Below are 144,179 nucleotides of genomic sequence, written 5' to 3' on the forward strand. Positions count from 1 at the left end.
ATCCAGGAAAACACGTCGTTTTCAGGGAACTCTCAGAAGGGATCTGGTTTTTAAGCAGGAAGCGCAGAGCAGAATGAATCATCAGCACAGAATCACTTTTAAAGTTGTCGGTCTTCGTCAACGTTCTGGAGGAAACGGGAAAATCAAGTTTAACTTCAACATGAACTTCTTCAACAGGTTTCATTTAGTGCTGCCAAACGGTTAACGTTTTTTAATCAGATTAATCACTGGGTTTCTGTGGATTAATATTGATTAATCACAATTAAATATTATTCATTTTTAATCTACATTAATCACTGAGTTTCTGTGGATTAATATTGAATAGTCACAATTAAATATAATACATTTTTAATCTAGATTAATCACTGAATTACTGTGGATTAATGTTGATTAATCACAATTAAATGTCATTCATTTTTAATCTACATTAATCACTGAGTTTCTGTGGATTAATATTGAATAATCACAGTTAAATATCATTCATCTTTAATCTAGATTAATCACTGGGTTTCTGTGGATTAAGATTGATTGATCACGATTAAATATCATACATTTTTAATCTGCATTAATAGCGTTTCATTATGGTAAGAATTTGAAGGGACGACAACATTTCAAGCAAAAATGCATTTTTTAAAAACTTTTTTCGGGTTTTTTTTTCAGAAAAAGGTTCACGTTTACGTGACGATGTTTTCAAAACGATAAGCATTTATATGGAATATCATTTTCTCGTGCACGCTTGGGAGCCATTTTCAAAAAGTTGCATTCTCCGTGGCTCCCAGTGCCGTTGCCATGTAAACACAACAACGGAGAACGTTGTAAATATGAAAACGGCTGCTGTCGCTCTGAAACACCAACAGACACAGTTCAACAACTACAAACTCCTCTGAGTGGAAACGACTTCCTCTGCCTCCTCAGCTTGTTTTTCTCTTACTTTTGTTATCCAATTTTTTAACTCTCTTTTTCCCCCTTATACTATTAAAACCCTCATTTGTGAGCAGAAACTTGGCCAGCGAGGATGATTCTGATTCTCTCCACTCCGCCGTGTCTCCCCTCTTGAGGATCTTCATATTAAAATGAAAGCAGCGACTTGATACCAGGGAGACGGTGTGTTTTATTCCACGAATCCAACTGGGGAATTTCAGCCGCTGCAGTCGCAGCTGAATTGATTTGATCTCGACGCACCGGATCTGCATTCAGTCCCTCAAACTCACACATTGATGATTACCGAGCATCTCATTTAAAAAGGAAAAAGAAAAAGAGCTTCGAGCGGGAACGATGATGACGGTGACGTCACGAGGGAATTCTTCCCAACTCCTGTAATGCATAGTTTTACTTCAGGGAGCGTGAAGCCATTATTGGCGAGAGAGTCATTATTAGTTGGGTTTCTGCAGGTTTGCAGGCGTCAGCAGTGAACATGTCAAATTAAAACCTTTTTATCAAAAAGAAAACTGATTGAGTGGAGATTCTACACATACACACACATGAGATGGTGCAGGAAACACAGCTAAGATACAAAATAAAACCAGGAAGAGAAACAAAGAGCGAAAAACTACAAACAAGGCTACATTTATTGCATTGCTCCAAATATAAGTCGGGCTTTGTTTAACAGTGGAGGACTCTCATGTTCTGCTCCGATATTCAGCTCAAGGTGTCGCGCTGAGGTCTGCATGTCAACAGGAACCAGAGGAACATTCTGGACGTGGTTCGCCAACGCCAGGCTGAGCGGGTCAGGCATCAGTTTCATGCGAGGAATGACGATTAGGAGATTATACCGCGGAGATTTGAAGCCCGCTGCAGGTGCTGGATGATGCTAACAGCTGCTGCATTTTAAAAGTTTGAGCGGCTTGAGAGCTGTGACGGCGACGGGAGCTGGAGGGAAACCCCAGATTCAGGAAATCTGAGGAAAGAATAGGCTGAGAAGCCACTTAATGAGCTTTACAAACAAGCTCTTAAATATTACTAAATTAACCCTTTATTAGGAAAAGTTGAAAGACAGGGTAACTGTAACAAAATATCGTATTTTCCAGATGATAAGCCGCGACTTTTTTCCAACGTTTTTGAACCCTGCGGCTAATTTATGGATTTGCACGGGTTAACGGGCTTCACGCCACCAGATTCTTCTTCCGCATGTAGATACATGCTGTTTTTAGCCTCTGCTTCTAACAAAAACTTGCCTTAAAAGTGACATTTCTGCTCACAGCTGACTACCGTCAATGTTGCATTCAGGTGCATCACGTAAACCAGAGTGCTGGACTCCGTGGCTGAGGAATCTTCCTTCTCAGCATCACAATCAGCAAATAACTGATAAAATACTTTATCAACAGAGTTAAAACACTTGCTGGTTATGTATCTGTCTCTCCATGTCTCTCTATGTCTTTTTAATTGTAATTTTTAATCCTACTTCTTCATTGCATTCAATTTCAATGCTGTGCCAAATACAAAAGATTTCAAGGTACTTCTACAGAGAAAAACCCAACAATTCTGCATGCATTGAATGAAAAACTCCCATTTTAAACAGGAAGAAACCTGCAGAACCAGACTCGGTGCTGGACTTTGTGTCGCTCCGGTTGGAGTTGGAAGACAGACTTCAAATCCTGTGTTTAGGTGGTGGGGAAGGAATTCTCTATTCACTTCAATCGACATCGATCCACTCGCAGATTAATGGGGGCATGAGACTCCGATCACAAACGTACAATTCCACTGTCGGATCCTTGAGTAACAACTTGTTAGATTATCTTTAAAATGTCATGATCAAAAATCCCATCACACAACAGGCAAGTTCTGACGTCATCAGTTAAAATGGCCCAAATTATTGAAAGGTTAGTTTTTTCACAGTAAAACTGAAGCACCATGACATCATATTCAGCGTGCAAAAAAAACCCCCAAAACGGCTCCCTGTGAGGGAAAATCCTCCGTGGAGCCTTCTGCCGCCTCCGGTTTGAACAGCCTGACTTACAGTGGACAGAATGAGCGCCGCCCGCTCGCCGGCTTCGACTTTGCAGAGTTGAAAAGTGAGCCTTGGCAGCCTCCCACCGCGCGAGGCCATCCATCAAACTCCGGCCGCTTCACTTTAAATCTCCACCAATCGGCTGACATCGTAAATTACACACCGATTTGTAGGCAGAGCGGCAAAATAACTTCTACTCAAATCACATTTTTTTACATTTTTCAGGGTGAGCGGTGGAAGCAGTGATGGTTTCTGCTGCTTCCCCCCCTCACTCGGTGGAGTTTTTGTGTAACCTTTGCTTTTTTTTCCCCCCGTCTGCAGCCATTATTTCTCTATTTGTATTGAGATGCACTGCCAGCACTGATAATGCTGCCCAGTGGGGCGTGACTGCAGTCTGGCAGGAAGTGAACAGTCATCCCTCCACCTTTGGCAAAAACCCTGAAGTGTTTTTTGGACTTTCTCCTAATTGACTTTCTAAACTGTTGCACTGTTTAACATTCACCAGTGATTTCACAGACCACAGCAGTGCTGTCAAAATGCTCCTTCTGCGATGAAATAGGAGGGATTTGTGCACTAAATGTGTACGACAGGGGGCGTGTAGTGGCTAGCAATCCCCCCTCAGTCAGAAAACTACTGGTTGGAGTCCTTTTGATGATGACTTTTCATGTTGCATGTCCCAAACCTGAGCTAGAATCCAAGTCTCGGTGGAGACTTCAGATACAGATTTATCTATTTCATATATGATAATAATAATTAAAGCTGCAAGCAGCTTTGATGAGGGCCTGGTGTCGGTGTCGGTCCAATCATGGCCACTAAATATTCAAATATTCTGATTCAAATATGAATTTTGAAGGATTTTACAAAAAGTTATTTATAAAAATTAAGGGGCTTTTACTTTGAAAGCGTCAGAGCCCAGTCCTCATCACAGCCATGCAACAAAGAGCCAAATGACTTTCTCCTCCAAGCAGTGACGACCTGTTCAAGGCTGCTTGGAGCTTTAATTTAGGGTTGTCTCGATCGTCCATCCTTATCTTACTAACGTGCAGTGATACTCTCATATGACCACTTCTTTCAGTAACTAGTAATCTGACGTGTTACTCTTTCCAAACCAGTAATCAGATTAAAGTTACTTCTCCAGGTCACTGTGTGCTACTGCTGTAACGTCCAGCAGGATGGGTCTCTCGTCTGCAAAGGCACTTTATTATCAAACAGAACCGGGCCTCCAGTGTCTTCGTACACTCACCTGACCCCGCCCCCTTCTCCGCTCTCAGCCAATCACAGACCAGCTCGCCCCAACGGTGCATTCAGGTAACAAAAGAATAGGAACTAACAAACAATCACTAAACCATATCACTGCAACAAGAACACAACTGCAGAGATGTTACACTATTTTTGTAATTTTCACAAGTTAAAAGATCAGGAAGCCCCGCCCCTTTCCCCCCCAGAGTTTTTTAGCAAAACCAGTTTCCTTTTTTATGCTGAGATTGTGAGGGGTGTAGTCAGCAGCTGCTGAAAGTAACTAAAAAGTTACTTGTATTCTAACTTAGTTCCTTTCAAAAAGGAGTCATCCGTAAAGTGACTAAGGTTCTTTTTAAAGGAGCAACTAGTAATCAGTAATCAGATTAATTTCCAAGGTAACTGTGGCAACACTGCTGATGTGACGCTGAAATTCAGCAAATAATAACGAAACGTGAAAAAAATGTGTCTGCACCTTTGCCAGCTTCAAAACACATTCAAATACACAAATTAAACATATTTCACTAGTATTTTTCATTTATTAAAATAGAACTGGGCATCAAAGAGCAAACATGCTTTCTTTATAAGAAACACAGATATTGTGAATGCCAGAGCTGTACACAGTGCAGCACCTCTACACAGGACCTGAGACATTTTATCTTTAACAAAGAAAAATATATTGATATTATGGACTTTTAATAAAACATACTCAACATAAACACTGGGTATGACATCACCGAGTTTGACTTTGATCTAATGGCCTTTGATCACCAGATTACAGTTGATGATATCATATGATGTCTGTAATCTAATGGCCTTTGATCACCAGATTACAGTTGATGATATCATATGATGTCTGTAAGATGAAAGCTGTTAAGTTAAAAGAGCCATGTCGGTTCAGCCTAATCAATTGAACTGCAGACCTTCAAGGACAAAGCACCAGTTAGCACAGTAGCAAACACTTTGGGTATTTATTCAAATATTTGAAGAATGACTGAAAGAGAGAGAGCAGGTTTTGAACAGGACCCAACTGTGGCTCCTCAGCTCAACATTCCTCAAGAAATGATGATGTTGCACCATTGTATCGATGAAATTGTGAAGAAACGTCAAGAAATCTTGGGGCAGAAAAAACCTTCGACGTGCCCGGAATTACTAGTAATTAAAGAGGAGCTGGAGATGAAAAGATCCAGACTGGAGCATTTGACGAAGATTAGTGAACTGTTGGAGGAAGAAAGACAGAAGACAGCAGAGAAGTTCCAAGCTCTGGAAAAGACGCTCCAGCAGGAGGTGGAGGAGCGAGACAGGCTGAAGCACGGGTTCGACTGGCTGAAGCGTGAGAACGAAACCCTGCTGCAACTAAAGGACGTCCTGCTTTATGAAAACGGTTCCCTGCTGAAGGAGAACAATACCCTGCTACAGAAGAACACATTCCTGATGCAGAGGAACGATACCATAGTGAATCAAAAAGATCACCTGCTACATGAGAGGCAGATCCTGATGCAGGAGTGTGTGGACTCCCAATCTCAATGCATTAACCTGCTGGTTGACAAGCTCAGGACAATGGCTGACAAGATCTCAGAGGAGGGACTCCAGCAAAAGAAAAAGAAAAGAGGCTTCTGGAGGCGGCTCTTCAGGTGTCGCTGAACTCTGGCACCAGAGAGGTTTCAGAGGTTGAGGAACTTTAACAGGGCTTTTTCACCAGAGAGGACCAGGAGCCAGTTCAGGGCAGGTGCCAGAACCAGTTCTTAAATGAGCACCGCCAAAGAACCGGTTCTTTTTCCACCGTTAATGGAGCCAAGTGAGACACATGATACACCACTGATCTAACCAATGTAGCGAGAACCAGGAGACGGACTGCAAGAGCGGTTTGGTCCAGGAACCACGAGATGGACTGTAACAGCAGTGTGGTCCAGGAACCCGGAGACGGACTAACAGCGGCTTGGTCCAGGAACCAGGAGACGGACTCTAACAGCGGTTTGGTCCAGGAACCAGGAGATGGACTCTAACAGTGGCTTGGTCCAGGAACCAGGAGATGGACTGTAACAGCGGTTTAGTCCAGGAACCAGGAGATGGACTGTAACAGCGGTTTGGTCCAGGAACCAGGAGATGGACTGTAACAGCGGTTTGGTCCAGGAACCAGGAGACGGACTCTAACAGCGGTTTGGTCCAGGAACCAGAAGACGGACTGTAACAGCGGTTTGGTCCAGGAACCAGAAGACGGACTGTAACAGCGGTTTGGTCCAGGAACCACGAGATGGACTGTAACAGCGGTGTGGTCCAGGAACCCGGAGACGGACTAACAGCGGCTTGGTCCAAGAACCAGGAGACGGACTCTAACAGCGGTTTGGTCCAGGAACCAGGAGATGGACTGTAACAACAGTTTGGTCCAGGAACCAGGAGACGGACTGTAACAGTGTTTTGGTCCAGGAACCAGGAGATGGATTGTAACAGCGTTTTGGTCCAGGAACCAGGAGACGGACTCTAACAGCGGCTTGGTCCAGGAACCAGGAGACGGACTGTAACAGCGGTTTAGTCCAGGAACCAGGAGATGGACTGTAACAGCGGTTTGGTCCAGGAACCAGGAGATGGACTGTAACAGCGGTTTGGTCCAGGAACCAGGAGACGGACTCTAACAGCGGCTTGGTCCAGGAACCAGGAGACGGACTGTAACAGCGGTTTAGTCCAGGAACCAGGAGATGGACTGTAACAGCGGTTTGGTCCAGGAACCAGGAGACGGACTCTAATAGCGGTTTGGTCCAGGAACCAGGAGATGGACTGTAACAGCGGTTTGGTCCAGGAACCAGGAGACGGACTGTAACAGCGGTTTGGTCCAGGAACCAGAAGACGGACTGTAACAGCGGTTTGGTCCAGGAACCAGAAGACGGACTGCAACAGCGGTTTGGTCCAGGAACCACGAGATGGACTGTAACAGCGGTGTGGTCCAGGAACCCGGAGACGGACTAACAGCGGCTTGGTCCAGGAACCAGGAGATGGACTGTAACAGCGGTTTGGTCCAGGAACCAGGAGACGGACTCTAACAGCGGTTTGGTCCAGGAACCAGGAGACGGACTCTAACAGCGGTTTGGTCCAGGAACCAGGAGATGGACTGTAACAGCGGTTTGGTCCAGGAACCAGGAGACGGACTGTAACAGTGTTTTGGTCCAGGAACCAGGAGACGGACTGTAACAGCGGTTTGGCCCAGGAACCAGAAGATGGACTGTAACAGCGGTTTGGTCCAGGAACCAGGAGATGGACTGTAACAGCGGTTTGGTCCAGGAACCAGAAGACGGACTGTAACAGCGGTTTGGTCCAGGAACCAGGAGACGGACTCTAACAGCGGTTTGGTCCAGGAACCAGGAGATGGACTCTAACAGCGTTTTGGTCCAGGAACCAGGAGATGGACTGTAACAGCGATTTTGTCCAGGAACCAGGAGATGGACTGTAACAAACCCGGAGATGGACTGGGTTTTTCTATTTTCTCTGTTAAAAGCACCGAGGAATGACTGTGTTGTGTTTGGCGCTATATAAATAAAGTTGAAAAAAAAACAGAAGGAATATTTCAGCATTACTGTCTTTTTCTATTTTGTCTATCCCATGTAGTGTCTTTATATTGGTCTTGTATTTCCTATTTGGTCTTCATCAATAAATTCTAGAAGATTTTCCAAGTCAAAAAAAACACGCACAAAAAAAACCAGTGGTTTGGTCCGGGAACCAGGAAACGGTCTGTAACAATGGTTTGATAACTCCAGCAATAACTCCGCCCCCAGCTGATGATGCATCTGGCTCCGGTCTGGCCCAGCAATGAAGTGGAGCCAGCGTAGCATCAGTTCAGCTCGTCTTTAGCCGGGGCTTTTGCTGTGGCTCCGCCCATTTCTACTGGCTGCCGTGGCAAAGACATTGTTGAAAGAGCCCTTTAGTGATCAAAGCACCAGATTTGGCACACGAGTGCTTCAGAACCAACTCTCTCTGAAAAGCACTTGAAAAAAACTTAATTGCCGTTGTAGGCAACATCTGTCCAAGCCACCAGATGTGTCTGGGGGCGGGGCTTGTGCCTGCCAATGGCGTCACATTGTTCTGGAGAACTTGTTCCCCCGTTTGTTTATCGAAATATCTTTGGTTGTTGTGAATGATTTGATCTTAACGTTCAAAATAAAATTAGAAAATTAAAATGAAACGAAAGGAGTTCAGAGCGTAACTATGACGGCAACATTTCTAAAGTGTGTCGCTCCAAAGAGCCAATCGGAGAAGAGAAACTGGACTAAAAGCTGGGGAACAAAGTTAAACTCACATTTTGATAAAATGGTCACGCATAATTACATGATTACATCATTTCGTGTTTCAGTTAGATATAGTATTACTACGAGTATTTTCAGTGGGTGAAGTCGAGGGGCTGAGAGAAGCGACGGAGCCGCGATGGGGTTTGTGCGACTCGTCGATTTGACTGTGGCGTGTCGGAGCAGGAGACACGGCGGCGCACACGGAGGCCAGGGGTCCCTCGGGAGCCGGCTGAGAAAATGTGTCGCTATAAACCCCGGAATCTCTGCAATCTCCCTCCTGCACCTGCATGTCCGTGTGCGGCATGCTAACAAAACAAAGTCCTGCGATTGTGTATGTGGCCCAGCCCGCTCCGCAGAGGCTACACAAAGCTTGGAGATACTAAAATGATCTATAGGTACAAAAAAAAAAAAAGGCCCTTTACTGTTTTTCAGAGGAACCGTGCAAGTTTTAAAATATTTATCCCGCAAAGCAACACTCACACCCAAACATTGGCCACGTTTTCCATTTAAGAACCACACAAATCTTCAAGCTGATCTCACCCGCGGTTCTTTTACCGCCGCTGCCAGACGATGAATTTTCAGATTGCCGAGTCAGCCCGACAGCCCGGAAGGCGAACATGAATCCTGCAGGTCGGACTGCTGAGAGCGTTCACGGACACTTAAAGCCATATTTTCTGCTCAGCCACTTCCCGCGTGTCGATTCTTCGTCGAGCCAAATGCATTCTGGACGACGAAACACTACATCGTGACATGATGTAGACTTCTCTTCTTAAAAGGTAATATTTTCTTTTTCTCCTTGACATTTTTGGCCGATACGTCTAATACACTCCCTCGCTTTGTTCGGGAGTTGTATTTTTTTCTTTTAAGGCAATAGCTTCTTTTCATGGGTGATGGTTTTCACCCGTACCTGGACCTGAATCCAAACTTCACTATATGTACTTGTTCATTCCCCTTGTAGCACCTGTAAACTTTGAACTGTAATAGAATAGAATAGAATAGAATAGAATTTATATAGCACCTTTCCCAGACGTGAGTCACAAGGCGCTTAACCCTCTGGGGCCTGAAGCATTGTGTGCCGTTTTTCACTACAATTGATTTTTCCTTTATATCGCAGATATAAAATCCTTAAACCTTGCCTTTTTTGGTGTCATTTGGTTCAGGACAACCTCATAAATGCATTTCTGAAGTATTTTCATCACTTTGGCATACTGTATTAAAACAGTGGATCTAAAAACACCATAAAATTACAAATTTGGGTGGTAAAAACATAGATTTATTGACTATAAAAGTCACAGACATGGTTAACGAATCATTTAGTTTACTTGTAAAGTAAATCTAAACTATAATTAACTAAAATTTATCAAAACAGGACTGAACAAACAGTTCTATACAGATATTTACAGTGAAATAGAAGCACTGCCTCAGGCGTTTTTGTAAAACTATTTACAAAAGGTGATACATATTTTTCCTCATATCTCCTTTTATTTGGGCGATCAACGTCATTTAAAAACGAGCTTGTAGTTTTATATCTGCACATTCGACACGGATTGAAACACCGGACCAGACGACGCTGTGCTGTGACGCTACTGCCTTTTCAAACGGTCATGTGGCGAGGACGCACCGGTGCGTCCTCAGGCCCCAGAGGGTAAACGGCAGTAAAAATAGAAAAGATAAAATAAAATAGAATTAAAATAAAATGGAGAACTCGGGAGGACGATGTGGACTGAGATACTTGGACTCTTCTTCACTATTAGTTTCTGTTCTTTCTCTGTTCATTTTATTTAATGAAAGACAATGAGGATAGGTCCAAGGATGCTGTAAAATTGTACAAGTGAAATGGTGCCTACTCATGTGTTTTCCAAATAAAAAGTTAATTACAAAAAAAAATTTTTTGAATTAAAATAAAATAAAACAGTGTGTAGTTTCTATTCTCCTCTTATTAGTGTTTAATAGAATATTAGATCTTATTAGTTTTCAGTGCAACACTTTACAAAGTCACAGTGAATTAAACTTGTGAGGGAACAAACATGATCGTCACTGCTTAAATCAAAATCAGCTTTTTCTCGGCAAAGAATATTTTATTCTTTAATAAAAAGCATGAGTTATTGTACAGTTGTCCAAACGTCTGTCAACATTTTGGAAATGAAGAATCAGATCATAGGTCTATAGATATTCTTCCTCTCTGCTACAGCGTTTGAGTCAGAGAATGACCAACCAATCAGAGGCCGTCTCTCAAACACCACATGGTATCAACTGACCAATCACACCATTCCTTACTGGGCGCAATACAAACAGCTGAAACTGAAACTAGGATTCTGATTGGATAGCGTCACGCAATTCCTCGGGATTCCCTCCAATGACGTCGTCGGGGAAACTCCTCCTCGTCCGCCATTTTGAATTTTTCCACTTCCGTCAACGTTCGGATCGTCACCGGAACGTATTAAAAATTCACTCCAATTCAACGCATAAAAACAACTTTAACGAAAACGACGCATTTTTGATTATTTTGACTTTCTTAATCCCGAAGTTTCATAACGTTTTATGGTTCAGAAAAAAAGTTGACTGAGCAGGAAGAGGAGGAGGAAGAGGAGGAGGAGGAAGAGGAGGAGGAAGAGGAGGAAGAGGATGAACAGGGACAGGATCTGATTTGTTATTGACCAATATAATAAAAATACATGACACACATTTACAATGTTATTTAAAAAAACATATATATGGATAAAAAGTGACTGATACAATAAATATGGTGTGGTAGTACGGTAGTACGGTAGTAGTTTGTAGCAGGGTGTGGCAGCTCCAATCTTAATACTATCAAATTTATTTCATATCAAGAACAAACTTTAAGTATATATATTATTATTCCTTCAGACTGAAGAGCATAAAGAGATACGCATTCACTGAAAGTTTCAGTGAGATATCTTGATTATTAAAGAAACGTGTTTTTACATAAAAAGTTATGTTGGTCACAGATTTGGATGGATGGATGGATGGATGGATGGATGGATGGAGGTCAACTTGTTCCCTGAGGTCTTCCAGACGCTCCATAACGACCGTGACTCAGCATGAGCGGCTCTGAATGATTCAAAGGAACTGAGATTGAGTCAGACGCTTCAGAAACGGCGGCGACCCGGCGACCCGCGGCAGAGGGTGACCTCATATTTAATTCAGCCAATATCGACGCGAGAAAAGATATTCTTAGGTATGAGTGCCTGAAGGCCACATCGCAGACTCACATTCAAACACCAGAGTTCTAGCTTTTCTATATTTTTAAGGAGTCATACTTTGTTTCGCGGCGGTGTTGAACACAACTTCAACGACGAGACGTTATCGAGTGAAGATTAACGTGCAATATGTGATGGACTCGTTTGGTAAAATCTGAACTGATCAGCTAAATGAGACAGAAACACAGTTGGAATCTGAAAGGTAGTTTGTAAACAGCTGTTGGTATAACAACAAGTCAGCAAACTATCAGATAGATAGATAGATAGATAGATAGATAGATAGATAGATAGATAGATAGATAGATAGATAGATAGATAGATAGATAGATAGATAGATAGATAGATAGATAGATAGATAGATAGATAGATAGATAGATAGATAGATAGATAGATAGATAGATAGATAGATAGATAGATAGATAGATAGATAGATAGATAGATAGATAGATAGATAGATAGATAGATAGATAGATAGATAGATAGATAGATAGATAGATAGATAGATAGATAGATAGATAGATAGATAGATAGATAGATAGATAGATAGATAGATAGATAGATAGATAGATAGATAGATAGATAGATAGATAGATAGATAGATAGATAGATAGATAGATAGATAGATAGATAGATAGATAGATAGATAGATAGATAGATAGATAGATAGATAGATAGATAGATAGATAATTACTTTAATCATCCCCGAAGGGAAATTGTTTTGTTGCAGCAATGTGGTACCTAGGAACGTTATAAAATACAATAGAATAGAATATAAAAGTAGGAAATACAAATATACAAATATAAAAATATCTGGGTAGGATATACATTTTGTAAAACACAGAACGGAACATGAGCACTTAGAAATGACCATGAGTAATTAAACTTAGACATCCAATGCAAAATGTACACTTTTTTTTTTTTAAAGGGATTTCAAGGCAAGGACTGGATCACATTGTGACTCATCTTGTTTGTGTTCCCTTACCAATATAAATGGAAAATGAAAATAAAGTATTGAGAAAAAAAAAAGAAGAAGTTTAATGATTGGTCCCACTGGGGAAACAATCACTAAATAAATATTAAAGCTTTAGTCTTTATGCAATTTTTATCATCCTTATCATGAACTTTTCCATTTCAAAGCATTTCAATGAGCATTCTATCAAAAGGCAATGCTTTATTATTAGTTAATGCTGAGGGCCAGTTGAAAATATTGTCTCAGACGACTGCTTGACCACAAAAAAAACAAAAAAAACAACTACTCAGATGTAAGTGCCAAGGCGTTGGACACGACGTGACCAAACCGAGGTTGAAGCGTCGGTCTTGGGTCTTGATTGACCAACAATCTGGAAAAACTGCAAAACAGCTCTAGAGCAGTTCAAACCAGGCTGCAGGAGCCGAGAGCGCCACGTTAGTGGTTCCACATAGAACTCCTGGAGCCTCGGTCTCACTGCAGTTCATCCTGGAGGGACGTAAGGAAGCAAGGCCACCCGGAGAGGGACGTAAGGAAGCAAGGCCACCCGGAGCGCAGTCCCGCTACAAAGAGTGGTAGAATGTAGGGTCGTGATGCAGCGACGTGACGTCATTACGCAACAATAACGGCATGAAGAACGTAGAATTGCGGCTCAACTGGTGTCTGAAGCTGGGAGCTTCCTGTACCTTTCACAGTAAAACCCAACAGTTCCGGGAGGTTCATTGCAGACTTGTTGAGAGTGACGGAACATTCTAGTGAATTCCACAACAACTACAGGACATTAAAGACACACCATCACACTCATGGTTCTAACAATCCACATCTCCCACATTTATCTTCCATTTTAATAATGTGTAGCAATAAAGGAGCTGAGAGCTGCAATGCATTATGGGAGTTTCTGTTGTGTTTTAAATGTAATTATTGGGGGTTATGTTAGGTTTGTAGTGTTGGTAATAATTGTGTTTTTGTTGCTTAGTTCATGTAGTTTTAGTTTATTAGTTGTAAGTTGTCAATCAGCAGTGAAGGTTTTGTGTGTTGTGTCGTCCTGGCATGGTCTTCCTGTGGGACTGTCAAAATAAAATGTGTGTGGCTCTTTGGGTGTTGTGTTCAGTGGGAAACGGGACCAAATGGCTCTTTGAGCATTAAAGGTCGCCGACCCCTGACATAGAACAAGTGATGTTTGCTGGAAAAAAAACAAAAAACGTCAAAATATCGGCAAAAACCCAGGAGCCCGTCCGGCCTGACACCGGAGTGAAATAAAAGTCCTGCTGTTTGAAGAAACCTTGACGACGCTACGGAACGCCGTGGTGTGATTCAGCGTCCTGAAGCTGAGCGCGGCGGCGGCGTCCGTCGAGTTGAAAGGCTCGTTGCCGCCACTCGCGACTGACGCGGCTTCGCCGACAATTTGATGGGAATCAGAGGAATCGAGGCCGTTTGCGCTCCTTCGTCTGCGCTTTAGTCTCCTTTTGTGCGTTGCGAGCGTCTCCATATTTAAACACTGCCAGGAAGTGCCAGGGTTTGTCCCTCGGCGGCGTAATTACATGTTTGGGTTCCCAGATTAGCATCTCCGCATGGTTATCAGAGAGAGAGGCTGCGCTATCAGACGCTCAGCCTCCAGTGTGCTGAAATTAAATAAATAAAAGAATTAAAAGACTCTCTGCCTAATGTAGGGCACCTCAATTTAAATATTTAATGCCGCATGCCTGCATCAAAACCAATCCCGTGTTACTTCTAAGTTAACGTGATTAGAGGCGCTGCATTATTAACACGGCGGGGTGGAAACGCTCGTCCGCCGAGCGAATGTTAGCTCCGTCTCCGGAACAGTCTCACCTTCGAATTTGTGTCGTTACAATAAATCTGCAGAGATTTCAGCCTGCGATTTCAAAAGAGCGCCGGCAGATCTTTTGGCCGGCCCTCGCGTTTCCCCGCAAACTTGTCTTTGTGCATTTTTTGTTTTTTTTTTGGTGTTCGGCCCGCAATCTTCGCCGTCGGCGTGTCGGCGGCTCGCACACGTCCTCAGCCTCCCGTGTTATTACGGATAATTGTGGGACTGAGAGGCCAGAAGAGGGGAAACAACACGGCAATCTTCACCTAATCCAATCCTGTAATAGCTCTGCAGGGTGTTCAAAGTGGAAATACATTACTGCCGAGAAATTATTTCAACAATCTGCACTCAGAGTGAAGATTCCCTTCATATCAAAGCAGAAAAAGCAGTAAATAAATAAATAAATAGAAGGTTGTTGTTCCTAAAGCACATAGCAGGTTTCCTCAGACTCCCTGCCAGAACCCGGCGGTTCTCTTCGCTTCTCTTTTTGAAAGACCAGAAACACTCAGACTTTCAGCACTGAGGTGGAAGTCGGAGGACGAATCAGAGCGAGGCGGAGAAACGCTCCACGTCTTTAACGCCGCGCCGCCGCGCCGCCGCGCCGCCGCGCACACCGAGGAGCCGCGTCAACACGCCGGGAATCCATCTTCACTTTGAACCCTTCTGCCTCCGTCAATCATCACCACCTGGATATTATATCATATATTTCATATTGCATATTGCATGTACATATACATATATTTATACATGTGCAAGTACACTATTACTATTGGTATTATTATTCTTATTACTGATATATATATTGTTGTTATTGTTATATTATTGCTACCATTATTAGTAGTACTATACACGAGTATTATACACTATTTCACACTGTTATTATCTGTATTATTGTTATTATTATTATATAATGCCTACTTCTAATGGCTCTGCCACTGCACCTTACTATTTATTTATCTTGCTTTGATCTCCTGTTATTTCTAAGTGCCCATGTTCCGTTATGTGCTTTACTTTGTCTTATACCCAGATATTTTTATATTTTTATTTCTTACTTTTATTACTATTCTATTGTATTTTATAATATTCGTATGTACCAGTTTGCTGCAACAAGACAATTTCCCTTCGGGGATGAATAAAGTAATTATCTATCTATCTATCTATCTAAAGTCAATAACAGAACAACCTGTACAATCGACATCTAACTTGGGCGTGTGCACAACTCGTGATGTCACTCTATTATTGTCAGAAGCTCCGCCCAGCAGAGGAAATACAGATGTTTATAGGCTATTTTCTTGCAGATTGCCGTATTTTAACATTTTACCCTTGAGGCCAGTTAGCATAAAAAATGTCCCTAGAAGCGACAGCCAGAGTGTTTTGGAGGTGGAATTTTCATTTCACTAGGACTTTAACGAGAAGCTGGAATCAAATAAGACGCCGCCGGAACCTGAGATTAGCGTCACGGAATGCCGACATAGAAACCAACGTACCCCTTTATACCAAACAGACTCCAGCGTGTGTCTTCCTGCACTAACAAGGAAAGAACTCGACCTCCACTGAGATGTCGTCCATAAATCCACACGACAACGCCTGCTGTGCTTCAGGCCCGCGTTTCAGCAAAGAACCACGAACTCTCAGCGCAAAACAAGGTGAACCAATTAGCCGCCGCTCAGTAAAAATGTCCCCAACAAACCTAATATTCAATGTTGTTTGAGGAGCGTTTGCTAAAAGCCAGCGGGCGCGGCTCAAACGAAAAGTAAAAGGTCTTGAGACGGCTTCCCGTCGTTTCCTCTTCCGTCGCTGGTCGACGGCTGTTCACAGGCAGCGGAAGGTTTTCCAGGGTAAAGGAGCTCCTGCAGTGAGGGGAGACGCTTGACGACTGCCAGCGGGTCTCCGCTTACTTCAGGAGACTTCATCAATGAATTCTGCGCTTTACTTTGAAAAATCCTCAAGAAAGCAACCTGCTGGAAAAACCTGACGAGCCTCTCCCGGCTTCCCAAACCTCACTGTGGCTCTCACATGTTTGTTTATGCTGTGTGTGTGTGTGTGTGTGTGTGTGTGTGTGTGTGTGTGTGTGTGTGTGTGTGTGTGACAGAATTCTCGGGTTGAAGTTGGGCTTCTGATATCAAAGTCAGAATGATGAGAAACAAAATCATAATTCTACAATTAAATTCAGAATCCTGTGGAATAAGTCGGAATAAAAAAAAAAAAAAAAAAGTGAAAATCCGGGGTTAAAGCCAGAATTTTGTTATTGATGTTATTCGGAAAATAAAGTTTCAAAGTTAAAGTCAGAGGTCTGAGAAATAAATCAGAATCCTTAATTATGGATTGAAAATCTGAGATCAATTAATATTAAAGTCCTAATTCTGATGATAAAGTCGCAACAACTACCACTAAAGTCAGAAGTTTGAGAAAAAAAATAACAAATTTCCCAATTAAATTCTGTATTCTGAGGATTTATGTTGGACTTGTGAGACAAATGTCAAAATTCAGAGGAATAAAACCAGAAGTTCTACGCGACTTAGAAATCTGTCACAACAGTCAAAAGTCAGAATTGTGAGAAAATTGTGTTAATTCTGAAAAATAAGTCAGGATTGTGAGGAAATAGTCAAAATTGCATAATAAAAATAATGTGGAATCAGTTTTTTGTTGTTTTTTTTACCCCAAGACACGTCTCTTCCTCTCCTCTCTCTTTGCGTTGGAGGCAGATGTTTGTATTTATTGTCGCTCAAACTAAAGCCTGAAGCAGCTGCTGCCACACAAACCTGCACCGGGAAGAAGGGAACCTTCAGAACGCGCTCAGGGAACCAGGTAGACTGTGGCTCTACTCTGGGGGGGGTGGGGGGGTGGGGGGGTAAAAGAGGCCCTGCGGCTGCAGCGCAGTGGGATTAAAGGATGTGAGCTGTGACTGCGGGCTGAGCTGGGAATAGAAGAAAAAAAACTAAAAACCAGAGTGAGCGTGACGCCAGATTAAACAATCCGAGGTGGAATCGTCTGCAGAGGATCAATAGTGGAGGTTTGACCCGCCCGGGGCGCCGCCGATCGTCCCGTGAAGCTTCTTACGCAAGGCGTGCGATAGAAAAAGACTTATTTGAAAATTTTAAATGTTGCTTTCTTCCCCGCGCCGAATCGACTCCTGCGTGAGCGGAAGTGCGGCGGCGGCTGCAGGGTGAAGCCTGGACGACGTGTGGGTTCCACGTGTGGGAGGCTGCAGCCAATAAATCACGCAACGCGCATGTTTTCCCCTGAACACGCTGTTATTTATGATCATTTCACACACGCTACTGCGTCTTGGTGCAGCGGGAAAGCTCCACTGATGTTGCGCCCCGCCGAGTCAGGAAAAAAACAAAAACAATTCGTCTTAAGAGAAGCACGTTTATTCATGCGATGATAATAAATGATGTGATCATTTATGTTGAAGGTGTTTATTCCTTCTTTTACCCCCCCCCCCCCCCCCTGCAACATTAAAGTGGGCGGAGCCTCGGAGGGCAGCTGAGCATCTTTTACATAAAACCTAAAAAAACAAGTTATTCCGTTAAGAAGGCCCCGTTTACCACAACAAATACGAGTAACTGAAGTTTTGATCTCAGCTCACAACGTGGAAAGATTCTTTCACGGCCGCGATTCCTTCCTGCAGCCTGCTGGAGGCGACGGAGAGCCGTTACATCACCCCCCCCCTGCTGAAAATATGAAAATAGTTCCTTCCTGCTCAAGCGCTAGTAAACCAACATGGCCGACCCGGAGCAGTTTGACTCCGTCATATTCTAGTTTTATCGTCCAATAAAGGAAACTCGGGCTGCAACTAACGGTTATTTTGGTAAATCGATTAATCTACCGACTAGTTTTACGATTAATCGTGTGGAAATTGTATTTTTTTCAATTTTTTGAAGTGAATGGTCGTAGGAGGCTCTCAGTGCTCTGCTTTCTGATTGGCTGAGACACAGACAGAGATTTATGAAATTTATAATGTACAAATCACGACATCCCCCTAACTTTAAAAACAAAGTAGGTTTTCATTTGACTCTGTGTTTGCTAGAAAACGATGAATCGATTACTAAAACAGCTGTCGACTATTTCAATAATCGACTAGTTGTCGATTTTTCCATGAGGCGCTGGACGCCACACGGCAAACATCAAATGAAGTCAACGAAGAAGAGTGGCGGGAAGCCAGCGGAGGAAACGCAGCACTTCCACCGTTTCGAGCTACTTTACAAAAAAATACAAAATGAAATGATAAAGCCGGGGAAGCTTTTGTCAGGAGGACCAGCTCAGTCCGCCCGTTGTACTTTTCCTCCATTAGAAAAAAACTCCTGCAATTTTTGCACGATCAGGAACAAACGGCGATATTCCATATTCATGAAGGCGATCAAAGCTTCGGGAGCTCGGGTCCGTGGAGGATCAGCAGTTTGAACTCTTTATCTCGTGACTCGGCGGAGGTCGTCCGTGTTTTTAACAGTTTTGAGCGTCTCTGTTATCGTTTGTAAAGGAACAGGACAATGGTACCGAGCGACGCCCGAACTCGATGCAGAGGAGGAGTTTAAAATGTTTTCACTCACCGACAGTTGAAGCGTGCGAAGCGGTGAAGACGTCTGTATTTCCTCCGTCCCGAGGTGGCCGGACAGATTCCCGTCGTCAAACGGTCCGATTGTTCCCGACGTCAGGAACGTCAGTGACACAACAGTCACAACCTGAAAAACCCTGAATACATCTCTCATGGTTAATAAACACCCGGGGCGCCAAACTCCATGTAAACAAAATGTAAAATTCAGACAAAATCACGCGCTAACATTGATATTTATTGACGAAATCTTCCTTGAGATGGAACAATGAACCTTTTGCAAATGGACCCAAACACGCTTTGCTTGAACACTGAATATGGAACAAGCAAAGCTTAAGGCTATACAATATATAACTTAATATTGCACACATAATGCACAAAATGTAATTTCAATTAAAAAAATTTGAAAAAAACACCACATCAATAGCATTCATTTCTTAAATAACATTCGATACCAGAGGAAAATTATTTACATTTTCTTCAAACAGAATGGAATGTGATGTTACTGGAATATTAAAATATCAAATAAGTCTGAATAAAACATTAAGGCCATGTGGTGCACATTTGATTTATAAACAACATGGCCTTACCTTCACTTATACATGAAGTTCACGATCCTTCTGGAACAAAATGCTTTGAATGATTCCCTCCTGCTTCCGGTGGAAGTCCAGTAAAAAAAAAAAAAAAATAGTTTGACGTTGGAAACATGAATTCTTCCTCTGCAGCGGTGAGCAGAGAGGCTCTGGACTCACGGTCGCCCCCTGCCAGGAGGCAGAGGAACTGCCGGCCTCACCTGCCGCCTCTTCTCTTTCTAATACGCGCAGCAGCACGTGCGGAGGTCCGGGGGCTCATTTTAACACGTTTTTAAATCATTTGGCTGAAAACACACGGAGTGAGTTGCTCGTTCTCACTGCGCGCGCTGCGGCTCTGTGACGGATTGCGCAATCAGCGCGCGGCAGAATCGGTGCGTGGCGGCCCTGCCCAAAGCGCGAGACGCTTCACCTGCTGAACCGGAAGTTTGCAAATTTAGCGATTTTTTTTTTTTTTTTTTTTGCCGATCGAAGTGGTTAAAGTTGAATGGAAAATGTATTTATAGTTCAAACCATTGAATAAATATATCAATTTAATATTTTTTTAATGAACAATAACAACAATAATAGATTTAATCGACTTCTGAACAGCTTCTGACATGTTTACATTTTGCACATCTCACTTTCTTACTAATATTTTGCACTGCTCTGTTATTTTATTTTATTTTATATTTAATTTTATTCTATTTTTGTGTATATACTTACCGATTTATGTATGTCGGCTTCACGGTAGACGCCAAAATAAGAATTTCATTCACTGTGAAACCTGGCTTTTACTGGTGATGTGACAATAAAAACACCTTGAATCTGTAAATACACATCACATTTAAATAATATCAAAGTCCTACAAGGATTAAAAAGCGAGAAAAAAAACAAAACCCCAGACAATTTAAATGGTAAGTAAAACAAAAACAATTCAAAGTTTAATGGTTATCAAGTTCGGAAAGGAAAACCATGAAGGTGAGGTTTAATAACTGCACATCACTGGCACTGCGAGTCATTTTATTTCCTCAAATCTGATAAAAGCAGATAAAAAAAACCCACTATTTGGGCATTTTTGACAAACACCAGGGTTCTTCCAGGCTGCAGTGGGGCGTTATGTAGTGAAAGTCATCTGGGATAGAAAACTGGTGACAAGGGTCAGTTGTATTAGTGGTGCGATCCAAGCAGTAAGTTAGTGAAGCTCAAACTGTTGCACAAGTTCCTGCTGGTTCTGACAGAAAGCTGTCAGACGCTGCGCCGCGCAGTTTGTTTTGTAAAAGTCTGCATGGCAGCAGAAAACCATCCTGCTCGCTGTTCACCGCTGGATTCCTCACAATGAGGTGTATTGTTAATACAGTGACTGTCAAAATAAAACCACCAAGTCCCGGGAGAACATGGACGTCTACTGAGCATGTGCAGAAGAACTATTTTCTACAGCTGTGGCGATAATGCGCATAAATAACTACTAAAAAGGATGACAGTGAATATTGATTTATTGAATATTAAAGATGGCAGATGCAGCCGATTAATAAAAAAAAAAAACTGCAATAAAATATAGGTTTTAACACCAGTTGTGTCGTTTCACAGTGCAACACTGGAAATACTACTTGTTTGCTCATTGCACAAATGGATGTTTTTTAAACGTGTAATCAGGCTTCGCTTAAGATTTATTACCTAAAAGCGAAGAAATAATCGAGCAAACACACAGTTTTCTCTCCTCCGGTGTAGCTTAAACAGTCCATCACTGCAGTGGTGATATCGGAGTGTCCTTGGTGAAGCTGCAGAGTATAAACACATGAGAGGAAGTACATTTACTCACGTAACACACACTACAACAAAAACCCATCATGATTGTTGATGGAAAAATGTGAAATGTAATCTTATGTCAATACAAACAAGGAGAGATTTTCCAGCATTGATTTCCCATTCATGTATTCAGTCCAAGTGTTTGTTCTTCCCTCTGCAACCTCGTCTCAGCCTCAACAGTCACATTATGCCGTTTCATTGTGGAGACAGACCCCCCCCCCCCCCCCCCCCCCACCAACCCCCCTCCCCCCCCAGAATTCAGAAAACACGTTTAAATATGAAAAGGTGGAGAATGAAAACAATCCGGAGTGAAAGGAAAAGAAGCATTTTTTTTTAAACCACATCTGTGATTCCAGCGGCAGAAAGACTCCGACCTGCGGGTGGAGGAGGAGAGCAAACGAGGAGAAAACGGTACACAGCTGGGTCGTCGGGATTACCGAGACCAACCCAGGCTCAGCCAACGCCACACAATATGACACTTCAATGTGCGGGGACACCAAAAGGAAAGTTGTTAAAAACACAGAAAACTCCATGAAACTCTTATTTTTCGGTCACAATGATTGAACGAAGGGTTTATTTCGGTTACAGCGACGGAGCAACAGCAGTATTTTGTAGATTCAGTTTATCATGCTTAACAGTTCATGCACATGTTTTATGTTTTTGTTTTTTTTACAACATCTGGAGCTGAAATGTGTCCAGACTGACTCTTGGTTGTTTTTTTTAAAGCAATCCTTTAAAGATCAGCAGCGACGCTGTGAATTCCAGCTTTGGCTGCATTATGTAATAATGATGAAATACATTTTCAACTCATTTTGTAATAATCCGCCGCATTCCGTAATAAAATTCTTGAACGCAGTTTCTAATAAACTTCACAGCATTTTGCAAGTTTTTTTCTTTTTCTTTTTTTTTTACAAAATGTGGGTTAAATGATTAAATGAACAGTGGCGCTAATAATCTGGTTTAATTTCTCCCAGAAAAAAAAATGTCGAGTGTTTTTATATTTGCTTCTATTGATTTTTATGACTTGATATTCAACGTGTTTTATATTGTTGTCTTTACTCATATAGTTTTAAGCACTTTGAGGTGTACTAATGTAAAGTGCAATACAAATAAAATGCATTATTCAACCTGATTTAGATCCTGATTCTACCGTCGATGTTAACGAGACGTGAGCAAAAAGCAAAAACTGAATTCTAGTCCAATTGAAGCTTAATTCTTTTTCTCATCATTAAAAATAGAACTATGAATACAGATTAAGGCCAAAATGTATTACAAAATGCACCAAATCATTACATTTCCTTAATAAATAAAAGAAAAGTGTAACACCCACATTTTGTAATAACTGTTGCAATACGTAAGTTATTACATGAGTGGAAAAATGTACTGCAGCATTAAATACTGCAGCATTATCTCCGTGCTGTTTAACCATTTCTCCAATAAAGCGCACATTTAGGACAAAAACCTGAAAACGCAGACGGGAGCGGGAAGCTCAACAGGTGGCGCTGCTGAGGCGTCGTCCACGGCGCCACCAGGAGGCCGGTCAGGACTAATGAGGGTTTTTTTTCCCCCCCTGCTGTGAACAGGAGGACAGAACAAAGTGACATGCAGCGGAGGAGATGATTATTTAGACACATGTGGCTCTTCAGGTCGTCTGCAGCGGTTCCCTGCAGCTTTCACACAATTGTATGTAAATTCACCTTCTTAGCCGATTTCAATTTTATTTAAGAGTCGTCCCCACCTTCTTAATGGACATTAAATAAACGGTGAATTCCCACAAAGATGAAGCAGTCGGGAGTCCCAGAGTACGAGGACGGTGTGAATATTTAAACAGGTATAAATAATGAAAAAGCACTTTTCCAATCAGTGCTCAAATTTCTTTGATGTCATAATAACTTGTGTTCTTTGATTCCAGTCAATTTACACTTAAAAGCACCACAAATTCACCAAATCAGTTTCATGTGCGGATTTACTGTGTTTTCCCGGACGAAACGGCGTCGATGTACTACGAACAGGGATTCCACCTCTTTCTCTCACTCTCTCTTTCTCTCTCTCTGGGTTTAACGACAGTTTGCTTCCATAAAGTTGCAATATCGCCACCTGCTGGTTCTGTTTTCATTGTCTCCTCCCGCTCTCGTCCCTGATGACCGTTTCCCTCTCTCCCATCAGCAGCGTTTTCATCCCTGATGACCGTTTCCCTCTCTCCCATCAGCAGCGTTTTCATCCCTGATGACCGTTTCCCTCACCTATCAGCAGCACTTTCATCCCTGATGACCATTTCCCTCTCTCATATCAGCAGCGTTTTCATCCCTGATGACCGTTTCCCTCTCCTATCAGCAGCGTTTTCATCCCTGATGACCGTTTCCCTCTCTCCCATCGGCAGCGTTTTCATCCCTGATGACCATTTCCCTCTCTCCTATCAGCAGCGTTTTGATCCCCGATGACCATTTCCCTCTCATATCAGCAGCGTTTTCATCCCTGATGACCGTTTCCCTCTCTCCTATCAGCAGCGTTTTCATCCCTGATGACTGTTTCCCTTCTTCTTCTTCACTTGGGCTCAATGGCAGCTGGGCTCCCCGGCGTTGCACTACCACCACCTGCTGGTGTGTGAGTGCAAGTAATTTTCCTTCTAATGCTTTAAATCTTTAAATGGTATTTGACCTCCTGAGAAGTGTTACGATCGGTGATGATTATCTGGCTGCATTGCGGGACAGTGGGTCGCACTGTGGCGTCACAGCGAGGTGGTTGTGGGTTTGAATCCTCCCACAACCCGAGGCGATGGTGTGAGTTTCTCTGCTGATCCACTTCACTCTCAGGATCGACTCCAGTCCATTTAGACTTTTAGAGAACGGATTCGTCGGTGGTGCAAATATAAACAGACGTGGTGAAAGTTCGTGGGGGGAAAAAAAAAGCAAAGCTGCAGAAGATCGGATTAAAGGACGACCGAAACAGAGGATCATAAGAATCAGTCCGGGACAAAGGTGTGAACTGTACTAAAGCAAAGTTTATTTGAATAAACAAAGAAAACATCACAAAGACAAAATAGCTATAAATCTATCTTCTTCCTCATCTTGGCGAGTCAAACGGAGCGTCAGACTCGGAGAACAAACATGTAAATGTGATTTAACGTGGGAAGTGGAGGAGGATCATCCTCAACCTGACGCCCACCGGGGCTCCACTTCTTCTACTCTGCTTCTGGAAAAATCTGCTTTTTGAGTTGTTTTTTATTCTTCTTGTTGCGCTTCATGATCACGCATTATTCCACCCGGACACACACACGCACACACACACACACACTCTCTCTCTCTCACACACACACACACACACACACACACCCGCAGACCAGCGTCTCCACTTTGGTCTCTTCTGTTTAAACCGGTTGCTACGAGCGTCGCCGAGAGACTGACGTCTAAAAGGAGAGAGCTGCTCTCCGCCGCGGCGCCTCCAGGGTACGGAACCAACCCGACACACGACTGACGTCTGAAGGACCCACATGCACACGCCGCTCACTTACAACTATTTACAAATCTGCAAGAACCTCAAAGCGGTGAACGTCCCTCCGGGCGGCCGGAGGGTCTGGGTTGGCGGCCGGTGGACTAGTGGATCCTCGTCAGCTCCTCCACGATCTTGATCACCTCGTCCACCGTCGCCTCGCGCTTCATGCCGCTGCCGTCGTCGATCTGAAAGCCAGCGACAAGGAGCCGTGAGCCAAACTGTCACTCTGTCACCTCGTCACTCCTTCGCGCCCTTTAGGAGTTCAACTCAACTCAACTTTATTTATAAAGCGCTTTAAGCAGCCGTAGCTGAGACAAAGTGCTGTACATTGAATTAAAACTATCAGAGGCTAAATAAAAACATTAAAACGATAAAAAAGTTAAAACAATAAAAACAATCAGATGGTAAAACAATAAACAAAACATAAAAGGTTAAAACAATAAAAAAAAAACGAAGACACTAAAACCAGAGCAGAGTCTCACGCTCTCTCGAATAAAAATGGGTTTTAAGACGAGTTTTAAAAATGGACAGTGAGGGGGCTTGTCTAACGGGGGGGCGGGGCATTCCAGAGGTTAGGACCGGCAATCGAAAAGGCTCTTTCCCCTCTGAGCTTCCGTTTGGACCTCGGTACCTCCAGGAGCAGCTTTCAACTTTAATGATATTTACTTTCATTTATTTACAGGGGTCATAATTCAAGTTAATCTTATTTTAGTTCATCTCAACGACGCCCCAGAATTGTAGAAAGTGCGTCCTCTCTCTCCCCGGCTTGTTCAGGGTTTTAAAAAGTGTGTTGCTCCAAGCAGCCAATCAGAAATCAAACCCTATATAGTGTCATCGGGGGTTTAGCCAATCACAATCAAGGTAGGCTCCTCCCCCCCTTTTGACTCCTCCCACAATCAGACAGCTCTGCTCTGGCACATGGCACCACGAGAGGAAGTACTTCCTCCATCTTCCCATAGATGGGCGGAGCCAGTCCAGCTCACACAGACACAGCAGATCAAAGCCAGAGAAAAAGAACAATTTAATAAACCCCTCCCTCTTTCTGATATCGATCATATATTCGCCGCTTCTCCCCTCCACTCCTCCTTCAGACTCCAAATGAGCGTTTTCACTGAAGCGGTGAACATTAGTCAGGGATGCAATCAACAAGATTAATGAACCGGTGAGAGTTTAAAAAATCTAATAATCTCTTAAGACTGTTCTGAAGCAAACAAGTCCTGCCGATCAGGCGCCTTTAACTTCCTGTCTTAATGCCGCAGCCTGTGGCGTTTGTTCCATAACCACTGATACTTTCACGCGACACGACTGATTCATATCCTGTCCTGAAGAACTGAAGCTACTTGGCCTGAAGGAAACATCTGAAAGTTCTTGAAGAATCTTCTTGCGGCTGCAGGAAACACTTTTTTTTTTAAAGTAACATTTCTACAAGGAGCCGTTTGAATTCCTAATTAAGTGCATCGGCAGAAAAAGTGTGAATGTTGCAGTTTAACCTGCAACGTCCCAACGATGAAGATCCACGGTGTGAAAGTTTGATCTTAAATCTTAGTTAAATCTTCTAAGTAAGTACAGGTTGAAGCAGAAAAAAAATTACTCACAACTTTTAAAGCTTCTAAGTTAGAATTTCTGAGTGGGCACAGGTTAACATTCCTAATTAAACAAGTTAAAATCAAAGAATAGACATGTTAAAAGTTCTATGCTGACAAAGGTGGGAATTTATGAGCAAATATTAAAATAGATTTTAGTATGCAGATTCAAATTTCTAAATACCGTATTTTCCGCCCTATAAGGCGCACCTAAATACCTCAAATTTTCTCAAAAGCTGCCAGTGCGCCTTATATATGGACGATTGCTCTACTCAAGACTGCTATTTGACAGTTGAACAACCAGAAGCTTTTATTTTGACAACTCTAACTTCGCAACCTGATCTTCAGAGCGGACGACACTCCGCACAACACCTTCATCACTCATGGTTGCACACCAACATTCTAACAAACCAAAATAAACTAGATGAAATAACTACTCCCTAAACTGGGGAACAAAAACACATAAACACAATCAACACAACACCAAGCCCAACAACGAGCCACAATAACCTCCAACAACACAAAACATGAATTTGTCGCTGCAAGGCATGATGGGACATCATGCCTTGCAGCGACAAATTCAACCTGAGCTCCTCAGTGCAACCGATAGAAACTCCCATAATTCATTGCAGCTATTTGTGGTGTTTTAAATGCAATTATTGGGGGTTATATTTGGTTTGTGGTGTCGGTAATAATTGTGTTGTGTTGTGTTTTTGTTGCTTAGTTCATGTAGTTTAGTTTATTACCGGTAGTTGTAAGTTGTCAACCAGCAGTGAAGAAGGTTTTGTGTGTAGTGTCCTCCTGGCATAGGCTGCATGTAGGACTACTAAAATAAAGCGTGTGCACCTATCTGGGTGTTAGAATCAGTGGAAAATGTAACCTAATGGCTTTAAGCTATAAAGGTTGCTGACCTCTGGTCTATTCCAGGTGCGCCTTATATATGAATGAAGTTGTAAATTATGTCAATCAATGTAGGTGCGCCTTATAACCCGGTGCGCCTTATAGGGCAGAAAATACGGTAGATTAAAATGTGTAAGAAGTCAAAAAAACTTAAGACCAAGTAAGCACTTGTGCAAAAACCTAAAAGATGAAAATTCCGGGACGAATTAAAAAATGTCTATGTCGACAAAAGTTACAATTTCTGACTAACCGCAGGTTAAAATGTATTGGTAAGTTAAATCTGTGCTAAAATGTGTTTAAGTGAACAAGTTAAAATCTCTGAATAGATTTCATCCACTTCAGTTGGTGGAGAAGAAAGAAAGAGGTGAGTCGACATTTAAAATCTCCGCTGATTCAGGTGAAAACGTGCAAGTGAACAACTGATGCACCATATTTGATTCTAACTTGAGGAGGATTCCGTCTCCTGATAAAGACGCCGTCCAAATAATTCAGTAGCTCTTTATCAGCTGTTCTTAAAAAAAATCAACAAGGGAATGGGCTTTTGTTTCTGGGCTAAAATTCAATGTTTAAAAAGCAGTTTAGAGTTAAAAAAAAAAAAAAAAAAAGAGAGAGAGAGACTCAAGCCAGGATATGAATGTTTTTCCTGCCAGAAGTGATGTTGCCACCTGGTCTGTGATGAACGTTTTCCACTTCCCACTGGCAGGAGCAGCAAATAAAAAACTGTCCAAAGGGTTTTTCACAGTTCAACAAGGCTTCCAGCCAAAAAGCACACAACAAAAAAAACCAAAACAAAACAAAACAAAAAACTAAGTAAGAGCTTGTTTCTTCGGTTGGACCTCGGAACAAATAAAACGCTTGTGCAAACTGCTTTCCCTGCTATTCGGTGTCCGTTGCGCTGCAGTGAGGCCAGAGATGAACGCCTCGCTGCGTTACTGAGGTAAAGTGGTTAAAAGCTCCAGCCTCATGGCGGGAAGGTCCCCGGTTCAAGTCCTGGTTGTGTATTGCCCAGAAACAAAACAGAAAACAAGCAGCATGTTTGAGGCTAATGGTTCTCCTGGGAGAAACGTTCCAGCGCCGCAGGAGAATGACTCTGTTATAGTTTCACACTTGATTTTTAGTAAACCTTTGCCAGAAAATGTGCTTTTTTCTTTTTCCCCCCCCTTCTTTCTCTCGACCCTGACGACTCGTAACAAACGTTCTGTGATCGGGACTCAATCACTTTCAGTTTAATTCGTGCTGCAAAGATTTTCTTCTCCGGACTGTGTCTTTTCAAGAGTCGGTCAAAATTAAAGTTGCATATCCAGAGTTGCTCTTCACCGGACACACGCTCCCACAGCGCCTGATGTCTCGAACAAACTGTCCAGTGTTTGAGGCTTGGAGTCGGAAAATCTGCACGAGGAGGTGATTTGTTTAAAAACTACAACAAAGTGGGAAGCCTCATGTTTCCATGACTACTGAAGAGCGTCGTATTTTAGTCATTTTTAGCACGTAGCCTCGCTACTGTGTGAACCCTGACGCTCGTTAGCATGGTTCGGGGTTTACGTGATGCCCCTGAACGCATCACTCTGATAAAACCAGGCCAACATGGCGGCACGGACACAAACTGCCTTTACCGTTCAGTTTAATGTGTTTCTGAAAACATTTGAATCAAGAAATAAACCACTTTGCTGCGTCTTCTAATATATTTCCTTTTCTCATTTCATTTTGGAACTAAAAATATAAATCTATCATAGCTCTATAGAATCAGTCCCACCTGTGTGGATCCTCAACACCTTGGAAAGGAAATTCCTCCTCTCTGCTTCAGCGTTTGAACGCATCAGGATGAGTCAGAGAATTACGGGCCAATCAGAGGCCGCTCATCAAAAAGGTATCGACTGACCAATCACGTTGCTCCTCACTGGGCGTGATACAAAACAGCAAGTCAGTAATGCGTTATGTACACGAGCTGATAATTCACCATACGTCGGTGAAAAAAGATGAATTTAGACAAAATTGGACGATGAAAAGCAGTGATGGACATTATTCACATATTGTAGAGACTTTCAGAAACACATCCGCTGTGCGTTCGGCCGCGTTTTCTGAAATCTGACCGTCGAAATGACGGCTGGACGACGCGCTGCCTCAAACCAGGAGTTCCAGAGTGCTGATGCCTCAACGCAGCATTTTAATGAGTCCCTACTATTTGATATTTACGAGTTTATGAAGAAAACCTGCCTGTGTGTGGGCGTGTTTTATTTCACCTTGTTAAATTAATGAAAAACAAGGCAAAAACGGTTCACTCCTAAAAACGATTAAATGCTGATTGCTTAAAATCTTGTGAATTTGAGAGTAATAATAAAATAAGTGAAGTGGCAGGAAGGAGGGAGGACGGAGCTTCTGCGGACAACATCGCACCGCCGCTCTGTTTGCTCTTCTACCTCGTCCGTCGTTCAGCTTCAGTGTTAAAGCGGGTTGAAAACACACGGAGGCTTTTATAGACGAGGAACCGGCTGAAATGTGAAACGACTGAAAAGAAAATACCATGAATGTTTAACCGAAGAAAGACGTTGAAGAGAAAAGTCTTGCTGTGCGGAATAATTAGAGCTCCAAGTTGTAGACAACGTTATTAATCTGGAGATCTATAAGAATATAACGACCTTGACGGAGTCCTGAATAAGTTAAGCCCGTCTGGGTCGATGGCGTTACTAAAGCCTCCCCCGGGGGCGCCCGGCGCAGGGCGGAGGGCTGTAGACACTGTGATCACCACGTGTAAAGTGCGGGTGAGGAGGAAGCGGCGCCCCGACCTGGAGAGTGCTGACGACCTCCTGCATCTTGGCCCGGCCCAGGTCCAAGAAGCTCTCGATCAAGTCCCCGTCGATGAATCCCGTGGCCTGCTCCGTCTTGCGCTCCGTGTGGAAAGACCTCCAGGTGCTGCGGAGTCAAGGGAAAATCCAGACCAGACCAGCGGCGGCACCTGAGGCCTGCACCGACACACTTCCGCCTCCTCCTCAGGACAACAAGAATCGTTTCAGCGCGAGGAGCAGAACACTGCGATTACTGCAATCACCTTTAATTCTCTCGACACACGACCAATAGAAAACTGTTCCAATTAAAAGACGGACTGGTTTGCATTCTACACTCAAGCCAATTTCTAAACAGAAGACGATGATGAGCTCCACAGCTATTTGTAGGATTCTGGTCATTTGAGGAACATTTGAACTCCAGATCACTGCATCGTTGAGGTGATTTCATCACAATAAATGTCTTTTTCATGGCACGAGGAGCCGTAACTCTTAAATCCTTGTGGGGGAAATGGTTTTAGATAAGCTGTGATCAACAAGCCTTTACATTTTGAACCACATTCACTTAATAACCAGACTTCTTATTCGCCTGCTCACTTTGATGAGATTCGTCACATAATAATACTTTAAACCTGCGGGAAGTGGGATTTGAACCCGAGTCCTCTGAATTACAGCCTTTGGAGACAAAAACTGACCTTTGCTTATAACACAACACTATGAGCATTAACAACGGGAGTCCACGGAGGTTTAAACAAACAGGCCATGTTGGATTGTTAATACGGTGACTGTCAAAATAAAAGTACCAAGCCTGGGAGCCACGCCACTGTGGAGGAAAACCTTATTATTGTCGATGGACTGAACACCGTGAAGAACCAATAGCACACGCAGTAGCAGCATTTCGGGAAAAATTGGCGACTCCCCCCCCACCCCCCTCCCCCGTTTCCACGGCGACGGGGAGATTTCACTCGACAGAGGACCAGGAGAAGGATATAAGCTGTGCTCGATCTTGCCCACGCTCTTGATGACCTTGTTGAGGCGGTTCTGCAGGTCCAGCAGGAGGCTGTACCAGCCCTCGGACAGCGACGTCACCAGACCTGCAGCGGGGGGAACACAAACACAACACCGCTCTGTGACTTCGGGAGGCGCGGAGCAGACGGTAAACACTTTGGAATGCCTCGGGAGCGGCGGGGGGGCGGGGGGATCGGAGTCACAATAAAACTCCTGGTAGCGTCATATTAAATAAATTATAAGATCATTAGTGTGACTTCAAAACTACTCATGCAAGTTTGATGCCTGTGTGCCGGGACTGTGTGGGGAGTGAAATGGCATGATATCAATACTTGAATAATTAACCACGTTTCCAAGCCGCTTCATCTGGAGAGTGATTCTGTTGTAAATCACAAAGCTTGGCGGGAGCGCCGTCACCGTCTCCCCCCTCCCCCCACCCCTCCCCGCCGGTAGACGCTTAAGCTGTGTGACACTGAGTGCATTGCTCCGCTGCTTCGGGGAGGCAATCTGCACTCCAAGCTGACGGCGCGCACAAATAGGCGAAGTTGTGGGACGAAGACGGAAGACGGAAGACGGAAGACGGAAGACGGGCGGTTGATGTGTGATGGCGGCGCTCGTTTCTGCACATGAAGCCATTAAAGTGTTTTGGGACGAGCTGCCAGCAGCAGAACGACGGGACCGCAGCCCACAACTAGATGCATCAATTTGCGGGACTGTTTCTCGTGTGTGTGTGTGTGTGTGTGTGTGTGTGTGTGTGTGTGTGTGTTGTTTTGGGGTTCCCAACTATTCAGGCAAATTATGGTGCCAATTTTTATTTTAATGGATAATGTCATGCCGTAGCTCCGCCCACAACAACAACAACAACAACAACAACAGCGCAAACAAAACTTTTTTGCGTTATTGTTTTTTTTTTCTGATTCTAAAAGTTTTCCATCTTAGGAAAGTTCTCACTTTAAAACGCCGACAAATCTCCAGCCATGACGAGTGGATAACTGCTTATTTCTAAGTGCCCATGTTCCGTTCTGGGTTTTACTTTATGTCTTATACCCAGATATGGTTGTTTTTGGTAACTTTTATTTGTATTGTATAATATTCGTATACACCAGATTGCTGCAACAAAACAATTTCCCTTCGGGGAGGAATAAAGAAAGTAGGTAAGAAAGTAAGTAAGGAAGTAAGTAAGTAAGTAAGTAAGTAGTAAGTAAGTAGTAAGTAAGTAAGTAAGTCGTAAGTGAGTAAGTAGTAAGTGAGTAAGTAGTAAGTAAGTAAGTAAGTAAGTCGTAAGTGAGGAAGTAGGTAAGTAAGTAAGTAGTAAGTGAGTAAGTAAGTAAGTAGTAAGTAAGCAAGTAAGTAAGTAAGTCGTAAGTGAGGAAGTAGGTAAGTAAGTAAGTAGTAAGTGAGTAAGTAAGTAAGTAGTAAGTAAGCAAGTAAGTAAGTAGTAAGTAAGTAAGTGAGTAAGTGAGCAAGTAAGTGAGTAAGTGAGTAAGTGAGTAAGTGAGTAAGTAAGTAAGTGAGTAAGTAAGTGAGTAAGTGAGTAAGTGAGTAAGTGAGTAAGTGAGAAAGTGAGTAAGTAAGTGAGTAAGTGAGTAAGTGAGAAGTAAGTAAGTAGTAAGTGAGTAAGTGAGAAAGTGAGTAAGTGAGAAGTAAGTAAGTAAGTAAGTATCTATATATCTATCTATCTATCTAACTGTGTTTTGTTTACAAGTTGCTGGCTCCTGGAGTGCGAGACCTTTCAAAATAAAAGTACTGTACAGCTCCTGGTGTCAGTGTGGGTTGAATTCAGTGCAGCAGCTTGTGAGGGATTGATTTCCAATGTGTGGTCTCAGTGTAACGGACACATGGGAGTGAGAAGGTGAGCCTGCTGTCGGCGCCAGACACCTCCGACATGTCAGCAGCAATGACATGGCGTGTTGACATGCTAGCTGAATACCGCCGTGTCATGGCCGTCAGGTCGCAGTGCACACACACACACACACACACACACACACACACACACACTGTGTGTGCTCGGAGCCCCTTCACACTCACTGGATCATTTCTTACAAACACATTTCTACCACAGTATTAAAAAGTTACTTCACTGGATGGTTTATCTATTCCTGCTACAGCCACTTTGTTAAATGTGAGTTAAATCCAAAACATCTCAGAATTTTGAGGCAAAAGCTGGAATCCAACCCCGAAACCTTCAAACTTTTTGTTTCCATCGATTTGTAGTTACTTTCCCCTTTCTAGTACCAAATCGTCCTGGGTTCATCGTCTGCTGCTGCAAGGCTGATCGTATTACTATTCAGGGTAATTCGACAAAGAACCTCCTCAAGGAACATTTTTACACCTGTTGAGGAGAAGAAGAAGAAGCTGGTGCATCAATTAAAGCACAATATGTCAAAGCAGCAGAGATATTATATTGAAGCTCTCTTCAGATTTGTGCAGCCAGAGTTCATTTAGTAAAAACAAAAACAAAAAATAACTAATGAGAGGCAATGAAATTGGGTTAAAATGAGGCTTTTAAAGTTGTGTGATGTCACATATTTGTGTTGTGTTACAGTTTACCAACGATCGATTTTTATATATTGATTTTTTTCTTTTCTTAATATATATATTAAGAAAAAAAAATATATATATATATATATATGAAAACTAATCTTAATCAGTTTTTTCTTAATATGGTTATTAATATTTTTAATTTCGAGCAGTTTTGTTTTCTAAAGCTGAGGCTCCTGTTTGTGACTGAAGTTCACTGCTTTCGTCATTTTGACCAACAACTGCTCTTCTTTCATGTGTGATTGTATTTCTCTGATTAGCGTTTTCTTTTTTTTTTAATTAGACAATTCTTTGAAAAATAAAAACAGTAGTAGTGTATATAAATACTGTAAATTTCTCTTTATGAGCGGTCTTCAATTTTTTGGGGACATTTAAGAATTGTTCTTCAAACCGTATCAGAACTTGCAGCGCTTGAATTTGCAAAATAAAAATCTTTTTTAGCTGACAATCCGATAAATCGACTAAATCGATGTTTTTCCCAGCCCTATCTAAAGTGAGACCGATTTACTGTTAAAGGTCATTAATTCAATTCTATAAAGCAGTGGTGTGAAACTGGACTGATAAACCATAATAACCTTTCTCTTTCTTTCAAAATAAAATAATTAGCACAGAAAATTGTTAGAATCTCAGCACAAAGCCAATTGGAACGATACTCCTAGTATAAAATACTAAAAGTATGTTCAATATTGTATTTAAATACAAGTTAAAAGCCTCATGTTGCTCACCACAAACTGAACAATATGGCTTCTTCTTCTTCTTCTTCACTGTTGAACTTTCTTCAGAGACTTTTATTTTTTAAAGGAGCGCCACAGAAAGCTCTGGAATAATGCGTGGTGATGCTCCGGGAGGACTCGCTGCTCCGTCCCTGTTTTCATCTCCGTCATCATTACCGCCAGGCTCAATGTATCTGCTTTAGATCAGCGTAATGAGGTGGAACGCTGTGATTTCTCTGCCTTTCTCTCAAATGGAAACATCAGTTTCCATTCGAAGCGCCGTCGTTGGCGCCGCGCGGCGTCGCACGCCCACTGGTCGAGAAGACGAGCCGTGCAGAGGCAGATTTAATCTACTCTACAGTCGGAGCTTCCACACCGAAATGGGAACACGCATTTCCAATGTGAACCGTCATTCTCAATAGAAAATAAGAAGCTAATTGGGGGATTTCTCTCAGTTTGGGAGAATGCCGTTCCTGACAGATTTCTGCGCGCTCCAAATTGTCCTGAAGTCTTTTAGCAGGAAGCCGGTTACCGCGGGAGAAGTCCTCCTGTGCAGCCGGTCGCTGAATTCACAAAACGACCGTTCAGAGTTTTTACAATTGACTGTTTGAATTCTTCACTGCAACTATGGGAAAGAGCCCACATTACCCAGCGGGACACTTCTCACAGTGTTGCTTACTGGAGGTTCCAGTGGTTTTCTACAAGCAGAGTGAGAGGCAGAGCTTTCAGCTCTCATGTGGAACCATGATGGATCCCAGTGGCTTCAGTCAGGGAGGACGACACAGTCAGACGTTAGAACCTTCAGGCCATCCTGGACCGTTTTCTACTGCGGGTTTAAAGTGCCGGGAGGCCTGAACTGCAGAGCCTCTTTCCTCCCTCACTCACCATGTTTCACTATTACACGTCAATTCGGCCTTAATGTCAATTAATTAATTAATCGAACAATGTATTAAGTGAACTCAATCATTTTGCCGGCCTCGATACATCGCCTCGGTACGATAACGGAGGATTGCCACGACCCCGCTGTGGGAATATTTCAGCTTCAAACCCAATGAGAGAAGTGCAGCATGAACCAGCCAGTTTGAACACAAATTTATTCTCACCTAAAACATAACCACAAGACCCAGTTTCCAAACAGGGACTTTCTATTGTTAAATATTATTTATATGTTTTCTATATGTGTGGTTTTATATTTGAGTTGGGTTTTGTTTTGTTTTTTTTATAAACAGAGACTCGGTCTATTTTATGATTTGTGGTTGTGATTTTCATTCAAGTGCAGTTTTTCTATTTTCCTCAGTTATCGTCACAGGTCTAATAATACGTCGCCTCTGCTGTCTGCATGCATCATCTACAGTTCTTGTCTTTAAATTATGAAGCTCTCACGGGCCAGTTGGGGACTTGTAGGCGCTCACATGTGGCCTGCGGGGCTTTAAGATGAAAAGTCCAGGTTCAATCAAAGTACTTTTCCCCCCAGGTGTCTTGTAAATGTGGCGTCTGTTTCCTCTGCCATCGTCTGGTGACTTGTGTCGCGTGCCACTTGATTTTCATGCTGCGAAATCTTGCAAGCATAGTATTGATGGAGCGGGGAAAATAAATAAATGAAATTATGTGTGTGTGTGTGTGTGTGTGTGTGTGTGTGTGCTCACCGATCATGCCGTTGACGGTGCCGAACAGCACGGAGCCCTGGGTGGGCGTGGAGCTCTCGCCCAGGTTCTGCAGCACCAGCGAGCCGTGGCAGAAGACGTTGACGAACTCCCCGAGGTGGAACACCCCCACCTCCTGCAGGTGCTGCCGCTCCTCGTCCGTCGTGGCCGCGCTGACCGCCGGGAGCAAAACGCAAAAAAAAAAAAAAAAAAAAAAAAAATGGAGACAGGAACAGAAGGAGCAGAGATTATTATCTGAGGAGTGGGTGGAAGACGAGTCGTGACACAAACAAGGAGTGAATCAAAGTGTTGCAGCAGAGAAAAGCAACAACAGAGGAGAAGGAGAAACAGTGGGGGGGGGGTGGGGGGGTCGATCGATGAGGTAACGGAAAAACAAGAGAGGCAAAGAAATGAGACGTGCTGTGAAAGGTCAAAGGATGATAGAGAAGTAAAAGATGGAATGGCGAGAAACAGTGAAGGAAACAACGGGAGGAGAGTGGCGATACAAAAATAAAGGTCAAAAGCATTGAGCGGCGTGAGCTGATGTATTAGGCGGATAACGAGCGGAGGCATGAGCCTCACGCACTCCGACAACATCGGTCCCTCCTTTTCCCTTAAAGCCAACACACATCCAGCCAACTTAGATTGTCTTTGTTTTCTCAGCAAGTCCTCGGACGTGGCAGCGGCATCCTGACGACACACCGCCGCTTCTCAAATCAACACCGGCGGTCGTTTACCAACTCTCTGTTAGGCGGCGTGTAGAAGAGCGACCATCACCAGGAGCAAGTACAGATAAAGTAAACTTGATGCAGCTCGACCCCCTGCTGGCCTCACCTGTCCTTCTGGCACACGAACAGGTTGAAGGCGTTCTCCGCGCCCAGGAAGTTGTCGTCGTCCAGGATCTCCACCGCGCTCATCCAGTTCGGGTTGAAGTCACGAGCGATCTGGCCCAACGGGAAGCAGGAGGAGAGTCAGTGAAAACAATGAGCGGCGAGCGGCGCCGCTGGATGGCGGGGCGGTTCTCCTCTCCAGGTAAATACTGCATCATCTACGAGTGCAGAAATCCAAATATGTCAAAAATGCTTCTTGCTCTCGAAGAGAAACTCAAAACAAAAATATCCGAAAACCCTGCTGCAGTCATGAATAGATCAACTTGCTACTAATTTATCTTTAAAGCCACGCCGTCGGGGTGAGGTCATAAAAACACCCATAATGCAACAGCTATAGAAGAGTTTTTGTCACATTTCAGTATCGAATATCAAGTTTCGAGTGAAAACACGGAGCGAACGCAACTTTTTCTTCTTTTTTTTCTTTCACTGAGACAACAATTCAATATATTTGAGGGTTTTTAGAAACAAGGCAGATTGTCGCAGGGATAATAATATATAATTATATAATAGCTTATATTGTGAAAGTCTCATAAATGCCTTTTATTGCCAGCGGTGAAGAGATCACAATAAGAAGCTGGTTGGTGTGAAAAAGTATTTTTCATTTTTGGGATCAAGTTTTCAGCTTGCATCTTGTGGAGAATAACAATTTTTTGTCTGTTTGTTCTCTCGCTCTCTTTTTTTTTTTAATAAAAAAAAAAGAAAGACATTTTTAAATACATTACATTCCAATCTGCTTCTATAGAGGAAAATAGAAAAGCAGGTGTGTTTGTGACTGTGGAAAGGAAAAACTCCCCCAACAGGGAGAAACCTTTGCAGCAAACGCAACTTTTTAAAAATGAAATGCTGCTACTGCTCATGGGCACCACGGCCATAGTAAACATCTATTTTATTGTAGGTGGACAATAACAACAATGTTTTCCTCCCCGTCCACAGTCTCCTGGGACTTGGTGGTTTTACAGTTGAGACTCACGGAGATCCACGCGAACTCGCCATTGTTATTGTTTATAATGTACATGTTGCATACTGGTCTCTGTGTGCATGCATGTGTATGTAGTTTCAATACAAAAACAACCAATGGCGCAAAGTCGTGCCTGACGTGCTAACTACATCATAACTACCCCCCCCCCGACCCCCAAAAAAAGACTTTAAAGTTTAAATTCAAAAGTTCTTACAGCACAACTCGAGGCGACACTGGGCTGTATGTGGTCCCTGAATTAAATCGTGCTTGACTCCACTGCGATTTATGTACCGACTGACTGTTGGTTTCCGAGGCGGACAATGTGGACTGATAATATCTAAATAAACAATACGGACTATAAAGCTATTACAGTGACAAAATGACTGGTGTGCATCTTGATTTGTGTGTAATGACACTTGTGGCTGTAATGAGATTTGTGATTGCATACTTGGATTTGTGCAGACACATTTGTGCGTGCGTATTAAAATATTTGTGCACGGGTAATCCAATTTGTGTGCGTGCACTGGGACACAAGCAGGCTTCCGAGGACCTGTAGACGTCGACTGTCTTCACCTGGATGTTTTCTTTTGCCCTGGAAGCAGACTGGAAGGTTTCTCTCTTGGTCTTACTCAGCAGGGCTGCACGACACCACTTGAATATACACGTATTCTGATTACTTTTAATGGATTTCAAGCGCAACAAACAGAAAATTCGGTTTGTACTCGTGAGCCTGCAAGCCGTTGCCGAGGGCAAAGAAAACCCAGAATTTAGGATCCATTTCTAACATCCAGACCTGCCTGAAAATAGAAGTCCTTTAACATCATTATCAGATTTGCTCTTATGAAGAGGAGAATATTACACACACGTTCCGTAATAGGAGGAGGTGAAGATTATGGGGCCCCTGTGGCCCCCACAAATCCCAGCACTCACACAGCAAACACAGCACCGTCCGACTGGATTCAACTTCAACCGATCTAATTAAATATGCACTAATTTGATACGCATACAAGTCTAAATATGCAAAAAAAAATCTTATTACAGAAGCATAAATGTTATTCCAGCCGCCTGCTTTGAAGTTTCATTCGAGCTGCTCAATTTACACATGCAAATGACTCTGGGTGTTTCACATGTTATGCGTCAGTTACGTTCGTCTTGTTGTTAAGCAACACGTCCAGTAAAGTACAGTGCGGCTTAAGGTCGTTGTTTATAGAAGATTTATGAAGTTGGAAGACTTTATTCAAACATATCCAACAGTTCTGCCGTCTCCTTTTGTTCCTTTCACTGGTGGTACCAGAGCTATACGGCTCAACACTGCCACCACAGGTCATCAGAGGTATTCACACCCTCAAGCTCCCTGGATGTGAACAAAATACACATGGAATGAATGCAGAAAGCTCCGCCTGCATCCGGCTCTGTATTTTGGCCATAAATTACCCATTAAGGTCACGACAATGTTTTCAAGTTAAAATGGAAAACTTTTTAATACATTTCTTCTGCACATGCTCAGTAGCTGAACAATGACGACGTCTGCCTCCAGAGAGTCGTGACTCCCCGTCCAGGTTCTCCTGCGACACACAGACGACTATAAACTCCCCGTAATGGACTCTCCTGGTCGGCTTGTTCCCCTCATCGGCATTGAAGACCAGTAAAACTCCAGCTCGTGGATCTCGTGAAAGTTTCAATCATTGCATCTCGACCCCGACTGACTGTAATTAACTTTCACGCTCCGTTTCTCCGCTCTTCGGAGATTATCTGACGAAGGTCACCTTGGTCTCCGCTGACCTCCCCCCCTCTTTTGTTGTTGTTGGCAGTTTTGTTTAATTAATTTGAAGTTCAATTGGGTTCAGCAGTCGCTCTGCTCCGGTTTCATTGGCTTTGATCGGGGGTCTGCAGCCCGCTGCTCTTCTGCCTTTTCCCTGAAGCGTCCACAGAATTACATCTGAATTCACTGCTTTTATTTCCTGTCTGACTTTGCTGCACAGCCGGAACATATTTAGAAGAGACAGAAATATGAGTTGGTAAATGTAACATGCATGACAGAAGAGGAACATTGATTGTTTAGTTAATTATCAAATCAGAACGAAAAACTGGATTTTTAAGGCACTTTAACAAAGAAAATCCCCAAAAACTCCACATGAGCAAGTCCAGGATGGCAGATGATTGGAGCTAAACAAAACACTCTGGGCTCCTCCATTGTTATTGTCAATCTACTAGTGCATGTGTTCAAAAAAAATAACTACTTACTGTGTTTGCAGCTCAAATGTGCAGAAAAGTGTTTTTTACCCCGTTGACATAAAATGGAAGATTTAAAAACCACCGACTTTGTTTTTGTGTAATCTTCGAGCCAAAATGCAACAAAACTTTCTTTCGAAAACATTGTGAACACGGCCCTTCTCATCAACACTGACAAACAGAAGGCGACCTGCTGCCCCAGCTGAGCCTCCTCACTTCACTCCTCTTTAGCTCTTTTTGTTCGCCACCGAATCCTGAGGTAAATATCAGGCTCTCGCTAACTGTGAGTGCTGTTTGCTGCTGGGCAGCGATGGATTTACGGGGCTTTTTTTTCCCCTGTGAAAAGCAGCAGGAGACGATGCTGATGAGAGCGCTGTGGATGAGCCACAGCAGTCGGGGGGGGGGGGGGGGGGGGGGGGGGCTGCAGACAAAAGGAACCGACACAATCAGGGCAGAATGAAAGACGCTCCGGAGCCCCGCCGAGTTGACGCTAACTGCAGAGCCGGCTTGCAATTTTCTCTTATCGCTTGCCATTCGATCCATTGTTAACACAAAAATATTGATTGTGTTGGCATTGGAATGTAAAACGCGGCGTTTTCCCATCCGAGGCTGTTTAAGGTGCAAAAACCCGTTTCTGTACGACGAGCACAACATCCCGCCGCAGGCGGCCGCCGGGCGCGTGACTCCGCCTCCGAGCGCTTCATCTGCGAGCAACAAATCAATTTCAACTCTCTGCTCATCAAAACCAAGAGGTGCAAAAGACGTGTGATTCCCAACAAAAAGGCTTTGTGTGGGTTTCAGCGAGGGATTTTACTGAAGACTCATTTCTCTGTTGTCTGCGAAATGAAAAATGTAATCAGCGTGAACATTTTAATTAAAATTGTTCAGAATTACAGTTTGTATTAAAAGCCTTTAAAAAGAAAACAACAAACTTCAACAGTAATGAATTTAGCTGCTCCTGAAGTCTGGGGCTGTGCAGCGGTCTGTGTTAGCAATTCACAATCAGTTTATTTAGACGACAGCATTTTAATAATTATGTACATTTTACTAAGAACTATTTAACATTTTTTATTGATTTTTTTGTGCATTGAACAAGTATTGATGACAGCTGTGGTGTATAGGTGCAGTAGCATTGTTTCAAAAAACATGCGTTTCCCCCCGTTTCCATAGAGACGGGCTGTTGCCGTTCCAGTGGCTCCGAGCACCGTCGTTATGTAAACGGACACTTAAAGGTATACAGGAGGATTTTCCCGAATTTTAGGAAAGAACCGCCCTCTCCACCTTTTGAAAAAATGCACATGCGCAATGAGACGGAACGCCTACTAAAACGTGTGCGAGAGACGTGCACGAGCCCAGTTCTCCTCGTGCACGCTCTGTTTACAAGTCACAAGTCGGCATCGTAATAACTACTGACGATGCAAATTACAAAACAAACTAATCAACCCTGGAAAGTTACAATATAGACGGAGATCACTTTTACTGGAAGTGATTTGAAATGGATTTCTCCAAATAGAATGCCAAACTGTACCTGTGGAGTAGAAACTTGGCGACTGAAGCGTCAGTGGGAAGCCCAACCTGGGCTTTCAGCGCACGCCATCGTGTGAAACAATCTCCCCAAAAACACTCTGGTCTTGTTTCTCTCTTCCCAAGCCTTTCTCTTCTTCTCATACACTTTTTCTCTTGCGACCCTCTGACCATTTTCAAAGTACCCGGTGAGAACTGCGAGCTAGCTGAAGGCGTAGCTCACCATAGACACCTGAAAGCACGCATGCGCAGAAAGTGAAAACTAAAACTGGGGACGAGCACGTACGATGGCCTTGCGTAATATATCACCAGAATGATTGACAATTGGGAGGACCAATAGTCTTGATGATCCACCCGGAAAAAGAACATCCTCCTGTACACCTTTAAAGCACAATGAAAGTTTCCCGTGTTCACTTGAAATCGTTGGGTAAACGAGGCTCCACATGGACAGGCGGAATTGAAAGACCAACACACTCCCAGACACAGATTCACGGTTTCTGTGAAATCTTTCACCCCACACACACACACACACAACCCTTCCCCGCAGGTGGTCTGGAAAGCGTCCTCACCTCTTCGAAGTTGCCCTCCATGGGTTTGTACGCCAGCAGCAGCACGGACCTCATCAGGTCTCCCACCAGGATGAAGTCTCCCTTGGTCTTCAGGTAGAGGGCCATGATGTTGTTGTAGTGGTTGCACTCAGTCCGCAGCTCCTTCTCGGCCGTCCACTCGTACAGACGCACCTGAAACCACGCGGGGGAGATTAGCTTGCGCGGCAGACTTCCGCCGGCACGACGGGCCGAGGGGACGATTAGCGAGACGATCCCGGCTGCCACATTAACGAACAGCAACGGCTAATTACGCCGGCGGCTCCGTGCCATCTGCGCCGTCTCAGCAGCTTTTATTAAGGGCTTGGAGGCGAAGTGAGCGATGAAGGTAAAGCCTCTCACCGCTGTCCGGGTGATGTCAGGAGATGCTGGACTTAAGTGGAGGCTTGCTTAACTATATTAGAACTAGACTGACGTGGATTTATTTGGATTTTACCACATAAGCGTGTCATCCTTCCGTCGTGTTTAGATTATCGGACGTGTTCGTGAACGTCGTCTGTGACTCGAGGGGCACATTGAAGACGTTTCAGAGACTATAAACTGATAGCAAGTTCAGTTTTTTTCAAAAAATATCTTGATCAGGGTTGTCAAACATAAGGACAAAACTGTCGCTCCAATCAAAAGAAATATCTTAAGAGTAGCAGACACGAGACCTGAGCTGAGATATCGGCGACGCTGCCATGAAAGATAAACCAGCATCAACCTCAAAGCCGTGTCGTCACGGTGATTATGTCAAAACATGAATAATGGAACAGCCAGAAGGAAAGTTTTATGGACATTTTAGTGTCGTCCATGTTGAGATTGTAGTCATTTTCTGCAGTAATTGTTGGGTTTTGTGAAAATATAGACATTCTCATCATCTACACTCAAGAGGAAAACAAAAAACAAAACCTCTAGAGTTGAAATTAAATAAAGGTTTATATGGCACTATTTTACTCGCCCACTTGAAATGAAATTAAGCGGTATGTAACCCCTGATTTAAAATGTATCTGACAACCCTGGTTTCGAACAAAAAGGTTTGAGAAGAATGCTTTTGTTTTAACATTTTGCTTAATTCCTTAATATGAGGCACTTTAGACCCTGCTGTTTTTTTAATGTGTTTTTAACAATCATCAGGACCCTCCTAATTAACCTGATTATATTTATGAGAAGAAACCTTTCCACCTTTAGTGACACGCTTCCTATTTATTCCCTACAATTTATGCCTCTGAACAGTTATTGCCAAACAGGAAGCCCAATTAGCAAAAAGGAAGAAGCTGTTAAATCTGCCCGTGTGCAGATCAACAATTAGATTGGATTAGACATCTATTGTTTTAAGACTGTTGAGGGTCATATTTCATGGCTGATGTCCGACTGTGGAAATAACGTGGTTAATTTGGACCGCTGGATGCTTATAAATAACACCATGATTTGTAGTACAGGTGATGTCGGCCTGTTAGGAGAAGGTTTGACCTACCAAGTGGGATCGTTTCATGTTGGCATGAACAAATCTCGAACAAACAGCCTCCTTGACGGGAACATCAACACATTTCTTACTCCAACAGACAGTGTTTGTTTATCCAGCCCACCGTTTTTCCAGGTTTGCAGTTAATTGAAGTGAGAGGAAGCCCGTGCATGCATTGGATTGTATACATTATGTAAATACGTTGCGGAAATGTAGTATTTGCAAAGCCAGCAGAAACACTTGTCGTGGTGTTTGGTCTGAAAGAGGCCGAGGCTGGAGGAGGCGAGGAGACGCTGAGATTCTAATTAGGAGTGAGCATGAGGAGCACACAGAGGCCGACGTGATTTGGACATGTGCTGAGGACGGAGGACGACTATATTGGACCAACGATGAAGCCGTGAGGACGACGTCAGGAGAGACATGGTTTGTGAAACAGTAAACAAAGGAGAAGTTGAAATGGAGTCAGATGATCTGGTGAGAGGAATAATTAAAGAAGCAGTCAAAAGAAAATTAAGCCTATTTTTTTTTTTGGGGCATAACCGAGACGAAGACAAACTCAGATATAAATGCCAATATTCTTATTAGTGTTTTTAAAACTCATCTTAAAACACATTTTTGTTCTTTGGCTTTTACCTCAGCGTGAGACTCTGGTCTGGTTTTAGTGCCTTCGTTTTTTTTTTTTTTTTTTTTATTGTTTTAACCTTTGATGTTTTGTTTGTTGTTTCAACATCTTATTGTTTTTATTGTTTTAACCTTTGATGTTTTGTTTATTGTTTTAACATCTTATTGTTTTTATTGTTTTAATGGTTTTATTTTGCGACTTATATTTTTATTTACAATGTACAGCACTTTGTTAAATAAAGTTGATTGATTGATTAAGTTTTGAATCACACACTTTCCACAACTAATGAGCAGATTCCCGCAGAAACTACAGCTACTACAACGTGACTAGAAGCGCCTGCCCACAGGAAGGCAAAAATTTTTTTTAAATTTTTTGGATTACAAGTCGCCAGGTTGAGCAGGTCGTCACACCTCAGATTCACCCGGCAGGATAATCAGGCTGATTTTGGCCTCGACTCTCCGTCTGACAAATCTTCAGGACGCCCAGATCATCATAAGATAATCTGATCAGATATTCAACATGTTGGATTGTGTTGGAGCCAATCGGAAAGCGAGGTGACGTAGTGGCGAGGAAACGCCGGACCGGAAAGCAGACCTTTAGAATCCCAGAAGAATTCAGCAAATTGTTCGGGCTGATTGATGTGCATTTCAAGAAAATGTCTCGTCTTTCATATGAAAAAAAGAGGCTTTTAAATGTGAAACAGTAATGAGAAATCACCTGCTTTACGCCACGAAATGTCACAGAAACCAGAGCGCTGCCTTCAAGTAATTTAAGCCCTTTAAAATAAACAAACCCATTCAATTCATTGCATTAGAGAAAGTATGAATAACAATGTCAAAGGCAACTTTTCTGCGACGTTCGAGTGAAACTGCTATTAAAATGGAAAATAAATATCACTTCTCGGATTAATTGAATGTTTAGAGAGGAAGAGTTTTCTTTACTGACACAAACAAAGCAGAAAGTACTGATACTTATGAGGGACAAGGTTCGGTGGGAAGTGAGTCGGAGTCCTGTACAATGAGAAGCAGCAATCTGAAACCCATGACTATCGGATTCATGATATCTTAAGATAAAGCTTCCTTTCAAGCGTTTAATCCTTTTAATCTCTCTATAGCTCGGTGTGGGTGAGTGCAGTATCGCAGGACAGTCGGAGAGGAATCTTTCCTTTCACCCGACGTCAAGTGATTTCACAATTATCTGTACGGGACGGAGCTATTTAGAAACTGCCGAGGTGGCACTTTCCACTGTGAGCCGACTGCACACTTCTGACACAACAAAAGAAAGGGAAAAGTCGACACGCGAGTCATCCAGAGGTCGACTCGTCTGTGAGGGAAACGCAAGCATGAGTCAATCTCTTCAGCAGTGAACGTTGTGCGTGTATTTCTAAATAGAATTAATAAAATGCATCTGTGCACTTCAACGAGCAAACGACCAACAATCCAACCAGCACACTATCGCACCCAGTGCTATGAGTTATTAATTAACCTGCCAAACCTCCAAGGAATCAAACCAGATCAGCATTGGAGGCAACCCAACAAGCAACCGACCCAGACCGGCAACCCACTGATAAACAACCCAACCACTGAAGGCAAGCAACACAGCAACGCCGCTATTTAGCAACGAAGCCTTCACTGCCAGCAACAGACGTCTCCAACTCGCCAGTGGCTCAAATCCCCGTTGCTCTCCAGCAACCAATCAGCTCACAGTTGCATCCAATGATTGATCAACTTAGTGAAGCGTGTTGCTGTCGCCACGACAAACCCTCCATTCAGCTGAAGGTTCAAAACAGACAAAAGTCAACTAACAGCCACCATCGGCAACCGCCAACCAGCCAACACACCATCGGAAGCCGCCGACTCATTTCACCCAACTCAGCAATCGTTGCAAGCAACCAACCCACTGCTGCAAATCCAAACCTTGAACAGACTAATAAACAAATAAACAAAAGAATGTCAAATGAAGCACTCGGGTTTACTAAACACTTAAATGCCTTTGCCTGAAGAAAGCTATTAAGTAGTCTGATGAAAGAATTAATGGAATGTATATTATTAGCTTTCATTAAGAGACCAAAGTAGCCGTCTCAAGGACATCCGGCAGAACTGCCGACTCAGAATACAGCCATAATGACTGGTGATTAGCAGAGCTTCCTCCGCTACTTGACTTTTAGGAGGCAACCCCGGCCTAAATAGAAGAGGCAGTAACATATAGATCCTTTCAGTATCCATCAGTGTATTTTATGCACGGCGGGCACAAATGCACAAATCGGCACAGAAGAGGGGAAAAAGATGGCGTCTTGACCACACAGAGAAGAGGGCTATTAAATGTGATGTGTGTGACGGGGAGAAGCAGCGGCGACATGACGAGAGAGCGGACAGGATCCAGGGCGGCGAGACGTTCTCCTTCTTCACGGGCCTTAATTAAGAGAAATGTTTGAAGTCGTCGACTCGGAGATAAATGTGAGCTGCGTTTCACTTTTAGTACATTTCCGAGCCGGTACGTTAAACCTGAGGAAATAGGCTAAATCAGTGCACCTACACTTAGCTGCCAAGCTATTTGTACATCTGCCAGAGTGAAGAACGTGGGCACCCCGCTTATATAATGATGTCACGAGCAACAAACGAGGAGGAGACGGAGGCAGAATGGAGATGTTGACTTGAATCCTTCGACCAGATGCTAAATTGTGATGTTGGGAATAAAAGAAGCGGTGAAGACAGAGGTGCTCTTGGATGAGGCGCTTTCCCCAAGGTCTGACGGTAATTTGACCAACAATCGTCAAGTTTTTAGTTCCCACTTTGGCGCTGAAGAGAATTATCGACAGCGAGTCGTTTTCCTTAAAGCACATCCAATCTGAGATCTGCGTTTCTCACCCGATCGACAAACACGAGGCCGAGGGCTCCGGACGTCGGGGAGAAAACACCAATTGAGGCGTCACTTACTGTGCTGTTTATGCTGGCCAGCAGTTTGCCATTGAACTCCACCATGGAATAGACGGCTCCCTTCACCTCCTTCTCAGCCACGGTTTGCAGTTTACCTGCAAGAGAGAGCGCGACGTGTGTCAGGTGGCGTTCACCTCAAGCTCAGAGTTAAGAGTTAAGCGCCGACAACCTCTCCCAGAGTCGTGCTGTACAACTGTGAACGAGATCTGTCTGTGTGTGTGTGTGTGTGTGTGTGTGAAAAAAAGAGAAATGAGCAACGCATTCAGAATAGGGATGAGGCTAAAATGAAGAGCTGAAGTGTGTGTGTGTGTGTGTGGGGGGGGGGGGGTGAATGAAAGGCGAGCGGTGCACCTTGAGAGGGACGGAGTATGAAAGGAAATGAGCAGAATCAGGAGAGGCGAGAGGAGGAAGGTCTGATAAGACGCGATAAGAAAATGATTAAGTGAGGAGGGGAAACCGGGGCATGGTAGGACAAAGTGTCCCCGCGAGGGGGGGGGGGGGGGGGGGGCTTCAGGAGAGGGGAGGATGAGAGGCGGTGAAGGATAAAGACAAGCGGAGCAGAGAGGAGGCGTGGAGACGAGGCTGCTGACCGTCGGTGTAGTGGAAGACGATGATGCGGCCCTGCTTGGGCTCCGCCTCCTCCGGGTACACCATGGCCGTGCCCACGATGAAGTACACCGACGGGTCTTTCCCCAGGCGACACGACACCATGCTGAGGGCGTACTCGCTGGGGAGGAACTGGTGGGCGTGGAGAACTGACGGACACACAGAAAAACACCGACGCTCACATCTCCAGAGTCTCGCTTTGGTACAACTGCAGTGATTTACTGGAATCGCACTGAACGATACTTTGAGAACAACTGACATGGGAGACATGTGTTGGTGGGGTAGGCATTGGGGGGGGGGGGGGGGTCATGGTTCAGAGCGCAGGGAAAATTACAAGGAAATTTACATCAGAGTGTCAAACTGTCAGTTCTTCACCGACTGAACACGGCAGGTACATTATTCGAGTAAATCCTTTGTTTCCTCATCCGAGGAAGTTTCTACTTTATTTAAAACTTGAAGTCACAGACTGAACGTTTCTCTCTTTTCGTTAACACACCGTCAAACTGTTAAAAATGGAGATTTGTGCAGTTTATTTTCAAAGTTCCTCCTTTGTTCATTTAATATTCTGTATTCTTTGACAACATAAAAAACAATAAGTAGTAGTAGTATTGACAATGCTTTTATTTCTATATTCTAAAGGGGTCATATTGTGCAGAATAGTAATAATCGTCTCTACACCTGGAACGACGCCGCAGAAGTGTAGAAAGTGTGTCCTCTCTCTCCCCGGCTTGTTTCAGGTTTTAAAAAGTGTGTTGCTCCAAGCAGCCAATCAGAAATCAAACCCTATATAGTGTCATCAGGGGTTCAGCCAATCACAATCAAGGTAGGCCCCTCCCCCTTTCGACTCCTCCCACAATCAGTCCCACAATCAAAGTGTGTTGCTCCAAGCAGCCAATCAGAAATCAAAACATATATAATGTTGACTCCTCCCACAATTAGGCAGCTCTGATCTGGCACATGGCACCACGAGAGGAAGTACTTCCTCCTCTTCCCGTAGATGGGCGTGTGTGTGGGCGGAGCCAGTCCAGCTCACACAGACACAGCAGATTGTGAATGCAGCTCCTGTGATCCAATATTCAAATGGAGGGAAAATCAAGGAGGAGCTGGATTTGGGGAAATAAATATTGACTGCAATGTTTTTGGACAAACGAGACTGATGTGAAATTGTTGAAAAGTCACATAATATGACCCCTTTAAATAAATGTAGTAATATAATAAATTGTAATAAATCAATTAATTTGAATTCTGTGTCATAAATAACCACGTTTCTAAAAACAAAAAAACTTAATTTCTATTTAAACTCTATTAACGTTTTCTTCACCACACATAATATACATCAACTTCTCGCAATTTATTGTAAACTATAATGTAATGACGTAATAGTATAGCGTGATAGTAGTAATAGTTGTTAGAATAATAATTTTTTTTTTTTTTAAAGTCACACAATTCTTTATTTTTTTTCCAAAAAACAGAAAAAACCTCTAAGAATGACGATTGAAATGCGATCTCAGTGGACTCCGACAAAGGTGATTGATGACGACTTCATTAATCTCGCACAGCACTCTTAAGCTTTTACTGCACCTGCCCGCGATGGGGATATTTCATTTTTATCGCAGGCTCTGCTCATTAACCTCTGCGGTGAGTGTGAGGAAGTCGCTGATGAAATTAAGAAGAATGAGGAAGCGGCACTCAATGAATCTCAATGTCTCCACGCCCGATGAAAATCTCAACGTCTAAATAAGCGCCGCTTAATCTGATCGCATGTTAATAAGGTAGAGTCAACAGTGGGCGCAGAGTGCTGAAGCAAATCCTTATTTACATATGATTAACATATAACATATCCCTATGTATGCGGTCTGGATGTTTTCATGGTTCTTATTTATTTATTTTTGTAAAGAAAGGCCTGGTGGGGCCAAAATATGAATTGCAAAACAGAATGTAGCAAAAAGCTGCCGCATCCACTGGCTTTTCTCAAAGAGCTGGTCGGTATGACAACTTTAATCATGTTATGAAAGGCTTCCTTTGTGTTTTACAGTGCAAACATTGTTTATTAAGCCCCCTCACTGTCTCTACATGCAAAAAATCTGCCATTCAAACAGTCCATTACATGAAATTAAACATAATAACGGCGGGGGAAAGAAAAGAAAAGCGCGCTCATTTCAATACGAGAGGTTCTTCAATCGCAGCACTTAATTTCACCGTCAGCAGCCCCACATGAAAGCCGCTCTTCTATCCAGCTCGCGCGGGGGGGGGGGGGGGGGTGCGAGCGGCTGCCTCACCTTCAAAGGTGTGCTGATCCACGACGAGCAGGCTGTGAACCTCCACCTCTTCCCCGAAGGAGGTCTCGTGGGGGGACGTGCTGCTGGGGAAGAGCTTGCTGGAGCTCACGCTGCTGGAGAGCGCCTGGGAGGAAGAGAGACGGCGTGAAGACGGAGACGAGGCGCGAACACGGAGCATCAAACGACCCCTTCCAGGATCGGACACCGATTTCACAATATAACCTTCAATCTAGACTGTTTCAATCATTCTCATCAAGAAGGATTTACTTCCTGCATGTGCAGATCATTTTACGAGTTTTAACTAAGTTCCTTCTCAAATCTTATATTTAGATGACCCTTTTTTTTGCAGTGTAAGCATTTATGAGATTTAATAAGTACCGTATTTTCCGCACTATAAGGCGCATCTAAATACCTCAAATTTTCTCAAAAGCTGCCAGTGCGCCTTATAACCCGGTGCGCCTTATATATGGAAGAATTGCTCTACTCCAGACTGCTATTTGACAGCTGAACAACCAGAGGCTTTTATTTTGACAACTCTAACTTCTCAACCGGATCTTCAGAGCGGACGACACTCCACACAACACATTCATCACTCATGGTTGCAAACCAACATTCTAACAAACCAAAATAAACTAGATGAAATAATTACTCCCTAAACTGGGGAACAAAAACACATAAACACAATCAACACAACACCAAGCCCAACAACAACCCACAATAACCTCCAACAACACAAAACATGAATTCCCATCATGCCTTGCAGCGACCACCTCTGGACGGCAAGCTCCTCAGTGCAGCCGATAGAAACTCCCATAATTCATTGCAGCTGTTTGTGGTGTTTTAAGTGCAATTATTGGGGGTTCTATTTGGTTTGTGGTGTCGGTAATAATTGTGTTGTGTTGTGTTTTTGTTGCTTAGTTCATGTAGTTTAGTTTATTACCGGTAGTTGTAAGTTGTCAACCAGCAGTGAAGAAGGTTTCGTGTGTAGTGTCCTCCTGGCACAGGCTGCAGGTAGGACTTTCAAAATAAAGTGCGTGCACCTCTCTGGGTGTTAGAATCAGTGGAAAATGTAACCTAATGGCTTTGAGCTATAAAGGTTGCTGACCACTGGTCTAGTCCATGCGCCTTATAATGTGGAAAATACGGTACTCTGTATCGACAAGCAGCTAAAGGTGAGTATTCGTACTATTAAAAAGTGGCGTCATCGCCTCCCTACAATTCACATTTGGTTATTTTGTATGAGCACAACGAGGCGGGCACCATCTGCAGCGGCAGATGTGCAGCATTTAAAAAACACGTAGGCTTTTTTTTTTCTCTGGTCATCACATGCGAGAGGATGTGCAGCAGTAAATACAAACACCAATAAACACACACACACACACACACACACACACACACACACCTGTCCCCTCAGGGAAGCTGTAGAGCCAAGCTGAGCGGACACAACACACGCTGCCACGTTTTGATTAGCTCTCCAAGTGAGGAACACGTTTAAAAAGCTGCTCCCGCTATGCTTTTGTGGCACGTAAATAAAAAAAATTTAAAAAAGAACTACACTGTTGTATTCCTTGTCATCGGATCAAACAAATGATGGGTGTTTCATGCTGTTTAAATTTGATCCAGTCTCTCCGCGGCTAAAATTAGCTTCGGCGGGAATCCTTAGAGAGGCCGCGAGAACACAGAAATGGCCTTTGGTGTCGTTGTTGGCGTCTCTCTGACAGAGAGCACACGCCTCAAACACGCCACAACAAAACACTCAAGGACTTTATTAATAACTGCATTTAAAAATATGTCCAGGCTGTACTGAGAAACCTGCTATAGAGTCGACCCATTGGAAATCGAGCAAAGAAGAAATGATGTGTTTGCTTTTTTGTTTTTATAACTTAAATGTACAGTACATAATGTTTAAGTAGTTATGTGTACAAGGCGGCAGTAATTAGTCTTTTTCTTGAATTTCAGCTAGTTGGAAATATGTAGAATTTTCCAGAATCTGCTGCTTCTTCAGAACGAAACAGAAAAAGTGTTTAAGTGAGTCGTTGCGCCATCCTGTGGTCCAAAGTGGTATTGAACGACTGATCAGGTCGCTGCGAGCTGGTTGGCTCATTTACCTTACGGAGGTTTCATTATTACTTTTAGGGTGTTTAGACTGAAGATATGATATTGGACCCTTGAAATTTACATCACGTACATTGATGAATGTTGCGTTCATGACCCTCGCTTTCAGAAAGAACAAAAAAACGAAATAGTTTAACCAACTCAAAGAGACACTGTAGTTTGTACTGCACATTACATCTATTTTACAAAACCTTATAGCATTTGTATTCTACGTATGTCTGGAGGCCTCAAATTAGCCTGTGCACTCGAGGTTTGCTCATTATTGTTGAATTGTGCTCTCTGTGTGTTCTTTTCTTTTGCTGTACACAAAAACAATAATTCACTTTTCCCTCTTTTTTTTTAAATGCACTCTGTTTTTCTTGTTTTTTTATAAATGGAATATAAACTGGCACTTCGGTGAAAAGTACATAAAATAATAAGCTGTTTAATGTCTCAAGAGGAATTTCATTTGGTGAAACGCCACTGCACCGGCTTCCTGTGGTTGTGAAGGCTGCAGAGACAAGAGTCAGTGTTCTTTGTCTGTATTTCACCGTATATAAAAGGACTGAGGATGGGAACATGTAATCTTCTGCTCTGTGAGAGGACTAAAAGCATGTGTTGTGTGTTGTGGGGGCGCGGGGTCACGAGGGCCGCCACGAGCATAAACCCACCGCCGGTAATGGAAGCTCGCTCACGTTCCCCGTGAAACAACAAAGACGGCGGCTCCAGATAAAGAACGCAATACGTACAGTAAGAGATAGCCACAACAAATGTGCCAACATGCCAAGAATAACTCCTGCAGACAGTTTTTGCTTTATTTCAACAGTTCGTCACCTTCGGTTTCCCTCGTCCAGGTGTGTCGTGAGCTTTTCTCCGATCCGTCCAACGTGCCCGTTTTATCAGGTTTCATGGTGACGAGGCCACTTTGTTTACGATCCGGGGTCTGGTTGGCTTGTGTTTACTTTTAAAAGAATTTCCCTCTCGGATCAATACAGTATTTCTATTCGATGACCAACCTTGCACGACTAAAAAACTCTCTCCATGTGTCTGCAGACTCTATTGTGGAAAAACCTCCAGTCTTCTCGTGTCTGTTTTGACCACTCGCCAGTTCTCTGCCAAACGGCTTTTCTTTGCCGTTGTTTTAACTCATTTTGAGCTTCTGCTGCCGTCAGCTGCCGACAACCGGCCCCCTGAGTGGCGCCTCACAACACAAAGAGATGTGTGGATGAAATCCACTCATCTCCACAGTCTGAGGCTGAACTCTTATCCTCCTGAACGACACCGCCGGCGCCCACAGAGCCCAGTTCATCAGAAACCACCTCCAGAATTTGGGAGTGGAGAGGATGAATTAACCTGTCAGCAGCCCTGATCTGAACCCTGCTGAGCACTACTCATGATAGAGCGGCCGACACCAACACAATGGCCGACTTTCCACAGCAGGTTGGAGACCAGAGACTCTTCCTCGTGAGGGATTTCTACGCCGATGACACAAAATTCTAATTAAGACAATTCATCCAGCTTAAATAGAGGGAAACTGAAATTCTAGCACAATGAATAGTTACTTGGCGCTTTTAAAATATGCTGTGCGCACTAAAAGCCATTTTTAAACATTTAATCTAAACCTTCAACAGCAATAAGAGACTTTGAATGCTGCTGAGGTATGTGGCTTTTTGCAGTAAGCAGCACTCTGGATGGTCGCGTGAAGCATGGATAGATTGAGCGTGTGAGATCTGCAGCCGTTCAGAGAAAAAGCTGGCGTCGCCGAACCAAAAACCCACAACGTTTAGTTTCGAGTGAAGTCGTGTCAGACACAGGAGATCCAGCCAAACAGGAAGCACCCAAACAAAACATAAATTAAATCCAATCATGTTTGAAATAAAATATCCAAAGACGTCCTGATCTGATTTTTTTTGGGCCTCTGATCAATGTCTTAATGGAGCACTTTGAAAGGCAGCAGTCGCCATTGATGCGTGTGTTTAAATGGGATTATAATGTGGGATTGATGGAAGTGAAACCTATTCAACAAATGTGGCTCCGTTTTAAAAGCGAAATCGCTTTTATTTCTAAATAGCATTGTTGCAACAAATGCTCAATCTACCTAAAACAAGTGCTTTTTGATGATACTCGTGTTCCAGGAGGTCTGCCGGGCGACTAAAAGGACAGAACGTTTGTCCCGATAAGCTCTGTGTGAGATCGTATCATGATAGTGTTCGGTGTGTTTGGGAGTGTGACTCCACAGTACCTGCGTGCTGGCGCTGGGCCGTACGGCCGACGTGGTGCCGCTCACGTCTTGAATCTCCACCCGGCTGGACAGAACTCCGAAACACTGCGAAACCTCCTGGTAGCAGATTCGCCTGATATGTGTGGAGTTAAAAAAGAAAAAAGAAAAAAGGAGGTGAGGGGGATGAGACGAGTGAGGAAGCTGCTGGTAAACACGAAATGAGCAAACAGACGTAAGCTGAATAAAAACAAGGCTCCCCGGTGAGCCTGCTTTTTGTTGTCTGACTGGATAAAACCACCGTTGACCTTTTAATAACTCATTAAACATTTCAGAGTCGTTGCTGCGTTTGGATCTCTTTGCAGGAGGAAGTATAAAGTCGGAGCAAACAACACAAAATTCAGTGCAAACAGCGACGTGCGGCAGTTATTTGCCCGGGTGACGGAGGCTATTATTTGACCGACCTGGGGGATTCGTAGAGGGGAACGGTGCGGATGTGCAGCTTCTGGATCTCGTCGATGGTGCCGATGGTCAGGGTGCTGTTGTTGGCCAGAGCCAGGCTGCGGAGAAGGAAGGGAGTTTGAAAAGCATTTGTTGCAGGTGGAGGAGGAAGAGATACGAACGCACGTCCTCCACAACCAAATCACAGGGATTATATGCAGCTCTGCAATCACAGGAAAAACACCTCTGAGCTGAGCTGCTGCACGGGGATCAAAACATGGGAAGGTGAAGCAGTTCAAAACACTTCAGATCACACAGGGGGAGAACATGCATATTGAAATATTTAGGGTGAGGGTGAGGAGTGATCTTTTTTGTATAGACATGAATTCAAAAGGTGGTTCTAAAAACTAATATAACAACAACATGCCAAGAAAGGTGAAATAATGAAAAAACGGACCAGGTTTTTCCAGCAAAATTGACGCCAGTCCGCAGAGCATGATGTTGACATCAGTCTTACACATATTGTTCCACTCTTCCGTGGTTATTGCACGACACAACTCCCTTTCCCATCTCTCTTTAATGTAGTTGGTGGAGGTTCCCTTGCCCGCTGCAACTCCTTGATACAATTTTGAAATGATGGATTTGGGTGTGTAACTACCAGTATATATTTGTGTGATCAACTGTACTATTTCATTGAGTTCTGTATCTGTATTGTGTCCATCAATTTCTTTAAGGAAGTAGTGGCGTAGTTGTAGGTATCTAAAAAAAATCCCCCTTTTCCAGTTTGTATTTTTCTTTTTGTGTTTGAAAACTTTGTAGTATGTTTTTTTCCATTATTGTACAGCCGGCAGTGACCCCCCCCCCCCCCCCCCCCCCCCACCAACCCACTGTTTAAACCCAAAGTCCATAGTGTTTTTGTCATTACTCCAAAACTGAAATCTTATCAAACAACATCTACCCAACTACCGTATTTTCCCTATAAGGCGCACCGGGTTATAAGGCGCACCTACACTGATTGACATAATTTACAACTTCATTCATATATAAGGCGCACCGCCCTATAAGGCGCATGGAACAGACCAGTGGTCAGCAACATTTATAGCTCAAAGCCATTAAGTTACATTTTCCATTGCTTCTAACACCCACAGAGGTGCACACACTTTATTTTGATAGTCCTACCTGCAGCCTATGCCAGTACCAGACTACACACAAAACCTTCTTCACTACTGGTTGACAACTTACAACTACCGGTAATAATAATAATAATAATAAACTAAACTACATGAACTAAGCAACAAAAACACAACACAACACAATTATTACCGACACCACAAACCAAATATAACCCCCAATAATTGCATTTAAAACACCACAAACAGCTGCAATGAATTATGGGAGTTTCTATCGGCTGCACTGAGGAGCTCAGGTTGAATTTGTCGCTGCAAGGCATGATGTCCCATCATGCCTTGCAGCGACAAATTCATGTTTTGTGTTGTTGGAGGTTATTGTGGCTCGTTGTTGGGCTTGGTGTTGATTGTGTTTATGCTGTGTTTTTGTTCCCCAGTTTAGGGAGTAATTATTTCATCTAGTTTATTTTGGTTTGTTAGAACGTTGGTGTGCAACCATGAGTGATGAAGGTGTTGTGTGGAGTGTCGTCCGCACTGAAGATCCGGTTGCAAAGTTAGAGTTGTCAAAATAAAAGCTTCTAGTTGTTCAGCTGTCAAATAGCAGACTGGAGTAGAACAATCGTCCATATATAAGGCGCACCGGGCTATAAGGCGCACTGGCAGCTTTTAAGAAAATTTGAGGTATTTAGGTGCCTTATAGGGCGGAAAATACGGTATGTCGGAGGTCCTGTGGTGGTTCCGAGGCACACCACTATCATATTTTTTGGAACTCCCCTAAAATTAAAACATATTGGGGAAAATATTTGGAAAATCATACAAGAAATTCTCAGTCTACAGATCTCATTCACTTGTATGACACTCTATTTAGGTGATATACCAGAAACAATTACGGGAACTGAGAGATATCTGTTGAATATTTTTGCTGCAGCAGCGAAAAAAGCCATCACTCGCATTAATTGGCTTGAAATCATGAAGGACATACACGAGATGGAAAGATTGACTTTTGTTTTAAGATTGCAGACGGATATTTACTCTTCAAAATAGACAAAATGGACAGTGTATCCCAACAAATAATCGCTATCATGTATAGATAACTGATGTACGCCGGCACCTCATTACCCATTTACTTTCCATAGTAGTTCATTACAACAGATACAAGATTGTTGTTACATGAATGGTGCTTAATGTTGATCAATGTTTATATGCTTGACAACTTTGCCTTATGTGGAAAACTGTTCAATAAAAATTTAGTATAAAAAAAGAAAAAAAAAGAAAGGTGAAATAAAAGCTGTGCCGTCAAGGTGGGTTTGTAAAAAAACAAGCTTGACGCGACAGCTCGCGGAGCCGCTGACCTGTCGGGGTATCCCTCGGAGTTGAGGGGGCACATGTAGTTGACCTCCTTGAGGTTGACGTTGGAGAACACCAGCTTGTGGTTGGAGGAGTAGATGACGGTGGGCCGGTCGGAGCAGGCGAAGACGTTGGACGTGGACAGGGACCTGAAGGTGCGCAGCACGGTGGGCTGCGTGCCGAGCGTCACCTTCTTCCGCTCGCTCAGCGCGCCTGGGAGGGAGGGAGGGAGGGAGGGAGGGAAACCACACACAGACATATGTTGGGAGTTCGGCTGCGACGCGTCGTCACGGCGAGGCGGGTCAACAGGAGCGAGTGGCAAAGCTAAAAAGCGCCTCGTCCTCGTGTGCTTTTCAAAAGAAACATTCAGCGGAGCCCTTGAGGAGCAGCTGCCTTCATTATGTTTCCTCTCTGCGCTCCGTGCTTCAACCACTGGTTTAATATGTGCGCCTGGATTAAGAGTTCAATGTCCTTGTTTTGTGTTCTCTGTGACCGCGGCAAAACAAAAAGAACCTGCTCATTCATATGCAGACTAATATCACAGTCTTCCCTTTTTTTTTTTCTTCTTCTCGAAAATTAAAATGAGCAGAAGCAGCTTGCACATCACAGCGTCCTGATTATACTCAGACTCACGAACACAGAATTATTCCACTTTCTGGCGAGTGTCTGGGACAAAAGAGCCGAGACCATTCAGTGGATTAACTTCCTAAATTAAAGACTTTACCTTTGGGATTAATAAAGTATTTCCCTAGCCTATTAGAACGTGCACTTGACCAAAACAAATCATTTGAAACAATTTGGACACGCAGGGGAAGTGATGACAACAAAACGCTGATTGAACGCCGAGTTTCAGTTTGTCGAAAATTTGAACTGTTTTTAGAGGCAAAGAGAAATGAGGTAGAAGGAAAAGAAGAAAAAAGAAGTAGTAGAAGTGGATGAAAAAGAAATCGAGGACAGTAGGAGTAGAAGGAAGAAGAAGGAAGTAGTAAAAGGAAGGAAGTAGAAGTATAAGATGAACAAACATGAGACTTCAGCAGTATTAGAAGGCGAAGTAGATGAAGAAGTGGAAACAGGAGAAGTAAAAGAAGACAATGCTTTTTCAAGTGCTGCAGGAAGAAGCAAAAATATCTGAAAACATGATCGCATGTGAGGAAAAGAACAATAATCCACAATAAAAAAAAAACATCAATGATGTTTTGATTTTCTTTGTTGAATATTGAAAAGCTGCTTCCACATGTTTCATCATCAGAAACATTCAATATCGTCTGAATTACAATTAAACAACGTTTTAAATCAACTCAAAGTAAAAGTGAACCTGAGGACTTCAAAGCGGATGTTGGATGTTCTCGTGGCGACCGCTGGTAGAATCACACTGATGTGCTCTGATTGGTGGAGACGTCTTACTTCTATTAAAACTTTCTACCCTGACAAACGTCTTCCGTTTCCCGTGAAGTGGAAACCTTCAGCAGGTCGACGCCAGGCCCTCGATCAAACATCGGTTCCTTCCGGCAGAAGTTTCTGTTTTGAGGGTTATGCAATAAACTCTGATATTCTAAGCGTTTCCAGGCAGCTGCCCGTGGCTCTGCCCGAAGGCCCCCCGGCCAGAGCGCCTCACCGGTCTGCAGGTCCAGGCCGAAGTAGAAGAGGGCGCCGTCTCCCAGCGCGCACAGAAGGTAGTAGCTGCCTTCGAAGGTGGTCATTAGGATGGAGCGAGGGATGATCTCTGAGGACGAACACACACACACACACACACACACACAATGATTTATTTCCTCTCAACTGCAGCCGCAGCTTCGACCATGTGATGAATGTTCGGAAAAATGTTTGTCAGAAAAATCTATCGGGCTATTGTCCAAACTGACTGGTAAGTTAAAAAAAAAAAAAAAAAAAAAAAAAAAAGCGTGTGGGGGGTGCAGATTTGAAGGCTTGAGGATAAATATAAAATCTCCTGTCTTTTTCTGTTTCCAAAAATTTTTTCCTCCTCTGACTGCAGGCCAGTTGGATCAAAACAACTTTGGCTCTGACGGAGTGTTTGCCGGCTGACGGGGAGCGGGGTGAGATGAAGGGGAGCGTCCTGCCACGCAAATATACATCAGATATTATCGGCAGAGTGTGGAAAAAAACAAAAAAAACAAAGTTCAATCACAAAGTCATGGTATACAGCACCGCTGGGTTTTTTTTTCATGAAGGTGTGGGAGGAAAGGTATAGCAGCTGCTTTTCTCCCAGTGGTTTACAAGGCAACCACACGTAAGGCAGGTCACAACGCTTTACAGAGAAATCCGTAAAGAATCTTAACCGATTAAGAGGATGACGTACTTTGAAACCTCTGTCAAATACAGTCGTGACAGAGGTTTTCCTGCATTGCAGTGAAATGTCGTGGTCACAGAATGTATATTGGACACATTAAAAAAAAAAGCCTGCCAACAAACTCGAGGGTGATCGGGTAAAAACATGAAAGAAGGCTGCAGAAATCATGTGGCTCAAGAGAATTTCAGGTTTTTAATACCGTAATAGGTTCTGTAAAATAAAAAAAATAAATATATATATATTTTGGATATTGACAAAATGTACCATAAGGAATATCTCTGCACTTGTCCACATTTATAGGCGACGGTGTTACAGTTTAACTGGAATAACCTAATTAAAATCCTGTCGATCTGTTTGTGTCTCCTGAAGTCAAATATCAGTCCTGGTTGAAACGACTTCCACTTTAAATTCCACCGTCGGACTTATTGTTGTGGAGGAATTGGAGAGTTGAAGCGTCTAGCAACTGTCCAAGTGCAGATTAAAATTTGACACTGTGGAAAAGAGTGAACACATTATTCACAGTCTAATTAGAATTACTGCTCGCCATGTTATGAAACTGTTTCTCCAGTGACTGATAACTTTTTCATAAGTTTAACCCCGCCCACCCCCCAAAAAAACCCCCAAGTCTTCAAGTCCTCTCTTGCATACTTTAATGCTCGGAGATTAAATACTTTCCAAGCGTTGCAATGGTTCAGTGAAAGCAGCGGAGCAGCACCGCTAATGTTCAAGCCCAGACTGAAACAAATGAATTCTGAAACGTCCGTCTTGAAAGAAGCAGGAGCTCCGACACGTTTCCCTCCAGCGAAATCTCATTTATTGGGTGGAAACTCCAGTCCGCAGCGCCGTACGTTTGGGAGCTTTTCTTGATCCAGAGCAGCTCTGGATCATTAACGTGTTCATTAACAGTCCTGCTGGGTTCATTTTTCACCTTCTGATTGAGCCGGGACATCTGCGCTCTTTATGCTAAGCTGTTTGTTGGCTTTGAGCCTGAGGGACAAAAAAAAAAACCCAACTAAAAGTTGAATATTATATATCCACGACGTACGAGTTGCTACGCGTGCTTCGTATTCACCCACGAGAGTAACCGACTCCTGGCCAGCACAAGAGAGCAGAAATAACCTCCGTCAACATTTTGTACTGTTTAATATTTCACGGCGAGTGGAACTGAGGTGATGTGACTGAAGTTTTTTTGGTATTTCCTTCACCTTTCACACAGTCATCACCGAGCGCAGACGTCACGTGATGAAAATTTGCAAATTGATTATTTCATTTTCCAAATGGTGGCTTTCCCAGACCCTGTTTACACAACAAAATTTAGGTGAAAATGCAAAACGTTTGTTGTGTGTTCGTTTAGACGACAGCAGTTCTGAATCGCTGAAAATGAAGGTTTTTGTAAATGTATGTGTGCAAAGAGTCTCATGTCTCAACACAATAATACACAAGTTCCTTTCATGGATACTTACAATGAGATATAAGTGCAAATGATGCTGCATGACCTAAAGTGAGTTGTGTGGAAGCATTTGGAATTAACAAGTAGGAATATTTTGTTAAATCTGAAATAACTGCAGAAAATGTTGACTTTTTGATATTTAAAAAAATATTTGGGGGGTTTTAGGAGAAATAAAAAGGATGTGTTGATGTTCAGCATCATCTAGAACTAGCTTGGGCCGAAAAAAAAAGAAAAGAAAAATCTTTCATATCAACTGAATATTTATTTATAACTGGAATTGTAGGCTTGAGTTTTTCCAGAAGGATTGATGACTGGTGGCTATTTGAAGCAACGCAGTGACGATCTCAATCTGCTGCACACACACACGGCTTTTAGATATTTTAAGAGCGTTTTCTGAAAGAGCCTCGGCGAGGAATATTTCTCTTTGTGGGTCTGCGGAGAAGCTGAATGCACTGGCGGGTTACAGAAACATGCTTCTCTCTCCCTCTCTCTCTCTCTCTCTCTCTCTCTCCTCCATCTCTCACCTCCGCCCAGCATCTCCTTGTGCAGGGCTGTGAAGCAGGGCAGTTTGAGCACGCGGGCTGAGATGTCGGTCCAGAGGCCCACGGCGCAGAGCGGTGACTCGGCGCCGCCCTCGCCCAGAGGTGTGATGTCCAGGCAGGCCACTTCATGCTCCATCTCTGTGGTGCTGAGGAGAGGAGCAGAGGGCATGAGAAACACGGTGGCCAGCCGCCTTCACACATCCTGCGAGTGGGGGATTGAGGGGAAATGACGTCGGCTAAAATAGCAAATAGGATAATTGTGTTTTGGGGGGAGGGGGGGGGGGGGGGGGTCTCAGGCCAGAGGGTCTAATTGATTTTTCCTTCTCACGCCATATGTGAATTATGAAATGTTACAGCTTTGAGTTCACACCAACTGAAGCTGCCAGATGGTGAAATTCAATTTTCTCAGGAAACCGTGGAGGAATCTCATCCACCAAAGTTCATTCATTCCCCATGAGAGACTCCATGAGATGAGACGCAGTGTGTATGACTGTTTGTTTAGTTCCTAAATCCGTTCCCTTTACAAAAAGCTTCCCGTTCACACAAAACCTGCCAACGTAAAACTACTGCAGTGTTTACATCAGGCCTGTGGGGGCGCTGTAACGCCTAATACAGTCACACACACAAACAAGACGACGACGTTGCTGATGAGGAACCCTGAATACAATCAAATCTGATCAGAGATAAATAGATTCTGATTGAATAAGTCATTATGCTCATTTACTTAAAAAAAAAAAAAGTTAATTAGCAGTTTTAAAATTCTAAAACTGACATCGGAGCCCGCCTCCTCTGAGAAAAATGCATAATTCATAAGTATAAAAAGAGTTGATTATAAGGCTTTTTCTGAGTGTGTGAGCTAAGTTGTCTTGGACTTCCTTCATCCTTACATAAGCTTCTTACTGGACCTGGATTGCTTCCAAACTAATAGTGGAGTAAAAAACAAAAAAAAAAGTATAAATCCAGCTCACGGCTCCATCGCCACTGAAAAGTGGGATTTCAGAGCAAACCTCCACCTTCCGGCATTCGAAATGAAGCGCAGGTCTTTAATGTCACACACCGCTCGGTGCGATGAAGGTTAAACATGAAAGTTTGATCGGGGGACATTGGAGTAGAAGACTTTCACTGGAACCGACCACAGACTTTACAACACAAACAATGGAAAGAATCAGTCTGCTGTGAGAAGTTCAGCTTTCCTCACAATCCAACCCGGCGTTTTCTGACGGAAAACCAGCTGCTTTGTGGCGCCGACTGAATATTATTTCACAGCCCTGTTGAGACGCTGCACTCCCGTCTGCTTTGTTTCATCATTTCTGAACGCTGTAAACAAATAACGCGCGCTTCCAGCGGACCCGGTGGCCATTTTTTTTTACGAGCGGCGCATTGTTTGCACAGAGAAGAGAAAACCCAACATGTTTTGTGTGTCTGTGGTTATTGTGTTAAAAAAAAAAAAAAAAAAAAAAACACCTGTACAAACAACGCCTCAAAGCAGTTTTACTGCAGCGCGGATTGCCGTGAGGATACACCGGAGTGGCGCCGAGACCCAACAGCAATACAGAGGAAAACTCTGCACCTTTCTCCCAAAGTTTGGTGCAATGCACAAACAAAATGAAGACAGGTGGAATAATGCCACTTTGTGAAAACATTCATCACTATAATTCACTACAGGGCAACTGCGGGGCAACGTACTAAATCAATGCCTGATTAATTAAACTCTGCATGCAGGAATATAGAGGTTCTCTCTGCTATTGGATCTTATTACCAAGTCAATTAGCCGGGGAAGAAAAGTGTAAAAACATGTTATAAAAGGTGCAACATGTTCAGTGCAGGAGGGCCGGGCGAGGACGTGACGGCCACTGGTTGGCGCTACAGAGCCGCTGGACGTCCACCAGCCCAGCGCTGCAGAAATCGCAGTAAATGCTGTTTGATGCATTCGAGAATTTGTGTGATTTTACTGTAGATTTTCAAGTGAAAACGCGTCGTTTTTGTGTTTTCGTTTCATCGTTTTCAAAATGTTGCCCGTTCACAAGGAAACGGCAGAAACGCTGAAGATTACGTGGTTGGAACGCCACGCCGTGATTTGGAACCACTCGTTGACTGAAACCACACAAAACGTCCACTACCGACGTCAACAGCGGCGAGGACACGGACATCAGGACGGACAAATGACAAAGTTCGATTGTTAATTCATGTGACTCAACTATAAACCAAAAAAACCTGCAAAACACAAGAATATCTTTCCGTTTCCAGTTGAAAATACACAAACGGGTTATATGACCAGATGAACTGGTGTAGAGCAGTACTGATCAGTAAAGTCAAAGTTAGGAGTGACGGATGATGGGGGGGGGGGGGGGGGGGGGGTCGTCGTCGTCCTACCTGATCTGCTTGAGCTCCCCGGCCAGGATCTGCAGGTAGTAGAGGGCCCGCCCCACCGCCAGCACCACCTGGGTGTGGTTACAGGCGGCCACGCTGATGTTCCTCCCCTGCGGCTCCTTCCACTCGCTCGCCAAGGCTTTGCTGTCCTGGAGGACGAGGCGCACGGAGCCCGACGTGATCTGCACACACACACACACACACATTGTTTTTTGTTCTTCAGGAAAAACAACAACAGCTCCAAGAAGCGACAGAAACTGATGAGGAGGCTCGGATCCGGGAAATATTTCAAAGCAAATCCCATTGTTTAGATGTGCTTCGGTGCCAGGATTGTACCGGAGCCTTTTACCGACTAAAAAACACTTTTCATTACTTTTCTCTGGAAACAAGAGGGCGGCTCACCGGAACAAATACATCCCTTTCTGTACAATAAATTGCAGCAAATGAACAAGTGATGGCGAGATAATGTTTAAACAGTGTCTTTTAAACAAGAAAAAAAAAAAGAAAAGAGGGAAAGAACGTATTCCTGTAGGACTGATTGAGCCGATAGAACTTGAAAAGAGGATCAGTGGGAAATTAGAGCGGAAGACAACACAAGAGGCTACACTGATATTTTACTCAGTAGAAACGACAGCAGGAATAATATGAGCTCACGGGAGATTTAACATTTGAATCAGAACATAAATGTCAAGATGAATTGAGGATAATGGCTTCAATAAAAGAAGGATTAAAGACGTTTCCACTTCCTTCCGTGAGTTGGCTCATAATGCCAGACGTCACCATACGTTTTAGGAAAATACTGAAAAATCTGATTCGTGCGGTCTTGATTTGCTCCAGCGATTGTTTCCATGTGCAAAATACAGTGACCGGTCAGGATCACACCGTTCATGTGTTTCCACCTGGGTCAACACCTCTGGATGAAAACCAAGCTGTGGAAGTGGGAAGACTCCCGGGACACACCGGTCGTCACTCTGGTCGTCGCTGGAACCCAAACTGGAAAACTAAAACTGAAGCGTGCTCTCAGACATGAAGGGGAATCGGCGGCACGAAACACAAAGCCGTTTCACTGAATGGCCACCGTCTTCATGAGCCACCGACATTTTTTACAAACTTCACACTGAACGTTTCCCTGAAGTCACAAAACACGTTTCCATTTCCACGATAAACATGAAACGGTTTGCTGAAACTTACAGTTTTGCATTATTAGTCACCATCAATGCAGTCTGCATGTGTAATTAAAAAAAAATCCAATTTCATTTTTTTCCTTTTTCTTATTCTGCCGGGCTTTTTCTTTCTCTTTTCACCATTTAAGCATTTTTATTTTGAGTCATTTTTTCTTTTTCTTTTTAAAGCTCTTTCAGTAGTTTGGGCCGTCACTAACATCTTATTTGTTTGGGCCAACCCACATGGAAAGATATGAGGATATATGCACATATATGAAACCTATATGCAGCATATATACACATATATGACAATATATATGCAGCATATATGCACATATATGACAATATATATGCAGCGTATATGCACATATGTGCATATATGTACATACGCATACATATATGTGCGTATATGTGCATATATGTACATAAAATATAGGAAAACGGCCAATTTTATATGTCACATATATTCCAAACCTATATCAAAACCTATATTAAAACATATATGTTTATATAGGTTCCTTCCATGTGGGAATTTCTCTTTTTTTGGGGGTCTTTTTTCCCCATGTACTTTTAGCTATTGGGCTTCATCGCCAAATTCGTTTTTTTTTTTTAACCATTTATCAATTTCAACATGACCTATTGTTGTTTGTTCCACCATGAATACTTTGCCATGTAAACAATGGACAGTTTAGCACTGCAGACTCCTCCTCCACGGCGACACAACTTACCACCAGATACACTCAGAACATAAAAAAAAAAACAAGTTCCCTTAAATCATTTTTAGTCTCTGGATCCAGCAGTCGAAATGTTGGGACTTCTTTTTTTTTTTACGCACCAAATGACCCAATTCTTTGTCTCCGAGTGTCTGACCTCCTGAATCCTCTTGTCATTTCCATCCCGCCTCTCCTCCTCTGACAAAGACTGAACTGCCCGTGATCATTACCGTCGATTCAAACTGAGCATTCAGCTCAGAGACACCGAGAGATTTATCTGCATTTCCCTTTGCCGTCTTCCGTCGCCGCTGAAACACTATTTAGTGAAACATAAAGACGGTCGTTTGAGTGTTTCTGATTACTGCCACAAAAAAAGTATATTCGGCTGCATTCGTCTTATACGTTCCATAAAAGGTTCGTAAAAAAACCTGTTGATGCTCTCATTTTGCAGCCGTAACGTCGTCGTGTGAGAGCCGGAGAGCGAGACAGAGGGAAGAATAGGAGCTGAAGAAGTCTCATTAACAAACTCCAGCAAGTACAAAAAAAAAAAAACACAGAAAAGCCATAAATGGAGGTGTTGCACAGTGAGGAGGCAGACATAATTTGGAGGGGTAATGAGATGTGAAAGCAGCACATATTCAATATATGGTCCCTAATAGGGTCCTTGAAAGGAGTCGTGGAGACCACATTGTCCACTCTCCACCGGTTATTGCTGAGTTTTAATGTATCTGGAGAAACACAGTTTGGACTCTTTATGTATGGAATTACAAATATTTGAGGCTACATACTTGTTTGCAAGTGCTGGGATTTATGTGTGTACCGTATTTTCCGCGCTATAAGGCACCTAAATACCTCAAATTTTCTAAAAAGCTGCCAGTGCGCCTTATAACCCGGTGCGCCTTATATATGGAAGAATTGCTCTACTCAAGACTGCTATTTGACAGCTGAACAACCAGAAGCTTTTATTTTGACAACTCTAACTTCGCAACCGGATCTTCAGAGCGGACGACACTCCACACAACACCTTCATCACTCATGGTTGCACACCAACATTCTAACAAACCAAAATAAACTAGATGAAATAATGACTCCCTAAACTGGGGAACAAAAACACATAAACACAATCAACACAACACCAAGCCCAACAACAACCCACAATAACCTCCAACAACACAAAACATGAATTCCCATCATGCCTTGCAGCGACCACCTCTGGACGGCAAGCTCCTCAGTGCAGCCGATAGAAACTCCCATAATTCATTGCAGCTGTTTGTGGTGTTTTAAATGCAATTATTGGGGGTTATATTTGGTTTGTGGTGTCGGTAATCATTGTGTTGTGTTGTGTTTTTGTTGCTTAGTTCATGTAGTTTAGTTTATTACTGGTAGTTGTAAGTTGTCAACCAGCAGTGAAGAAGGTTTTGTGTGTAGTGTCCTCCTGGCATAGGCTGCAGGTAGGACTATCAAAATAAAGTGCGTGCACCTCTCTGGGTGTTAGAATCAGTGGAAAATGTAACCTAATGGCTTTGAGCTATAAAGGTTGTTGACCACTGGTCTATTCCATGCTCCTTATAATGCGGTGCGCCTTATATATGAGCAAAGTTGTAAATTATGTCAATCAATGTAGGTGCGCCTTATAACCCGGTGCGCCTTAGTGTGGAAAATACGGTACATATACTCAACTTGTATTTATCCATATTATTATAAATAGTACCAAAAAGATGCTCAATGTACGACTCGCTTCTAATTTCCTATATTCTAAATGAGGGGAATTAAGAATATCAAACACAGTTTAGTTCGCCCTGTTTCCTCTCCAGTGGGCCGGACTGGTTAAATAGTACCATGATAACCTTTAAATTTTAACTTTAACGTTTCTGCTTTCTTGTGGCGCAGAGGAGACGTGACGGAAATGTCTATATTTTCACAAAACCAAACAATGACCACCCTGCTCGAGGGTGAAATAGAAATACTTTCTTAATTGCAGGCAGAAATTCTTTAAAGCGTTGTGCCACACAGGATAAATACAGGTTACATGTCTATACGACATAATGGAAATTAAATAAGTAATATTACATTTGAATATATACAGGAAGCGGTGTGAGCTCAGGAAGGATAAAACTGGCAGAAAAACACCACAAAACACTATTTGCAGTTTTATGGCCAGAGGAAGGAAGGAAGGATCTCCTGCGACTCAGAATAAATAGAAAAGACCCATAAATGAATAAAATGGGAGGTTATGAATACGGCGTTACAAAAAGTGGAGGCCATCCAGCCTTATTGGTGGCTGAGTGAGATTGTATCAGAACAACAACAAATTTGAGGGTAATCAGATTACTTAGTTCACCTGACGTTTTTTGCCACGACTATTTAATTCGCTGAAACATAAGATTTGACTTTACATTCGAAAGTGCAGCTACTAGATAATAAACGCTACGTGGCACTTTTTATCGTATTAGCATGATTACGAAGAATCACTGGGGATTTCTGAACTGGGACAGAGAAAGAGGGCGAAGAAAAGACGTGTGGATGCAACAAATTAAGTCATTAATTCATCCACAAAAGCATTAATACATAAAACACCATTTTTGTTTGAACTGTGGTGTGAAGCTGCAGGGCGCTCTTCCCTCACGGCGACGACATTCCCAGTTGGTGTGTTTGTGTGTAGAGTTTGCATGTTTCCCCCCCGCCTGGGTCGTTTCTGGTTTCCTTCCAGAGTAAGATGTTAATGTGTATTCCAGGTCCTCTCCACGACATGCGGTAAGACACTGACCCCCCCCCCCCCCCCCCCCCCCTTGCCCATTTATTACAATCTTTGGCGTGAGTTCAAACTGAGCGAGGCCCAGGCTAGTCTGGTTGCTGGAGGGAGGATATTGCAGGGTTGGAAGGATCCAGAGCCTCCTGTGTTTAGACTCTGGGTCAGTGACGTCATGTATTACACAGCTGGAACCAAATCAGATACACAACAAAAGGCTCGAATTAAAAAATTGCACCACGTTTCGGATCCTTTTCTTGCCTATTTTCAAAAGGCGGATGCAGTTGAAATTGTATAACTGTATACTAATAATTTGTAAGGAAAGCCTCCTGTAGATCAGTTAATTACACGACATTTTGATGTATTTTATTGGCAGTGATTATTGTCAGTGTTATTATTGTATTTGTGCTTCCTTTCACAAATGTTTTATGTTGACTGTGGGGTTCGGGGAGGGAAAAATCATAGGTGATTTCCAATATAACATTGTTTAACTGGATCTTGAATAAACAAACCTTGTTTGAAATGTTAATGTGGCTGTTTTGTTTTCTTTCTCCTTCTTAGAATCCCCTTGTGACGTCAGCAGGACGTGGTGTGAACTCACCGACCGTCAGCCGGACCAAAGCAGGACGAAGTGGTACAGAAGTTGTTCTCGCCACTTCCATCAACTTTCATTGTCACGGACCAGAAACCGAACCTGCTCTCCATCCATTACGTCGTCCAACAGTCTATTTTAGACTGTTAGCCCTCATGATATATGCAAATATATGGATCAGCTAAAATTAGAATCAGATTCTACATCATACACAAGGCTTTGTGGTTTTTTTTTTTTGTCCTCCTTCACATGGTCTCTAAAATCCTCAGAGAGAAAATCTGCAGCATTTTTGATTGCGCTGCATTATATCCTCTTTGCTTACTTTAGATTTTTCTCCGGGGGGGGGGGGGGGGGGGGGCACTTAGCTTGTTGCAGCATGTTTACTGAATTCAGATGCCTGCAGATTAACTTGCTGCTCTAATGAACATTGCTTTTAAAAAAAAACCAAAAAAACATTGTGTCGGGCATCGAAATAACGAGCTCAAGCGAAGCTAAAATCTGGAAACGTGATCCTTTCCTTTGGAGTTTGGCACTATCGGGCAAAATGTCTGCGAACATATGCTTTACTCGATAAAACATGGCCACGGGCGGGATTTATTATTGTTTAACAGCATTAAAAATTGGAAAATGAGAAGAAAAATGGTGTGAAATCTGGTGATTCCTTCAGCAGTAACTGCTATTTTGCACATTGCGGGCGGCTCCTGGAGGCCACGGCAATTTAACGCCGACTCTTTCCCCGTCTGAAGTGACATTTTCTTAAGCGTCAGCTGTGCGGCGGCAGTCAGAAGAGCAACGGCATAAATATATTCAGAGTAAACACATAAACTGCACGAAACAACACGGCGAGCGAAATGTTCCTACATTAGAAAATACCGGCGTATAGTTGTCATAACAACCTAAAGATTTACAGTTGAAGGTCTAACATTTGGCAGATTTCCCAGCAGGGTTCCTGCAGTCTCAAACTGGAATCTAAATGAGGTGCGCTATTCTTCTACGGCGAGTGTTTTTGTACTCCTACGTTTAGAACTGCCCATTTCGATCATGCATGAGTCAGAGGATTCTATCAACTGGCAAAAAAATAATAATAAAAAAAAAAAAAAATAAGATGAGGGTGAATAATAAAATTCGATAACTAATTTAGAGTTTGCGAGATTAGAGGATGTTCTAACTTTAGAAAATACTGCAAGTTGGCTCATTTGGAGACAGTAGGCGGAAGTGTGTGTGTGTGTGTGTGTGTGTGTGTGTGTGTGTGTGTGTGTGTGTGTGTGTGTGTGTGTGTGTGTGTCTCTGTGTGTGTGTGTGTGTGTGTGTGTGTGTGTGTGTGTGTGTGTGTGTGTGTGTGTGTGTGTGTGTGTGTGTGTGTGTGTGTGTGTGTGTGTGTGTGTGTGTGTGTGTGTGTGTGTGTGTGTGTGTGTGTGTGTGTGTGTGTGTGTGTGTGTGTGTGTGTGTGTGTGTGTGTGTGTGTGTGTGTGTGTGTGTGTGTGTGTGTACCAACTTGAATGAGTTGCTGGTGCGCCACGTTTCCGCAGTAGAAGGTCTGCTGGTTGTCCACGAAGCCCGGGAGCTCCGTCTCCTCCACTTCCTCTCCGCTCAGCATCAGCACTCTGCGGGTGGAGCGGGGAGAAACACACACACACACACTCTTGAGATAAGATTCCCTCCCCCCCCACCCCCCCGCATCCACGATCCACTCTCTGCTTATCTGGCAAACAACTCACCGTGTCTGACCCACAAAAGACAGCACCAGCATGTCATCCGTCTCCCTGCCTGCCTCTGAGCGCAGCGGCCACAAGCCTGGAAGACAATCCAGGAGAGGGTGTTTAAAAAAAAAAAAAAAAAAAAAAGGAGGAAGAAAAGTTAACTTTCTGCACTTTCTCCACTGAGATAGAGACGGAACGGCGCCAGATTATAATCCTTTTAACTATTCCATCTGTCAAATGTTAGCATGTGGAAGCCGGGGCTCCCTCTCTCCGAGAGCCATTGATTAGCTGATGGGATAATTACCTCTCGTGAAGAGGCGGCGGCGGCGGCGGCGGCCGAGACTTCCAGGGCAGCGGTGGTCAATAAAACAAGAGCGAGCAGACCTGAACTGGCCCGTGTGCCTCGTTGAAGCGCGAGAGGAGGGCCCTCTGAGAGGAACCTCATTTTCGGGGATTAAGAGGTCTCTGCTGTGTTAAGAGCTGATGGGATTCTACCACTTGGCTGTTTACGATGGCAGACACGCCTCAGCTCTTTAAAACAAACGTGACCTTTTTTTAGAAACATGAGCCTGTTGAATGCTAAGAGATGTACGCCATTATTTTGGAAGAAGAGTCGTGGACCAGCAGATGTTGTCAAGCCTCCCATTGGAGAAGATCAGCGGTGTGTTGAAGGGCAGACGGAATGTTTCTGGGAGTTTCATGTTGTATGTTAAAGACCTTTGAGCGTGAGGAATAGTGTGATGTTCACTTTACCATTGTTACTTCTTTCTGAACGGGCAGTGCGATTTGTTTTTTGTTTTGTTGTTGTGTGTTGTGCTATAAAAATCATTATTATTACTGATATATATATTACTATTGCTACCATTATTAGTAGTACTATATACGAGTATTATACACTATTACACATTGTTATTATCTGTATTATTGTTATTATTATATAATGCCTACTTCTAATGGCTAATTTATTATTTATCTTGCTTTTATCTCCTGCTCATTTCTAAGTGCCCATGTTCCGTTCTGTGTTTTACTTTATGTCTTATACCCAGATATTTTTAGATTTTTATTACTATTCTATTGTATTTTATAATATTCGTATGTACCAGATTGCTGCAACAAAACAATTTCCCTTCGGGGATGAATAAAGTAATTATCTATCTAAAATTAATAAAAACTGTTTTGGGAAAAAAAAAAAAAGTGACCTTTTGGCGTTTTCCCTGCTCTTTTTCAGAGTACTGTAGCGGCGCCGACGCCCCGCCGACGCCCGAACCATCTGCTGGCGCTCGGGCGCACTGCGACCGGGCGAGGCTGGCAGATGTTCGGGCCGAGACGGCGGCGGCGATGTCGAATCCGCAGAGGATTACGGTCCAGATGAAGTCAGAGCGGTTGAGGGAGGGAGGGAGGGGAGTGGGCGAGAGACACACAACACACACACCTTTTATTCCCGGCAGGTCAATGCTGGCGTGCTCGTGAATCCCAATGCCGTTGCGGATGATCCGAAGAGAGCCTTCTTTGAATGCGCCGGAGCAAGTCACCAGCTGGAAGCACAAAGAGTTACACAACACCGTCAGCTCCCGCCACTTTCCTCTGCGATTGATCTGGAACCGTTTTATTATTCTAATTCCCGTCGAGTCATATTCTCTGCTGCTGCTTGAAGGATGACCTCATCATCATAGTTCGACCGGTTATCTACGACGGCTGGTGTTCAGCAACCCACACGCCACATTTCTCTTAAATTCTCGGAGAACTCTGAATAGCCACTCCATTAAACAGCACAACCTCATTAATCTTGTTACTTTATTAACTTTGCAGCCTTATTTCAAAACGGCTCCATTAACTTTTTGTTTTCTTTCTATGTCGCTTCTATCTTGCTCTCTATTAAAAAAAAAAACTAAACTGAAAATAAAAAGGTTTTTTACGCGACCTTTTCAAGTTCAATTGCGTTTTGGGTTCTCGTCTTGGGGTTGATTTGAAAACGGCTTCCGATGTGGGACTTGTCAAAAACACTCCGACTCGATGGAAACGCGGGGAAAAGTCACACGACAGTGTTTCAGTTCAGGGTCATGCCCAAGACGCAACGTTTTTCAGTTCTCACTTGAAAAAGCTGCATAAACAGACCCTGAGAGAATTTTCCAGGCTTACAATGGTGAAATGTGTGATTTTTCATTTATACCACGAGAAAAAGAGGTTTGATGGTGCGATTTTGCATGTTTGTACTGAGACTTTCGGGTTAAACCTCCGATTGAGCTCCACAGAGAGTTAAAGTAATATTGTTCATAGCGTAGAAACTGTGTGGACGCTGAGGACGAGAGACAGAGACAGAGACAGAGACAGAGAGAGAGAGAGAGAGAGAGAGAGAGAGAGAGCTAAACTCTGGCAGATTCAGAAACAAAAGTCTAATGGGGCACAAAACGTGTGCAGTCAGGCGCTCCCACTGTGTTTACTTCCAAATGAAGTGATTTAAATAATCGGGCCAAATGTTGCAGCATTGCTTTCACGTTTCAGAGCTCTCCGTAATTAACACATTATCAAAGTTATCACAATCGATGATTTCGCCTCTTTTTGTTTCTCTACTAAACAGTTTCAGGAGGAAAGGAGGGGGGGGGGGGGGGGGGGTTATTAATGCAGAGCTCACTGCTTACATGAGGACAGCTGGAAAACAATAAATTGTTGAAATAGGTGTGAAGTGGCTCCAGTAAACACTTTCATGTGACAAATTATTTATTTCCAGACTTTTGCAGTCACAAGTCAACAGCTTGTCTGTCCTTTTTGAACACAGTGGCATGTGTGCTTATATAAGTGACGTCCATTAACAGTTTGCATTTTTCCTGCTTCGGGAGGGTAAGAGATCTTAAAGAATGACTAGAGAGAGAGAGAGAGGGAGAGACAGAGAGAGAGAGCGAGAGAGACAGAGAGAGGGAGAGAGTGAGAGAGAGAGAGACAGACACAGAGAGAGAGAGGGAGAGAGTGAGAGAGAGAGAGACAGACACAGAGAGAGAGAGAGAGACAGACACAGACAGAGAGAGAGAGAGACAGACACAGAGAGAGAGAGAGGGAGAGAGAGTGAGAGAGAGAGACAGACACAGAGAGAGAGAGAGAGACAGACACAGACAGAGAGAGAGAGAGAGACAGACACAGAGAGCGAGAGAGAGAGAGAGAGAGAGACAGACAGAGAGAGAGGGAGAGAGAGAGAGTGAGAGAGAGAGACAGACAGACAGACAGACACACAGAGAGAGAGAGAGAGAGGGACAGTGAGAGACAGAGACAGAGACAGACAGAGAGAGACAGAGAGACACAGAGAGAGAGAGAGAGAGCGAGACAGAGAAAGACAGAGAGAGAAACAGAGAGAGAGCGAGAGAGAGAGAGAGAGAGAGAGAGAGAGGGAGGGAGGGACACTGGAAGACAAACTGAGGATCTCACACTCACCAAGCAGTGGAACACTAAAGCAATCTCCTCCACTGCCTGACCCGCACACACTGGTTCCTGACTATTCTCACACAGAACAGAGGAAACCATCCGTCACATGTTCATTATTTGTGTTTCTGCTCCTCAGATGACAGCGGCATCAACAACGTGGCCCCCGGGCGCCGCCTCCGGGTGGCCGAGGTGGGAGTCGCCAAGCACACAGATGAAGCCTAAATCGCTCCTTCGCCTTTCAAAATGAGAACAAGATTATCGTCGTGGGATCACGTTAAACCATCTATTTTGAAGTATGAGCCGCCACAAATCTCTTCCGAGTCCTGATTGAGCCCGTCGTTGCCTCACGCGAAAGCGCCTGATGAAAAATACCGACCGTCGAGTGTCTCGCATTTTTTTGCGCCGCCTCTTCGACACACCGGAAATGCAAAAGCCTGAACGACAGCCATCGCTTCTTTTGTACAATCTTAGCGACAGTCATCGTGGTACAACTTCACGAGAGGAAGTGCCGGGGGTCGTTTATGGCGCCACAGAGACGAGGCCTCTGCAGCCTCTTGGAGGAATCGTCATTACAAACATGGCGGCGCCGAGGTCCAACAGCCTGAAGGTAAATAAAGCTGGTGTGTGCAGTGCTGTGTTATTTGTTCATCCAGTCACGGTGCACTAACAGGATTAATACAAGAGCCCACATAATCACTGCTCCCACCACCTGCCACACAACAGCTTCATCCTAATGGAAATAGCCACCATCAACCTGGCAACCCACCCACCTCCCTTCCAGCATGTTCTGAAATTCCCCCTCGCGTGTCGGCAAGGCTCTCGGGGGGGGATCCTCCTAATCTCCACACGATGTGTTTGAGGACTTGTTATCAGTCACAAATCCCAGCGTGGTTTCAAGTCCATGAATAGAATCATTTCACAGCTTTCAGTGCCGTCGTGTTGGAGGTCCAGTCATTCCCCGCATCGATCCCCTCGTGTCTCTGCTGTCCCGGAATGTCTCCATCTCCAACAAACGGGCCGAACCCTCTGCGGACTCCCAGTAAATTGGCAAATTAAAAACAATTGAGGTTTGGTTGAGCTCCGGACCTGGAACACAGTCTCATGTTTGCACCCAGGAGAGGCGCTACAGCCAGCGGGTGGACCGCTGCCCCTGGTACCACGTCAAGAACCCCGAGGCCAACAAAACCTTCTGCACCGTGTCCCCAGTCTTACAACTCGGTTTACCCTCCCCCAGAAAACTCCTTCTTCTGTCCTCTTGTGTTGAAACAAGCAGCTGCATGCTCTGATCATGAGAAACGGATTCAAGAACATGGCAGGAAAACATTTTTTGAGGTGAAAGAGTCAAACAGACTTACCGTATCTTCAGGACTAGAGGTCCTGAAGATACACATGTGCCATAGGTGGTTTTTGTTGCTTATGGATCCCAACAGTTCTTGAGACAGTTTAAAAAGTTCAGCATTGAACAGAGAATGACAACTTATCCTGAGTTGATGTGTGGGGCACTGGTTTAAGCTCTGTGGGGGATTATCCCGCCTCGCTTTGATAACTCCTTTTAAAGCCCTAAAATGTCACTGTTTGGTGGGATTTTATAATGAAAACTTAGTGGAATATGGAACAAATTAACATTTGCAGGTTCTTCCATTTATCTGCCATGTCTACTGTTAAAACAATATACATGCATATATAATACACGCACATTAATTCTTCATCTTTTTCAAGATCAAAATGAATTTTTTTTATCCGATTCAAAGATTTTATCCGCAGTGGCCGACAGGTGTTGTCGACCTTCGCTATAGACTGCTCACGGGGGGATAAACAAAGTTGTCTGAAGAAAACCCAACAACCTTGTGGACACTTCATATTTGGGCATGTCATTAACATGCAGGGGTTACATCACGCCGTCTTCAAAATGCAAAGTGCGGCAGCCACTGTAGGTAAACAAACCCCCGAGTACACACTGAGTGAGGATGATGGATTGTTGGAGTACATGCAGACAGGAAGCGACTGCAGCAAGGTCTTCACTGCCAGTTTTAAAGGGTGTAAATATTATTAGAGGAAAGTACATGCGCTGCGAGCAGCCTGTTTTGCAGTCAAACAAGAGAAGCCAATCTGAGCTGCTGTACAAGAGTTGCATTTTAACATCAGATGTAACTGCGGTGCTACTATATCACGTTTTCCCGCCAGGCTCCATGCCGCATGCTAATGTCTGCTGCACTGAGGCCAAAGGCAGGAGGAGAGAGACGATCATCCAGACTGCTGATAAAAACTCTCCCGGATGCTCCGGCCAGTGGCAGATTTCTACTCGGCTGCGTGGCGTGCTTAATTATGCCAAGAAAAACAGGGTTTGGCGTGAATGGAGACGCCCTGCAGGCTGCGACGAAGACGAGGATAAAGACGGAGAACACAGACGTCGGCCGCCAAGTGGATCCAGTGGCTGTTGGGCGGGTTTTCACTAATCACCGTGTCATGTGGACACCCGCTGGCAAACACCCAGGAAACCTTTTATTCCCTCCCCACCACTTGCTCTTCTCACGTCAGTGTGACACGGACTGTTTTTTTCTCCCTGTTATTGGGAAAGAGCTCTGTCGGAGGAGGGATGTGGGTGTTTACCTGGCCCTGGCCTTGCCTCTCCAGGTCCACCACACACATGTCCACGATGGGACCCAGGTTGGTGAACGTCTCCATCACTGCCACGTACGAGCCCTGGTCGTTGCTGTCCACGTTGAGCTGCGGAGGAGAAACACCTTGACGTCACACCTCACGTCTCAAACACTTACAGTACAATAGAAAAACACCAACTACAATCTTTTTGACTTTATCCTTTCTGTCTTATCATATGAGACATTTAATCCTTGGAAAAAGAAACCTCCGCCCATAATTGTCACAATTAAATTTCAAGAAACGTTTTAAGTTTGTGTGTAGAAATGCCTGAAAACGTAACAGAATGTTTTGTTTAAAATCAGATTCTAAACATCTAGATGCACCTGTAGGACATTTTCTGTCTCTGGAGACTTTCTGTCAAAACAAACCAGAATAATTTAGGAATATTCAACTTAACAACAGTGATGTCATTGTGTCATCTTTATGCGAGTCTGTCAAGTAGTTACACATCAACTGCAATGCCACTTTACACCACCAGATGGTGGAGTGAGACACGTTGTTTGCAGCCAATGAGAGAGGAAGTTTGAGCTGGTGAATTGAAAACGACTAAAACTGCTTCTTCAAAACTGAGATCCTGAATAAGAGCAGTTCTTCACCAACTCCAAGTAGGACAAAAGTGGCACTACAGAGACGTTACATTTTGTGGCTGGAAGCTTTATTAACAAAATATTAGGTTTTAATGTTCTGGAATAAATTCTTCCTGCGATTCTTTTTCAACAGACTCTCCAACTCTTGTTTTTAATCGGTGGATTATTGAAATAAATAAACCAACCTCCTGTGGCAAGCTTTCACGGGATCTTTATTCGTCTCTGGCCACTTGAGTGAGCAGAGCTTAATTAACGTCGCCGTGACACTTGTAAACGAAAGCACAGATTTAAATGGTATTTCCCATGTAATTAACATTCAAAGTCTCACTTGATTAAAATGTCTGCGTACAAGAGCAACCTGCCTGAGATAATTAGAGGTAATTAAGTCAAATATCACCGGGCTTGAAAAATTAAGAGCGTGCGGCGGGCCGACGAGCCGTCAACGTCCACCTGAGGACACTTTCTGTGAAACACTAACAAACAAGGAGACGCTCAACTTTCTATCCCAAATGTCAGCGGGAGCAACGGCTTGGCTTTGGGTTTGAGGCTCCAGGGATCAGCAGCAGGAAACACAGAATCCAGTTATGATGGTTGAAAACAAAACATGAAGACTTGAGATATTTAGAATTTTAAAAAAAGCATTTAACTAGAAGGAGAAGATTATGTTTATATTTTCAAAAACATTTTCATCAAATCACTTTTGACAGCCGGAACGTTTCACGGTGAACTTCTAACCGTGTGTTTTAAAGCCTAACGGACTGTTGAGGTTTCGGCATTTTCATTTCAGAAAAACTTTTACGTGGCAACGTTTTGAAAACGACGTCCGTTTACATCAGGGGTGTCAAACATGCGGCCCGGGGGCCAGAAGCGGCCCGCCAGACGATCTAATCCGGCCGCCATGTGATATTTTTATTTTTTTTTAAGTATAAAAATGAAAACTGACAGAGGCTGATCTAAAAACACTCGATTCTCAAAAAATGACATTCAAAACCGTCCTTGGTCAGAATTTGACTCCCGACATTAATGCATCTGTGGAGGTCACATGACGCAATGCCTTTCACAATAAAACGAGTCCAACTTATGTGAAGTGATACTTTAGACACGTAAAGTCAAAAAAATTTCCAGATGATGACAAATTGTTTTAATCCTGAATAAAAATACAATATACCAGACACAGATGACTGAGGGGTTTTTTGTGTGTGTTTTTTTTTTTTGCAAATATAATATCTGATTTCCTTTAATATGTATATTTCAGAATAGACTGGCAAATTCTTGCAGTTACAAAAGAATCAAAAGAAGGAAAGACTTTGCATTTGTCCATATCTGCAGTTTAATATATTACGTTTGACTTGTTGGCCCTCCAGAGGTCAGATCAGGTGGATGTGGCCCCTCAACTAAAATCAGTTTGACCCCCCTGGTTTACATGGAACCGCGGGTCATTTTATCCACAGCTCCATGGATAAAATGACAAACGGAGCCCCAAGATGCTCCCAAAGTTCTCCACTTCCTCCCGTCTTACCTTGACGAGCTGCGAGTCTCCCAGTCTGGAGCCCACAAACACCACGCCGTTGTCCAAGTAGGTCAAACACTCGGCGATAGACGTCTGTCAGTGGAGAAAAACACAAACGTATCAGGATCCCAGGACAGAATCATAATCAATAAACTATTTGTACTGCTTTGCTTCATGAAAGAAAACTACAAGAGAGGAATGCATTTTAAAACAAGCAGAATACAGTTCAGTTTAATTAAAAAATAAAGTATTAAAAAGGGTTTTTGACAGAGGCTCGTCAGAGTTTTGCTGAATTTAACACAATCTACTTAGATAGATAGACGGATAAATACTTTATTCATCCCCGTGGGGAAATTCACTTGCTCTTTGACAGAAGTTGTGATTCTGTTGAGTGGGCACTACATATATATATATATATATCTAATATTACAATACAATACAGCCCAAATCCATCTCCAGTGAACTCGGCTGGTAAAATAAGGTTTGAACAAAGATGAAGAGCCTGAGTATCGAGCTGTGGGGCGACTTTGTGGAACAGTCTGGAGACTGAAATAAAACAACGTGCAAATATAAATCCGTTTTAAAAAAAAAGGTGGAAAAAAATATTTTTGAACGAGGATATAGAAGAGGAAGTATGTCTATAAATAGATTGTAACTAAGTATATGGTATTTATTTATTTATGGGGATAGTTTTACATCTACATATACGTATAAGGATATGTATGAAATGTGCATATATTGATATAGCTGTATTATGTAATTATAAGGATATCTGTGTACAAACTAAAGAATAGATAATAAGGGGTGGGAAATTTTAAAAACTTTTGTACTTCTTCCCACTTCTTTTTCGAACAATGTTTTGTTATGTATCGACTATGTTTATTTATTATTTTACTTTTTCTTTCTTTTGTATGTACAAATAGTTACTTTTTTATATATACATGTTCAAAATGGAAAAATCCATTCATTCATTCACGAGTGCCATAATATTATTTAAATTCAAATTTTTTCGTGACGCAGAGTGTACGTGATTAAAAGGAGTTGATGTTTTAGCAAAACTCCACAATCACTCAGGAAAACGGCCCACGGGCCTGATGTTTGACGCCCGTGTGAACAAGTGAGCATTTTCAGAGTTATGTTGGATTTGAATGAAGTCAAATCAACTCGCTGCTCCTGGAATGACAGTTTCAAGGTTTTATTGGGGGGGAAATGTAACCGAGTAAAACATTTTCTTCAATGTGTTGAATAATAACAGTAAAAGAAGATTTTAGTTTTACCATTTAATGTCCGAAGGTAGTCTTTTAAATCCCAGTATTAATTCCCCCCGGCTAGAAAATATCATTTTGTGGTGCATCCAGACAAAAGACTTTTACAATAATGGAATAAGAATGATTAAAAAAAAAACAAAAAATACAAATCTCACAAAGCCAGAATTAATTTACTTAGTTTTGCATTTTTATTTGAAAGCTCTTGTTGTAGATTTGTTTTCTGTCAATCACCCCGTGAATATAACTGTCAATCTCGTCCACAATTACGTGGAAACATTTCAAAGTACTTTGGTTTCTGCTCTGCTTCCAATTTCCATCCACATTAAGTCACATAATGCAAAGGTTAAAAAGAAACAACAGCTACGAGGAAACCTCACATAAGCCTGGAACGGTGATGAAATACGCTTCTGTAGGCACAAACATTTTATATATTAATTGGTTTTGACAACAGGTGAGCGTCTTCTCGGCTGGAGAACAGATCTGGTTCTGTTGTTTTTCCCTTTTGATTGATTAGCGTTCAAATAATCAAGTACGAGGCGTCACGTGGGGCTCGGGGAAGTACGTACTTGTTAAACACAACCTTCTACTTACTTTATTAGTAAATGAAATAATAATTGACTCGATAAAGAGTTCTGGCCTCAAAGTCATGCTGTCAGGGTGAATTTGTAAAAACATGCGTGATGAAGTTACTGGTCGCGTTTCATTAAAATTGGCTTTATGTTGAGATTGTAGTCGTTCTTGGTAGTAATTGGGTTTGTGAACAGGGAGACGTGTTCGTCACGTGTACTCTGCGCCACAACAAACACCAACTTCAGAGTTTCAGGATAATTATGGCACTATTTCACCATCGAGGTGAAGTTGGGTTGTGTGTGAACTCACTCACCTGTGCTCAATGTTAAACGATCAGCTTTTGGTGAATACGAAGGTAGAACGAGACGAAGCCGTCTTTTAGCTCAGCGGACTGGTCCACAAAGAGAGAATATAAAGTTTTACTTTGAAACTATAAAAACTCTGGAATTCTGCTCGTCGGAATTTACGGCAGAACGCGGCAGATTTTCGAAGTTGTTGTAGAAAACAATTTCAAAGAAAAGAACTGCAGGTGGACGACTGCGTGACGCAGACGTGTGAACAGGTTTGTACATTCAGTTGCTATAGAAAGACGATGAATGGCGGTTTCGCCGTCTTGACGTTTCATTGCAGACTTGCAGTGAAACTCCAGTCGTTTGAGAAGCAATCTGTGTCTGCTCCGTCTGTTTGTTCCTCCCTCAGACAACTTTTACCTTCCTGCACTTTGTGGCGAGTCATTAGAGGAGAGTGCTGCAGACCGGGAGGCCGCCTGCCTTGGAGATTTTTGCTTCGCGGTATTGAAATACAGCCATTATTGTCTAAATCAACTTTAAAGGGATAAGTGACACCCTGGCAAGCCAGCGCCAAAGAGGTGGGATCATTTTTTCTCATCTTGTGTTCAAGTGCCGACAGATCCATTAGTTCCTGTCGGGCACATAAACCATTAAGAAGTCGATAGTCACAAAAGGGAGGCGCTTGAGGTGGCGAGAGGAGAGGAAAAAAAAGGAGGCAGCGGGAGAATCAACAGCCGGTGGAGTCGCGCCGGAGGAAAAGGCAAGGTGGATAAGCAGAGAGAAGTCAAGACGGGGAGGAAGATAAATGTGGCACCTCTCCCAGCAGCTCCACGTGGAGGTCCTTGAGCGCCACGGTGCCGTCCATTAGCTCCTCCTTCTCCAGCAGCAGCATGAACAGGCGTCCCTCCATGTCCCCCAGCAGGTAGCGGGAGCCGTTGGGGTCCACGCGGTTGTGGCAAACAATGGTGCATTGCTGCAACAGAGAGTGGGAACGCAAACAAATCTTTAAAGCGGGTGGGGGGGGGGGGACGACCTCCCCGGCGGACGCTTAACAGCTCTTTGGTCTCAACCTGTAACAAAGTCTTCATCCTCGCCGTGTGCATTAATTACACTGCATGAAAACGTCAAGCCGCGGCCATAAAAGCCCCCCAGGACGTTTGCTTTATAACAAGGCCGGGCGAAAACACATTCCTCTGGGTGCCCGGCCGGCCGTATACGACAAAGACAAGAAAACAAAGAGTTTCTCACAGTCTTGTTTGTTTTTTTGTTCCTACAAATTTGTGTTGCAAAAGTAACGTTACATCAACCTGTCGTCCATCCATCAAACTGAGACGCTTCCTCTTCTCTGCAGCCTTCAATCTATCCCCACGTGTGCATTTTTGTGCTACCCATGCACGCGTCGCGCTCAGCATGTTCATGCACGCGGACCAACAAGTGTGTTTATGTGCGCACAAGTCTCATTATGCACACCCAGATTTCATTACACGCCTGCACGACGACGACAATAGCAGTGATCGCATGCGAGTCTGTTTGGACGCGCACAAATCTCATCACGCACGCCACGTGCAATCTCTGTGCACACGTACGCAAAAAATCTCATTACGCCCATGTGCAGCAAAAAAGAAAAGTCTTGTTACGCGCACGAAACATCACATTACTCACACTGCACACAATTCTCATGATGCACACAGATGTCATGCACACACATTTATTACATGGCTACAAGACCCATTATGCAGACACACAGAACGAGTCATGTTGCTGCTATATGAACCGCACGTGTCCACGGGGTCGTCAATTTCTCGCTTCCCATTCATAGTCGATGGATTGTCTACCTCGCCGTCATTGTGGACCGCAGGGCAATCCCGGCGCGGCGCATTTCACGTCCAACCAATGTTATGCAAATGAGGCGACACTAGCGGCGGGAAAACTCCAGTAAAATGTAATAAATACAGAAAGCTTGTAACCGGGTCGCCATGTTGGTTCGGTTGTCAGGTGGAGGAACAAACTGGCCCCGAGTGACGCGCTTGTCCAATCGGGTGCAGCGCATAACTCAAGAACCGGTAGGTTTTAGGTAGACGCCACCTAGTGGCCCGCAGGTGACACGCCGACCTTACATGCCATTCTCAAATGCAATGGTTTTCATGTGGGGACACACACACACACCCACCCACACACACGTTTCTATGCGTTCTGGGGATTTGTATTCATTTCCTGAACTTCACTTCACCCTCACCACAGCCGGATCGTAAAACATGTCTCCGCCTCAATATCCATCCATTTCCCTCATGGGGACCTTAATTTCTGTTCCCGTGGTGATTTGTGTCCCCGCGAGTTCGTGTGCGATGACTTTTAGATGCGCGCCGGGAGAGAAGAAACACACGCATGCAAACACGCAGCGTTCAGCGCGGCCATCTTGCTCTGCAGTACTTGTTACTCAACTCCCTCGGCTCAGAAGAGATGTGATCGTGTGGCACACTGGTTTATCAAGCCTGCCGCGGCTTCCAATCGATCTTATCAGCAACATTTCTCGGACTTTGCAACACACGTTTCCTCAAAGAAAACTGCACAACTCTTCAAAAAAATTGAATAAAAGAGGATGCATTCAGCGAGTAGGAGCCGAGACACACGTGTTTCAATACTTTCATCTTGGACACAGCTCCATTTAGATACTGTCAGGGTCCTTCTCAGCTTTCAGCCGGCGCTTTCTCACACAACAAGAGCCTCACCAGGCTGGGCGACACAAACGCAAACACAAACACACACGAGAAACATCTTAGGGAGCTTTTGCCTGGAGTTGCTGGAGAGCCAGAATCTTCCTCCTGCACTCCAAACGGAGGAAAGGCTGCCCAGCTGGCCGGGATGGCATTTATGATTGGAACTGGCGTTGAACTCACGCAGTGCGACTCAGCCTGCGCCACTTTTCATTCAAAAGAAGACACTGTTATTGTCATTGTCTACTGTACGAGCCCAGTCAATTTCTCACATGATCGAGCCTTTACAAAACTCATTTTCGCAATCCTTCCTGACTGAGGCATTGCTTACATCTCTTGTCAAAACACGAGCCCACTTTTCCTTTCACAGCATCTCAAACCCCTGGCACTGCTCTCGACTCAAAAGGCAAGACAATTAGCCTGGTCGTTTCTACAAGGGGAGAGGCGGCCTGCCGGCCCACCGCAGGCCAATTTACACAAACCACTCTGCATAAACTTAAGACGCATAAAGTAAACTTTCCCGGTCTGCCGCGTCCCATATTAGCTTTGCACTCCACTGGCTTGAAATGACAATTTATTAATTAGCTGCCAGAAACGTCGCGATACAGCAGAAGAGACGCCGGTGTGTTTCTTTGACACTTGGAAGATTGGAATGTGTTTCATCTCAATACAAACTTCTACAACGGGGGTGTGGAACACCCGACGAGGCTGACGGAGCAACAGCATCGACTCCACATGGCTTTGGTTTGTGAGCACATGCATGCTGGGATCATGTTTTTACCAACATCAGCATCTGGTCACACTGATATACTTGATATATCAGTGTGCATATACACTGATATACTAGCTGCTCTTTAACTGTTCTGACCATTGTGGACTCCTTTTTGAAAACTGGCGCATTCGCTCAGAATCGTCCGTCTCAATGCAAACAAGGAAAACGCGGCGTCCTGCACATATTCGCTGCAGTTGAAGCCGACACGTTTTTCTGCACGAGTAGATTGTAGTGCACGTTGAACCTCCGCTTACGTGACTTTTCAAGTGAAAACGCATCGATTTTGTGTTTTCGTTTGAGAAAAAGTTTTGTATTTGTAGAACAAGGGCGTTCATATGGACAGACGTCCAAGTTGAAATGTTAATATAGTGACGGTCAACTATAAAACTACCAAGTCTCAGGAGAATCTGGACACAAACATTATTATTGTCCATCTACTTGAGCATGAGCAGAACAAGTATTTACTACAGCAGTGGCGTGCAGGCACAGTGGCGATATTTCAGAAAACAAGTTTCTTCCTCTCATTTCCACAGAGGAATCAAGAGTGTTTTTAGAAAGTTGCGTTTCCTCGCCACATCCCAAGAGGATCTATATTTTTATATCTTCGTCAGTGAAGCTGTGCAGCAGCAAAGTAAAAGCTGCGACGTGAGAACAATCTGAAAGGTTCCCCAAACTGTGGTGGTGGAGAGCAGCCAGAGAGGAAAGTGTTTGTTAATTATAGAAGCAGGAGGCCATTTAGGAGCTCCTCTGGGCTCTGAGCTTTGTAAAACGCGAGCAGAGACCTCCACTTAATGTCGGTAACACGAACGGCGGCGGCGGCGGGAGGCCACAGTCATCATCACCGTGCCAGAACGTCACACTCAGAACGAAGACGCACAACTCGCCGACGTTTAGAGTAACAAAACATTGACGTGTTCACACGTTACAGTTTTACTGTGGCCATTTCATGCCGAGAGGATTGAGCAAACAACAGCATGCAAAAGGAGCAAAAACATCCTTTTTTACCACAACAAGATCACCAATTTGCTGCAATATTACACTGGAATCTATAAGTCACTCATGCAGAATGACAATGAGGGTGGGAATTGCTGCGGTGGCATGTTGGAGGAGTGCACCCCCACCCCAATGTCTCAGAAATGTCTTCTATAAATCGAAATAAAGCCGACCTCCCACCTCTCACACATTAAGAATCTTCCTCATAGAATTAACCAAACTCAAACAGAGACGTACATTTTCATCGAATGCAACTCAACTGATACAGCGGGAACATTAATTATAGTGCAGCATTTTAAGCTTATTTTATTCCAGTCAAAAATGAAGTAGAAAACCTTTGGATTGTGATAAAATGTCATTTTTTAAAACTATCTTCATCTTATTCTTTATTGCTGAGCCTTTGAAGATAAAAACATGTAAAATTGCATAAATTAAACATAAAAGCCCCTTTGTTTTTTATACAAATGGAACTGAAATCCAATGATCTGCCTTACACGCCGTCCTTACCTTGATAGTGGGTGGTGCAATGGCCAAGTATTTGTCTCCATTGTGGTAGGTGATGGATTCTTGTCCTATGATTATAGCTCCACCAAATGGCTCAGGAACTGAAATGCAAGCGCGGGAAAGAGTCAAGAGTGGAATCTGAACTATGTGCTGGGCTGGCGTTTTCTGTATTTAATACATGATGCAGCAGGTATATTATTACTGGATACTATTCGCTTAATGGCACAATCTGAATAAATCCAGTCGTCGCATCATAAATGGGTTTACTGTTGTTTATTCTTGATAATAAAATCGAGAGTTGCACCCTCTTCTCGACGACTACGGATCAATAAGTCATCAGCCTTCCAAAGGATCCGGCTCAATAGCTACCTGGGATGACCATGGAGGCTTCGGCCTCCACGTTCTCCTGTTTCCAGGGGCCTTTGTTGAACTCCTTCTCCCTCAGAGAGACCTCGTAGGTCTTCACGTGGCGTCCCTGCGGGTCCTACGACGCAGAAATAGTGAAAGAAGCCACAATGACAATCGGGAAAATAGTTTTGTAGGAGACGGAAGGCGACCTCAATCGATCTACTTGTTTTTTTAATTGGGCGGATGCACAAAAAGAGAGAAAATCCATTTTAAAAAAAAAGAGAGAAAGGAGAAGGGGAAAGGACATGAATGAAAAGGAGCTTCACAATGAAAGAGGTGTATTGATGGGGTTACCTGGTAGATGAAGCAGACTGTGGGGGCCTGGCAGCCGTACAGGAAGTGCACGTCGATGACCTGCAGCTCCTCCAGTCTGATGTTGAAGGCTTTGAGCTCGCGGTTGTCCCGGTCCAGAGGGATCACCTTGAACAGGCCGTCGTACAGCCGCAGCCCGATCATGCGGCACTCCGGGTCCACGATCCCAATGATCCCGGTTTCAGACGGACGTCCTATCCGATCCTGTGGGCGGAGCGTTTATTTAAAAACCAAATCGATCCGACACAGCGCTGTCATGGGGGGGGGGCAGTGGCGTCGCGGTTTAAACTCTCAGATCCTCGTGGAAATCAGCAGGAAGCTTTGTGAGCTTTGTTTGAAATGTGCCACAAGTCACGTAATGACCCTCAAAGAATGCGACGATTTTAAAAGTTGATTTACAAACTCACAGATGGTCAACAACCAGCAGCACCCACCAGTGGTGCAACACATTAAATAAATACATTTTAGCTTTTCTCCCGTTTCCATGGAAACCGGCATCGTGGTTTTTTTTCTTCTTCCCCAAAATCTTGCCGAAAAAACGTGAAACCTTTCTTAAGCAAAACCACTAAAACTAAACTGGATCATCTTTTTTGTTTACGTTTTTAAAAAGTGGGCTTTTACTCACGACTTTAATGTAAATTAGGATAAGTCCCTTTAAAATCCCCATTAAGTAAGGGAAAGTTGAATTGCGTGTTTGTTTCACTGCTACTCAAAAAATGTGACACTAATGTTTAAATCATAAACGTGTTCATTGTAGTAAATGGAACCTAAAGGCGGAGGCGTGTGGCTGCAGTTGGACCGACCTGCACGTTCCCGTGAGCGCGGGTGATGATGTCGATGCTCTCGCCGTTCTGTTTGTACTCCAGGATGCAGGCGTTGTATTTGGATGTGAGGATGAAGAGCAGGTCTTTACTCTCCCCCTGGAGAAAAGACAGGAAAAAAAACAACAACATGAATCAGCAAAAGATGATTTAAACATCAAACATCAGGCCTGTGGACCAAAACCAGCCTGCAAAGAGGCTCCGATTGAAATTTCTGTTTCCATAAAGTAGGTTTGGGTCTTTAAAATGTCTTGAAACAATTATTCAAGCATGAAGTGTGATACAAAGTGATACCGCAATGTTTTATCACCTAATTCCAAAAGTTTGTAATCATCAATCAATGATGGGAAAGTCTTTTTTCACCCTTCAGGCTCATCGAGTAATGACTTTAAAACTTAAGTTAGCCACAGAGTTCATTACACTCGTAGTGAGAGAGCTGGGTTAAAGTATAAACAGGTAAAAATGGAGATTGGGCGAAAAAAAAGAAGCACGAGTCAGCATCTATATGCTGATGACATCATTACTTACACATTTGTTCTCTTCCTGACTACTGCAACGCTTTAATAGCCTCCAACTTGCTTTTTATGCTCTCTATAGTTTTAAACACAAATACGACTACTATTTCAACAGAAATACTCCACGTCTGTCTAAACTGTCTCAGGTGTGTGTTGGTATGAATGGAAGAAGGTGAGAATAGTATAGGGTGGGAGGGTGGCTTAGAACAAAAATGAAATATTGCTTTGCGATAGAACCGATCTTTATTATGACCGTCAAACAACCCTGCTGTTTTGTTCCGTGCAAATCTCAATAAAGAAAATTTGAAAAAAAAGAAATGCGAATTAGAATTTTGCCTTGAGAAATTTTAGCAATCAAATACCTCGAATAGCTCGAATCGTTTCAGCCCTACTTCATGCACACAGACAAATTCACTGGTTTCATTTAATATATTAACAATCGGTGCTGAATTTCATCCTGGAATGTACACGAGTCGACGTGAATGTTCAAGTACAAGATGTAATAAGTTTGAGCCAAAAAAAGAGGCTTGAAGGTTTCTGTTGCTACCGTTCTAAAAGGCTGTATCTTTGTTTACATCTCATACTTCTTTCCCCAACTTGTTTTGCCATTATAGCCCCAAAGCATCCATTTGTTTCTGGCACCAGTGTCACACTGATCCTTTCATACTGCATTTCTGTTGGTTAGTCGGTTGACGAAGGTTGAAGCAGCAGTGGCCCTGTCAGATGATCGCTCCAGATTTGTGACGCTGTCAGACTTGTATCACAAGTCTGACAGCGTCTTTCAGTCGCAGGACCATAACTACAGCCATCCTTGAACTGGTCAGTGCGATGAAGGACCACCCAATTCGGGGCCAAGACCAAAGATATCGCCACGATTCTCTCATGCTTGTTATCTTTCATCTGGGCCGTCCAAAAACGTGCATGGTGTGGAGCACCTTTAAAACCCGATAGTGACAATAAACCTGCTTCGATTCCAGTCTGGGAATCTTTTTGTGGTAAATTTGCATGTTCTCCCTGCGTATATACCATTTCCCTCACACAGCCCCCAAAACCGCCATTTGAAGTTTAATGAATAACTCCATATGTCCCACAGGTGGGAATGTGAGCGGGAGTGACTGACGAAGTTAGCAATCTACTGACGAAATATATATCCCGCACTGTTCGTCATGTTGCCGTCACAGCACGGAGCGCAGCCTTTTCATGCAAATAGTTCCTGAAATAAACGACTTTTTCCAGGATGCAGGGTACAAAGCCCACCAGAGTTGGATTCAAAGTAAATCAGCTAATCCTACCCAACATTGGCCTTGTTACCAACTGTACCTTTGGCCTGAAGAGCTCCATCACGGCAATTTTGCCGTACATGCCCACTTCCTTGACGGGCCGGAGTCCTTCCGCGGTGACCACATAGATCTCCAGCCGGGTGTTTTTGGCTATGAGCAGATTCAGATCTTCAGCCGAGGTGAAGTGACCTGCACAGACGTTGACGTGTTAATTGATGGACGAGTTTCACGTTTCGAGACAGAAATCTAACAGGTACAAGAACATTCACATGCTTTCACAGAGATACGAATGTGGGAAAGGTAACAAAGATCCACAGTATGGAATAATTGAATAATGCAATGCAATGTAAAGCGTCTTTGAGTGTCTCGAAAAGCGCTATATAAAACCAATGCATCATCATCATCACAAGTAAAATATAGTTATTAGATTGAACAGGCAGGAAGATGAATCAATACGTGCTAATTTGACATTTTCCCTATTTAGGGTGTTTGTATTATCGCTGACAATACAATATTGCTGGGCAGTAAAAACAGGATGTTAGAACCCTTTGTAGAAATCTCAATTTCAGAGACCTTTTTAAGTTAAAAAATGTCTGTTTTTAACACATTTTACTTGCCAGGCTTTGAAAAAAACACTGACAGGCAGAACGATGTTTCGGAAGTCTATTATAGTGGTTAACTCGCATAAAGTTTTCCTCTGCAGTCAGATGTTTAAGTAAATGGATAAACGTGCAGTTTCTTTCGGGGTGTTTACAAGAGAGGAGCTTTTAGGAGCTGTATCTGGGGAGAAACCGCGTTCCGCGTTATCCTTGATAAGCTGAATGGCACGACAGCCACAAACGTCACACACCAACAAGACGGACAGAACGCCTGAATGCTGGCGCGACGCTGTCGAAAGTTACTGGATGTGTGTGAAGTGACACGCATGGAGCAGAGGGAGCTTTATCCGGAGCAGTGAGCCGCAGCTAGCAGAGGCTACAGGCCCGTCCGGAGCTGCAGCGCGGGATCTCAGGCTAACAAGCACGCAGCTGGCTAATGTTGCTTTTACTGAAGAAAAAAAAAAAAAACCTCCAAAAACACAACACGTTTTTTTTACCTGTTATGCAGGCGTTGACCGCCGTGGGTTTCTGGGCTGTCACCACGTAGTTGTACGACATTTTCGACACCGATTAAAGACAAACACCAGTGCAGTGTTTTAATATCGCACAAGTGGAAAAATCATTGATATCAACACACTCCCGGAAGCCGTTAGCAGAGCCGTAGGGGGGGGCAATGAGGGCCGAGTGACAGTCAGGGCGCCCTCTGCGGCACGGAGAGGAACTGCATGTAATACTGAGCTAGATAGATAGATAGATATTTAGATAGATAGATAGATAGATAGATAGATAGATAGATAGATAGATAGATAGATAGATAGATAGATAGATAGATTGGACTGAACCTGCACTGCCAACACTGGTATTATTTTTTACTATAGTATCTTTACTGTACTTTATTCTACACGTTGCCCCCCTCCCCCCCATCATAGTTTAATTTCCTTGTATTTCATCTTACTGCATACTTTGCTCCCCTTAGAACTTATTATACTTTATTATAGTTTGTGATTTTTATCTTAATTTTTTTATTTTAGTCCTATTTTATTTTATTTATGATGACTTTTTACTGTAAATACTTTTGGCCCTTAGAGTTCTTGATAGTCTGAAAATGAACACTGAATAGTTGTGACCTCTCAGGCAGCAGTGCATCAAGAATTGCATAAAAACTCAGATCATTGTTGAAAAAAAAAAAAAAAGGATGCTACATATCCTTGTGAACACTTTGGAAAATCGTTCATCAATTGGAAGTTAATTCAGTTCAATTCATCTGTATTTATATCAGAGTCAGTCTGAGAAAACATCTGGGCTGAAGAGGATGAATACCATCAGAATTTCACTATCAAAACTTCAACAATTAGTGTCCTTAGTTAAAAAAAAAAAACTTCCTGAGAAAATATGACCCATAATAGTAGTATACATATCCCAACAATGGTGTGTTGTAGCTCCCCCTGAGATGGCCAGAGGACCCCCTCAGCACCCCCAAGAAATATATATCTTTTTCAGAACTCCCTTGAAAAAGAGGTGTTTAATCTCAACGGGACTTTCTTGGTTAAATATAGGTTAAATAAAAAAATGTAAAAAATATATGCACTTTTTTTTTAAGAGGTTTGTTTTTTCGATGTGTGAATATTATAATTTCTTGTCTGGTTAATTAATGAATACACCAATAAAATATGTATGTATGAATTGTTTTTTTGGGTTGTTTTTTTTAACCAAACGTGTGATCTGATTCAACCAATCAGCCAGAGGAAGCATTAACCTTTGAACTTATCACTTCCTGTTCATGAGAGCGTTTTTTTTTTTAATTATCTCGTGACTGCGGAGCTTACAGTAATAAAACATCGATCGCTTTTTTGCAAAAAAAAAAAAAAAAAGTGACAAAATCACGGAATGTCGGGTGGCGCAGGGGATTGTGGGAAATCCGGTGACTGTTTGGCCGTTGCCATGGTTACTTGTTGTCGTTCTGTGTCTCTCGTTCCGCTGCTGGTGGTCATTGTTCCTCTGTCGCTCTATTGGTTTATTTGAAAGTATTTTGTGTTGCATCGTGAGTTGTGTGGTGAGTACCACGTGGATATTGCTGGAAAAAAACATCTCTGAGTGTATACTTGTGTATCATGCTCCCAATCTGTGTATTTGGAAAAGTTAGACTCTGTCAAAAATACAGACCTGATGTTATTACTAATTCCAAAGGAGCAATTCTGTGGAAGAACAGGGTGTTAACAATAAATTGAAAATCAATATTCAAGGGAAAATGGTATGAGAAGGGTATATATTTTGTGATTGATTTGCTTGATGAGAGAGGAATGTTCTTGTGCAGAGTTGTAGGAAACGTTTTACAGACAATACGAAGTTGGTAAAAGTGAGTGAATTGACTGGTTATGTACCTATATAGCACAAAGTTTTAATATCTGCCAGCTGCACGAAGCTATGGAAACCACGTGACTTCCTGTATAGATGTTGCGGCACACAAAGAAATCTTACTTTTGTATATTAAGGACTGTGTGTTTACTTGTTTGCTGTGTTTCACATAAATTAACAAAATATAAATAAAAAATACGAGTTTAAAAAAACAAAGACATACTTCCTGTGTACAGATCACGTGACATCCGGTGCCGAGAGAGAAATGGCGGCGCTCCCTGACCGCAGCGCGGTACCGCCCATAGAGGGCGCTGCAGAAACAAGCGCTTTGATCACAGTCTCCATATTGCGGGGAAACAACATGCAGAGTTCGTCGAGCGTCAACGTAAACGTGAGTGACGGAGGTTCAACGACTGAAGAGGCAAATTAGGAAATCTGAGGCTGGACATTATATTTGGTACATTTCCACATGCCTTCCAAACACTGACAAGAATATGTATTTTCTCTATTCAGGTTATATTTTCTATTCGTACTTATAATTATTATAATAATACAAATTAAGGTCGTGGCGTATGTGATGTGAAAAACAAAACTGTTAGAATCCCGAAACTCTGTGAGAAATCAAATGTATAGATGTTTTTATTGAATAAACGTCATAACGGATCAGATGCTAGTGTGTTTTAAACGTACCAACATATTTAATTGATTGTAAATATGATATATTTGGGTTCATATCATCAAAAATTCCTTGTCTTGAATTGTTTTAGTGTTTTCTTGGTCACGATTATAACTGTGTATTATTGCTTTTACTATCACATGATCTGCAGGAATCTTGAATTCCCCGCCATCCATCCATCCATCCATCCATCCATCCAAAAAGCTCTCACATTCTTTATTCAAGTAGAAGTTTGGTCATTTGTGTAACAAGAACTTTGGTAAAAGTATTTTTTTTCTTCACCTTTTATAGAATTAAAATGAAAAAGAACGGCCTCCAAAACGTACTCCAGTTCAACTGTTGTTTCCGAAGTCGTCCTGAATGTCTTCCTCATGGCTTTCACTCACACACACATGGACATGAACACACTTGGAACACGTTAGGACTGGTTACAGTCTGGGTCGGGGCCACAGACTCCTTGCTTTCGGAGTCCAGTTTTGGGGTTTAGCGTTAACATCCTTGCTCTTTTCCTCCGCCGGCAGCCCGGGAAGAAGGCCGACGGCTGGCTGAGCTCCGTGCAGGTCGCGTTCGACGAGTCGGTGCTGGGCGAGTCTGAAAAGAAGCGAGTGGAGCCCGAGGGGCAGGATGTCGTCTACGACTTCACCTGCACTCTGAAGACCCCGTGTGACGCTCGGGCCCTCAGCGCTTTTGCCCAGAAACCGATCACAGGTGAGCGGAAACTCTCTGGAAACGTCTGACGGCGGCTTTTATAGTCACACGTTGGACCACGGAGGTCAGGGGCGTCAAACTGATTTTAGTTGAGGGGCCACATCAACCTGATCTGACCTCTGGAGGCCCAACAAGTCAAACAGAACATATTAAACTGCAGATATGGACAAATGTCAAAGCCTTTCCTTCTTTTGATCCTTTTGCAAGAATTTACCAGTCCATTCTGAAATATACATATTAAAGGAAATCAGACATTCTTGTATTTGCAAAAAACAAACCCTCAGTTATCTGTATCTGGATATCGTATTCAGGATTAAAACAATTTGTCATCATCTGGAAATTGTTTTGAGTTTACGTGTCTAAAGTATCATTTCACATAAGTTGGACTCGTTGTTTTATTGTGAAAGGCGTTGCGTCATGTGACCTCCACAGATGCATTAATGTTGAGGGTCAAATTCTGACCAAGGATGGTTTTGAATGTCATTTTTGCCAATCTTTAGATCAGCCTCTCTCAGTTTTCAGATTTATATTTCAAAAAAAAAAAATCACATGGCGGCCGGATTAGATCCTCTGGCGGGCCGCTTCTGGACCCCGGGCCACATGTTTGACACCTCTGACGTAGGTGAAGTATGGCTGTGGAGCTTTCACAAAAATAACATTCATCCAGTCGTGGAAGGTTATTCCCTCTGATGGATATTCTATGCACATGCTCATCCATCCAGCTTCTACACTTTATTCAACCCAGTGGAACAGACACAAATACATTTGACCTTGCAACAGCGTTCACTCATAACGGTATGGGGTTAATGTACTGTCAGGTTCAGGCTTTAGACATTTATTAAATCTGCAAGAAAGAACAAGACAACAAGGGTAAGTTTGTTTTGCTCGCGAGGAGAAACGGGCAGAGTGTGCTCAAACCACCGCTCCGAACCGTTCTGAGCTTTCTGCCGTTCTCCTTGCTTTTCATTTCGATTAAAAGATGGGAGGGTTTACAGGATATGCATCATAGAGATAGACAAGTTGTTGCGCTTGGCAGTTATCAGAAATAAGCACAATCTCAGGGCACCCTCTACGCGTAGATCACCACCGAGGTGGCGGCTTCGGGGAAGACGCAGTGTTCCTGTTTTATCAGTCTCGGTCAGAGTGCTCCTACCAAGGCTCACAACACATGATTAGTCAAGAACAGTAAACAGCTGCCAAATAAGAACAGAAGAAATAAGACTGAAATTACGCATGAACATGGTAACTTTATGTACTAATATTCTAACATATACTAAACCAGGGGTGTCAAACATGCGGCCCAGGGGCCAGAAGCGGCCCGCCAGAGGCTCTAATCCGGCCGCCATATGATTTTTTGGGTTTTTTTTTTTTTTTTGTATAAATCTGAAAACTGACAGAGGCTGATCTAAAAACACTGGATTGGCAAAAATGACATTCAAAACCGCCCTTGGTCAGAATTAATTAATGCAATCTGTGGAGGTCACATGACGCAACACCTTTCACAATAAAGGTGTCCAATTTATGTGAAGTGATACTTTAGACACGTAAACTCCAAAACATTTTCCAGATGATGACAAATTGTTTTAATCCTGAATAAAAATTAAATATCCAGATACAGGTGACAGAGGTTTTTTTTTTTGCAAATATAATAATATCTGGTTAACTTTAATATGTAAATTTCAGAATAGACTGGTAAATTCTTGCAAAAGGATCAAAAGAAGGAAAGACTTTGACATTTGTCCATATCTGCAGTTTAATATGTTCTGTTTGACTTGTTGGGCCTCCAGAGGTCAGATCAGGTGGATGTGGCCCCTCAACTGAAATGAGTTTGATGCCCCTGTTCTAAACCATCCAGTCAGAAGAGGATAAGGAGTATTGATCCGTCTCTCCTGTGTAATGTTGTGATCAGTGACGGTGATGAAGAGCCCGGCGGAGGAGAAGAAACGGGAGCCGAAGACGACGGCATTGGGTCAGGCTGTGGTCGACCTCCTGCCTCTGCTTCAAGGTCGTTCCTCCACCTGCTGGTCGTGACCAACCGCCGCCCAGCTCTCTGTGGCGGCAGGACGTGACGTAGAAACCATTTCCCTCTTTGTCCTCAGGCCAGTGCAGCTTCTCAACCACCGTCACCGTCCAGCCAGCCAGCGGCCTGCCGGCAGAGGGGAGGAAGGTGGCTCCTCTGGATTTCCTACATATATTATGGAAGCATATTGAAAAAATAAAAATCAGCACTGTTTTTCTGGATTAATGACATAATTATCCCAGAATTATTTGATCAAATAAATTAGAAAAAAAGTTTCTTATGTGAAAATCCTGCAGAGCAGCAGCAGTCTGGAGAAAGCTGTGACGGCCCGGCAGAAGCAGGTGGAGAGTCAGCTCCTTTCAAGCGGGTGGAGGAAGGTAATGTCGTCTAGAACAGTGTTTTTCAATCACTGTGCCGCGGCACACTGGTGTTTCCGCGAGATCTAGTCAGGTGTGTCGTGGGAAATTATCCGATTTCGCATTTTTTTCCAAAAAAACATTTGCTCTCAGAGCCACTGTCAGCTGTGAGAGCAGTGTGTTGCAGAGTAATCGTGTATAAATACTCTTCGCCACTAGATGGCAGCACAGAACTTTGCCGTTGAAATGTAAAGTGACAGACATCAGTGTGGTTAATCTCCACCTCCTGCTACCATCTTGTATCAAAGTACTGTGTCAGTGACAGTGATGGAGAAGTTTTTGAAAAGGAAGAATGTGAACCAGGATCTCAGCTCTTCATCCATCAGGTCCAGGTTTCACACTGAGGGAGGCACTATTAAAAAAAAGAAATCGGGAAATACTTTTTTTCTGTATTTATTTGATTCCCGTTGCTAAAACATTGATGAGAATGACTTTATATTGTTAATAGAGGCTACAGAGTTTAAAATGTAAACATTTTCGGGTGGTGGTGTGCCTCCAGATTTTTCCAAAGAAAAAAGTGTGCCTTGGCTCAAAAAGGTTGAAAAACACTGGAGTCAAATTCTGACCAAGGGCGGTTTTGAATGTCATTTTTGCCAATCTAGTGTTTTTAGATCAGCCTCTGTCAGTTTTCATTTTTATACTTAAAAAAAAAAAAATCACATGGCGGGCCGGATTAGATTCTCTGGCGGGCCACTTCTGGCCCCCGGGCTGCATGTTTGACACCCCTGGAATAGAACATTAAACTATAAATTGATCAAATTGTTTTTGTTTTTTTTTAACTTTCAATACTTTTCCCCGTGCCGCCCTCCAGCCGTGGACTCTGGACGTGAGCGTCACAGCGTCCCGTCCCCTGCTGTCTGAGGCCGATTGCTCAAACTCCACCATCCTGAGGGTGACGCTGGAGGCCGCGTACTCCGTCCCCGAGTGCTGGACGCTGCCGCCCAACTCCGCCTCCACGCCTCACCCGTGCACCGCCGCCCTGGAGGTCCCGCTCACCGCGCAGGTAACAGGGAGAAGGTGAAGCTCCCACTTCCCGAGCAGGAAGCCGAAGTGAGATTAAAAGCCGTGCACGCCGTCCCCTCCGCCTCCCAAGGCAGATCAGGTGCTGACGTTCTGTGGCGCCGAGCTGCAGGCGGGGGGGAGGAGGGAGGAGCAGCGCCGGCGGAAGAGGAGGCCCCATCAGGCCACGCTCGTCCCGGAGAACCGCTTCCTGCCCGGAGCCGTCCTCCAGCAGGAGCCCGTCGACCAGGAGGACGGAGAGCTCACCGGCCCCGAGGTCACTCTACGTTCTTTGGTCTTTTAGTTTGAAGGCGTTCCAACCGTCTCACCTCAGAATACAGAAACACAAGCCAGCAGGACACTTGACAGGAAACAGCAGATGGAAACAAGACTGTTTGTGTTTCATTACTGTACATAAATGCTTCAGGTGATTTTATAATCGTTAAATATTTAATGATTAGAAAACACATTTTCATGTACAAACTAAAGAAAGAAATCCACTTTGGATAAAGTTTCATGTCGACAGATTATTACATTGCTTGTACTCTTCTCTTTTGCCTTACATACGATCCATTTCCACTTCTTTACAACGATCTCTTGTGTTTGGCTTCTCACCCGCAACCAACAGTATTTTGTTTTCATCAGCTGTCCGTCATTCTGAAGGAGCACTCCTTCATCTTACGTCGACAGTTATTGCTGCAGAGAATTACAGAAATGAACAGTGAAATAGTGGATTTAATCCTGAAGTTGTGAAGGTTCCCACAGGATCGGGCATTCCGCATGGAGGCCGAGACCTTGAAGAGCAGACTGATCTGGGACACGGAGTTCTGCTGCTTTCTGGACGCAGGCGGAGTCTCCAGGTAAGCACCAAACAGACCAGCTCCCCCCGGTGGCGATTTGATGAACTGTTCGTGAACGAGAGCGATAGCAAGTTCTCTCATACAGAACGAGATACTGAACCGATGTGACTTCATGTTCAGGCTGAAGCAGAGGATCACAGAATGCAGACTGTGGCCGCTGGAGGTCACGACTTCACCGACTCCTCTGGCCAAGGTCTGTAGTCTCCAGTTTGTTCTGTTTTTTAACTCTCAAATGTCACGTAAAGCAAACGTCTCGCCTGCTGAGACCCGAGATGCGATGAGCAATGCTGCCTTTAAAGATATCACAATAGCCTCAAAGCCACGTTTGTAAAAACACCCATAATGCAACAGCTATGGAAGATTTTTTTTTTTCATATTTCACTGTATTTTACACCAGAAATTTCCATTAAATTTGGCTGCATTGTTTTCTCTTTCGACATTTTCATCACATAAACTCTGCGCCACCACCGAGAAAAACTTTAAAGTTTAAATTTAAAGGCACTATTTCACCGGTCCCTCCCACTCAGGATGAAATTGGACCGTATGTCTGAAATGTGTTTGACGCCCCTGACCCTGTATTAGAATACTCCGGTGGAGTTTGTCTGAATTATTCCCAGGAAAGGTTCCTTAGATCAGTGTTTTTCAACCACTGTGCCGCGGCACACTGGTGTTTCCGCGAGATCTAGTCAGGTGTGCCGTGGGAAATTATCCAATTTCACATTTTTTTCTAAAAATCATTTGCTCTCACAGCCGTTGTCAGCTGTGAGAGCAGTGTGTTGCAGAGTAATCATGTATAAATACTCTTTGCCAATAGATGGCAGCACAGAACTTTGCCGGTGAAATCGAAACTGACAGACGTCAGTGTGGTTAATCTCCACCTCCTGCTACCATCTTGTATCAAAGTACTGTGTCAGTGACAGTGATGGAGAAGTTTTTGAAAAGGAAGAACGTGAACCAGGATCTCAGCTCTTCATCCATCAGGTCCAGGTTTCACACTGAGGGAGGCACTATTTAAAAAAGAAATTGGGAAATACTTTTTTTCTGTATTTACTTGATTCCTGTTGATAAAAATTTTATGAGAATGACTTTATATTGTTAATAGAGGCTACAGAGTTTCACATTTTAACATTTTCGGGTGGTGGTGTGCCTCCAGATTTTTCCAAGGAAAAAAGTGTGCCTTGACTCAAAAAAGGATGAAAAACACTGGTTTAGATTGAGTGAACACATTTGTCCCGTGAGTCTCGTACAGGACTAAACCATTGTGGTGTTGTTTGTGCAGCCGGGTGACGAGGACCCGGAGATCCCCCTCCACGGAGTGGCTCTGGTGGACCTGGGCCGGCTGCTGTATCCTGGAGTCCAACGCGTCAGAGGCGCGTTCTGCATCCAGCCGTTCTCCCAGTCCGACGTGCTTCGCAAGGTCACACACGTACCTGCATCATGGATCCGTGTCGATCTATTCGCCTGGTTCCGGTGGTTTGAGTCTGTCGTTGACGTTCTCCCCCCAGACCAGGCGCAGTGTCAGTGTGTTAAAGGAGCAGGCGGCGGCAGCGGCAGCCGGAGCGGGTGGAGCAGGTGGAGCGCGCACCGCCTCAGCTCTCGGCTTTCACAGGACAAAACCTCGGAGGAACTCGGACGCAGGCAACCCGGCGGCACGGGACTCCAGCCAGCCGGCCAAGAAGGTCACAAGCGCCCCCCCCCCCGTTTGTCAAGACCATAAAGTTTCGCTTTGAAAGCAACACCAGATAATGACTGTTTTCTTAGAGTCGTTGCTTAAAAGGTTGTTTGTTTGTTTTGTGTTGCAACGTCTCTGAAATCAATAGTTTGTATTTAATTGATCATAATTAACCACATTCTGAACCAAACTCCAGCTGGAGGGTCTATGTTTGCAGAAACGTATTTACCATTGAGACAACACGAACGACTTGAATTGCTTTGGCGATATCTAGATTTACAGCTATCCATCCTCCATCATTGACATTGTTGAAAATGTTCTATGTTGGAGTATGAAAAAACCCTAATGATAATTAAATGTGTTCATTTAAGTCCCTAAAATCGACATAATTTAGAATCAGATGAATGAGACAACACAACAACCAGCGTAATTAGCCTTGCAATACGAGTTTCCACCACAAGAGGGTGTATTGAGTCCAAAAGGGAAAAGGCTGACGATGCTACTGACAATAAAGTGATTCAACACTATCAATAGAGATGAAAAACACATTTTAAATAATGTTTTTATTATTACAATGTTCTGTTCTGAGTGTTGGATTACAATGCAATATGGTTTTTGTTTTTTAAATCATTGCAGCAAACTGCCATTCAGAAAAAGTCGGCGATTGCTGAGAACACGACTGAAGACGTGACTGAAACCGAGCGGCAAGTTAATGCCGAGGCAAACGTGAGCCCACAACATGTACAGCGTTAGTGAATATATATGTAGTCTCACCTAATCCAGTCTAATCGTCTGCATGACAGATCTACCTGGAAGCCAGGACCTACGTCATCATTGAGATTTCCTTGGAGAAACCGCTGGTGCTGCAGACGTCTCCAGAGGAGCTGGCAAGGAGGTATGAGGTTACAGAGATCCTTTACATGCTCTGCTTATTTACATTTTATTAGGTTATGACCAGGAAACGTCACCTCACTTATTAATTAGCTGCTATGAACAAACTTGTACTCAGAGTCATTGGTGGGTTTCTTACCGCAGAGCATGAGTGGGAGGAAAGTCTTTTTTTTTCTTTTTCTTTTGCAGGTTGAAAGCTCTGATCCCTCCCAGGCCTCTAATGCCAGCAGGTCCAAACAAGGCAGAGAAGGTAAAAAAAATTAAAAATAAATAAAACTGTACAGTCACTAAGAGAGAGGCGCTGACGACAAAAATAAACAAAAAAGCTAAAAAGTTGCTTGGTCGCTAACTCGTCCCCTGCAGGCGGTTCTGGAGTTCCACAGACAGGTGAGCAAGGCAGTGGCAGACATTTCAGAACAATATGAGGAATTGTTTGGACGGAGTTCAGAGGACTGCAGCGGAGAGAAGACGATTCAGCTGAAGGAGGCGCTCAACGTGTCCGGGAGGTACTTCACCTTCAAGGAGCGGCTGAAGGTCAGATTAAGACATGGACTTTGAAGTATTTGTACCTTTTTGTGTGTTTTATCGTTGAGCCGACGTCTTAATGTTGTCCTGTAGTGCATCCTGGATGTATGAATGAATGAATTGGTGCAATGAAATGTTTTTTTTTGAAGGATTTTTTTTTATGAATTTTTGGGGATTTTTTTATACAATACTTTTTTGATGACAAATTTTCAATTAATTTTTTTACAATTTTTTTTGAAGGATTAAATTTTTTTTGAATTAATTTTGTTTTTGAATGATCTTTTTTGAATAAAATTTTTTTCGAACATGTATAAAAAATATGTAACTATTTGTACATACAAAAGAAAGAAAAAGTAAACAAAAAACAGAGCCGATTCAAAACAAAGCACAGCACATTGTTCGAAAAAGGAGTGGGAAGAAGTACAAAAACTTTTTAAATTTCCCGCACCTTGTTACCATGACCGTGTCACTGTGTCACCGTGACATGATGTCATGATGACATGGTGTTAACGTGGTGATTTGGTAAACGACACGAAGCATAATGTTAAGTAAAAAAGAACATTTATTTATTCCAGGGTTTTTAATGAGTGGTTGTGGTAGCTGTGTTTGCGCTGTCCAATCAGAGCCGATGTGTGTGTTGCTCAGCGTGCGGTGGTCAGAGTTGGTCGTGATAAGATGCAGTGGACCGGGACGTTCACCGACACCCAGGAGCTCAAGGCCTCGGCCGGCAGCCTCTACGTCCTCCTGGTGGACGAGATGCACGTCGCTCTGGACAAGGTCAGACAGAGAACCACGCCCATCCCGGTGGTCTTTTGTGCAGGTGGCCCGTTCATTTTCTTTTTTTCCTCATCTGGACAGATTTATTCCGATGACGATGACGATGAAGAATCCCAGACTGGACTCCAGCTGGATTCGTCTCAGCTCAGACATTTTGCTCGCGAGGCGCAGCTCACTGGGAATCACCGTCAGGCTGCGGAGTATTACAAAGAGGTACGGCGAGAAACAACGTGAACATTCTCATGGATCAGCTGTGAATCAGAAGCATAAACTTGTTTTTTTGTCTTCTATGGTTTCTTGGGCCCCGTTGCCATGACAACGTCTCAGGTGAAAATGCATCGTTTTTGTTTCAACGCTTTGAAAATGGTGTCCATTTACACGGGAAAATCAATGTAGATTTCGTGTTTGGCCACTAGTGGGTGCTGTTGGTTGTTTTTCTACTGAAGCCACACACACACACACACACACACACACACACACACACACACACACACACACACACACACACACACACATGCTGACATTGACAGCTGGATTATTGTCATGACGGAACCCGAGCGTTTCCACAAAGTTGTGTTTACACGTTGACGGAGTCGGGGCATTTTCAAAAAGTTCCACCTCGGGAGCCGTTTGAAAAACATCTTTTTTTTTTCTTTTTGTCTTGAGAAAAGAAAGCAAGAAAAAGAAAAAAAACTGTTGCTCATTATCATCTGGATTCATAGATAAAACGATTTGAGTGTCATCTGGGTAACAATAGAAGTTAATAGAGTTTCTAGATAATCTCCACAGGAAGCGTGTAGGTGTAGAACGGGCAAAGGTCCTAAGACAGAACGTATGTTGTTTTTTTGTTTGTTTGTTTGTTTTTATCACCACTTCTTGGATCGGCCCATTGATCCCTGATCTCATTCCGTTCATGTGTAGAAGGGTTCACATGATCTCTCTGTGGTATTCCAATTCCCTCCCATCGTCCAAAACCGCGACTTCACTGATAGTCAGAACAAACCAACCGGTAACTGAACCCTGTAACATGTATAACTTGCAGTTAGTGGTGAGGGACCCCGGCGACCCTTCTCACCAGTTTGACTGGGGGGGCCTCCACATGCTGACTGGAGACTACGAGAAGGCAGGCGAGTGTTTCCATGAGGCCGTTTCCGTCCAGCAAACTCACCGACCCAGGTGAGAAGCTCTCCTCCACATGCTGCCAGCATCAGTTATCTGTGAAACGCGTCTCCATGTTTGATCTATAGACCGGCAAATAATAGCATTATAATCCATGGAGAACTAGAACGTTGAATTTTAGTGCAACAACAACAACAAAAGTCCTCACAAAGTTCACATTTAAGTAATTTTCATTTTACAGCACATGACTAACATGAAGTTTGTATTAAACTGCAACTTCAGTTCACCATGAGCTTTACAGCTGCTTTTTTATTATTATAGTATCACGTCTTTAAAGGTATGAAACATTTAGTGACGTGTTACTGGAACTCAAGAATAGAGTGAGTGAGTTCCTATTGAGATCAGAAGAACAAAATCTAGGAATTGTCTTTAATGGCCACACATTTATTCATCTTTATAGTGAAGTGACTTATCACATAAGTTCAAGCTCAAGGTGAACATTATTATATTATATTATATTATATTATATTATATTATATTGCTGCCAGCAGTAAAACGTGGATGAAAAAGATGACCTTCATTCGATTGGAGAGAATTTAACCAAACACAATAAGATCCATCCACCATTTTTATAAAAAACGTCACATTAAGTGTTGACTGATTTATTTCTAATTTTCTTTTTAAGGAAAATTCTCACCATTTCCACTTGCATACAGAATCTTTTCATGGCTTTCAAGCAATAATCAGATAATTTGTCTTATTATGATAGTTCTAACATGTTTAAATGAATTGAATATTAAATAAGTGGAAACTTTAGAAGATTATATATATTTATGGAAAAGGAATGGGATTTAATATGTGATGCTGTCTGGTTATGTTGTTCTGCTGGGATTATTCACTCTTAATGTGGCGACTTATCTTTGGTTATCTGGTTCCATCACTGTGGACTTGATATTGATTTTAAACTCAGAATAAAAGAAGATGAATTCTAATCCTGACCCTCCTTCTTTTAACCTTCAAACTCAGTTAATATTGAAAAAAAACCCTGTATTCATTATCTATTACTTGTTTAATTGGAAGTTCAGAGAATATATTTATTGAGTGCTAAATGCACTTGCACGCCACGCCGCCAGAGAGAAGTGTCCTCTGCCGTCCCTCACTGTGTCTGTCCTCCTGTCCCCAGCCTGATGATGTGTGCGGTGCTGGCGGTGACGTCAGAGCGTTACGACGAGGCCCGGCTCTTCCTGGAGCGGGCCGCCGCCCTGCACCCCCCCAGCGTGGTGGCCTGGACCCTGCTGGGTGAGGACGACCTGGATCACTGCCCGTTTACTCTGAAACGTCTCCGTCCTGCTCGTCCGGGAGGGATTCCAGCTCAGCGTTTCTGTGTTCCGCCGCCCAGGTTTGCTCCATAACTGCCAAAACCAAGCCATCCTCAGGGAGAGGGCCTTTCTGGAGGCCGGCCGGGCGCTGAGGGCCGGAGAGGCTCAGGAGCCGGAGCCCAGAGTGGAGCAGGGTGATCGACCTGAGGAGGAGGAGGAGGAGGAGGAGGAAGAGGAAGACGCCGAGACGCCCACAGGTGAAGTCCAGCAGCAGGAGGAGAGAAATAATGGACACGCTTGACTTGTCTTTTCTTTTTTTTTCTTTTTCTTAGTATTTTATTGTGTTTTCCAAAATGTACGACAGTCAATCCTTCACAATACAAGCACATTTCTCCCAAACTCAATGTCCTTTATAATATCCATACTTGTAATAAAAGGGAACAGTCACACAAAACAAAGGAAAAATAAACAGACAAGAAAAAGACAAATATAAATAATACAAAAATACAAGAAACAGTTGTCGCTCAGAACCAGGGGTAAAAATTAAGAAATACTTTATATATATATATATATATATATATATCTCTACCCGGCCTCTGTAGAAAGGATTAGCGTCCTCAGACATGCATCACTCAGACAAAAATAGTCCACAAAAGCAGACATACATTACAGTAGGTCCGACACACAGTCAGGTCTGTTGCTGAATATATTGTAGCCATCCTTTCCAGTTATCCTTGAATTTGTCAACTTCCAGTCTAAGAGACGCAGTCAATTGTTCCATATTATAAATGTTTAACATTACATCCATCCATTCATCAACAGTAGGCACCAGATCTTGGTTATGGCCTTTTTACCAGCCAACACCATAATCCGCAGTAATTTACCATCTTGTTTATTTTTCGAATTCAAAGTCTTTAATAGTCCAATAGTTTGACTTGTCTTTTCATTCGAAGTGCAGCATCGCAGGATGTATTACATATTTTAGGTTTCTGACTTCTATTTTTATTTCTTGTTGGACTCTTTTTCTTGCCTCTATTCTCTATTTTCTTAATTCCCTTCGCCAACGAATGTTTGGGGCGAATGTTGTGTTTTTGTGTGCGTGTATTAATTGGTATGTGTGTAGACACATGCAGTATTGACTTGAATTGCAAGACACTTTCGGGGAAGATTTGTCATCATCTGAGGACTGATTGAGTTGATTTTGAGAGCGATGGAGGTCAAAGGTCGAGTTCTCAGTCACAAAAAGGTGAAAAACATATTTTAGACACTCAGTTTTAATCTGACTGACTTCAAACCAACTGAAAAATGTCCAGTTTTCAGTTCCCTACCCTCTGATATGCATCATGATGCAGTGATGTCATTACTCTGGTTATCAGTTGGAGGTCAAAGGTCGGGGGGGGTCACACAGAAATGGTGAAATATGTGAACATCAGTGATAAGAAGAAGTGACCGGGACAGATGATGGAAGAAGTGGTGTGGTGGATCATATAACTCAGTAGTCCTTTGGTTTCCATGGTGACCACGGTGACCATGGTGACCACGGTGGCGTTGGCGAAGGTCTGCGCTCTACCGAGTGTAGCTCTAGTTTGAGTGATTTAGTTTGACTTTATTCTCAATTTTTTTCACTCTGGGTGACATATGTGTTCACAGCAAAATTGAAAATATATCTCACTTCTACTATGACTTGTGAAACGTTAATATGATTTTAACCGCGGGCTGTACACCCTCTGCAGTACGTCCCGTTAGAAATTAACGAACTGAGCAGTTTGAACTTTTCATCACTTCCCTCACATCCAGAATCCGTCGATCGGGACTTGGAGGCTCACAGAGATTCTCGGACACCGAGCGTCGACGCCCCGCCGGCTCCCCCTGAACGCCCCTCCAACATTTACAGGCCGACGGTCGACTTCCTGCTGCAGAACAACGCCCTGCAGGTAAGAACTCCCAGGCTGCCCGGAGAGGCTTCAGCTCTTACTAATAGGGTTTGAAGGCAGAGTTTGTTTCTTTCAAAATGGAGTCACGAATCCCTCCACTCATGGTTTGTTTGTCTGTTCGCCTCCAGATGGCCGAGCACGCTCTGTCCCAGGAGCTGCTGAGTCCGGAGGGCGGCCGCGGCGCCTCCTACCTCGTCCACCTGGCACAGCTGCAGCTGCTGAACAACGACTACCGCAGTGCCGCGGCCAGCCTCCGGGAGGCGCTGCAGCTCTCCTCCCAGGTGCTGCCAGGCTGCTGCAAGCAGAGGCCGAAGCTTTTCTTGTACCGAACCCTCAAATTCTGCCTTCTGGGACTCCAGCTGTTAAATCTGCAGCACCGATACTACTGTCCTGCTGTTACTACCACTAATAATACCACTAATACTACTGCTGTTACCACTAACACTACTGCTGTTACTACCACTAATAATACCACTAATACTACTGCTGTTACTACCACTAATAATACCACTAATACTACTTCTGTTACTACCACTAATAATACCACTAATACTACTGCTGTTACTACCACTAATAATACCACTAATACTACTGCTGTTACCACTAATACTAATGCTGTTACCACTAATAATACCACTACTGCTGTTACTACCACTAATAATACCACTACTGCTGTTACTACCACTAATAATACCACTACTGCTGTTACTACCACTAATAATACCACTAATACTACTGCTGTTACTACCACTAATAATACCACTAATACTACTGCTGTTACCACTAACACTACTGCTGTTACTACCACTAATAATACCACTAATACTACTGCTGTTACTACCACTAATAATACCACTAATACTACTTCTGTTACTACTACTAATAATACCACTAATACTACTGCTGTTACTACCACTAATAATACCACTAATACTACTGCTGTTACCACTAATACTAATGCTGTTACCACTAATAATACCACTACTGCTGTTACTACCACTAATAATACCACTACTGCTGTTACTACCACTAATAATACCACTACTGCTGTTACTACCACTAATAATACCACTAATACTACTGCTGTTACTACCACTAATAATACCACTAATACTACTGCTGTTACCACTAATACTACTGCTGTTACTACCACTAATAATACCACTAATACTACTGCTGTTACTACCACTAATAATACTACTAATACTACTGCTGTTCCTACCACTAATAATACTACTAATACTACTGCTGTTACTACCACTAATAATGCCACTAATACTACTGCTGTTACTACCACTAATAATACTACTAATACTACTGCTGTTTCTACCACTAATAATACCACTAATACTACTGCTGTTACTACCACTAATAATACCACTAACACTACTGCTGTTACTACCACTAATAATACCACTAATACTACTGCTGTTACTACTAATAATACTACTAATACTACTGCTGTTACTACCACTAATAATACCACTAATACTACTGCTGTTACTACCACTAATAATACCACTAATACTACTGCTGTTACTACCACTAATAATACCACTAATACTACTGCTGTTACTACCACTAATAATACCACTAATACTACTGCTGTTACTACCACTAATAATACTACTAATACTACTGCTGTTACTACCACTAATAATACCACTAACACTACTGCTGTTACTATCACTAATAATACCACTAATACTACTGCTGTTACCACTAATACTACTGCTGTTACTACCACTAATAATACCACTAATACTACTGCTGTTACCACTAATACTACTGCTGTTACTACCACTAATAATACCACTAATACTACTGCTGTTACTACCACTAATAATACTACTAATACTACTGCTGTTACTACCACTAATAATACTACTAATACTACTGCTGTTACTACCACTAATAATACCACTAATACTACTGCTGTTACTACCACTAATAATACCACTAATACTACTGCTGTTACTACCACTAATAATACCACTAATACTACTGCTGTTACTACCACTAATAATACTACTAATACTACTGCTGTTACTACCACTAATAATACCACTAACACTACTGCTGTTACTATCACTAATAATACCACTAATACTACTGCTGTTACCACTAATACTACTGCTGTTACTACCACTAATAATACCACTAATACTACTGCTGTTACCACTAATACTACTACTGTTACTACCACTAATAATACCACTAATACTACTGCTGTTACTACCACTAATAATACCACTAACACTACTGCTGTTACTACCACTAATAATACCACTAATACTACTGCTGTTACTACCACTAATAATACCACTAACACTACTGCTGTTACTACCACTAATAATACCACTAATACTACCGCTGTTACCACTAACACTACTGCTGTTACTACCACTAATAATACCACTAACACTACTGCTGTTACTACCACTAATAATACCACTAATACTACTGCTGTTACCACTAACACTACTGCTGTTACTACCACTAATAATACCACTAATACCACTGCTGCTACCACTAACACTACTGCTGTTACTACCACTAATAATACCACTAATACTACTGCTGTTACTACCACTAATAATACCACTAATACTACTGCTGTTACCACTAACACTACTGCTGTTACTACCACTAATAATACCACTAATACTACTGCTGTTACCACTAACACTACTACTGTTACTACCACTAATAATACCACTAATACTACTGCTGTTACTACCATTAATAATACCACTAACACTACTGCTGTTACTACCACTAATAATACCACTAATACTAGTGCTGTTACTACCACTAATAATACCACTAATACTACTGCGGTTACTACCACTAATAATACCACTAATACTACTGCTGTTACTACCACTAATAATACCACTAATACTACTGCTGTTACCACTAATACTACTGCTGTTACTACCACTAATAATACCACTAATACTACTGCTGTTACTACCACTAATAATACCACTAACACTACTGCTGTTACTACCACTAATAATACCACTAATACTAGTGCTGTTACTACCACTAATAATACCACTAATACTACTGCGGTTACTACCACTAATAATACCACTAATACTACTGCTGTTACTACCACTAATAATACCACTAACACTACTGCTGTTACTACCACTAATAATACCACTAACACTACTGCTGTTACTACCACTAATAATACCACTAATACTACTGCTGTTACTACCACTAATAATACCACTAATACTAGTGCTGTTACTACCACTAATAATACCACTAATACTACTGCGGTTACTACCACTAATAATACCACTAATACTACTGCTGTTACTACCACTAATAATACCACTAATACTACTGCTGTTACCACTAATACTACTGCTGTTACTACCACTAATAATACCACTAATACTAGTGCTGTTACCACTAATAATACCACTAACACTACTGCTGTTGCTACCACTAATAATACCACTAATACTAGTGCTGTTACTACCACTAATAATACCACTAATACTAGTGCTGTTACCACTAACACTACTGCTGTTACTACCACTAATAATACTACTAATACTACTGCTGTTACTACCACTAATAATACCACTAACACTACTGCTGTTACCACTAACACTACTGCTGTTACTACCACTAATAATACCACTAATACTACTGCTGTTACTACCACTAATAATACCACTAATACTACTGCTGTTACCACTAACACTACTGCTGTTACTACCACTAATAATACCACTAATACTACTGCTGTTACTACCATTAATAATACTACTAATACTACTGCTACTTCTAAGTTCCTGAGTGAGTGGTTGATCCTGAAATAGCTTGTGATGTCCGTGACGTGTCGCCTCTCCGGCAGGACGCTGAGGCGTGGGCTCTGGACGGCCACTGCCACTACCTGCAGGGGGCGCTGGCCGCCGCCCAGAAGAGCTACGAGTGGAGCCTGAAGGTGCTGCAGCAGCCGTCAGACTCCCACGTCGTCCTCCTCCGCCTGGGATCCGTCTACCTCCTGCAGCAGAAGGTCCGGCGGTTCACTCACGACTCTGACCGGCCACTGATTGGCCGTCCGACTTCCCGCTTCAGAAAAAAGTCTAAAATCGCAGTTTTGTGAATAACGAAATTCACGGTAGCTCTTCCATTGTGTCAGTTTGAAGAAGCCAAGCGGGTCTACCTGCAGGCTTGTGAGCAGTCGCCTTCCTGCCGCACCTGGCTGGGCCTGGGCACGGCCTGTTACCGGGTAGAATTCAACCTCCACTTCCTTCATGATGGAGTCTGACGCTTAAACACATAATAAGACCCTAATAAGAGTGTGTGTGTGTGTGTGTGTGTAGCTGGAGGAGCTGAGTGCGGCTGAGGAAGCGTTGACGGAGGCCAACCGTTTGGACCCCCACAACGCAGAGGTGTGGGCTTACCTGTCTCTGCTGTGCCTCAAGGTGAGTGACGTCTCCACGGCCTCCCCACACCTCTCACACACCTCTCACACACATCTCACACACATCTCACACACCTCTCACACACGTCTCACTGACTCATTCACATTTTATAGTTGAAAAAGTGTCCGTTATCAGTTTGAATGTAGTATTACTTGTAAAATATGCATCATTTTCATTCCCTGTCGGTTCTGACTCCAGCTCATCTCAGAAAAAAAAGATTATTATCCATTTCAACTTTGCTTTCGTACTTTTGTTCCAGTCGGGCAGAAACCAGGAAGCAGAGCAGTTTTCTACTTATGCAAAAAGGGTGAGGAGCTTCCATGTGTTGATCTGTTGTGTAATCAGCTCACGATCAGTCATCGTGTTGTGAAATCTGTAAATCTGAGAGAATTCTGACAGATTGTTGATTTTATTTTTAATCTCATTACTTTGACCAGAGGTCTGAAACCTTTATTCATGATTTGTCACGAGCCACAGAACAAGCTAATTATCTGGAATACAGAAAAAAAACTTGTAGATTTTTACAGGTTGTGACCATTTTTCTAAATATTTTTTTTCATGGAATTTTCTGCTTTAGCCATTTTATACATCTGGGGTATTTTGGCCTCTTTAGCTGTTAACAGCCGCTCCGTGTTTCATAATGGTTAGAGATGTTTCACCTATCCTGAACATTTATTTCCTTTTTTCATATTTTTCTTCATTTTGTCCCCTTTCCTTTTTTGTTTAATTTTTTCATTATTGTTCCCCTTTTTCCCTGTCCTGTCCTTCCCCTTTTCTTTTTTTCTTATTTTTTTTCCTGCCTGTTTTAGTTGTTGTACTTTATCTAAGTGTTTTTGGACATTTGAGTGTGTAAGGCCAATGACAAATGAAAACCGATGTTTATTTACACTGTGTATCACGTGTTTCCTCCAGTCCAGCCTGCAGGAGTCACTCCTCAACGAGATGAAGGAAGTGGAGGAGAAGCTCCGCCTCAGTCACCTGCAGTCCTGCTTCAACACACACACTCACCTTTAGAACACACACACCTTTAGAACACACACACTCAGCTTTAGAACACACACACAAACTTTTAGAACACACACACTCAGCTTTAGAATGAACAAACTCAGCTTTAGAACACACACACATTTAGAACACACACACTTAGCTTTAGAACACACACACATTCCCAAGCCAGAGTTTTAAACATGTTTATTGTCAGAGTGCTGAATTTGTACTAAATGGGCAATGAAGGTTAAACATCAACAATAACAAATACAAATTTCCAAGCATCACATCTTAATATAAAATAACTGCAATATATTTGTTAAAAATAAAGATTCAGCAACAACAAAGTGATTCAAAGGGCATGTGGTGAGTGGAAACAAGAGATAGAAACATTTCTATCCTGCTTTTCATGTTTGAGAATGAAAAGCAGGATAGAAACATTTCTATCCTGCTTTTCATGTTTGAATATGAAAAGCAGGATAGAAACATTTTTATCCTGCTTTTCATGCTAGAGTATGAAAAGAAGAATGTCTGGCCTCTCAGATTTTGGCACAGTTCCTCCTGAGGTGAAAGGAAATGTTTCGCTCGTGTGAAAACATTCGGAACGAAACGTCACCGAAGTGCAAATGATGGTTATGACAGGAAGTGTGTTGAAAATATATTTTCCTGGTCGTTGAATTAAAGAGGCCAGTGTTTCAGCTCTGTGGTTGTAACGTATGGTATATATATATGTATGGGCATTCTGTCACAGCGTCGCCCGACGTCCTCCTGATCAATGTCGACTCCGATCAAAGATTTCCCGCAGCCATGGCGAGTCCTCGTACAGCCGAGGGTCGCCCAGGTATTCCGCTGTCCGCTTGTAGAAGTAGTAGTACAACACTGAAGCTGTTGAAGAGAAAATAAGTCTGATTTAAACACAAAAAAAGCTGAGTTTTTAGTACCTCAAATCTGCAAATATGGGCAGCAAACATCTAGAAATCCCTTTAATTGTTCCAATATGAAACTAAGAAGCAATATATTTGACACCATGATATTATATTATATTATATTATATATCACTGGATTAAAAAAAAAAATCCCTCATGCAGAACATTCTGATTTAAATCTGCAATAAGAAAAACAACAACTTTACTATTTAAATATCATTTAAGGCATTTTCTTCTTTCATTCAAAGGCAGTTTATTAAAACAAAAGTTCTGGAGAGAGCAACAAATGTGATAAAGGCATAAAACCAATATTTCAGACTCTGTGAAAACGCATACGTTTTTCATTTCAGAAAATTTTTGCGACGATGTCCGTTTACATGGAAATGACAGAAACACTGAAAACGATGTAGTTACCATGCCAGGCCACGAGGTGGCGGTGTTGTTAGTTCTTGTAATGAAACTTTGCACACATGCAGAGAACAAAACGCTATAAACAACATCTGCTCACACATGTGAAGATGAAAATGTTGTTGTGTAAACTTGAATCTTTTTCAAACAAAAACTTTAAAAAAAAAAGTGTTTTCACTTGAAAAACTGAAGAAATTTTTTTTACTTGCAACTTTTTTTTTTTTTTTTTTTTTAAAGGATAATTCAAGACGGCTGGTTACGTTTTAAAATCCTTGGAAGTATTGAGAGATTTCAGGTGAATCTTCGTTTTCTAAAGAGATTTTCCCGGCAGCGTCTAAGCCAGAGAGGATTATGGGAGAAGAAGTCAGCATGGCAGGGTTTATTTACTGTGTCGTAATGAAAGGGATGATTCAGACCCGCTGAGTCACTGAGCTTCAAACGCAGACAAAACAAAGACGCAACTTAAACAGAGCAGTTCTCACACTGACAGACGTCACCAAGCAGATAAAAACAATATTAAACATAAATAAATAAATCAACTTATGAGTTTACATTGGATTCACACCGGGATGACGTGCCGCCGCATCCTGGACACTTCAAACCACCGTGACTTTACAGAATATGAACATTACAAAGCAGTTTTCATCATAAAATGAGCTGCTGTTCCTAATTTGTCCACTGGGGGGTGCAAAACCCCCACAGACAGAAATCCACAACTCAGGTACATAAAGTTAGTTTCAGAATCTGCGTGAAAGTTTGAGGCCGAGTTGAAGAAAACAAGCTGAAGACAAGCAGGAGATTTATTTTCCTCGTGACTTTTTGTCCGGTTTCTCCGGTTTCCACATGCAGATCCAGAATATGACTTATATAAACAACATTCTGTCCAAAAGTAAAGGAAGTAACTCAGCATGTTACCAGATCTTTGGAGCACAAACAGCGTCTGGAGACCGTCCGTCCAAATAAATCTGTTGGTGTTCAGCCAGCGAAGATTCTGGAAAGAAAATGTGGAAACAGGCTTTTATTCCGTGGCTTCCTGTCTGACCTGCGTTTCTCATTTCATGGCTTGTAAACAAGAAATTAACTGCAGTTTTCAACAATCCAACTTAGTAGTTTTATTTTGACAGTCACTGTATAAACAATCCGACATGGTGGTTTTATTTTGACAGTCGCCATATTAACAATCCAACTTGGTGGTTTTATTTTGGCAGTCACTGTATCAACAATCCAACTTAGTAGTTTTATTTTGACAGTCACTGTATTAACTATCCAACTTGGTGGTTTTATTTTGACAGTCGCCATATTAACAATCCAACTTGGTGGTTTTATTTTGACAGTCGCCATATTAACAATCCAACTTGGTGGTTTTATTTTAGCAGTCACTGTATTAACTATCCAACTTGGTGGTTTTATTTTGACAGTTGCCATATTAACAATCCAACTTGGTGGTTTTATTTTGACAGTCGCCATATTAACAATCCAACTTGGTGGTTTTATTTTGACAGTCACTGTATCAACAATCCAACTTAGTAGTTTTATTTTGACAGTCACTGTATCAACAATCCAAATTAGTAGTTTTATTTTGACAGTCACTGTATTAACTATCCAACTTGGTGGTTTTATTTTGACAGTCGCCATATTAACAATCCAACTTGGTGGTTTTATTATGAGAGTTACAGTATTAACAATCCAACTTGGTGGTTTTATTTTGACAGTCGCCGTATTAACAATCCAACTTGGTAGTTTTATTTTGACATGATAATGTCAGTTAGTTAATCAGTGACTTTTCAACCTTATTTTCTCCTTGAAAGAGAACATTTCTCCCCCTTTGTCTCTTCAGCTGTCTTTCAATGCAGAATAAAATGCAATTTAAATGCAAATTGATGTTTCGATGCTAAAGAATAAAGAGGCGCAGACCAACACGGCGTGCGTCTGCAGCGTGTGCAGGTACGCACCATGAGCCAGGAGTGCAGGACGATACTGAAGGTCAGGTAGAGGGCAGAGAGCATGAGCAGGGATCTGAAGCGCTCCAGCAGAATGGCCACCAAGCCAACCTGGAACACGTAGGTGTTGAACAGCATCAACAGGATGATGATCAGGTTGAACAGGGTGGAAATGTCCTGGATGCTGTGGAAGAAAACACAAGACGGGAGGACAAAACGAGTCAGGGGACAAAAGAGACGCAGCCTTTGTGTGACGATCACTCTCGTCGTTCTGCAGCTGCTCGAACGAGTCACGTAGGTAACTGGATACTTTTAGCTGAGGGGTTTCTCCCTCCAGCCGGGAGACGATTCCCAGATAGACGATTCCCATGATTTTAAACTAAGTCGTCTAAATGGGGATCGTCTATCTGGGGGAAAAAACACTGTTCTCTAAGTGGGAATCATCTGTCTGAGAGGGCAGTGTTTTTTTTCCCCAGTGACACGATTCCAAGTGGGAATCTTCTATCTGGGAAAAAAAACAATGTCGTCGAAGTGGGAATCGTCTATCTGGGGGAAAAAGTGTAGTCTCAGTGGGAATCACCTATCTGGGAAAAAACCCACTTTCATCTAAGTGGGAATCATCTATCTGGGAAAAAACCCACTTTGATCTAAGTGGGAATCATCTATCTGGGGAAAAAAACACTTTCATCTAAGTGGGAATCATCTATCTGGGAAAAAACCCACTTTCATCTGAGTGGGAATCATCTATCTGGGAATCGTCTATCTGGGGAAAAAACCCACTTTCATCTAAGTGGGAATCATCAGTCTGGGAACCGTCTGTCTGGTAAAAAAAAAAAACAGTGTCTTCTAAGTGGGAATCGTCTATCTGGGAAAAAAAACTGTCGCCTAAGTGTGAATCGTCTAAGTGTGAATCGTCTAAGCGTGAATCTGGGATGACAGCGGTGTGTCGGGGACGCGGTGGGAGGAAGTGGTCTCACATGAAGAGGATGAGCTGGACGGCCGGCTCCGTCCTCAGCAGCTCGCTGAAGGAGTTGACGAAGAGGTCGAAGGACAGCAGGCTGAGCTGGATCAGCAGCACCAGGGAGTAGTTGCTGGTCTGCAGCGTCTCCGGCCCGAAGGCCGGGCGCCCGGGCGGACTGAGGCTCCTCTGAGGATCCAAGGCTGCAGTGCAACGCTCACACACACACGCACGCTACACCGGAACCCGCAATGGAGCGGCGCCGACGGTTCCGGGGTCTCGGCGACGCCGTCACATGTTCCCCCATCCGACGGGAGGATTCCGGGGAACGTCGGGTCGACGCAGCGTGAGGAGGTCCGGTTCAGGAGTGAGACTGGCGAGAAGACGTCGCGCCGGCGTGGAGGAACGAGGGACGACGGTCTGTGGTGGAGGAGCACACGTCGAGTCGGGAGGAGAGTGAGTCGTCAGCATACGAGGGAACCCTGCGGAACGTCTGCAGAGAGAGAGAAAGACAGACTCAGGGTCCGTCCACACCAGAACATCGGTTCTCCTAAACCAGATGTTTCTGGCCTGTCGTCCACATGAGGCGGTTTTAGAAGTGTGAAAACAGGTTTTTTTGAACACGGGTCCCAGAGTGGGGACGTTCTAAAACCCCGGCTCGAAAAAAGATAATCGCCCCCCTCTTCCCCCACCCATCTCATAATTCTGAGATAATTATGTCATTAACTCAGAAAAACAGTTGATTTTTATTCTTTTCATGTGAATGCAATACGCTTCCGTAGTTGATATTCCATCCATCCATCCATCCATCCATCCATCCAGTAAAATAGTTCTTCAGCATGTGCATGAGTAGACGGTCAATAAAAGGGGGACAATTAAAGATTTACAATGAAAGACGGACAAAGCAAAGAATGTTTTCCTCAGGACTCCCGGTCCAGATTCTCCTGCGACTCGGTACTTTTATTTTGACAGTCTCCCCGATAACAATGCACTGCCATTGTGAAAGTTTCTAGAGTCATGTCCTCTGCATTTTAAACTTTCCTCCTCAAAGTGCATGGACGAAGAAAAGACAGAATCTTCCTCCTCGACTGAGTGTTTTGATTGACCACAGTGAGTCTTGGTCCGACTCGTCCACCATGTTGTGCGGTGGGACACCAGGATCCTCTTATGCCCCAGTATTTATAGCCCGGCCGGCCCTGGCAGGTGTGAGGGAGCTTAACACCGAGAGACGGTCAATTGTCCAGAGCCGTCACACTCCAGCCCCGGGTTATTCTTCTGTCAGGATTAAGACGACCAGTTTACAAACAAAGAGAGATATCTTGTTGGCGGTGAAGCGTATCTTCTTTAAATACACCTTCGACGTGAAAACATTCTATTCATTATTTAAAAAAAACAAACCATTGTCATTGCAGTCCTAGCTCGTAGTTCTTAGCACCTAATCTTAGAAACCTGCTTGTTTCTCGACACAGAAACATTCCTACATGTATTCCATTCTTTACGGTTTAACCCTACAAGCAAACCACACAGTGTGACGTGAAAAAGCACCGACCTGTCGCTGAAGGTGTGCGGCTCTCAGGTGACGGTGCATGTGCTCAGCACCAACAGACACTGAGCCACAGCAGATTGACAGCTTGTGTCTGTCCCACTAACGAGCTTTTATCCCTGCGAGTCTCTAATAGACAGGCGGGAGGTTTTCGAGCTGCTAATTTACTTTACTGCCTGATTTCTGTTTAATCACCCTCTATTGTCATGCTCTTCACTGCTGTAGCCTTGCATAAAGGCCACACACACACACACACACACACACACACACACACACACACACACACACACACACACACACACACACACACACACACACACACACACACACACACACACACACACACACAAAGCTGAAATGCCAAAGTGAATTGCAGGATCTTTTTTCTTTGCGTTCATTAGAGTCGGCTCCTTCTTTCCCACCGCAGGCTGACATTTACCTGAAAGGACAGCAGGTGAAGGTTGTAGCTTCTGTGTGCGCGCGCGCGCGCACACGTGCTTTTCCAGTCACATTTCTATTCAATATTACGGTAATGCTCTTGAGGAAAGCGACCGGATTGGAAGCCAGAAAAGAACCTACTGCCCCCTGGTGTTGATCACGTGCTACTGCACCATGGATCTGTGCTCTTTCCTTCTTCTTCTTCCTGCTTCATATCTTGAAAATTCATCTTTTTAGGTGTTTTTTTTCTTTTTTTTTAATTGTTGAAGATATTCAAACAGTTTCATAGGAGACATGGGGTGTCAAACATCAGGCCCCTGGACCGGAACCGGCACGCAGGAGGCTCCAGTCCGGCTCCACCAGACCACCAAGCAAATTGTAGAATATGCGATGAAAGCAGTCGACTCTTTAGCTCAGTTTCCTGAAGAGTAGTGGACAAGACAGACTGACCCTACCTCCTCGCTGTCAGACCAGCCTTCGCCTCAGAGCCACGCTGTCAGGGCGAGTTTGTCAAAACATGCATGCAAAAGGCTGCAGAACGCAGCAGTTTGGAGCGATTTTATGTTTTGTTTTGTTTTTGACATTTCACTGACTTTTGCAATGTCTATCGTGTCATTTGATTGCCCACACGTAAAGAATATATATGTTCTAATATAGGTTTTTAATAGATGTGACATATATAAAATTGGCCATTTTCCTATATTACATGTACATATATGCACATATATGTACATACATGTATACACATATACGTGCATACAGGTACCTATATAGGTACATATATGCACGTGTACATGTGTGCATATATGCACCTATATGTTGTTCTTACATAATTTTGTTTTTTAGTTAGTTCTATTGCCTTGATAATGTATGACAGTTGCCAAAGTGAGATATGGGCTCTATATATGTGGAAATAAAGAAGCAGTACAGGAGACCTATATGGCCTGAATGTTCACATATATGCACCTCAGTTTTGCCTATATATGACATATATGCAGCATATATGTGCATATAAACTGCTTATAGGTTTCATATATGCGCATATATCCTCAAATAGGTTCTTTCCATGTGAGTGATTTTAGTGTTTGAAAGATATACTTTGGATCTGAACTTCCTATACCATGTTTGATATTTTAACCAAGCATGTTTGAGCATTACTTTGTAAACTCTGTACTTGAGTTAATGTGAGTCATGCGCTTTGAATCTGAATTTAAATAATTTAGGCATCTCTGATCTTGTGAAAAGCATTTTCTTAAATTTATTTTTGCTTGTTTGTTTGTAAACAGGGTCACACGTTCAAATCGTGTACTTCAGTCTGACTAATGAATCAGTTTGACTTCAATCATCTTTGGGCTTGGTCAAAAGCGTTTTGGGAATAGAATGTGTTGTTGTTTGTTTGTAACCGTTTGTTGTTATTATTTGTTTATAAACATGGGTTTGTTTATAAACGTTGTTCGTTTGTAACCCTCCATTGCTGTTTGTTTGTAAACAATGATGCTCCAGCGTTATTCCAAAGTGGTCGTTCTATTTAAATGTGGTAATAAAAGAACTAACACTGTGAGCGGTTTCAACACACGGGGATCTTTAGTTGGACCTTTTCAACACAACTTCTACTTTAAATGAGAGGAGAACTTGTCGGAGTAGCTTTAGTCCCGCTATGAATGAACATAAAGGGTAATAAAAAAATTTTTAAAAAAAGGCGCTGAAGTGCGGAGGCTCCGCAGCGGCGCCGCGGGGTATGAAAAAAAAAGAAAAGCCGAGAAACGTGCGAGGTGGTCGGGGTGGAGTCAGCCGCAGCTCCCCGCCTCTGCCCGCAGTCTGGTCCGCAGTTTGTCCTCCCCTCGCCCCCCCTCACACACACCGAGCCACAGCGTCCTGACCGGGGGAGAAGAATCAGAGGCCGTTTAAGAGGATTTACCGTCTTTATTTCTCATCTTTTTTCGGGTTTTTCTCTCCCTCCCGTGGAAGCGGCAGGTAAGCGGCAGAAGCGGCAGACGCGGCAGGTACGCGGCAGGAGCGGCAGGTGAGCGGAGCAGGAAGCGCCGCCGCTCCGCCGCGGGTGTCGGGGTTCGCCCGGGGAGGACGAGTTGGGCAAACGGAATGCCCTCTTTTTCGGAACCAAAATCCTCGCGTTTCTATCTTGGTTTAGGCGTCACGGCAGGTTAAATTCTCTAAACATCTGTAAAAAAAAAAAAAAAGTGCTGCTTTCCGCGTGTTAGCAGCGGCAAGCTTAGCTTCCGGTAGCAGGGAGATGCTCCTTTACTTCTGGTTGAAATCGAACACAAACCTCACACAAAACTACTTCAAACATCCTTTAACAACCCCGTGGGCACTCTAAGAGGGTTTATTCATGTGTTTAAGTCACACAGAAGGAGTAAATAGTCGTTTCCTGGTCAAACATCACATCACATCGCAGGTTAGCAAAAGATGGAAGGTTTTGGAAGTCATGAAAAGTGGGATTAAAGTACTGTTATAAAGCTTAAATTGTACTCAAAAACACGGAAAAGTACAGTTATTAAACGTACTGAAGTATGAGTAATAACGCTGTTATTCATTACTTTCTAATTTATTACATTGGTATGATAAATAACTAGAATTTGATTGTAGATCATCTACTTTCAGACCTCAAATCTCTCAGAAAGTATATTTAAATCATATCATGACAAATCAAGGTAAAAAAATTTTTCTCCTATATTAAAGCATTCAGGCTCCGTTTATGACAAAGTTTCAAGTGAAAACACGTCATTTTCTTATTTTCCTAAAGCTTTTACGTGGTAGTGATTTGTAAAAGGATGCAGTTACCATGCCAGGCCACGAGTTGGCGCTGTTGGTTGTTTTTGCATTGAAACTACAGACAAATAATGTTTGTAGAGATGCACAGCTCTGCCATTTCTGTTGAAAAACTTTGCCGTGTAAACGCAAAACTTACCTGAAAGGAAAACACCAAAAACGACGTGGTTTCACTTAAATGAGGCCTGAAGGACCGCTGACATTTAGTACTCGAGTACAAGTACGCTGCTAATACTGTAGCAGGCAGAGTAATCATAATTAGAGGATGTAGTCCTGTGTTATCCTCCGTTTTTGTGCTAATGCAACATAAAAAGCCAGACATGTGTCTATACATGTTATAAGAACTATACCCCATCATAACTAGTGGTGCAATATATTGTAATTTCCTTCAAAATGAACATGTGCACTATACACAAGAAACTGACTGGAACTGCGATAATATTTCCAATCACTCTGGAGTCAAATTCTGAGATTTAAACGTATTAAATCACAAATCATGCTGAATGATTTTATCTGAAAAATGACCAGAAACGATAAAATGATGCACAAAGATTAAAAGAAGCTCAGTTACAGTTAAAGGACCAAGATAAAGAGCACCATAAACATAATCATCATCTACTTACATGGTTATCCTTGTCACACATCAGATCTATTGTGATACTCCACAAGATGACACGTCCACCCAATATTAATCTTAATCTACCGTTTTACTCCTGCGGATACTGAAATAAGGCCGTTTACAGGACGGCTGCTGAATAATTCCATTTCCTTGTGACACACTGACTCACACTGATCCGGGTTATTTTATTGCCTCTGTAGATAAAGGTAATTGTTTTGTGGTCTGAATTCAGACAGTAAAATGATCAGTTATCCTCCACGGTGGGTTTTACGTTCAGCCAGCGCTTCAGCTTTTCCACGTCACAGAGGAACGGATGAGTTGCACAAGTTTTGAACTTTTTAAGCTATTGAGAAATTTAATTCTGAATAATTGTGACTCCCACGCTTAAAAAACGTGCGTGTCAGGTGGATAAATGACTCTTAACTGCATCGTAGAACTGAACGTGATTGTTTGTTGTAAGCTTATGTAAACTTGTAAACATGTAAACTTAGTGAAAGTCTTCAAAACATGAGATACAGTTGTTATTTTAATTGTCTTTATCGGATCAACAGGCCTCATTTGCACAATATTTAAGTGAAAACGCATCATTTTTGTATTTTCCTCCCAGACAAAACTTCCCAATTCCTAAATACTGATGTCAAACTGTTAAAAGGCGAAATATGTAAGAATGAAGTTGATTAAAACCGATTTTGTGCATCAGTCTTTAATAATCTGGACTCAAATTCGCAGCTTGTGGCTAATAAGCATCAGAAAAAGCACCAGAATTCAACATTTAATCATATTTAATTGAAATGCTGCTTGAATCTCTGTCACACCTTGAAGCTTCCACATGAGTGTTAGATTATTAACTTGAAGGACATAAAGTTGACTGCATGCCTTTTCATAAAAATCGATTTGGCCAATATTGATTTGGATAAATTATTTACGGTTACTCGTGTGCAAAAAACCTCCGACTCCATTGATTACATTTCACTTCATGTCTCTGAAATTGAGTTTGAGCAGAAATGTATTTATATTTAATGTAATGAAGTGAAACAGTAGCTACAGCAACACTTCTATTCATCTGACTGCTTCACGGAGAAAAGTCAGCAAAGATGCAGAAGATAAAACAGTGTAAATTCCACCTTTAAGAGCTTCTTTAATCCTCAATAAGAGGAGCGAGGTTTGGAGAAATCAATATCCCGAGGCAGTTTAGTAAGACTGGGAAACTACCCGGCAACATACAGTACCAACACTTGAATAAACCACTGCTATTAGATCTCTAAATGCAGTTTTTTTTCACAGTGAATATCACTCGTTTATTCACGTTTTAATGTAGAAACCCCAGAGCCGTGACCCTTCCAGCTTCAGAAAAGTCTGCAGACGTTTGAACTCTTCACTCTTTGCTCAGCGGGTCCCCGTGTTTGAGTTTGAGACGTAAAAGCGAGCGGCGGTCCGTCACGTCCTGTTTGAGTTTAATTAACAGGACGGGGCCGGGAGGCAGGTGGCTCGCAGACCCAGACACAGACGCAATCACTTATTCATGCTGCGACCACGAGCTGAACGGAGGGAGGAGGAGGAGGAGGGAGGAAGAGGTGGGGCCGCCGACAGGGAGAGACTGCAGGGGTATGAAGACAGTCAGAGGAGGGCGAGTCCGGGCTTGACTCCAAAGGTAGCCGAGAAAATTGTGGGGCCAAAAAAAAAAAAAAAAAAAACCAGATGTGAGACTCAGCGAAAGAAAAAGAAATCGAAGACGTCAAAGTGTTTGAACCAGGATGTTAAAACTCATTTTAGCGAGTCCAGAGCCACCGGGAGTGAAAAATAACCTTTAAATACACATTTTTCAGACAAATCTAAATGTTTCTCTTTGTTTAACCCTTTAAAGATCCTTTAAAAAAAGTGGATTATTCGTCCCGAATGGCAAACAAATGTCACTCTCGCAAAAACTGCTATAAAAATAGAATTTTTTCCACTTCAAACGCTTCAATCTGTTAAAACTACCTCAGCCTGAAACATACATATCAAATATAAATACATTTTTAGTTTTCTTAACCCATTAAAAACCAATACGTTTGCGTGAATCTGCTTTTTTTTCTGTGGTTAAAAAAAACAAGTATTTGATCATTATTATTATTATTATTAGGCTCTGAGACGGTCAATGATTGGAAGCAACATTGAATTTGATGCACAGTTTGTTATTTGCAGTGTGAGATTTAAGAGCTAATACGTACTTTCTAACGTCACCCTTATGGTTTGATCTGTCAAACTCACAGTTTTTTTCATGCGCGGTTTATAAAGTTAAATCAGCAGCTACTTTTAGAGAAAACCGACAAACATCTTGAGACAATCTTTAGGTCCCATTTAGACGACGGAGTTTCCTTTAAGGAAAGTTTGTCCATTCCACTGCAACGTTTTGAAAACCAAGTCCGTTTACACGGAAACGGCAGAAATGCTGAAAACGATGCAGTTTGCATGTTTATCTGTTGGATATTTGTGCATAACGTGGAAGACTTTTCCCACCTCCCAGTAATTATTTCATGAGGTTTAGATAGAACTTTTCCTCAGCTTTAAAATGAGGTATTACTTGTGTTGCTAGGTGGACTAGCAAGCGAGCAGCAAGTGTTTTCGTGGAATTTTCTAGCCTGGGATCTTTATGTTTGGCGCGAGCGGGTGACCTCTCCAAGATGGCCGACGCCGTGACGCATCCAGTGTTTTAGATCTGTGGATGTGTGTGAAGCAGCGGGGAGGTTTAGGCTCTCCTCTGCAGCCTCTGGCTGACTCAGCTCCTGCTCTCTGCTTAATCATGACTCTCTGCACTCACATGTAATAACTCAACCCCCCCCCCCCCACACACACACACACACACTCCACATTATCACCTCATTCCTTAAAAGCCCCACAATAAAGGCCTTTATTGGCTCTTTTAGTTTTCTATCACACCGACTCAAGTCTCCCGTCTTGTTCTTTGCAGCATGGGCGCCTACGAAGAGAAGAAGGAGACGTGTGGAACCATCTGCCTCAAGTATCTTCTGTTCACATTCAACTTCCTCTTTTGGGTAAGTCCCTCACCCCCCCCCCCCTCCTCACCCCCCCATCCCCTCGAGCAGCACAAAGACGACACTGTTGGTGGGAAGCAGGATGAGCGCTCCTCAGGGAACAAAGAGTCCGTCCATCTTCCACATCTCCTGCAAAAACCCACAATTATTATTTGAGATGTTGTTTAACAGTAGAAAACTAGAAACCGTGCAGATCGCCCCCCCCCCCCCCCCGACCGGATGAGTGTAGCTACTTTTTTTATTTGCTCGTCGATTGAAATACTTCATACTACATTCATTCCGTGGTTTTCCCTGAATAAATCTCCATTACAAGCTTCGGTCTTCAGGAGAAAAACAATGTGATTAATCGCAATTAATTAAGAGAAATTTGTGCAATTAATTAGTAATTTGTATCTTTTTTTATCGATTGACAGCACATATATATAGCAGCTCTCGTAGAAGGTGCAAAGATAATTAAAAAAAACAAAAATAAATGGAATAATGCAAACCTAAAAACTTTTAAAAGAAAAATCTGTGCAGTCCCCAGGGGGTATTTACAGGACGGGGGGGGGGGGGGAGAAGCAGTTCAGGGTTAGTTTGATAGGTTTCACTTCTGCAGATGACAACGGTTCTGGTTTTGCCAGAAGACGTCTCTCTTCACTTCCAGCCACGTTTTAAAACTAAAATCTACTGGAGCGCTTCTGCTGTCCGAAGGCTCTGCAGCGCCGACTAGTGGACGGGAGGCCGCATGACAGCCTCGTGTGTTTGGCCCGTGGTTTAGCCCACTTAGAGTTACTTTAAAAAAAAATTGTGCAATAAAATGTAACATAATGGCTTTAATGTCAGCTGTTTTTTCAATGTATTGAATTAACTTGAAAACCCCCGAGCTCAGCAGAAAACCTGTCCGCCTGCTGACAACATGAGATAAGACTCTATTGTGCGCGGCGTCCGCGGCCTCAACCCAGTGGAAACATCCCGTTTAGCGGACGTGTTGAAATAAAAAGAAGGCCGAGGACGGATCAACACAAAAGGCTGCGGATGATTTATTCGCCCTCCGAGCAGACCCCGCTGTGATATCGATTAAAGCGGAAGCTGTTCGGAGGACACTCCCCCCCCCCGGTACCGATGAAGACGAGCGGGACGGCCATTTTAATGCGCCGCCGTTACGACGCGCAGTCCATCCTCACACCGAGAGGACCAGAGTGACCCATGTGCCCAGCGTGGCTCCCGCTTCCACCGAACAATTATCTTCTTACAAGGAGAATTTCACTGGTAATCTCTTTGTGAACACAACAAACCTCCCTTTTTTTTCCCTCTCTCTCCACCACCCCCCCTGCTGCTTTTCCACTTGATGGAATCAAAGCTGCATACTTTCACAAGAGGACATAGACGACACATTCACAGCCTCCAAACTTTTCCACTCCCAAGAATGAAGCGTTGCAGGAGGGAGGGGGGGAACAAAACAAAAAAACACTACAAATAGCTGATTTAATCACATTTTATGTGTGTTGTGGGGGGAAAAAATAGAAAACGTGGTCGTCAGACGTTACCGTCTGTCTGATTCTCACACTTGCAGCTCTGCCCATATGTGATCATCATCGGCCTGCCAGAGAGCGCCGTGCCTCAGACTGGCAGGCCGACGGGGCGGCGTCTTCCTCGTCAGAGCTTCGACCATATGGACTCTTCCTTCCTCTTTCCCTTTTTAGACTTATGCAGTAGAATATGTTGTTTATGTCTTAGGGCCAAGGCACACTTCTTTGTTTGGAAAAATCTGGAGTCACACCACCACCACCACCCGAAAATGTTAAAATGTGAAACTCTGTAGCCTCTATTAACAATATAAAGTCGTTCTCATCAAAGTTTTATCAACAGGAATCAAATAAATCCAGAAAAAAAGTAATTTTTTTAATAGTGACTCCCTCAGTGTGAAACCTGGACCTGATGGATGAAGAGCTGAGATCCTGGTTCACATTCTTCCTTTTCAAAAACGTCTCCATCACTGTCACTGACACAGTACTTTGATACAAGATGGTAGCAGGAGGTGGAGATGAACCACACTGACGTCTGTCACTTTACATTTCACCGGCAAAGTTCTGTGCTGCCCTCTAGTGGTGAAGAGTATTTATACATGATTACTCTGCAACACACTGTCGCTGTGAGAGCAAATGATTTTTAGAAGAAAATGTGAAATTGGATAATTTCCCACGGCTCACCTGACTAGATCCCATGGAGCAGTGATTCCCAACCGGGGGTACACGGACCCCTAGGGGTACGCGAGGGTATTGCAGGGGGTACGCAGAAAGATTATAAATTAGCCTACAGTATCCACACACAAAAAAAAAAAAATTATACTATATTATATTGTATTATATCATGAATTTTAGTAAGGCCATACGTTTATTTTCCATGAGTAGCAGTTCGTCCACAGTGATTGTAACACTACAATGCACATAATATGAAAAGACTATAAAGTGGCGCGCTTTAAAAAAAAAAAAAAAAAAGGTTCACATTCTTGCACGATTCGCGAAGCTAGCTATCTCTAGCTGCATACCGACTGTAAACATGGATGCATGGCTAGGCAGGAGTAAACGTCCAGCTACCGCTACTGCTACCGTCGCCTCGGACGCAGGCACAGGGGAGCCCAGTGAAAAAAGGAATTATGAAAGACTTATGAAAGACAAGCAAGCGCAAGTGTCTCATTAAAAGGTATGTTTTTACACTCACAATAATTGTTTTATTTAAATGAGCAGTTGGATAGATAGAAAGACAAAGGGTTAAATATAAGTACACATTAAGGCGAATAATCACACACGAGAGAGGGGGTACTTTTCACATGGAAACCAGCTCAAGGGGTACACTGGTCAAAAAAGGTTGGGAACCACTGCCATGGAGCACCAGTGCGCCGCGGCGCAGTGGTTGAAAAACACTGTTCTGTACGGCGAGAAAAAAACATCTTTTCTTCTCCCCGGCCTTCTCTAAAAAAAGATTCCGTCCACACGTCACTATGAACACGGCTCAGCGGTCCAGTTCCTACGGTGTTTCACAAAGAAGAAAATGTTTTATTGGATCAAAAAGCTTTGAGATTCACTTTTTCCTCATGATCGTGTGTCACGAGGCTTCACCTGAACGTTAAACTGGATCCATGAAACCTCTTGAGCACGGCGACGTTTCACAGGTCATTTCACCCGACTGACGACTGATCTTGATTTGACTGAACAGACGTGAGCGTGAAGGTCAAAGTGAACCGTGTTGGTATTTAAACAAAAGAGAAATGATGGTAAATGTTAAAGATCACAATTAAATGAAGGAAAATAAAGAAATATTGGCGTGATTATGGAACAATTTAACTCTTAGTAAGCATTTTTGTTGTTTTTTTTAAAAATATAGTCGAATCTTAAGTTTTTCCTTCCTGTCATATTTTCTTGTGGCCACTGGAGGTCGCCAGAGTTTGACTTTATCTCATCCTCTGAGGAGTTTTGCACAGTTTCCACCAGCGCCAGTGCTTCATTGAGTTTTAACAGGTGAAACAGGAGGCTTCATGTTCAGCTGTCGTCTCACAGGTTAAACCCCTCTGCTGCTCCTGGGCTGCATTTTCTTTCTTTTCTTTTTTTTTTTATTTCTGTCCCATTTTGAATGTTAAAATCATAAATGTCTGGAACCACGCGGCCCCCGCCTCTAGAAGGTGTTTTAATCAAATCTTCTGCTCACTGGGGTCACCGATGTGACGGGAATCCAGAGTTCTGGGCTCGGTGGGTTCACCGGGAGACGTAAACACGGTCGATTAAAACACTGTGGTGTTTTCCAGCCTCGCGGTCACTGGGTGTGGCGCACACTGACTCAGCGTGCAACTTCTGTTGCTTCTTGCTTATTAAATCTAAATGAAGCAGACGCTCAGATTGACTGTTTTGGCCATACGACAGATTTCTGATGCAGCGCTGCACCATCTGCCGACTCGTCCCGTCTCACTGCCATTGTCCTCGCCATTCCTTTTAATTATTGACTCAGACGTGGCTCAGGATTATTTATCACAGGAGATATCTGTGTGGTTGACGCCGTTTTATCGCGATGGCTCCTGATCACTATGAGGGACAAATAATTGATGCATGACATCAGTCAGAATTTAAAGGTTTAATGATACTTACAGAATCGCTTCACCTTCAAACCCTTGCAACTAGTTTCTCGAAATAAACTTTTAAGATTTGCTGCACAACATGTCACAAATGTACCGCGATCACGTTATCAACATTTGCGATATATGCATATGAATACATGTAAAAAAGGCCACATGCACCTTTCGTTCAGGTTCAAGATGGATAAAAAGGATTTTTTGGGGATATGAAGGAAAAGTGAGATATATCTTAACATTTTTAAAATGTGTTAATTGCACTTTGAAGTTTTAACAGCTGTAATTATTTCATAGCAGTTTGTTTTTAGGTTATGCAGCGGCACAATATATTGTGGACGTGGAGGGGACCGAACTGCAAAGAATTGTATTTTCATGCACTGTCATGAATTTTAAACACGTAATTGATGTCAGTTAAAAATTGTGCAGAAGAGCACAAGAAAGAATAACTAACTAACATTATTTCCGTTTCATTCATTATCCAAGTCTGAACACGCTTTTATGTTGAAAAATGACCGACTTCTCCCCGTTTCGTCCCCCTATGTCTCCGGCTTGTGTCACGTGACCCATTAGCGCTGATATTAAACCCACAAGCAGCAAAATGAGTAAATAACAGTCGTCTTAGGAAATAAAGAGAGAAGAACAACATACGAGCAAGTAGAAAGACATACAAGCACACAGTGGATTCACACTTATTGTTATATTTACAATATAAAATACCACCATTTTTGTGTTTGGTTGTATCATTTTATTTTGTTTTATTTATCCGCCACACATTTAACGTCGGGTCCGTAGAGGCATCGTCGTGAGGCGAGTTGAGCTCCAAGCAGCCGGTGACCCTGAGCCGAATAAAGCCGTACAGAAGATGGATGGATGACTAATGGATGAGTCGCTGCTGCAGCCGTTGCTAAGTTGCCGCGTTGCTACACCTGTCGCGGTCGCCGCGACAACCCGGGGCGACTCCGGTTGTCTCTGGCTTCACGTTAGCGCCTCGGCGACCCGCATTTAACGTCTCACAGTGATTCATATTAAAACACTCTGGAGCAGCTTAATAATTCAAAGCCTTTTAGCGTGTGTGTGTGGTGGTGGTGGTGGTGGGGGGTGGAGGGGGGGGTCTGACTCCAGACCTGACCGTCTTTCCCGTCTCTCCAGCTGGCGGGGGGCGTCGTGATGGCGGTGGGCGTCTGGACTCTGGTGGAGAAGAGCGACTACATCAGCCTCCTCTCCTCCAAGACCTACGAAGCCTCCGCCTACATACTGATCCTGGCTGGAGCTATCGTCATGGTAACAGGCGTGCTGGGCTGCTGTGCCACCTTCAAGGAGCAGAGGAGGCTGCTGCGAGTGGTAAGTGAGCGTCGCGTCGAGGCGGAAGGACACGACCGTTGGCCTCCGTCGCTTGCTGGAGTTTTAACTGAGGAGTCCACGACGACACGCGTCAAAACTCGCGACGTCTTTATCTGAATTATGAGCTCCAATATGACTTCCAGTTCAAGTTTCAAAGTTTCTTGTCATGTGCACATCAGATTAGCGTGTATCCCTCGACACATTTACTTTCTCTCTCTGCTGGCCACAGATATTACAGCGGTAAAGTAGCGTGTTTTAGAAAACAGCGCAAAGACATGAAAAGAAACGTGTGTAAACAAAGAAAAGTATTAAGATCCAATCAGCAGTGTGCCAAATCAGTTTTATATAGGTAGCATAGAGTCTAATGGTAGTATTTCTATAAACTATTTCAATCATAAGACGCCTAAATCTTAAAAGGTCAATTCATCTAAGCTTAGTTTATTGAAAAATTGACATGTGCGGAATGGTGTAAAAGCTTATTTTGATCTCCACTCAGTTCAGTTTTGTCAGAAATGACTGAAACATTTGAAGTCTCAGGTCTGCTGTGGGTGGTGGACATGACTTCACCTGCACAGTGGCAAGGAAATTAATCCAAAAACACGAATTAAACACCAAACAATCCAGTTTTAAAGAGCTTTATTAGAGGAATCACATACATACATACACTGAATACATTAAAGAGATCACACCACCTCCAATATTTTCTTATCCATTACACACTCAAAAGATTTTTGTCCTTTAGTCTATAGTGTCGCCTTTAGCATAGCAGCTTTAGCGTAGCAGCTTTAGCGTAGCAGCTTTAGCATAGCAGCTTCAGTATAGCTCCCCGTTCTCCGCTGTATGTTTACGTCTACATTTCCTATTGGATATGTTGTATTAACTGAAGCTCTGATGAAAACCGTTGTCGTATTGCAGGTAGGACAAGTGGAGTGTTCTCACTTTACACTTCATATTTCCGCGCCGCCGACGTTTTCCGAGTGTTAAAAACCTCTTTTAACTCCAAGCAAGTGTGCAAAGGTTGAACGCTTCAGTGTCACGGAGCCTCAGGAAGCTCGCTCGCTTCGTTGTCAGTGCCGAGAGGCCTTCACCCGGACAAAGGGAAACATGGCCGGGCATCAGACACACTCCTCACGTGCCGCCTGCCTTCTGTTCTCCTCCAGCAACAAGCAGCGACACCGCTTCACTCCCTCGTTCTGTCCAGTCCGTCTGCAAACAGCATATAAATTTAAGTACCTGCCATCCAGGCCATATGCTTTACAAGGACTTTATCAACCCAGTCTGAGCCGCTGGTAACCGTTCTTGGTTTCATCACGTGCACATTTGCAGTTCCTGACATGTTTTTTGAATTAATTTGAATGCCGGTGCTGCACTAATCCATCTGATTAGCCAAATGTGAATGCACAGAGACTTGTTGTTACATCTATTGGGGTTCAATTTGCAGATTCTGGTTACTGATGTGGTGAATATGACACATTTGTGCTTGATCTGTAGCCTTAATTATCCAATCCAATCCACTTTATTTATATAGCGCATTTAAACAACAAAGCATTTCCAAAGTGCTGCACACGAGACTGCACATAGAAACACTAAAACTAAAACAATGCAAATTAGCTCCAACACTAAATAAGTATAAAACCATAAATAAAAATAAAAACAGATTAAAAACTACAAACACATTAAAAAAAAAATACAAATTAGAATAAAACAATTTAAAAGAATAAAAAGAAATACACAAACGCGTAAAAAGCAATAAAATAAATAAGAACAACATTTATGGCTGACATATTTTGTCAAGTGTTTTCAAAAGGAGGTCCCAGTTATATTACATTTCAAAGAGAAATGTCGAGTTTACAAAGCAACGTTTTTGAAAACCATGGAAACGATGAAGTTTGCATGTCAGGCCACGAGGTGGTGCTGTTGGGGTTGTTTTTTTTTTGGTACTGGAAAAACACAAAAACGCACATGATCACAGAGGAAAATAAACTATAAACATTATCAATGGGAATATATTACACCAAGTTGGATTGTTATTATGATGACTGTCAAAATAAAACTACCAGGTCGAGGAGAATATGGACTCGGAATCATGATACTCTGCAGGCAAGTACTGTTGTTATTGTCTGTCTACATGTGCAGAACAATTATTTACTAAGACAGTGGTGTACATGAGCATTAAGAAAAGCCCGTTTCCATGGAGACGTAGTCAGAGCACTTTCAAAAAGTTGTGTTTTCAGTGGCTTTGCGCACCGTTGTCATGTAAACAAACTCTTTTTTGTCTCTGAAAGGTAAAATGTTAGAACTGAGCCAATTGTCCAGTTACTAACTGGGTGATACGAGTGTTTTATCTGCTTTGTGGCACCATGACGTCTTTATGCGCAGGACCCTGAGATTTATGTTTATTTTATGGCTCTATTGAAGTGAAAAGAAGCCAAACGGTGTTTGGCTAAGCACTCTCACCTCCTTTCCTTGTGTCTCCCGGTGCATGCATGGATTTTATCCCTCACACCATTAACAGTGGATTTTATGATAATTGGCGCCTCTAAATCTGCCTGTAAGTTTAAATGTGACTGTGTCCTGTGGTGACCTGCCCCCCCCCCCCCGCTAACCAGAGGTGACTGAAGTGGTATAAAAGATGGATGAATGGTCGGAGGTGTGAAAAACATGTGTAATGAACGAGCGCTTCGGCCCATTTTCTTTAATAACTTTCAGTAGTTATGTAATAGTTTCAATATCTATGACCGAGAAGCTAATCTTCTCTGCTGAATCTAGTCTGGCAGAGGTCCTGGGGGCTGTAATGATAGTAATATAAGAGTGCAAAGCCTGATTTTGTTTTGTTTTGTTACTGCTTTCGGTGAATTTTTGTTCAATCGAAAGGAGTTCTGGTTATGAAACGTACCAACCGTGCAAAACCCTGAGCGAGGAGGCTGGATATGGAAATGAAGGTTAGAAATGGCCAACATGGGCAGATGAGCACAAGCTTCAAACCAAATGAATGGAAATTAATGTGTGTGTGTGTGTGTGTGTGTGTGTGTGTGTGTGTGTGTGTGTGTGTGTGTGTGTGTGTGTGTGTGTGTGTGTGTGTGTGTTTGTGCCCCTTATTACCAAAACTAATACATTTGTCATTATTAGAGTGCAATACGTTGTGTAATCACTTTCACTAAATTCATATAATCTCATGATTAACAGTCATCAGTGCTTATTTTTTTACACTAAAGATCTCAACAAGCAACAGTTTCAGGACGTTTTTCCACAGACGCACAGGAAGCAGGATTCCGTTTTTACAAGATTACAGTAAATCATTTAATGCGGTGATAGAAAGTGAACACGAGGGTTGAACTCTTCTCTCGACTTGTAATTTCTGAGCTTGTGTGTTATGACTTTTCCCACAATGGTAGAAATTGTCGTTTTTTTCCATATTGTTCGTAGAAACTGTTGAACAACCAACGACTAGCATCTTAACACTTATTGTCACGCGACTTTGTGAACCCGAACACATCATCACGTCTCTGATTGTTCTCGTAAATATCAATTATAGCAACCAGTCAACTTACAAGACGGCGAAAGTCACAGCCGCTTTACTTCTGATCATGTTTCATGCAAAATTAACACCAACTGAAGCTCCAGTGTGAAAATAAAGATAAAAAAATTCATAAATGCATTTCTTGCTGATTGGAAACTTTCTTTTCACTGATGCCTGCTTTAATGTAAGAAATCAGGGAAAAAAAGCACATTTATACTATTATTACTGTTGGAGTTTGGTTTTTTTTTCTTCACGTTTCAAGTAGCCGTAGATTTTAAGTGAATGAAGACGTATCGTACGTACAGTTAAATTTACAGCTACTAAGGAAAGTAAAAAAGTGAAAAAGATGTGTTGACGTTAGAATTCAAAGTATTTATTGATTTATCAGCTTCCGTACAAAAGGTAAATCCAGAACAACGCAGTGGCGAAGCATCCATCACTCTCTGTTTATTTTCTCTTCATTTATCTTTGAGTGAATTTTCCTTATCGAACATTTTTCATTGTTTACCCGTCTTTCCTTTAAACTTTATTTTTCTGAGGCGTCAGACTTCAAGTTAGATGTGCTACTCCCCCCCCCCCCCCCCCCGGGGGATCAGGAACCTGAGGAAAACACGTTTTCTGTTGGTTTTTAATGTTTATTTTAATCAGTTAACGTGGGGTTCGTCTGCAGGTTCTCAGCTTGTGTGGGAATCCTTGGTTGTTTTTTTTTTTGTTTGTTTGTTTTTTAAAGCTCTCGACGGATTCTAAGTGAAATAGATCCGTGAGATGGATGAAGATCCCCGCCTTCCACAGATTATTTGATTTATAAGCGCTCGCGTGTGAATTGGGCGCCGCCGTTCCTCCTCTGCGTTGTGTAGTTTTTCTCGCCGCGTCCCGAGGAGTGGAGATTAGGGCGATGAATCACCGGGAAAGAATGAACTTGTCGGCAAGGAGAGATGCTATCGAAGTTGTTAAAGAGGGCAAACATAAGGGCGGTGGGGGGAGGTTAGGTGGGAAAGAGGTGGAATGATTGCTTTTTTTTTTTTGTTTGTTTTTTTCGTCTTCCATGGCGAGTCGCTGGAATTTGCACGTCCAAAAGGTCACGAGGTCTCGGGACAGATCTGCCTCTTGATTAAAGGGAAGACTCGTGTCGGACTCCTCGTGACGACGCTGGAGACGTTGGCGAGGGAGGTCAGGAAGACTTGAGGGGAAAAAAGACGGCAAGACGAGTATGGAAGTAAAGCTGTGCCATCAGATTCTGAATTCGAATTTCTAACTCTGATTTTTTTTACCATCAAAATCAGACTTTGAATTTTAAAAGCTGTCGAATTTCAAGTACGTATCTTTTTTTTGCTTCTGATTTTTTTTTTCAACATCTAAAGATATTGAGTGTGTAAAAATTCAATGTGTCTAATTGAATTCCACAAGGACGGTTGGAACAGCCCATAATAATTTGGTCGTCTAGAACAGTGTTTTTCAACCACTGTGCACAGTGCAGTGTGCACACTGGTGTTTCCGCGAGATCCAGTCAGGTGTGCCGTGGGAAATTATCCAATTTCACATTTTTTTCAAATTTTTTTTTGCTGTTGCAGAGTAATCACGTATAAATACTCTTCACCACTAGATGGCAGCACAGAACTTTGCAGGTGAAATGTAAAGTGACAGACGTCAGTGTGGTTCATCTCCACCTCCTGCTACCATCTTGTATCAAAGTACTGTGTCAGTGACAGTGATGGAGACGTTTTTGAAAAGGAAGAATGTGAACCAGGATCTCAGCTCTTCATCCATCAGGTCCAGGTTTCACACTGACGGAGTCACAATAAAAAAAAAAGAAATTTGGAAATACTTTTTTTTTTGTATTTACTTGATTCCTGTTGATAAAACGTTGATGAGAATGACTTTATATTGTTAATAGAGGCTACTGTCAGGAGTCACAGACCTCGCTCCAGCACCGGATCCTCTCTGGCACTCCTGCAGGCAATCAGCTAATTGATTGTCAAGCAGTCTTAAGCCCTGCAGTGAGGTGGGTCCGGTGCCAGAGGATTGCCTAGTCTTCAGACCGTGTGGAGAGTTCCCCCGGGTCTCCTGTTGGCTTGCTGCCGCAGGTGAGTCGGTGTTGTCCTCCCCGGGGAGTGAGTGTCCTCCCCGGGGTGGTTCCCGTTCCTGTTCCGACGCCCGGTTCCGTCCCAAGAAGTTCCCCGTCCGGGTCCCGTCCCGGTTCCGTCCCAAGAAGTTCCCCGTCCGGGTCCCGGTTCCGGTTCCAAGAGTTCCCCGTCCGGGTCCCGTCCCGGTTCCAAGAGTTCCCCGTCCGGGTTCCGTCCGGGTTCCAAGAGGCCCCCCCGGAGATTCCCCCGGGTCCCGTCCGGGTTCCAAGAGGCCCCCCCGGAGATTCCCCCGGGTCCCGTCCGGGTTCCAAGAGGCCCCCCCGGAGATTCCCCCGGGTCTCGTCCCGGTTCCAAGAGGCTCCCCGGAGTTCCCCGGGTCCCGTCACCGTTCCAGCTCCCCTTTCCCTGTTCCCTCAATAAAACATCCCTGTTTGCAAACAACTTTCTGCTTGAGGTCTGCTTTTGGGTTCAGGACACTCCACGCGCCGGCTCCCCCCCGTGACAGCTACAGAGTTTAAAATGTAAACATTTTCGGGTGGTGGTGTGCCTCCAGATTTTTCCAAACAAAAAAGTGTTCCTTGGCTCAAAAACGTTGAAAAACACGGATCCAGAAGGAGCTTTTTCATCATTTCGTCAATTTGTTCGGCCGAACTTTCTTCTTGTTCCTATGGAGGATGAATTGGCCTCAGTGAGTCGGGCAGAGGAGGGAGAAACTTTCCTCCCCTTCCAGATGACGGAGCCAAACGGAAAGTGGCTCCAGCAGAGGTTGGATCCACCTGTGGAGAAACTGAGATCATGCGCCGTCCTCGTTACAAGCCTCAGTCCCTTTCCTCCAGTTTTATTACTTTTTTTTTTTTTTTATCGTCTACCCTTTAAATATCATAGTTTCCTTCTGGTCCTTGACAATAAATCGTTCCCAGCCACATTTAGCATTTGTGTGTGACTGTGTGCAGCTTCATTCTCTACAAATTGAGTCCTTTTATACGATTTAAACCCAACTGTTCATTCAGTTTGAGCTCATCCGGCTGAAACCTCCCCGCTGGGATCTGGTGATATTTACCAGTCGCTGTAGGAATTACCAGTTAGGAATCCCCCCCCCCTATTTCCCAGTTTCAAGGGTTCATGTGAGGTCAGCAAACCGACAGCAGATGAAACGTGCACGCTCATCAACAAAGCAGTTTTATGTTCCCGCCACGTTTCTGCACGTTTGCTGTTACACTCATTAATCGCTTTGGAACCGAAGCTCGTCAATAAAAGTTCTAAAAAGCGTCTTTACCGTCGTGGTCAGAGGGAGTTGTTGTATTTTATGCTGATGAGTCGGAGCAGAAGAACAGATGAAGTTGCTTAAGTTGTACTGGGACCTTTAGTTTCCCGGTACTTCTTATGCTACCGCTAATAAACACGGTTGTCTGCACGAAGCTCATTCCTCCAGGTTGAAAGCGACTCATAGCAAAGGGAGTCAGCCTGACATTAAAAGACATTTCACCACTTGTCAACGTGGCTTATTAAAGTTAATGCTCCTCCTCTGAGGAATCTCTCCCCCCCACCTCTGATCTGTTCGACGATGACAGTGAAGACAAACACCTGCAGAAACGCTGACTCGTCAATATGGAGCAGGGGTGTCAAAAATCAGACCCGCAGGACAAAAAAACGGCCCAAAGAGGCTCCAATGCAGCCGGACCAGCAAGTTTTTTTTTATTTTTTATTTAAAACAAATTATATTGGCGTTAGAAAACTAGCGTCAGCCTCAAAGCTGTCAGGGTGAGTTTGTGAAAACGTGCAGAATAGAAAAGCCCATTTCATCATGTCGACGCTGCACCACAGTAAGAAATAAAACTTAACAGTATAGATTTAAAGGTTTTAACTTAAATCAAACAGTTTTTTACGGCAAACCTCAGGACAAGCGGTGAACTCGTTCCTCTTTTCCTTCTGATGTTCAGTCGGTCGTTGTCTCACTCCTCCTTTATTCTCTTTCCAATTCACTTCGCATTTGTTTGCAATTTTCTTATCTAATAAAATTTCTCGTGTGCCTTTTTTTTTTTCTTCATTGGATTTTTATTTATTATTTATTTTGAGATTACAGCCATGAATCATGGCCAAGGAATGAACTTGTCAGCAGGGAGGGAGAATCGCAAGAGACTGCCAAAGATGGAGAACATAATAGAGTTGTGTGTGCGTGTGTGCGTGTGTGTGTGTGTGTGTGCGTGTAATGCTGACTTTATTTCATTCAAATAAGGAGAACCATTAAAATGACATGTTGCGACGTCTCCCAAACATTACCATTTTTAACCAATTACAGCGTCTCCAACATCTTTTATTTATGATTTTTTTTCTTTAAATCCTCTGAAAAACAAAAGCGCATATCTATCATTTTTATTCCATTATGAATTTGACTGATAGTTTTGCTTCTCATTCCAAACTCACCTGGTTATATGGACTAAGACTAAATCCGCCACCACAACAGATTCAAATTGGAGCAATCTGGACGCGTCAGACTTTTGTTTTTTGTATTTTGTTTTTTCAGGATGATTACATAGAAATCAGGTTGAAGGGTGAAGCAACCAGAGGCTTGTTATTCCCAAATCCCTAGTTATTTACAAGGAGCGCCTCACAGTCATTTGACTGTTTTTGATTTGATTGATTGATTGAAGTATTAAGTAAACAAGTATGGATATTAAAATGTCCATATATAAATATTTATACACATATATACGAACATACGCATACATACATATCCATACACTTACATATAAAACAATTTCATAATGCAAAAGAATTATTCCACTCTTCTGGACTACATTCTACATATTCGAAAAGGAGTGAGAAGAAGTGACAAACACTTATTTAATCCCGCCCCTTTTCCATAAATTAATGATTGATAATTTCCTAATTATTTATATAATATTGTGTATAATTTGTGTTTATACATCCAAAATCCATTAAAAGTATGTATGAACATGATACTGCCTATTTAGATTGATCTTTTATATATTTTATAAACAGCACCCACTAGAGGTGTGTCGTGAAAACGACAGCGTTTCAGACGTCGTCTAAACGAGGCCCACGAACGAATACGACACCAGGGACAAGGACGCCAAATCATTCCAGACAAAAATCACAACTAATGAATGTGTTCGTCATTGCACTCGTTCACTTTTTTGGTATAAAATGTGTCGTATTTCCTGTTTCGTTCACCAAAACCCTGTCATTTAGTGAGGCGATCATTCGATCCGTCATTCACGGGGGGTGAGGTCTATACATATATATATATATATATATATATACGGCGAAAAGGTCCCTTCAAGAAGCAGCGCATGTTCAATCGTCGTCGCCGCTCTGATTAAAGTCACCTTCGGCGTGACTCTCGTCTTCGCCCAGTAATTGTAAAGGCACTTCTAATGAAGTCTGAAATAGAACCACAGTGGAACAATGACCTGCATACAAATGTGTGTCCACGCTGCAGTTTTATCTGCCTCCTTTATGTTCACTTCACTGCGGCGGCGGAGGTGTGTAGAGCTGAAAGAGAGAAAAAGTTACTCTGGGGAGAAGAGAGAGAGAAAAAAAAAAAGAAGCTGTGTGCTATAAAAGGACACAAAAGGCCAAAGAAACTGTTGAAATATTTTCTAACAGCCTCCGTGAGACGAGTGCAGGTTGACCGTGAGACGTTCTCTTCGGCGGGGGAAACAGAGTGCCGTTGAGCCACGCTGCCTCCGCACGCCGCCGCACATCGCGACGCTAAAGAAAAGCCTCACGCGCCAACCGGCAGACAGTCATTGGGGGCGGTAATTACACCCTGACCCGAAGGCTCCCGGGAGAAGAGTGGCACCTCGGGCCTGAAATGAGTGTGAAAGAGCGCGGGGCCAGAGATCACGGGGATTTGGGCTGCAGACAGTAATCCCCGGCGCGGCGATCTTTACTCCACAACTTACAGGTTCTCCGTCACACATCACCGTGTGTGGTCGCTTCAGGAACGCCGTGGTGGCAAGGGGACGCTACGTCAATGTGGAAGGTCTTCAGAAACCTTGCCGTGGATAGTGTCCCTGCTTTTTGAGTCATTGCAGGACATGGGGTTTGTGTCAAGTCGGATTTAAAATCAGTCCTCCGTCAGCCAAGGTGGGTCAGAGGGAGCTGGATTTACAACGTCGTTCTTTCTTCTCCGCCAAAGAAATTCAACGGAAGAACTTCAGACTGAGTCGTGGTCGATCATAACTGACGTCCTTTAAACTCAACTCAACTTTATTTATGAAGCGCTTTAAGCAGCCGTAGCTGAGACAAAGTGCTGTACATTGAAATAAAAATATGAGAGGCAAAATAAAAACATTTTAAAGCAATAAAAAAGTTCAAACAATAAAAACAATCAGATGGTAAAACAATAAACAAAACATAAAAAGTTAAAAGAAAAACGAAGGCACTAAAACCAGAGCAGAGTCTCACGCTGAGGTAAAAGCCAAAGAATAAAAATGGATTTTAAGACGAGTTTTAAAAATGGGCAGTGAGGGGGCTTGTCTAACAGGGGGGGGGGGGGGATGATGACCAAAAACACAATGAGCCTCATGGGCCACACCTTGACAAACGCTACTCTCTTAAATTAGGGCTTCAAACTCTTTTTTGTGATGACTTGTGGAATATATTGCACCTTTAGTTTGAAAAAGGAAAAACTTCCCTGGGACTCTGATGTAAAAAGGAAAAACAAACAAAGTCTTTAATCCAGGCTTGTTCATCGATTTTACAGGAAGTTTCCAAAATTAGGTTCTCCTAAACAATAAACTCTATAACGCTACGGTAATTATTTCCACACCTGACTGCATTCACCTCCACGCTGTTCACCTTATTCCGGAAGTTAGCGTGGGCGGCGCCATGTGCACTTCCGGTTTAGCTCCGCGCTACTTGATTTGCGATTCCAGTCTGTTTAATTGTTGCCAATTTAAAGCTAATTTAATAGTAGCTGGACAAAAGGAAGCTAACTCTGTCGCAGCTTTGTTTTGAACATCAGAAGAAGAGGTCTGACTGTTGTGGTCCTTTGTTTACCTTTATTTCTATTCCTGCAGCAGCTAAATATTTCCCGACATGGACATGCTGCATATCTTTACAAAGCATGTTTTGGGTAGTTTCTCGTCGCTGGGTTTGTTTAACAGACTCCTTAATTTCCTAAGCAAGACGCGGCTTAAGAATCGCTAGACTGGCTGGAAGCTAACTAGTTAGCAACATTAGCCTGTCGTCTTGTAAACACTGCCAACTCCGCGCTGCGGCACTATAATGACAGCATTTAGCACTGGACACACTCTGATTTAGACTGTAGTCTGTAATAATGTCAGCTCTATATGGAATATTGTGTTTCCACACTGAAGAATCCTCCAGATTGTTGCTCTTTGCTCTCCTCAGTGAAGAGGTCGGGATGCAATCTGACTGGCTCTATAAACACCTCAAAGTCGTTTTCAAACTATCAACACAAGCAATCCATCGTTTACTCATTGGTGTACATGATCATAGCACATTTGGCGCAAAATAGTAAATTTTGCGCAAAATATCATACCTTATATGATATTTTAGATGCAAGTCTTCCCAGTAGTTGGGACAGAAGTAAAAGTGGGTGGGGCGGAATAAGGTGAATATTCCAACATGCAGGTCCTTCTCTTTCTTAAAGTGACAGAAACATTTTTCACATTCACAGTTATCAATAGCGAAATACTTTCCAAATAAACACAAAACATCCAGTGAATCTTAGCTGACCTTTAACAACTTTCTATGAACTTGTAAATTCAATCAACGTGAATTTTCAAACAAATACGCGTTATATTTAACTTGAGCATAAACTGAACTTAGCTCCCACACTATTTGCACAAGCTTTCGACTATGATTCATGTTAATTGATAAGCTTTAGCCAACTTCATATTCAACAATGGGAAAACTTCATATTTGAATATCCAACATCTTGAGGTTGTTTGGGTTTGTACAGACGTACACAATAGATTTTACACACTTTATCACTTTTATTCTAATTCAGATTTCTCCTTTTTATGCCGTTTCAATCCCTTTCTTTGGATGCATTTTGTAACCTTAATCACTTAATATTTATATTCCCAATCGCCTCTATTTTAATGCTTTGGTTTCATTTTGCTGTAAAGCTCTGTGAATTGTCTTGTGTCTGAATAGTGCGACAGAAATAAATGTCCCTTTCCTCGCCCGAGGGCAGTTTTCTGCTTGACGCTAACGTGTACCGACACGCCTCCTACCTGGACAAACGAGAGTCTGTATGGACGGAGGGATGTCATCACAGTAATTGTCATGCACGCGGTTCATATTCGTTTCTTTCCCATATGTAGTCCGTGGACCTTTCAGAATAAGGGTCATGTTAGTGTTCCGTCCCTCGAATTGGGTGCGAGCATCGAGAACAATGGGCGGTGAAGGAAAGAGGTGAAGAAGAGGGTCAAGGTGGAGCTGAGGAGAGATATTGATATATCGGATAAACCATTGTGGGTGTTCAGGTGCCAGAAATAATAATAATAATTCAGAAGATTCATGGGGTCTTAAAAAGGAGCTGCTGATGCCTGAAGCACTGACACGATGATTATTCTTCCCTCAGATTTAAGAAAATCTTACATTCAGTCCTATTTATGTATTATTACATTATTAGCTTTATGAGTTACCGCATTACACTTTTAAATCACCACTTGTATTAATATTTTAATATCTTTTAAATTATTGGAAAAGGTCATTATGATATTGCCTCAAAAATCTTACTTGAATATAGAAGAATATAAATACTTTATCAATCCCGGGGGAGAATTCTTTCATTTCTTTATTATTACATCGTAAATAGCCAAAATTATTCATTGGGCAATTTTAAATTATCGGTTGCTACGCGGTGGTTTCATGGCAGAAAAGTTTTATATTGAGACGGCAACGTTTTGAAAACGACGTACGTTTCCACGAAAAGGTCAGAATTGCTGAAAAGGACTGTAGTTTTCATGTCGGGCCACCAGGGGGTGCTGTTGGTTGTTTTTGTGTGGCGTAATCGGGGCCAAAAATGAAAAAAAAAAGAGCAGCATTTCAGACTGAGGACATGAATGTTCACGTGTCTCCATCGTGTCTCTGGCCTTTTCCTCGCTTCATATTCAGTTCAGTTGGTTTTCATTGTGGTTTTGTTCAAACTCACTGTTCTGCCCCTGACAGATATGAAGACTGAAGGCCGGAGGACAACGCTTGTATGAAAATATATTGAATAATCTCAGTCGCTTCAGCAGGTTTTAGTGAGTCGTCACCCAACATGACGGTCACAGCTGGATTGAACGTCTCCACCTGGAATGTTACGTAATCTTCACCCTCTGTTGTTTCCGTGGAAAAAGAATGTGTCAGTACTGGCCTCTCTGAAGTGAAACCTTTCCACATTGGCTCCATTGCAGTGCTAGTTAAACAGATATCTGCTGAGTCAGCAGCAGAAGCAGATCTGGCTCTGTGCGGAGTCTCAGTGGTGTTCACCAATCACGACTTAGCAGGGGTTTTTGGCTTCATTTGCATTAATGCGCAACAATAAATAGATCTGAAACGGCTACCGTGGGGGTTCACGAGACAGAAGGACGTGGCATTGTGTTCTCCGCAAACCATCAACGCAGCATCACGATATCCTGGAGTCCAACTCAGCATTCAGACTCACTCCGAGACCGTAATCAAACCAAACTCCACTGAGCCACTCGGATTCCTTCCTGTGCGATAGAGCAGGAATTTAGGTCAAGGTTTGGCTCCGACAATATCTCTTCTTGTCTTTAATTCCGAAGGAGGGAAGGCGCTGCGTCGCACTTGGCATGAAAAAGCAGGTCGTCCCTCCAGGAATCAGATGATAAAAGTCAGTGAAGGCGCAGGGCGTGTCCTCGTGCCAGAATCACTCAGGATGTTGTAGTTTCAGTCTGAGATAAATCCACTCGGGGGCATTAAGCCACAGGACAGGGACACCTTTCATTATAACGTGCTTCGCTTGAAATGCCCTTTTTTTTAATGTGCTGCTGTTGAACGTCGGCTTCCTCACCTCCTGTGGCCGTTTTACAACCAGGCCACCCCTGATCATTGAATCCATTAACCCTTGTCACCCCTTCCCTGTCCCACCTGGTAGTGTGCGCCATGTCTTATTCAGCAGGTGAATATTTGGTCCAGACAAAAGAAAAGAGGTGCCAGATACTACAGCACATCTTCCAGAGATTGCTTTGGGTGATTGTGTGACCGAAACGCCATGTTTGGCCTCATTCATGTGTGTTACGTCCTGGCGTCGTGTGTGCACGCTTCTCACACTCCCTTTGGGATTCACTCCCAAATAATGAGGCTTTTAATTTCTTTCCCTCATTTATTTTATGCAGGTGAAAAAACCTTAAACAAACAAACACCAGTGTAACTATACAAAATATAATAAACACTTCAATCAACAACATTTCAGAAATATGGCATCACAATTATAGTAAATTCAACAAGTATCCAATATATTAAATACGTTTACTTTAAAATACAAACTATTTCAATCAACTTATCACCAATTTCTAAATTAATCATTTAAGCCTAAATAATCATGCTGATATTT

General features: G+C 43.0%; 4 protein-coding genes across 4 annotated transcripts in view; 2 read left to right on the forward strand and 2 right to left on the reverse strand.

The window, feature by feature from the left end:
- Positions 1–24,387: 24,387 nt before the first annotated feature.
- ddb1 (damage-specific DNA binding protein 1) lies at positions 24,388–90,825 on the reverse strand. Its single transcript, XM_080496025.1, has 27 exons — positions 90,692–90,825; positions 89,636–89,784; positions 87,783–87,899; positions 86,962–87,183; positions 86,629–86,743; positions 86,263–86,360; positions 82,091–82,249; positions 79,158–79,241; positions 77,001–77,117; positions 72,409–72,511; positions 70,995–71,070; positions 70,772–70,880; positions 64,063–64,241; positions 61,672–61,835; positions 59,005–59,112; positions 57,395–57,602; positions 54,939–55,034; positions 54,499–54,610; positions 50,163–50,286; positions 47,868–48,032; positions 47,278–47,372; positions 42,240–42,410; positions 36,901–37,010; positions 36,070–36,239; positions 31,153–31,255; positions 30,165–30,288; positions 24,388–25,083 (listed from the first exon to the last, which is right to left on the reverse strand). Exons 1-27 carry the CDS (start codon positions 90,750–90,752, stop codon positions 25,000–25,002), a joined length of 3,423 nt encoding a protein of 1,140 aa, XP_080352151.1. The 5' UTR covers positions 90,753–90,825; the 3' UTR covers positions 24,388–24,999.
- Positions 90,826–92,814: 1,989 nt separating this feature from the next.
- Positions 92,815–112,536, forward strand: cfap70 (cilia and flagella associated protein 70; the record flags this gene model as incomplete). The annotated part of the gene is made up of 25 exons (XM_080498266.1): positions 92,815–92,940; positions 93,747–93,933; positions 95,843–95,938; positions 96,033–96,100; positions 96,250–96,330; positions 97,181–97,372; positions 97,463–97,645; positions 98,134–98,228; positions 98,349–98,421; positions 99,508–99,645; positions 99,734–99,907; positions 100,704–100,795; positions 100,981–101,041; positions 101,155–101,325; positions 101,962–102,093; positions 102,175–102,306; positions 103,136–103,269; positions 104,396–104,511; positions 104,612–104,788; positions 106,329–106,465; positions 106,594–106,746; positions 110,346–110,507; positions 110,634–110,723; positions 110,818–110,919; positions 112,528–112,536. 25 exons carry the CDS (start codon positions 92,815–92,817, stop codon positions 112,534–112,536), a joined length of 3,081 nt encoding a protein of 1,026 aa, XP_080354392.1.
- Positions 112,444–116,239, reverse strand: LOC308133253 (transmembrane protein 138-like). Its single transcript, XM_080500554.1, has 4 exons — positions 116,158–116,239; positions 115,193–115,364; positions 114,156–114,231; positions 112,444–112,791 (listed from the first exon to the last, which is right to left on the reverse strand). The coding sequence occupies exons 2-4, from the start codon at positions 115,316–115,318 to the stop codon at positions 112,679–112,681; spliced, it is 315 nt and encodes a 104-aa protein (XP_080356680.1). The 5' UTR covers positions 115,319–115,364; positions 116,158–116,239; the 3' UTR covers positions 112,444–112,678.
- Positions 116,240–119,973: 3,734 nt separating this feature from the next.
- LOC308132573 (CD151 antigen-like) overlaps positions 119,974–144,179 on the forward strand; it is a 32,271-nt gene continuing 8,065 nt past the window's right edge. Inside the window, 3 exon segments of the mRNA XM_080499720.1 lie at positions 119,974–120,093; positions 124,479–124,563; positions 129,818–130,009. Coding sequence (XP_080355846.1) covers positions 124,480–124,563; positions 129,818–130,009 — 276 coding nt within the window. The 5' untranslated portion in view covers positions 119,974–120,093; position 124,479.

This window comes from Blennius ocellaris, assembly GCF_963422515.1.
Source record: "Blennius ocellaris genome assembly, chromosome: 1".
In the NCBI taxonomy this organism is placed as follows: domain Eukaryota; kingdom Metazoa; phylum Chordata; class Actinopteri; order Blenniiformes; family Blenniidae; genus Blennius; species Blennius ocellaris.

Bases quoted from the DNA above. Each gene is read 5' to 3' on its own strand.
- LOC308133253 (XM_080500554.1), bottom strand. From the start codon at position 115,318: ATGCTGTTCAACACCTACGTGTTCCAGGTTGGCTTGGTGGCCATTCTG. The intron at 114,232-115,192 runs GTGCGTACCTGC...TTTTCTTTCCAG, and splicing joins TCCTGCACTCCTGGCTCATG to AATCTTCGCTGGCTGAACAC. The intron at 112,792-114,155 runs GTAACATGCTGA...TCTCTTCAACAG, and splicing joins GTTTGTGCTCCAAAGATCTG to CTTCAGTGTTGTACTACTAC.
- ddb1 (XM_080496025.1), bottom strand. From the start codon at position 90,752: ATGTCGTACAACTACGTGGTGACAGCCCAGAAACCCACGGCGGTCAAC. The intron at 50,287-54,498 runs GTACTGTGGAGT...TCTTCCTCCCAG, and splicing joins GGCCCAGCGCCAGCACGCAG to GCGCTCTCCAGCAGCGTGAG. The intron at 48,033-50,162 runs GTGAGGCAGCCG...TGTGTCCGTCAG, and splicing joins GGATCAGCACACCTTTGAAG to TTCTCCACGCCCACCAGTTC.